A 144,179-nucleotide genomic window follows, 5' to 3' on the forward strand; every position below is an offset into this window, starting at 1 on the left:
ATTGCGATGCAATTTTAACCAGCGTCGTACCAACTTTTTAATTCCCAATTAATACTCTTCCCACCTTCACCGTTTCCCAACAAAAATATAAAAGTGAGGAAACTTTTTGAACGTCCTTCATATTATTATTATTATTATTATTATTATTATTATTATTATTATAAAATTAAAAACTGCCTGTAGTTGACAGTAATTTAAGTTATTCTGTGTTACTTGTTTTATATATTCTTTTGTTTGGTTAATTTTTTATCATATTTTTATGTAGAGCACTTTGTAGGGTACATTGACCAACATATTTTGAAGTAAAATGTGCTTCATAAACAAATGTTATTATTAATTAGTTTCATTTTGTTAGCTACCTGCATGACTGTGGATTTGTCAAGGAAACCGTTGTTATAACTTGTTTTGTAACTTCATTTAATCTCCTGAGCATCAAGAATACTTTTTCTGAGGTACTCTGGGATCCTTTTTGATTAGAGCATGAGTCACTTCCTCAAGCCTTTATTGGAAACAGTAGACTGTGATGGTAACAACCTAAGTATAGTGTTTAGAGTTACAATTTGATTCTATTATTTGGAAGAAGATAAAGGTCAGGTCACATTTAGGCCATATTAATGTAGATCATTCAATAGGTTTTCAGAATTTTGCTCATTATTTTGTTACTTGATTTTACCTAGAGACATAAATTAACAATATCGCCATTGATTTTTACACTGAAAAATGGGGACCGGTTTATTAAGTTTTTTATATATTTTTTTATATATATTTTTTTATATATTTTTTTTTAACTTTCAAATCTGTTTATTAAGTTTTTTTATATATTTATTTTATTTTTTTTAACTTTCCAATCTAAACAGCTGATACCAATAATTTTTGGCCCAAAATTTTTCTAGATCACATGGTATTACAGATAATTTTCTAAAGCACTAGAGCAGAGGTTCTTAACCGGGGGTATCCATATCCCTTGGGGGTATGGGAACCAAATGCTGGGGGTATGGGACTTGATCTCTGGGTATTGGTATTTATTTTATTTAATGTATTAATTTATACTTAGGTAGTACGTGAATGGTCCTGCGGTGGGTTGGCACCCTGCCCAGGATTGGTTCCTGCCTTGTGCCCTGTGTTGGCTGGGATTGGCTCCAGCAGACCCCCGTCACCCTGTGTTCAGATTCAGCGGGTTGGAAAATGGATGGATGGATAGTACGTGAATGGAACACGATAGACTCTTTGAGAACATTCGACATTTCCTGCAAATGCTTGTATTTAATTTTACACGTGTATATTTACTACATTCCTCCGGGTGCTCCGGTTTGCTTCCACAGTCCAAAGACATGCAGGTTAGGTGCATTGGCGATTCTAAATTGGCCCTAGTGTGTGATTGGTGTGTGTGTGTGTGTGTGTGTGTGTGTATGTGCGTGTGTGTGTGTGCCCTGTGGTGGGCTGGTGCCCTGCCCGGGGTTTGTTTCTTGCCTTGCGCCTTGTGTTGGCTGGGATTGGCTCCAGCAGACCCCCGTGACCCTGTAGTTAGGATATAGTGGGTTGAATAATGGATGGATGGATGGATATTTACTACAACTTTAACTTTTAAATTTAATACGTTTTAATTTTAATATTTGAATTTAATAAATGTTGTGAACGATAGGGATAGCTATTGCTCCCTTGAAGCCTACGATCAAATGCCAGACACCAGGTAAAATCCAAAATATTGAATTTATTATAATAATTACATGCACAAAGCACCCTGCTCTCCACACTACTCATATACAATAACCAATAATAATCAATAACCAATTCTCCACACTCCCAGACGCATTGCCACCCTTCCACCCAGCTCAGCTCAACGCTCTGGTGTTTCTCAGAGTCTTTTATAGTCCTTGACCCAGAAGTGTTTCCCAGCCTTCAGTCCATGTGACTCTTATCACAGATAAAAAGTCCTTTTCTTCATCCCGGAAGCACGTCATTCCTCTTGTCCATGTGACTCTGACGTACTGCCGGGGGCATAGGGCAAATAGTCGCTGCTCCTCTCTGCAGCTCCTTCTAGTGGCCCCCATGGTATCCAGCAGGGCTGTAAAGGAAAACTTCAATGTCCATAATTCACTGCTGGCATTCGGGGCACCTCCATGCTGCAGAGAAGGCTCCACCTGGCAGCCTGAGGGTATTGGCAGGGATGAACGGCCGGCCATATATCACAATGTATACAGTGATCCCTCGCTATATCGCGCTTCGCCTTTCGCGGCTTCACTCCATCGCGGATTTTATATGTAAGCATATTTAAATATATATCGCGGATTTTTCGCTGCTTCGCGGGTTTCTGCGGACAATAGGTCTTTTAATTTCTGGTACATGCTTCCTCAGTTGGTTTGCCCAGTTGATTTCATACAAGGGACGCTATTGGCAGATGGCTGAAAAGCTATCCAGCTAACTTTCTCTCTCTCTCTCTCTCTCTCTCTCTTGCGCTGACGTAGGGGGGTGTGAGCAGGGGGGCTGTGTGCAGCTGCTTCCTGAAGGACAGGCTGCACGGAGCTTCGCATACTTAAAAGCTCAAAGGGCACGTATTGATTTTTTTTATCTGTCTCTCGCTATCTCTCTCTCTCTCTCTCTTCCTGCTCCTGACAGAGGGGGTGTGAGCTGCCGCCTTCAACAGCTTTGTACCGGCGGTGCTTCGCATACTTAAAAGCCGTATTGATTTTTTTTTTGACTGCTTGCTTTGCACTCCTTTGAAAAGGAAGATATGTTTGCATTCTTTTAATTGTGAGACAGAACTGTCATCTCTGTCTTGTCATGGAGCACAGTTTAAACTTTTGAAAAAGAGACAAATGTTTGTTTGCAGTGTTTGAATAACGTTCCTGTCTCTCTACAACCTCCTGTGTTTCTGCGCAAATCTGTGACCCAAGCATGACAATATAAAAATAACCATATAAACATATGGTTTCTACTTCGCGGATTTTCCTACTTCGCGGGTGGCTCTGGAACGCAACCCCCGCGATGGAGGAGGGATTACTGTATTTACTGAACAAGTGTGTATTTACTCGTTTATTGGCAATGTATGTATCTCGAAGACTCTAGAAGCGCATTTTGCATTGTATATAAAGGCGGCAACTGCAATCTGCCATTAATTCTGTACTTGCCTACCGCTGTGTACATAGTGCTTTCTGCGGTTTTTCTTTTTTCCTTTTACAGATTTTCTGCAAAATGTCGTTTGTCAAAAAACAGAAGTGGAATGATTCATATGTTGGTTTTGACTTCACCTGTGTGACAGAACGAGATGGAACTGAAAGACCCCAATGCATGATTTGCAATTTGGTAATGAGCAATGAAAATTTGAAGCCATCAGGACTGAGGGAACATCTCGAAAGCAAACACAGTAATCATGTTGGTACATCGATTGATGCTTTTAAGTTGAGAAGAGTTCGTTATGATCAGAAAGCAACTCTTTCATCATATGGGTTTACTGCTCCTGGAAAACCTTTTTTGGAAGCCTCCTACAAAGTTTCGTACATGATTGTCAAAGAAAAGAAGCCCCACACAATTGAGGAGACTCTCGTGAAACCTTGTGCACTGGAGATGGCAAAAATCATGCTAGGAGAGGATGCCGCAAAGCAATTGAGTCAGATGTCCTTGTCCAACGATGCTGTACACCAGAGAATTAAAGACTTGAGTCAGGACATAATAACCCAAGTTGTCAGTGAGATTAAACAAAGTCCTGCAAAAATCAGCATGCAGATCGATAAATCAACTGACGTTTCAAACCACAGTCAATTCGAAATCGACTTGATGTGCCAAATGACATGCGAGTAGCTTTGTCCATAACTGTATCCCCGATTCCATGCTTTGATTGCACAAAAACAACAACAAATATCTCACTAGATTAGTGAAAGTCTGTGTTATGTGGTCAAGATATTGAAAAAATTTGCACATTTAAGTTTGTTTTCTTCTTTTGTGTAATACTCAACTGTAAAATTATTGCTTTATAATCTGAAACAGGTGAATCAAAGTTATACTGTAAAATAGTTGTAGCTGTTTGTATATTTGTCATTTTTTAATTTTGCTTTTTCTAAATAAATATGATAAAGTTATCAATGCTTATGATTTTATTTCATGTTCTCTTCCTAGCTATCCATATCTAAAGTACAGTAAATTCAAGCTGTTGACATATTTGGAAATCATACTGGCAACTAATATAAGGAATGGTGATGATTATTTTGACAGTCAAGTAAAGGAGGTATGGGACCATATTGGACAATCCACTGGGGGTCTGGAGTTATCAAAAGGTTAAGAACCCCTGCACTAGAGTATAGTGCCACACCTTACAAAAGTGGTGTTTTTCAAAGCAGACCTTGTTAGTGCCACAATGTTTTTGAGCTAGTTCGCTAGAGATACAATGGACAGACATGCAACTAACACAACACAAGACGGAAGGAAGTCCTTCATTGAGAAGGAGAATAAGCATTCCAGTGTGTGTGAAAGCGACGGTTACTAATTTGTGATAGATTCCGTCATGTGTTGTGTCCCTGAAGAGCAATAAGCTTGGGGACCAACGTAGGAAAACAGAGAGTGTAAGCTTGAGTGGTGACAACCCTAGATGTGAGAACTGCTGGACATGGTGCAGTATTTGGGGTGCCGAGCCAACCATTTTTTATAAATGGTTCAGTCAACAAAACAATTCCATAGGATACAAAAAAATAAAATAAAAATCATGCTCCTCACACTTTGTAATGGTACTCTGTCTCCCTCAGTTATTTGGGCCAAAAGACAACCTCCATATCTTAGCTCTCCAGTTGTATTGGTCCATTCCTGGTAGGGGTGAGGCTTAGGATGCCAAGTTTTTTAAGAGTCATCTCCTGGCAATAGTTGATATGGCTGTGGACAGCATCCCCTTCTGCCTGACAGTGGTATTACTCAAATTACCTGAGCTGCCTGAAAGGTCCCCAAACATGCATGCGTGACAGTGAAAACATGCCATTGTTCTCCCAGGACAACAGAGAACTAGCGGAGAAGAGGAACAAAGTTGTGCACTAACTTAGACCACCACTTGGGAAGGTTTAACAGACCCAGTACTGTGGGTAGTGTTATTAAACAAATTCTGTACAAATCAGACAGACTGTTATAGACATGAAAGAACACTAATAAGCCATTAAAGAAGTATGGAATCCATATTTTATATTTATATTTAAGCTGAAGTATAGAGTAATCTGAATCACAAATATTTTACTCAATACCACAGAAAAACACAAGCAATGCATGGAAATATTCACGTTGCATCATACAAGAAATAGAAAAATATGAATCAATATATACAGTATTTAACCATTCATTTTCAGGAAACAGATGCAGAGTTGGTGTCCCTAATTAAGAAAATGCTCACCTGCCAGTTCAGGAAGTGCATATATTGAAAGATGCTGCCAGTTTATTCCATGATGTATTATTCCTTCAGAGTGTAGTAGAGTATATTTGCGTGTGTCCTCCAGATCTGGTATGAGATGATATCTCTCACAATATGTGAGAGAAGGGCTTGTGTTCTACTGTGTATTTTTTGCTATGATAAGACATTCTTTAAAAATATTGTCCTGCCTCTGACTAGGTATTTTATTCGCTTTGGTGACTGTTGGATTCGTTTGATTATTAGAAAAAGCTGGGCACATAATGAATGACAAGAATCATTTCTTCTGTATTATCTAATTAAATGGGAATTGACATACAGAGAGACAATTATGCTTCAGATACAATTCTACTAATGTGTACTTCTTGTTCTCATTACTTTCCATATAAGGATATCAGGGTCTTTTTACATACTCAAATTGAATTGTTCTTGTTTCAGCTGCTCCCGTTAGGAGTCACCACAGAAGATCATCTGTCTCCACATTTTCCTGTCCTCTGCATCTTGCTCTGTCCCTCCCACTACATGCATGTTCTCTCTCATCACATTCATAAACCTCTCCTTAGGCCTTTCTCTTGCCTGGCGTTACTAGTATCCTTCTCCCGATGTACCCAGCATCTCTCCTTTGCATATGTCTAAACCAGTGCAATCGCACCTCTCTGGCTTTGTCTCCAAACTGTCTAATCTGAGCTGACTCTGTAATGTACTCATTTCTAATCCTGTCCATCCTTGTCACACCCAATGCAAAATTTAAATATCTTTAACTCTGCCACCTCCAACTCTGACTTCTATCTTTTCATTACTGCCATCATCTCCAACTCATATAACATAGCTGGCCTCCCTATCTTCTTGTAGACCTTCATTTTCACTCTTGCCGGTACCCGTCTGTCACAAATTACTCCTGACACTGTTGTCCACTGTTTCCACCCTGCCTTCACTCTCTTCTTCACCTCTCTTCCACACTCCCCATTACTATGTACTGTTGATCCCAAGTATTTAAATTTGTCCACCTTCGTCAACTCTACTTGTTGCATCTTCATCATTCCTCTGGCCTCCATCTCATTCACACACATATATTCTGTCTTGGTCCTGCTGACCTTCATTCCTCTCCTCTCCAGAGCATATCCCACCTCTATAGGGTCTACTCATGCTGCTCCCTACTCTTGTTAAAGATCACAGTGTCATCTGCAAACATCATAGTCAACAGGAATACCTGCCTAATCTCCTCTGTCAACCTGTCTATCACCATTAGAAACAAGAAAGGGATCAGAGCTGATGCTAGTACAGTAATATCTCAGGTAAACTGCAACTGACCCATAAGGTTTGGTTGGAAGTGACCTCAGTGGGGAATATAATGTCTCAGGCCAAAGGTTCTTTTGAGTCTAGAGTCAGAAGCAGACCTAGGACAATGGTCTAGTGGTAGAAGAAATGTGTCAGGGTCCTGAGAGGATATGGAAGGTGTGAAGGGAATGTTTGGCTCTGTGTGGCATTTTGAAGGTGGGCAAGTAAGTGAGCCCCCCCTTCCCGCACCTGATAGACAAGGCAACTATTTGTGCAGGAAGATCCAGAGTGGCAGCAACATTTACCTTTTTTTCTCATTGGCACTTTGTATTATCCCAATTAACACCTTTCTCTCTCAATTAATTTCATAATAACCTCCAAACTTTTAATGTGATATAAAGCCACCTAAAAGTTAAACAAGCATTTTGTCTGCTATAAACCATTCCTAAATTCATCCACCTTAATTACCACCAAATAAGGCAAATCAGGGTTGTAAAAGGCAGGGAAAAGCCCAGGATGGGATAACATTGTATTATATGGTATACTCCAGCACATAACAACACCAAATTGATCTGATTGTACAAATAATATAATGTAAATATATGAGAATTTCAATCAATTGTCTCATTATGTACATGAGTATTATAAATCACATTGCAGTGATTTTAAACCACTAACTGTCTAACCATAAGACATAATTATAGCATGCAATAAAACACCATCCAAGAGATGCAGTCTTTACACTGGTATGTTTTCTAATTAGACTGGGTGAAAAAGCTGTATTTGTTTTAATAATAATTACATTTTAAACTTGAATAACCAATCATCCATGTTCCAGGTCTCACAGTTGGATCACCTGATTTCGTACTTCCCTCTGTCTCCTGTTCCCAAAGGCTCTAGTTTAACTCCCTCTAGCATGGTTTCCAAGACAACAGAATGTGTTATATGAAGCCTACAATAATACAGAAGCCTGTAACCCAATCTGCCTGTGAACAACAAGGAAAAATAACTGCTTGTATTTGTAAAGTAAGAGGCTGCAATTTCAATTTTCGTTTTACCTTCTTAGCTTTATGGTTGTCTGAGATTGTTCATCTAAGAGGAACCAACATGAATATACAGTGGTGACAATACTGTAACTCCAGTACTTGAACACCGGTGTAGTAATAACAGTTTTAACGCATTCAGATTAGACCTACTGTAAGTATTTCATGATGCATGAACACATAAGTCAAAATTACTGTATATCTGGGAGTCTTTTATCCAAGATGACTTACAATTGTATGACAGAGTGCAATTGCTTACAGATGGGTTAAGTGACTCACTTGGAGACATGCAGATTTTTAAAAGGAGAAATTGAATCTGAAACCTTCTGGTTTAAGACTTTATCCACAATACACTATTATGAAAACCTTTCACAGAAATTTGGAGACAGTAAACTGACAGATTTTGGACTCCATAATGAAAATGATATTAAGTTGGAATTTGATCTAAATGGTAAAAGAACACTAATCATACAATCTGGTCTAAATCATTGTTTGTGCCACAATATCAGTCGCTGATTTCTTAACTTGAGTAATCCAATTACTGGTCTTGGAGAACAGGCACCTATCCCAGCAGCAGGAGGCAGGAATCTGACATTTAAACACACACATACACGCACACACATTAGCACACACGGCAAGTGAGATATGAACATGTCAGAAAAAAGTGAAAAATGAGTGCAATATCTAATAATAAACATTTAGTTTGACAACTGCACTTGAAAAAAACAAAGTCAGGTCTGGAGGTGAAAACTGTGTTTTAATTGTCACATACTTGTCAGTGCCATGAAACAGTGTGCCTCCTTAAATCTGCTTTATTATTTTTGCTTTCAGAAGAAAATGCAGAACAGGATTTTTCAAACAAAGTATAACAGGGAATCAAAAGAAGTAAGAGAAAAGGAATGAGCATAAGGCAGATATACAAGTTAATTTGAGCAATGGCTTATGACAGAAGAGCAATGCAAGAGCTAGAGAGACAGGAAGAAAGTCACGCACAGGTGTGGACTTAGTGACATCACGTGCAGTGCTACTTGGATTGCCCATTTCTGTTTTCCTTTTTTATCTTGCATACTTGTTTTGTCTCTCTCAGCAAGCTGCTTGGCTTCTTTTGTAATATTCAGACTCTTTCAGAGTGCACTGGGGTTTCGGAAGTTGTGCCCAGCAAATCGAGCTTGATCTCCAAGTTCTTCCTCAATTCTGCAGGAGAAGACAGGTTAATATCATATTACATTGTCACCATTGTTTCATGTTTAACTAAGGAGACATTGCAGGGCAACCATGCTTTGTGTTTGATGCTACTGGAATGGGCTTTAGCCCCACATGACCCTGAAGTGTATGATGTAGTGACAAAAAAAAATGAACAAATGCTTGAATACTAGCATCAATTCAAATTAAAACAAATGTACAAAATGATTACAAATTCAAAACACTGTATCTTCTTCATATCTATATATGAAAAACATATTTTATATGTAAAAAGCTCCTTATTATGTCTGTTTCATGCAAAGGAAATACATTTTAAGAAAACTGAATGAACAAGGAAAGAAACATTAAGTAGTATAAAAGTAGAAAACATCTACCAATAAATATCTAAACCAGCTTAATCCAAACAAAGGAAAAACCATTTGAAATATTTCTTTATAAAGAAAATAGTCTGAATTGCTTAAGGAAACAGAACCATTAGAGTGTGAAATGAGATGTGAAGTAACCATTCTCAACAGCACCACAAAAATGGATGATACACACAAAAAAGACATAATGACATAAAACTATGGAGACTACTCAGCCTGGATTACAGCGGACTATAGTCAAGGAATTAAGGTGTTGGCACTGGATGGTCCCTAAACAACCAAGAAGCAGACAGTGCAAGAGGCAGTGGAGGTAATTAAAAAAAAAAAAAAACAGTGTTGATGGTTACAGGGAGGACAGGATTGCATCCTCTGCTAATGATGAACTCAATACCCTTCATGAAAAGGAAGGAAACATTCTGCAACATCTGAAGGTACAGTAATAGAGAATAGATGACCTTGGAGAAAGCCTTGGACAATCAAAGCAGCACACAGCTGCTAGCAGAGCCAATGCACCATGGAGTTCCACAGAATTTGGCCCTATGAATGGGGCTGGCTTTTGCTAAAACAGCAGCAACAATCAGCCCAATTATCATGTGCATGGGAGACCTTCAGTGAAGTGAACATGGACTGGTGGGAGAGAGAGCCAAGAGGTCAAGAGATTCACATCAAGTGGTACAGCATCAGTACTGGAGCCATCAGAGAATTAAGACAAAGAGTATCTAATTTTTATTTTTAATAAATGGCTTCCTGGGTGAAATAATATTAGTAACAAGCACAAATGAGAAAATAAACTTAACAATTAAAACAGATAATATAAAAATTTTCCTTGTTTCATTTAGCAGCTTCAGCGACAGACTGCTGTCAATGTCCTGGTCAACTGACAGACTGAGGAGATCATTCCTCCCCCACACTATGCGACTCTTCAATTACACCCAGGGGTTGGTAAATGTTAACATTATACAAAGTTATTGTCTGTTTTACCTGCATTTTTATCACTCTTTAATTTAATATTGTTTTTTATCAGTATGCTGCTGCTGGAGTATGTGAATTTCTCCTTGGGATTAATAAAGTATCTATCTATCTATCTATCTATCTATCTATCTATCTATCTATCTATCTATCTATCTATCTATCTATCTATCTATCTATCTATCTATCTATCTATCTATCTATCTATCTATCTATCTTATATTGTAGTGGGTTTCTCTTTTGGGATAAGTATTGAATGAAGAAAGGGGTGTTATGGTACTGGAGAAGAACCCAAGGATAGAACAAAAAGGACAAGCGGAACGGAAAAATCAACAGAATGTATAAGAGATCCTTCAGTATGGGGAAAATGTCCTGGATGTAGCTGCTCCCTAAACACAGAGACAATGGGGTCTTTTATACGCCAGTTGCTAATGCAGCAATGTCTTCCAACTACATTTGAATGGTGTGTGCATGAGTGGATCCTGTGAAGGCTGAGCACAATGTCCTGTCTTTTTTTCAATTAATGGAGATAAGCTCTAAGCATCCATGCCACTGAATTGGTTCAAGCTGATGTGACAATGTTTTATTATTATTTTATATGTAGTAAGTGACCACTTTATTAAGTGCAGCCACAATTTACAATGCCGGGTACAATCTCCCTTTGTCTACAGAACAGTCTGTATTTTTGAAATGCATGGCTTCAACACAGTTTTCTAAAGTCTGTATATGAATTTTGACCCATGCATACTAGATAGCATCATGCAGTCCTTAGATAGTTTCTTGGCCATACATTTACGGTATGCTGCAAGCCTCCTATTTTATCTCATCCAAAAAGTGGTCTATTGCATAAAATCCTAGTGACTGTTTATGCCACTGGTGTAAAATGGAGTCGCCATCACGTTTGCAAACGCAGCTTGTGATGATGAGTGCTCTGTGACTTGGTTCGTTGTCCTGCTGAAAGTATCAATTTGAAAAACAGGCAGACTGTGGCTGCAAAAGGATGCATATGGTCAACAAAAATGCTTAGCTGTCTAGTAGAACTCCATGACATTTAGATTTTATTAAGCAGCATAATATGGGCCTAGAAATATTCCCAACACCTTTATGTTACTACCATTAACCTGTAACATTGGCACAAGGCAGGTTCCATGAAATCCTGCAGTTTACTGGAAATTCTAATCCTATCTTCTGCATGTTACACAGGCATTTGAGATATGTCAAAGAAGGGAAAATGTTTGTAATCTTCAGCAATCCAATTTTGTTGATCCAATATAGGCTTATCTTCCTCTTCTAAGCTCGCAAGAGTGGTACCAGACATGATCATCTGCTGTTGTAGTGCATGTGCTTGAGGTTCAACAGAATGTACATTCAGAGATGCCCTTCTGCACCCCATTATTGTATGGGACTGTTATTTGAGAATATGTGACATTTCTTTAGTTTATATCAGTTTGGCAACACTCCTTTGAGCTCTCTCAAAAAATGTACTTACTCACAAAATTGCTGCTGCTTGGATGTTTTTGTTTTTCACACCATTATCAGCAAGCTCTAGAAAGTGTAGTATGTGAAAATCCCAAGAGGACAGCTGTTTCTAAAATGCTGAAACTACCAGAACTGACACCAATTGTCATATTATGGTGAAATAATGGTTGTCTTGATTAGGTGTCTTGCCCTATGATGGACTGTAACCTCATCAAGGATTGGTCCCCACACTCTGTTCAGGCTGTGGTCCATTTTTGCCATATAATAACATGAAGTCTTCCTGGAAATAAATGGATGGATGGATGGATGGATGGATGGATGGATGCTCAAAATAGGTATCCACTCTTTTCTTGTACCCCTTTCATGTCAGCAACTGTATATTGTAAAAATTAGCAGGTTAATTTATTTTCTTATAATTGCACAATGCATTAAGAGTTCAAATTGATCTAACAGTCTTATAGTCCTCTACCTTACTTGTTAGTCTATACTGCCTACAAGTAATTGTTTTTCTTTACATTCAGCATTACACTACAAGGAATTTTAAACTAAGAAGAGGCCTATGAATTGTCTTAAGCAGAGTGCTGAATACGTGTCACTAGATGTTAGGGACCTGGTTGCTATCACTGCATCATCCGACGTAAGTGGGCTGCCACTCCACTGCCACTGTAGGAGACACTTACTCCAGGGCAATTTACAGTAATCTATGTTGGAAGTAAGTGAGAGGAAGGTGAAGTACTTGGGTGAAAGTTAATATTTACTGTCACACAAGGATCAGGCTCAGAATGAAAATGAGAATCTTTATAACTGTGCCACTTTAATGTTACTTCTCTGGTACCTCACATCTTTTTTTGCTTTGTCCACTAATTTTGCCACACAGCTTTGAATAGAATATGTAATAGTACTGGCTGAATGGTACTTTTTATTTAAATGATTAAGTTTCAATCACTTTGTTCCAATTATTGGTCATGGATTCTTCCAATTAAAAGGCGAGAACCAACTGTGGATGGATCATAAGATTATTACAAGGTGCACTCACACATACAGATTTGGATCAATCTAACCCACCAATCTAAATTCACATACAAACTTTCACTGTGTGGGAAGAAATTAGAGAATACAAACAAAAACAAAAACAAAACAAAAAAAAACCACTCAAACGTATAGGGGTCCCAACTTTACTCAGGGATTGATGGAGCCAAGATTTGAATGTAAGCACCAACTGCTGCATATCATACATAAAATGTAACAATTATGTATGTAGAAAATTTGCTCACCTCATTAACTGATTATACTTTGCCAAGCGTTCAGACCTACACGGAGCCCCAGTCTTGATCTGTAAGAGAAAGAAACAAGTGGTCCAAAGTTAGTCTGTGTGGGAAAACAACAAAGGATTACCAATGAAAACAATAGGTTGAGTTTTTAGTTATAATGCAAAATTAGGCTTTGCCAGTTTCATCCATTCAAGGCTTGGTTAGTTATTAGTTACAGAAACTATATATCATTTACTTTTATTTACATAAAGATTTTGGTAGAAAGTCTGAATCAAATAGAAAATTCACATTGTACCACATGTGTATTCTATCTTTTTCTCATTGATATCATGCCTGAAAATTCACATTTCTTCTATTGCACATTTTGATTTACTTTTGTCCGTGCTATGTCCATGGTAACTTCATTAATGTAACTCAGGGTGACAGGGAGCCAGACCTTATACAAGTATCTTTGAGTGTAAGATAGAGAACAGCCACAGATAGTTTGCCAAAGCATCACACATCACATTTATGTATGTATTATACTTACTCATACTAAGTCAAAAAGTCAAAACCAATAGTTGTAGTGCTTATTAATATGTCTTAAGCATTTCAAAATATCATACAGTCATACCACTATACAAAACAAGTATGAATTTAACTCTAACTGACAGAAGTACTGTATATATCTGCATCAAGCAGTAATGCTTATAGTCTTGAACCACCATCAATCCACAACATCTACATATTTTCAATGGCTGAGGTTACTGATGATTTTTGTTAGGTTTTCAAGTGTAATTGAATTTTAAAAAGACTAGGGGGCTCTGCCCCCTGCTCGAGCCAACCACTGATTGTTTTTTTCAATGGAATTGTTACATATGCATTATGTTCACTTTTACTTAAAAACTTCATAAAAACAATATTTTGGAATGGAACTTTTCTGATATAATTTGTGATGGTCTTCCACTGTTAAATTTTCGTCTGCTGTTATCTCTTTCTTTACCTCTGATTCCTTAATTTCTTGTGGAAGTCCAAATTGCTGCATCATTAAATCTTTCTGCTTCTAATATTTCTTTGATGATCGAAATAGCCGTTTGTTCATTCGACTTTTCGGCTAATGGTTCTTTGAACGCTTTCCATAATTGTAAAGCATTAACTTCACCTGTAGGCTACCTGTACTTAATTAATTACACGAAGAAGTGCCTTAGTTTGTCAGGCATCATTACAGAAGTTACCGTACGTAGTTCCATCTATACGTTGTTCATTTCGATTCACTTAACAATTTTAAATGAAACCGTTCGGTATCTTTTGGTGATACAATATTTAATCGAGCAACACTTTTGCAATTAATTTTTCTTGGATGCCACACTCTTTTTTGTTTCTGCCATGTGTAATGTTGAGGAATATGCGCATACATATTTTTTTGCATTTACGTCTGTTTTATTAAGTTTAAAATAAGCCAATAATTTTGTATTTCTATTTTTCGCTACCTCTAAAGCTTCTGCTTCTTCCTCTTTAAATCGAATCATATTCTGACCTGGTAAATACATCGGTGATAATTCAACAGAATGACTTCGACCGTGCCTTGCCTTTTCCATTAAATGCCTCCCGCTTTCCATTGCACTGAGGTACCGAGTATCTAAATAAGCTTGAACTTCGTCTCGACATTATTATGACAACCAAATCGTTTGAGCAAAATAAGGGTTATATGGTACAATCATTGAATTCTCGAGCACCACCATTTTTCCATCTTTCTTTCCGTGATAAGTGTGTTGTTTGTGACGATTATCTCTTCGGCGAATATCAGGAAAGCCAGCCTTAGTCATATCTGTCGTTTGAACATACTGAATCTTTTAAATGTGGTCTGTGAGACATGTATTTAATGACTGTACCATAATTCAGGATATGTTTGTCTTTTTGAATTTCAGCACAGACAAATAGATCTACGTCATCAGCAGTTAATAGGCTAATTTATTTTGCAAAGTAACCTATAAATGCATGAGAGGCAAACTATGCTTTTGAAATTCGATCGTGTAAATGTATGCTCTGATTTGTCCGAACGCCATTTCGAGTTAATTCAATAAAAATAAGACTTTCTGATAAAACAACTACTTTTGTAAGTGGGAATATCCATAGCCGGTGTAGCCGGTGGCATTGTTCTCAAATATATGCGGATTTCTGGCCGTTGTGGATTACTCGTCATTGTAATAAATAAATCTGGATATTGGCAATCTGAATATTGCCATTGCATCATGATATAACTGTTGCAATGCTCTTGGACTACCTTGATATGATGATGGTAATAATACTGCTTTACCTATTTTGAATTTGTCTGAACTATTGATATTTGAATTTTGAACGTGATCAATGAGACCTTGCATATGTTCCGTTCTAAGTTTTGCTTGATTCGATTTAATAAAGAGACAATTAGCTTTGACTTTTAGATATGCATTAATAATGTAATGTTGCGATAGACGTTGCAGATCTTTCTTCTTCGCTTAGTGATTTCTTACTTTCCTTATTATCAGAATTTGCACATAGATTATTACTTTTATTTATTTGCATTTTTTTGGCATTCTTTTCTCTCCGGCTTTTGGGTCTCTTTTCGACGCGCTGCTCTTTCTTCTTCGCATAGTCGTGGACCTGTCATCTTTAACTTAGAATTTTTTTAGAGCTGCTCTTTCTTCTTGGCTTAGTCGTTTTTGAAGTTCTATCCAACAAAGGAGAGGTTTGATGACCTTTTTTGCAAAGGGTTGTAAGTAGGGCGTGACTTGCCAAGGTCACCAAATCCAAGCTCCCAGTGTTTTGAGGAAGCAGCAAGTATCATGATACCATCTCAAAAGCATCTCAAATTCATCCACCCATTTTTTTTACCCTGCTACCCATTTCAATGTCACAATGAGCTGGCTTGAACCCAGGACACTGGAGATATGTGTCAATGACATTAACCATAGCTAATGGTGCAAAAATACTGTACATAGCTAAAACCTACTGTGTGTGGCCAGATTTAAATAAAAGTGATCCTATGCTCAATCTATTAAATTTAAAACTTTTAAGATGGCTCTACAATAGTGTCAGTGATATTTTAATTGTAGATTGGTTTCCACGACTGGCTCACGGTGTAACACAGGCTGACTCAGTCACTGCACTTTAATTATGATATATACAGTTACAGAGTGTGTGAGTGAGCAAGCTGTACCATGGACTAGCACTCTGTCCATACTTGGTTCCTGCTTTGTGCCTACTGCTCCTTGATTAGGTGGCAGTTCCCTGTGATTCTCTGTTAAAATAAGCAACTTCAGAAAAGTTCAAACTATATTTTGTAGCTGAATTGTAATGGGATTGGAAAATGGTAGACTGCTATTTACAGTCAACTAGAGAGTTTGTTTATTAGTGAATTGGCCTGTGAATCATATACAAAAATAATGTAAAGTGCCTCACAGCAAAAACATTCATCAAAATATTAATAGATAGGATTTAACTGAAAAACCCTATGCTGTATGTGAAAATTAAAATTAGTTAATTTTTCTATATTCTGATTTTGTGAAAAACTGAATGGCTTCAGATACTGAAAACAAATTTAAGGAAATTTTAACAAGATGAAAACATTATTGTCTTTGAGCATAGCTAGCAGCGAAAAAGATGACATCTGTATAAATTCATGCAAATTGCCTGCCTTATCACTCTGCATCTGCAGCAACAGCTAAAAAGAAAGACAGAAACAGCAAATGGAGATGGATGATCAAAACACAGGGATTGGCTTAATATAATATAAATAGCTAGTGGCAGAAAGTATGACCTAGTGGTTAGAATATTAAACTGTAAACCATAAGGCTGCCTGCAGTAGCGTAGCATGGGTGTCAGCCGCCCGGGGCAGAGGAAAATTCCGCCCCCCCTTATTTAGGTATGGTTCAAATTTTTACAAGATATTATTATTATTTATTGTGAAATTTTGCTGCCCCCTAAAAGTGCCGCCCGGGGCGTGCCGCCCTGCCGCCCCCACTACGCCACGCCACTGGCTGCCTGTTCATCCCCTAGCTGACTTAATGTAGGACCCAGAACAAGTCATTCAACTTCCTGTGCTTAAATTGTGAAAAGAAATATATTGAAACAACAGTAATTAATTCTGAGCCTATACGTTATATGAATTAACAACAAAATCAAATATGCAAAGATAATAATATCCATACTGGTCCACAGCAGTAAACAGCCCAGCTGGACCACTGTCTTAGAGGAGTTTGTATAAGTACATGTTAAATTTACAAATATATACTGCCCTGTCCAGGTTTGGTTCCTGCCTTGCATTCTTTGCTGCTAGGACAGGCACAGCTTTTCTCAGCCCTGACTTGGATAGGCAAGTATGGAAGTGAACAGATTGTACCTTTTATTGTGCCCACTAGTTGCCAACAGATGTGCTGGGGAAATCAGAAATTTACGGTATCCTAACAAGGCCTGAGACTGCTTATAGTCACTTAAACAAGTAAAAAACTATGAGATGGACATTGAAAGAATGAAAGTTTTAAATATCACTCCTCAAGTTTTATTAATACTAAATACAGATTTCTAAGACAGCATTAACCATTAGGTAGCCACTATCCACAGGCTACAATAGTAACATGTAGAGGTCACAGTGAGCAAAATAAAATTAATGTATCATTGTTTCACAGGGGAGTGTATATGGACAGAAAAAAAAAGGAAGGCAGGAACTCTGTATAAAGCACCATTCAATCACAGGGCCCGTTATACACGCGCACATTAAAAACACTAAAAACTGGGAAAACTGATAATTGCCAAATAACATATTCATAGATTAATATTCATCATATTAATTGATCACACATGGTGAGCTTCAAAGGGGAAGCTCAAAAAGGTCTTAATAAAGTAAATATGCGGCAAGGCACATACACCAGTACAGTATCAAAGGGTGCAGTGCACCTGATAGCTTGGAATATTAAATATGAATGCTCACCTGTCCAGTACACAGTCCAACCACTAGATCTGCAATAAAAGTGTCCTCTGTTTCACCAGACCTGTGACTAACCATCACTCCCCAACCGTTCTCTTGGGCAAGCTTGCACCTGCATCCAATATATAACAAGACATACAGCTAAGTTTTGGGGAGTTTTTTTCCCTGACAAAAAAGCACTTGCATCAGTTTTCACAATTAGTCTAAAATGCTACTATAGAGCTAAACATATAGAAAATACTAGTCAAGACAGAATTTTTCCACTGGGTACCTGCTATTGAGTAAAATCACTCCACCAAAAGGAGACTTACGCCTGAATGGCTTCTGTCACTGAACCAATCTGGTTGACCTTCAGAAGCAAACAGTTGCAGGCTTTCTCCTCCACTGCCTTTTCAATGCGTTTAGGGTTAGTTACAGTGAGGTCATCACCCACAACCTGAATTCCAACATTTGCAGTGAACTTGCTCCATGCGTCCCAGTCATCCTGGTCAAATGGGTCCTCAATTGACACCACTGAAAGAGAATGGCCAGTTATTTGTTGACAATGGATTCCCAGTCTATGGAGAGGAGAAGAAGAGGCATTGTAATTCTTTAGCAGGAAGACTAATGACAGCAACCTCCTATACCTGAATGTACATACCTGGGTAATCCCTGACAAAACTCTGGTAAAGGTCAGCCAACTCATCGGAAGAAATATATCGGCTAGGGTCATCAGGAGACTTAAAATCAAGGTCATAGCTTCCATCTCGATAGAATTCTGAGGCTGCAACATCCATCCCAATTACAATCTTGTCGGTAAAACCAGCCTTTTCAATGGCAGTCTTTAGTAGCTCCAAAGCTGGGAGGAAGAACCAGAAGGGTGAATAGAATTTTTTTACTGAGACATTGGCTTCTGACAAAGAAAATACTATAAAGGGTCTAGTGTTAAAACCTCTTCTTTTTTCAGAAAAAAATAGATGTAAAGCTGTACACTTTTAAAGTAGAGCAGAATAAAATCAGTCATTTTATTTTACTTAAAAAAAAGTTTAATAGAATAGTGAAACATTTCATGCTAGTAGAAATGGGTGGTTCTAAGCATTGAGGAAGATTACTATAGTTTATGTTTTAAGAATATTTAAATAATGCAGGGGTGTCAAACTCCGGGCCTGGAGGGCTGCAGTGGCTACAGGTTTTCATTCTAACCCTTTTCCTAATCAGCGACCAGTTTTCACTGCTAATTAACTCCTTTTCCCTTCATTTTAATAGCCCTGTTTTTAAGGATTCAAGTCCTCTGAATTGATTTGTTTCTTCATTAAATGGCAGCCAAACAGAAATGAGACATGAAACGAGCCAACAGATGACCTGCTAAACTGGGATTTCAAACTCCAACCAATTTCACTCCAACCAGTCTCTTAATGAGAAGCTGATTCTTACTGTTAATTAAGCCCATTATTTAATTCAATGGCTTGTTGCTGCTCTCATTCTGCCACAGCAGACATTTCCAAATCTGTTGATTTTTCTGTTTTTTCTGTCATATGGTGGGTTGTTTAATGTTTCATTATTGTTTGGCTACTAATTAAGGAAAAAGAGACAATTAAGGGGCCTGAGTCAAGTTAATTAAAACTAAAGCAAAAGAAGTTAATTGGCAGTAAAAACGGCTCACTAATGAAGAAGATGGTTAGAATGAAAACATGCAGCCACTGCTGCCCTCGAGGACTGGAGCTCGACACCTGTGAACTAATGAATTCTTCCATAAGCTCTGTGCAGAAACATGGGCAAACTGTTGAATTACTTACCCCTATACTGCATAAATATTAAGAGGTAAAATATATCACTTAGGAGTTCAGGTGGCAGTTGAGACATGTAAAAATTAATTGACTAATATTTTGTTTTCACAACTTTTTTGTGGTATAGCTATTAGGAGTGATGCTTCCCAGTCTCCGATTTCAAATCCCAGCACCCACAGAATACTTTACATATTTTTGTTTTTCCACCCGGGTTTCACTCCTATCAGTACCTCCCCAATAATCCAATGCCAACATCCAGGGATGGTTCCTGTCTCCCATATAATGATATGTATAAGTTCAAGCCCCCCTTGATCCTATATTGCTTCAGATTTCTAATAGTGTAATATATTCCCAAATTCACTTTTCATTACTGTCTCATTCAGTAAAGAGACTGAGGTAAGAAAATACAAAATATTGCCACGTAATTCATTTACAGATAGTAGTTTAATTGTATTTCAACCTGATGTTGCCAAAAATGTAATGATAAACACAGTCCCTGAACACCCTGCATAGGTCTGATGACCCTGGGTGGTGAATAGACAGACTTTGCTAGAGAGACAGAATGGGATATTGAAGAATGGCCAATGAAGACATGATTTAGTTGTTGGCAGTTTACTTAAGTAATCTAATTTTTGTAATTGGTCACGAAACAAGTGTTGAATCTGACTGGTGCCTAAAATCATTCCAGTTGTTCCCAAAAATTCTTTTTACAATTCATTATCTATGGATCAATCCTATATTAGAATTAGTAGGTTCAGTACATAAATAAAAGAATCCCAGTTTCACAGCTCATTACACTGTAGTGGACAAAGCAGGTACAGTAAATGGATGGATGCAGACAATATATTATATTTTAAAATCCAAGGGTTAAATGAGAAGCAGCACAAGGCAGAGGGAGGTTTAAAGCATCGGCACCATTAAATGAGCACACATTATGTCAGACAGAGAGTCTCCATCAGTCAAAAGAACGAAACTCTAATTGCATTTTGTCTTTAAATCCACCTTTCCTAGTAGCTCAGATGTGCTCTATTTGTTTATAATTTCTTTTGTAGTTTGTCTGTCATACTTAATGGCTAGATTTACTATACTGTTTATCATGTCTTACTGTTAATATGCATATTTACAATAAAAATAATTTATAAAATATATCCTAGTTTTAAAATACTTCACTGTGGTCTATCATACATTTGAATGATTGTGTGTTTTGTATTTTGACCTTGAAATGTTTGAATTTAGTCATTCTATGAAGTCTGTACTGTATATTCTCCCCAAACCCCATGTCCTTTTTTTAAGACACAATTTCATTTCCATGGCTTAAAAACATGCATTTTTGATTTAACTGGTAATTCTAAATCAGCAAACTGTGAATGACAGTGTGTGTATTGTCCCTTCCAAGGCTGATTCCTGCCTAACACTCACTCATTGAGACATGTAATTGAAGTTCGGTCTTATAAAAGTGTTTAAAAGTATCTTGGTTATTAGCAAAGCAAAGGAGTTTGATGGACTAAAGAGTTTCCTCTCACTTGCCTAATAGAGATAGGATCATTTAGATAATGGTCAAATGGTTTTGAGTTGGATTTGAAAAGGACGTTGTGATGATGGCATAACATAAAATTTAAAATGACTGATTACTATTTAACATTAAAAGGTGCAAGTGGGCATATAATCCAAAACTGACATAATACTGGCGGCATACATATTTAGAGGTACTAACCTTCACTGTTCTCCAGGATGTTGGGTGCAAATCCTCCCTCATCTCCAACATTGGTGGCATCCTTCCCATATTTGTCCTTGATGACACCTTTAAGTGTGTGATAGAGTTCTGCTCCCACACGCAAAGCATCTCGGAAAGATTCAGCTCCCACTGGTAACACCATGAATTCTTGCATGGCAAGCTTGTTACCTGCATGTGATCCACCATTTATGACGTTGAAAGCCTTAATAATAAAACAAAAAGAAAGAGTGGGTAGAAATGAAGTAAATTTGAAAATCAACATTACAAATCTAATAATGAAACACAACGCTTTGTAGAAAGATAGAAAGCTGAAGTGAGGCAAACAGAGGTAGAGATACAGGTGCAACTTTCATACCGGAACTGGAAGGATAAGGTCTGTGTTTCCAGCCAAGTCAGCAATGTGACGATACAAAGGAATACCTTTCTCAGCAGCACCAGCTTTACAGATTGCAAGAGACACACCCAAGATAGCATTTGCGCCAAACTGAGCTGATAGAAAACAAAAGGGTAGATAGAAGTTTGCTGCCTTTTTCATGAAATTCCATCAGAGACACAGATGGGGGATGAGTGGAACAGGCCAATTTGAAACAGTTGTCTGTTTTATTTAAATCTTACATTTATTCTCAGTTCCATCCAACTCAAGCATCATGTTGTCGAGTTTCTCTTGCTCCAGAACTGACAGTTCCTGCAAGGTGAAAGGCAAACATACATAACTGTAGGCTTGGCTCTGTCCTTCATCTTTATAACTTTTTCCTTGTAGACTTTGTATTTCCTAACTACTTACTGTAAATCAAGTATACATCGAAAATGTTCTGCTGTTATTGAATTTTGTTTAACACTTTTGGTGACTCTGATCTGCAATTCCTCTGTTATATAAAATGCATTAATTTCATGACAACTGCATTGAACAGCTAGTGTGGCTTAATGATTAATGGTCAATGCACGGGATTTTATCCTACAAAGCTGCTGATGTAATCCCTGCCTCTGACTTTAATTAAAAAATAAATATAGGTAAACATCTGAAGTCATAAATATGATTTTTTAGGTATCTATGTAAGGTTCTATATATCAAAAGAAAGAAAATTTATTGAGCACACAATGAGACGGAAAAAGGAGTTAGTGCTGCTTCCTCACAGATCCAGGATCCTGTGTGCAGTTTGCACATTTTCCATATGTCTGCTCGAGTTTTTTTCCCCCTTTTGTCAGAAACAGGCTGTTACATAGACTGGAGATTCTAAAATTGGCCCAGGGGGAGTGAGTACACCTCAAGTTAGACTGACCTGTTTCGATGTTCTGTCTATGACAGGCAACACAGGCTGGGGCAGCCTTGCCTATCATCCTGAACTAGATCAAACAAGTTTGGGAATACTTTGAGTACACAATAATTGTAATGCTGCTCTTTTTGCCACTAGTTGTTAAATTGTATACTTCCTGGGTGTTTATATTTTGTATTTCATTGAATGTGCTTCAGTTTGTTGGTGGTGATTTATATAGTGGTTCCCATATTTAATAATGATAAACAGAGTAAGAAAAACAAACTGATTACTTACTGTAGAATTATTAAGATGTATGAAAATCTGAATAACAAAATTGTTTTTATTTTGATTTTATTTAATGTCCTTGAATGTCTAAATACCTTTGAATAATATTTCAAAACTAGGTAATGTACAAAAGAAATAAGTATAAGAAGTGTCTAGAGTGTCTTACCGAATCGATTAGTGCTGGTTTGATTTCATTATTAATGTGATCGATTGCTTTCAAAACACCTAGAAATGAAAACAGGAAACATCACTGGCTAATCAAGAGGCATGAAATAAATACACAGATTGTCAAAAAAAGACACAGGAGAGAAGACAGTCGCAGCATTCCATTTCCTTTCCTTTACTACCATTCAAAGTCATTAATATACTGTATATCTCTTTTCCCTGTAACTGGTACCCACCTTTTCCTAGGTAGCGGGATTTGTCATTGTCACGTAACTCCAGGGCTTCATAGATCCCAGTAGAGGCACCGCTGGGAACAGCAGCACGAAACATCCCTTAGAACACAAGACACAAGGTGAGTGTAGACAACCTTCACATTGTATGCATAGGATTTCACTGAATGTGCATGAAGAGGGCGTCCTTGTAATGCAATTCATTTATTTTTTAGCAAAGCTACAAGTTTAACTGACCTCATTAACAAAAAAAGAAATCTGGTTTGTAGTATAAAAATATTGGATGGACATGTCATTTGTGGATGTTAAGTGAGCTAAAAATCAATCAGAATACATTTTATTGTATTATATATAATTATATCAGACAAGCAAAAATATTCACTAATTAAAACTAATTTCTTTTCAATAGATAAATTTTACTGAAATATCAGTTTAAAATGCAGTGAGGAGCTTGCAAATCTGGGAAGACTTTGAAGCTAAAACACTGATTTCCAGATTGACAGGAGCCGGGTGAGGAGGTTTGAGCTTAAAGTAAATGTGCCCCCTGGGTGCACCCCTACAGGAAATGTACCAGCCATAACCACCTGGGAGTACACTCTAGACATGCTAGATAATTTGCTTGGGAATACTCAGGACCTTCCCAAAAGCACCTTAAGAATCTTGCCAGGCAAAGGGTGGTTTTGTTTGTCCAGCTTGGTGTGCTACCACCACCATGAACCCTATCAGGACAAGAAGATGGAGACTGAAGTAAACGGGTTTAAAAAGGCTACACTGGTCAGCATTAAAAAGTAATTACAGTATAAAAAGTAAATACATAAATTAATAATGAATGAAGGAAAGAATGGCACTATATACTTATATGCAAAAATACCTCTTTCTCCTGCTATCAATAAACTCTAGAGGGATTCTGTGGGCTTACCCCTAGGTGCAGTTATTTATAATTTTAATTTTACCTTTTTCTGTATAGAGGTCAACCTCCACAGTAGGGTTCCCACGGGAATCCAGAATCTCCCGAGCGTGAATATTTATAATAGACATCCTATAAACCAAAAAAAAGATTCAAATCATCACTGGCTCTACTCCTCTCACTTTTCTTTTCTTGCACATTCTGTGACAACTGGCTATTACTCTGTTTACTGGCAAGAAAAAAATTTACTTTTGAAAGTTCAAACAACAGTCATTGCTGTGTGGCAGACACAGGGGCCTACGCAAGTAGGATTTCTATAAGAATCTGTGCTGCTGCTAGAACAAACAGGGGGTGGGTACAAGTAGGCATAAGAGAGTGACGGCCAAGCCAGCTGTTAATTAGAGTGCACCTCTGATGTCTGCGGAGGAGAGACTTTTATTTAGCAAATTAAGTAGTATTCTGGAAAAAGGCAAACCAAGAGAATGACACACACAATATCAGTCACTGTAGGATGTAAATGTCATCTGCCTTTTGGAATACTGCTTACTGTGTGAAAGGACAAACAGGAGCATTACTTATGGTTATTTAGCAATGTTGCTATTAACACGTAAGCTTTGGCAATGCTGCAGTGCTTAGAGCTGTGAAGTAAATAGCACTGAACTGCCTTTCAACACATGACCTCAATATTAGGTTAGACGAGATAAACGGACTGTTGACAATGTTTATTACATTATACGATAAAACGAATCCTTGAGCATAGTAACTGCAAGCTACTGTATTAAAGCAATGCAAAACATGAATTTATTCAATATATATAGTTAACCAAGTATGACTAGATACATTTAAAAAGTGGAATATGAATCTGTCACTTTAGCACTATATTAATAGTCAGTGATAATACTGCAAATAGAAGAAGCTGCAATAAAATCTTTATAAAGGCACTATACAAATAAGGGTGAAAAACAGCTAAAAAATAACCTATTAAGTTTTAAATTACATTGCTCCAATTTTCATATTCCATTAATATTTTTGTCATTTGCAAAAGCAAAACCATCAGTCTAGCATGGTCTCTGTCAAATCTTGTAAGCACACGTGCAGGTGCATTTCATCTGAAGACTCATGAGAATGAAAAGATGACTTACCTGCAGTTTGCTCCTCTTCTTTAGCTCAGGATCGAGAAACTGTGACAGTGAGAGACTGAGAGGTGGTGTGGGTGGAGAAAGAGTAAGCAAGGGGCAGTAAGTGAGCAAGCAAGTGAAAGAGAGAGAGGGAGAGAGATGCAGTTTATCTTGTCAGGCAGCAGAAGGGTGGAGGAGAGAGAGAGGGGGTGGTTGCATGCAGATTTTGGATAATGTGAATAAACTATTGTTAACCTGAGAAGGGAGCATTAATAGACGGTTTGGCTTTAATGACCAATGCACAAAGCAGATGCTATAGATATGGCTGATGAAGTAGACAGACAGACAGACAGACAAACAGCCTTTTAGCAGCAATCCTTTTTAATTTAATTGGTTTATCAACATCCCAGTTAATGTGTTTGCCCTTGCCAAGGCAAGTGAAGGAAAACTGGATGGAAAGGGGAGGTGCGTGATGGATGTAGCCTCCAATTGGCTGATCCACAGCAGTCGTGGGGATAACATCACATGACCAAGTGTCCTGAATTAAAGGGATTTCTTACTTGCCATAGAACATGGGGGAAAGATAACACAACTGGTTATTCAGCAGATTGTAAACAGCCCACATAATTTAGCAGTGTAGCTGATATAGCACCTTTAATGTAAGTGCTCTTTTTTATATTGAATGCTACATACCCTAACTAGGGAACTTAAAATAATTTCACTAATTCCTTAAAACTCACAGGCTGGCTTTCTATGAGCAAAATTAACACCTGTCAATCTTCAATATATTATATATAGGATTAAAAGACACACTTAAAAAAGAAAAGCCATTTGCAAACGATGCTCTTTCACAGATGCAAAAAAAAATGCACAGTGACGTCATGAACCGGGGTTGAGGAGGTGGGGGAGACTTCCGCATTGCAGCAAAGCAGCAGCTCCTCCTCTCCTTTTACACTACAGCTGCAGAAGATGGCAGCAAATCCATATTATCTTTCAGGACTGCACCCCTGTAGTCCTAGGCTGAGGGACAATTTCCTTATTAAGTTTATGTGTTTTGCTCCGACATAGCCTTTACTTCTCTATGATATCCCAGAAAAGTATTCATTTTCCACTGTTTAGAACGTAGCATTGATATTTTAATTTCAGACAGTTCAGCTTGTTTACAGCTAATCCATAATGCAGCAGCAATGCTTACAACAAAAATAGGGAAACATAAAAAGCACGGAGATCCATCCATTTACTGAACGTGATTAATAAAGTTTCAGGCTTGTTGGAAGTATCAGACACAAGGTATGCACAAGCTCATTGCAACTGACACGAATTCATCAAAAAAAATCAATGGACTAATTTAAAGTCATGAATGAACCAAATCTACATGTCTTTGAGATTTTGCAATAAGCAATAATAAGTACACTGCCTGTCAAAAAAAAAAAATTGCCCACTTTAATATTTTGTTTAATCGTCTTTAGTTTTGATTATAGCGTGTTCATCTGGAACTGTTTCGACAAGAATTTCTACAACATCTCACCATTTGTTTTTGTCCAGATTTCCATTAATTTTTCGCACAGACTTTGCATTGACGACGGGAGATTCGAACCACTATGTAACGTCTTCTCCACCACATCCCAAAGGTTTTCAGTGCTGTTAAGGTCAGGTCAGATTCATCTGTTAAAATGATTCTTAATGTTTCCTTTAACCACTGTTTCATAGTCTGCACTTGATGAACCTTGGCATTGACATCCTGGAATATGCCCATGCCATCATGAAGAAAAATTGATAGGATAACTTCATTCAGCTGATTCAGGTATTTAACTGACTTCATTTTATTGTTGCATAACGTTGCTAAGCCTAGACGAGGCCAATTGAAGCAACCCTATTTTGTAACATTACTGCCAGAAGCTTGTACAGTGGACACTATGCATAACAAGTTTGTTGTTTTACCCTGATGCACCCATCACACTGGAATGGGGGAAATCTGGACTTACCTTTCACCATTGCTTAACACTATGTTTAAATAATTAGTTTTGACCAAATTAACCAAATTCTGTGTGAAATGTCTCATTAGATATTTTCCTTGGTGGATGCAGACTTCTAATTTGCCCCTTCTGAAACAGTAACATCTTTTCTGTGACCAAGGGAAATATCTTCAGACATGGTTAAGAAATGAGAAACTACACAATGCATTAATTAAAGGAAATTTTGCCAGCTGAAACATTAATAACTGCAATAATTATCTAATCATTGCCTTAAGTACCCTTTACTTAAATTAAAATAGGGACTTTTTTGACCAGCCAGTGCAGATAACATGAAAACTCCACACGGATGGCATCTGACCTGGAATTCAAAGGCACCTGGAGGGTTAAGGCAGCAGCACTAACCACTGCCCGACTCTGCTGAACCATATCACCCAGTCCTTAAATCTCTTTATTGGCTTTCAAGGAATTATAAAGCTGTTAAAGGTTCAGCTTAATTTTGGAATGCAGTGTCATCTTACAATTAATGGAAAAAAGGACCTCAAGTGTCAAATTGCCAAACTGAAACTGATCACCTGAGCGCCTTTAAGTAATGTCTGCAATTTTTGTGCCTAGATAAGGGAGATGATTTCCAAGCAGAGGATAAAAACAGATCCACTAGTACTGGATCATCCCTTCACAATATATCTTGGTAAAATGGAACATCTGACTAAACAGCTTTCATCTCCGAATTTCAGATTGACCCGAGTTGTGTATGCACTGCAGAGTTGGTGTTTTGATTTTTTTTTGGAGGACTACCAGTCTTCACAAAACGTTCTAAAAATTGTACTTCTTCCTGTGTTTTTGTGTGCTCTCCTTTGTGTTGGCTATTATTTGAAAACTATATTACACTTCATTTACACAAGCAAGATCGAAAGATACCTTTAGGGAGGCTGATAATGTTATCAGAAATGATCAGAACATCATTAAAACTCTTCCATAAATACTACAGCACAAGAAAAATAGTTGACATCAAATTGGACTTTTTAATACACACTGGACACTGTGTAATTAGCTAACAAAATTTATTATGGAAGCTGGGTATTGTTAAAAATATAAAAGGAACAATACTGATCATATGAAATATAACAGCCTCAATTATGAGGGGAGCAATCTTGTTCTTTCCAGGCCCCTAAGTAATCAAATTAGAAAATCAAGACACAATAAAAAGACAAGCATATTGAACATTTTAAACCTTTATTTAGTGCAGTGGGCTGTAAGATGCAAAATTGCACCCCTTATCTCTGGGAATTTATTCAACTTCTGATTTAACACAGATTAATCAATGTTTAATGGTTAACAAAAAACAGTCTTTCACCTTGCAATTCTAGGCTGTCTGTAAAATGTAACCTAAAAGCAAATGGCTAATGTATCACATTGGAGAATACTCTGTCACCCAAAATGCAGCACCACATCCAGTACAGAAATCCAGAGGTTTTTGTTTTTTCCCCTTCTTAAACCTTAATCTCCTCTTCACCTCAATCCACTTCAAAAGACATTTTTTCCTCACATTAAAATATTAATAGAATGACTATGGTACAAAGCACTAAAAGGTGGCAGGATTAACTCTTCTTTTCACTTTTGTTAACATTAAAGTCCTTGCTTCAGAAATACTGTTGCAGCTGCTCTGAGCAACCAATTGCACAGGTGGGTACATCCACCCACCCTTGACCAATGACATCAGATTCTGATACAAGGCAAAAGACAAGATGGTGTTTCACAATACAACATGGGGAAAAAAAAAAAAGATAAAAAGTATAATGTATTTAGTTTTATTATTCGTGATGACAACATTTCACTTTCATAATCCACTTCAGTAACGTGTCAGGAAAAAAAAAATACACACTTAACTTCAGATGACCTCTGGCTTAAAGAAAATGCAAGATTTAAAATTTTTTTTACATGTTTTAACTCTAGTGTCACAGACTTTGATAAATATTTCTACCCAGAGGCCATTGAGAAAATCATTTTAATATCCCCTCACCTTGAAACATCTTGACTTTTTCCTTGAAAGTAATTTTGTGTCTTTCAAATGAACACATTAATTCCCACCCCAATAACAATTAGAAGAAAATGTAGGTGGCCAATGGAGTCTGTTGACAAATCAGTGCTGTGTTTCAGCAGTTGGGGTGCCACTCTAAATCCTTTTGTTGAAGCATCCTGTTGGCAAACGCAAGACAGTCACTTTATTCACCTATCCTGTGGAGGGAAAAAGTAAATAAAAATCATTTTCATCTAAGAAATTTGTAGCAAGTACACAAATGGCTTAAGGGCAGGAGAAGAACAAGAGATCGCATAAGCCTTCAAATATTAGCATCCATGTTAGCTGATCTCTATATGCAGCTGAATGAACATTCCAGCATGAACTTGAAACTTTAACTGTAAAATATTGCTTGAAGGCAAGTGAACACAATTTTCTAATGCTTAGAATGAATTTTTTTTTTTTTTGGAATAAAATTAGTTCACACATTTTTCAAGCTGCACTATACTAATTTTATTTCTATTCCATTTACGGAAGCCTCTTAATCCACATCATGGTTGAAGGGAATCTAAGACTACTACTAGTAGCATATGTATAACTGTAATTTAACATATCTTAAAATGTCTTTGAGATGACACCCAGACAGACACAGTGAAAGCGTGCAAATGTCAGTCAGACACTGACTGAGCTGGGAATTAAACCCAGTCTTCTAGAAACACTAGTGATAATCACTTCACCATTGTTAACAATTGCTAAGCAAATACTCTAGAGGTTAGCTATAAAGAAAGGAGAATGTCTGAAAGCATTTTTAAAAATATCTTTCCTTTCTACATCCTTAAAAATATAGTCTTGAACCAATAACAGATATACTTAAATAAAGCAAAACGTTTGTCAAAATTTAAAAAAAAAGTTATAGTTTACTACTGGTTGTACATTAAAGTGCAATATAAGAAGATAAAAAAGTTGATATGTTTAACAAGATACCACATCTCAAAATTTTAGTTCAAACAAAATGGCAGGGTTTTTTTGTCCCCAAATAACCATAAGGGTAGAACCCTTTGCTACGTTCATGGTGTTTTTAAGGACTGAATTTATTTAGTAACTTTAACACAAATACCACCACAATGACCATTATGTAAAATTAAAGTCCAGGAATAAAGAGTATATTAATACAGTAATTTTTAAAAACTATTTTTCAGCTGTAGTCCGGTTTAGACGGACCTTTTTCTTTAATATGGGTAAAACTGTGGAATTGTTATTGCATTCACTGTTTTTCAGCTTGTTGAATAGATATTAAAGTCAGTTTCAGAGAAATCCTTCTCTAAAGATTAAGTAATCCGGAGTAACAAAATCATCAATACAAAAAATCCATATACAAATAATCTTGAAAAAGCCTTTATTACACTGTAAAGATCTCACATAAATCTGAAAAGGTACTGTTTGAACAATCCACAACACAAGAATAGTCTTATAATATTGCACAAAATAGTAACACTCATCTTATACTTACTCACACATCTGTTGCCATTAGCTACGATGCCCTCACCAGTCATACCGCCGTGAAGAATGCTGATGTCGGATACCATCATCATCCTCATGACTATGGGGTGCTGCTATGGCCAATCGGCTTCCACCTCCTGCTGCTGCATTTCGGTCCCGACGATAATCCAATGAACGGGAGGATGACGGTCCATAACGAGAAGTTTCACGAAACCATTCTTCATCAAATGCTGCTGCCTCACCTACAACCACGGAATTGGTAAGAAGACTACTTTCAGTGGTTCTCTCGCACATTCACAAAAAAGTTAATCTACATATTATATAAAAAGTGCAACACATTTCATACACTGTTTGAATTATAACATTTGAAGCAGAGCTCTTGGCAAAGAAGATTCTAGAGTGCTTATACAGACAAAAATAACCCTTTTCTTCACTGCATGCAACATTAAGCAGAGTTAAAATTCAAAAGTAAAAGCTACAGAGTAAAATGTCTCATTTACCTTCTTCAAGGTTAATGTAGTCTTGCCTCTCTTCTCTGTCACCAGTTCTTCTGTTCCTTGATCTTTCCATCACATGGCCCCGCTCACCAATATGGTGACCAATGGACATTCTTTCTAGCCCACTCTCAGAATCTCTCACAGTCTGAAGAGTTTCCCTGATCTATTAATAAAGATTAAGATAAGTCTCAAACTTTATAAATCACAAATACCTGTGAAAACAATATTTTTAGCTCATCCAAATCAAACTAGGCCACAGGCTCCTAGTTATATTAAAAAAAATAATCCGCCAGACTGCTGTTTTATGTTGTCATCTCACACACGACACAAAGGGAATAGAAGTTTTAACACCCTGTTGAATTAGAGTCTAATACTAGTAAATCAAAAAAGTGCATGTTCCATTATAGGCTGACCTTCATTTAGCTCTGCAAACCAAAGATTGTGAACTTGTCTACACTACTCAAAATATCAAACTGGTTCCACAGTGGACAAAATGCTCAAAATATTAATTCAGAATATGCAGCAATTGAAAGCTAAAAAGTCAAAACTGTACTTGGCTAACATATTGTATATACAAATGCATACAAAGCATTAAGCATTTTGCGCTTATCTATATTACTAAACCACAGTTAATTTATGCACGGCGGACGCACCGAGGCGCATGTGCACAGCGACTCAGCGCCCCAGTTCAAATAGGGTTAATGAATTAAATGGGAACTTTACCATGCCTATGACCTGTGAACTAAACCTGAGATGAAGCATGCATGCCAGGTTGTACAGCCGCCCGGATGCGACCGTCCACACCACTGAATATACGACAACACAGCCATAAAAAAAACAAACGCGAGACTGCATGAAGAAAGCCAATAACAGAAGCGCATTGAAATGAACTGTCCCAGGACGCACCCACCCTCCATGATATTTCATCACACAGTGGCTTCCCACCGAGGCGCATACGTTCTGCACCGTGGCGCACGCCGCAGAGTCAAACGCAGCGGCTTCCCAGAGTCAGTAGGCTTCCCAGACTCCGTGGCTGGCACACGAACACCACAACCTGTACACTAAACTTGTTGTGCTCCACTCTGCCGGCCGTCGGTGTCAGCAAAGGCAACGGAATCACATCTCCACAAAGCGAAACCGCTTTAGTACAGATATGCTTATTTAATTAAATGACATGTCCCCAGATGCACCCACCCTCCATGATATGTCATCCATCCAGATATCGGATGGAACAGAAACTGATTGACATTCTTGGATTTACGATTCTCTAGAGAATCGCTGGCTTACTTGTCCTTGAGATGCCCCACTCTTAACACAAGCCTGCCCCACTGTGTTGACTGAAAACATAAGCAGTCATTCCATTGAGACAAAAGAACTTTTTTTGGTTCCAGTTTCAACTCAGACTTTTAATTTCATGTGTTTGTATTGGACGCACATGAAATAGTAACTAAAAACAGAGTAAACAAATGCCTGAAAAATAAAAGATATATTTGAGAAATACTGTCAATATGGTTTTCATTTTCAACCCATACAATGAAATATTGGGAATCCATCAATTTTGGAAAGCATGCAAAAGTGCAATATTCTGGAGTGCTTACAAGATCTTTCGAGACAGGATTAAACTTCCCAATACTTTGTTGGTAGATGGAACACCAGGAGAATGTAAACTATGTACCCTCTAATAAGTAACAATACTGGAGGACTGTTGGGGCTTTAAAAGGTTCTACATACTGTCAAAACCTGCCACACCCTAGCATTGCTCTTCCATTTCAAGGCAGGAAGTATCTTTTATAAGGTGATAACTACAGGATTTCCAGCTCCCATTTTCTGTCACAAAACACTTTTAAGAACTTCTAAACTGGCCATGAATACATTTTATATGAGGAAGCAAATTCTGATTTACCAGCTTTATTACCTGTGGATAAGATGAACTGTTTTTCTAGGACACAGTGTGGAGACTGATTCAATACCAGTGCAAGACTGCTCTGGTCTAACCCACAAGAACAAACATTTACAACAACATTTAATCAGTAACAGATCTGATTTTTTTTTTGGTAAATGCACTTGTTACTTAGACTAAAGCTTACATTAGTAAACACTATAGGTGCATTTACAGTACAGATTAAAATACTACCAATTAATCACTGACATCATTATAAATTTGCTCAAGCACATAGTCACAATACCTCATTAAACCTTCTAAATCAAACCAATGAGATTAATTGACTTAAATTTCACTGCCTGTGAATATCCATTTCTCTGATCCACTTACAGTAGTTTGATGCATCTGTCACCTGGGGCTTTTAATAAAAACATAACAAATCTTATGTAGATTCTGTCCCACACAAGCCTGAACTAAATTAAGTGGATCAAGTATTGTACAGATGGATTGGATGAATGAACAAATTGTCAGTTTTATTTTTTTGGGTCATTAAATCTTGTTTTTATGAATGTGACTATTATTTATTAAATGAACAGTCCAAGTAGAAACATCTGAGTAAAAAAATAACAGTTGTAGATAAAGTGGAAGATAAGCATTTATTATAAATGTCTAGTTTTGCTTTCAAATGACTCACTGTCATTTAAGTGTTGAGCCTTTAAACCAGGGGTGCCCAATACGTCGATCGCGATCAAACGGTAGATCGGAAAGGTAGTGCAGGTAGATCACGTTGCATTCAAAAAAAAATTTTTTTTTTTATTTTTTTTTTTTAAATGCTACTCTATCATATATCCTCCCTATGGCATTTGCCACTTGATTTACATACAGGGCAGCCAGTCTGAGATCTCTTTTCTTCTAACACACAGGGTCATGCTGCACGCACAATCAAACGCGCGAGCTACTGCAAAACTCCTGTTATCTAAGTGATCTAGTTAGCCTTCCAATTTATATCGACTAAAGGGATTTTTAAAAAAAAATTTTCGGGTTTGGGCTGGATGTGGAATTGGAAGATGATTTTTTTTTTTTTCTCACAATGTCACAATCGAAGTGCATTTGTCTGATCTGTCAATCTATCACTGAGATTCCAAAGAAGGAAAATGTGGAAAGGCACTTTCGAACTATTCATAAAAACTACGAAACTGACTTCCTTCCAAAAAGCAATTTGAGAGAGAGAAAGGAGAGGGAACTAAAATCGCAGTTAATCGGACAGCCATCATTTTTCACTCGGCTGAATTCAAAAGCAAAGGCAGACACACCAAAGCAAAAAGAGGGCGTGAATGTTGCCATATGTGGCGTAATTTCGCTATTCGTAGGAAAATTTTAAACTTGTAGCAGTGTATCAGCAGCAAAAAATATAGGAAAAATTTTTATTAGGGTTTCAAAAAAACATTAGGGGGGCTCGATTAAAACTTATGAAAACTTGGGTCGCAAATACTTAAGGGTCAAGATGTTGAGGGTGATTCACCCGCATCAAAAATTGCAACACTGTTTCACCTAAAACTCCTCTACAGTGGAGGATGAGATTTTGACACTACAGGATGACATTCAGCTGAAGTATAGGGCTCATGGACAGTTTTGGAACTTACTCACAGAGGAAAAGTACCCAAACATGAGGAAATGTGCTACCTCCTTGACTGCATTATTCGGCTCTACTTATTTATGCGAGTCAGCCTTTTCCCACATGAAGATTATTAAATCCAAATACTGTAGTGACCATAAATGTATTAAATTGTTATTGTGCCATAAGGGTTATTCAGTTATGCAAGGTACAACAACATATATTTTATGTATAACGTATACTCATATTATATATATATATATATCTCATTTTTAATGTAGGTAGATCATTTCGACCTGGTCATTTTAAAAGTAGCTCGCAAGCTGAAAAAGTGTGGGCACCCCTGCTTTAAACTGTAATTTTTTTTTTTCTTTGACTTTTAAGACAGCTTAGCAACTTTTTTCTCTCCTAGCAAATACATACATCTCTGATATGGTGGGCCATGACCAAAGGGTTTATTAGGTTGTGTAAGATGCTATTCACACCTTTGTATTTCTCAAAACTAAAAAGTAAAGTTACTTGATCTATATATGTTCATAGAAAGTGCATTAGGATTCGTGGACAAAGAACTTTTTATATGAGATGCTAACTTAAACTGGCACATTATGTAATCATAATTGTTGAAACAATAGAAGTATCACTCCTGTGCTCATTCCATTGTTTTGCGGATAGGCTGCATAAAAATGTAAAATGTCTAAAAGCTTTATTAAATAAAAATTAAATTTAGGTCTGTATATATGTTTGGAGCATATTTGCTAGGCATTACTTCAGTGTAATTAAAACCTAACCTAGAAATGACAACCAAAAGGCATCAACTAAATCCTTACTGCATACTAAAAAGAGAAAGAATAATCAAGCTAAAAGAGTTAGGTTTTATTGAATACAACTGTTTGACTCACCAAACCTATGAACCTGTTGCATTTGAACCTCTGATACACTATTTGCAGTTTAAAAGTAGAATTTTTGTCTTGACCCGATTTCCATGAAACCATTCAAATCATGCTAATTGCTTTTCATCCTACATGTTTCCTTAGTGATTTAATTAAGAAGCCTGGTCACAAAAATCTGTACCTATTTTTAATATTGGATGTTAATACACCATTGATGACCAATCCATTACTTGATGTAGACTTTCTTTCAAAATACAGACATATTTATTATCACTTTTTTCTTAAAGTAAAAGACATCAGAAAAAATACATGGCTTAATCTGCAGAGTTCAACCAGCTGTATAACTATCATTCTAGTAATACCTCCCATACGGAAAAAGGGAGCCAAGACAAAACTAGTCAATTTCTTAAAGGCTTCAGATTTAAAATTATCGATTCACATGAAATCAAAACTACTTTATATTCTGTCTCAATAATAAGGGCAGCACGTTGAATTAAAATTGAACCAAAAGTCAGCTACCTAAAGGAAGGATGAGCCTAGATTAATTCATCCAGAAAGAATGAAAACTCACCCCACCAGGTGCTGTTCGCATCTCAGAGGTCTGCTGATATACTTTGGGTGCTCCTGAACCAGTGTTTGAATAAGCAAAAATTGTGGAGGAGAAAGTCTGGCAGTTGGCTGAACTTGCCATGCGCTCCTAAAGAAAAAGGTGACAAACAGAGGTAAAGGATGTTATTAATGCTGCATTTAAAACAGATATAAACTGAAAGCCAAGGTGGTATCATAAACAACCATTTGGAATCATTTACTGTTCATACATTTTTCAGAATAATTTAAGAATAAACAGTAAAAGAAAGATTTTCTCCTCAGTAAAACATTTGTGAATCTCTTAGATTTAAAATAACTTTGCTGCTATGGGGTTGTTTTACACTCTTAATAAATCAAATGTTCACATGTGGATATGTGCAAAAATACTGTATATGAAACAATCAAAAATAGGTAGAAGATATTCTTAACAGGTATAAATAACAGAAGCAGAATGTGGATTATTTAAAAACATCCTGAAAATATAGATCTAGATGTTTCTGTCTCCTGTCACAATTAGGTATAATATTTCCAAAGGCAAGCAAAAAAGACAACATACCAGGTGAAATTGCCATTGCATTATGCCTAGGCTTGGACACAAAAAAAAAAAAAAAAATAAATTAAATGTGGAAGAACTGTGTTAAATTGGGCAAGGATAGATAAGACTCCAAAGTTTTGATATCTGCACTCAAACAACCTTACAGTAAGGCACAATACTACAGTATCACTGTCCAACCCTTCATCCTCAGTTTACAGATTAGAACTATTTTCAGGACATGTGGAAGTTTTCTGCCCCTGTTCCCAACCATCCATTATATGATTATTTTTTTCTTCTCTTCTCCAAACATTTCCTTTTTGCATCGCCGTCTTCATAATTCCATTATTACATCTAGTCCAGTCACTCAGAGATCATCATTGACCTATCCCAGTCAACTCCATGGTGTTGGAACACTTTTTCCAAAACATCAAAACTAATGATCAACACATCCAATATAAAATTATTCATAGGATTTCTCACTATCCTAAAAAAAGTGTTTCCTGATGAGTTTAGCTCCTGACCCAACCTGCCACCAGTGCTCCCTTAATGCACCAAGCACATTTCTCCACTTATTCCGGAAATGTCCCACTGGCTCTCTATTTCTTGTTCCATCATTCTATTCCTCTTAGATTTCTCCACACACTTTTTTTTTTTTTTTTTTAAATCAACAGTGCATTATATCAATGGTTACTATAGCAGTCAAAGTTCTTATAGATTCCTGATGGAAGACCCTGACCTGGTTACTTTATCTGTCTGGAGGTTCTCTTTTTATAGCTTTGCACTTTTAGAACTGTCAGCCATATGGATCAATGGTGTATAAGCTCAAACCATCAACAAATGGAAAGACATTATTTACATGATTAAGTCATGTGGTTCTATGATCCATTTACAGTAATCCCTCCTCCATCGCGGGGGTTGCATTCCAGAGCCACCCGCGAAATAAGAAAATCCGCGAAGTAGAAACCATATGTTTATATGGTTATTTTTATATTGTTATGCTTGGGTCACAGATTTGCGCAGAAACAGGAGGTTGTAGAGAGACAGGAACGTTATTCAAACACTGCAAACAAACATTTGTCTCTTTTTCAAAAGTTTAAACTGTGCTCCATGACAAGACAGAGATGACAGTTCTGTCTCACAATTAAAAGAATGCAAACATATCTTCCTCTTCAAAGGAGTGCGTGTCAGGAGCACAGAATGTCACATAGATAGAGAAAACAATCTCTAGCAAACAAATCAATAGGGCTGTTTGGCTTTTAAGTATGCGAAGCACCGCGGCACAAAGCTGTTGAAGGCGGCAGCTCACACCCCCTCCGTCAGGAGCAGGGGGAGAGGGGGAGGGAGAGAGAGAGAGAGAGAGAGAGAGAGAGAGAGAGAGAGAGAGAGAGAGAGTTTGTTTTTCAGTCAAAACTCAATACGTGCCCTTCGAGCTTTTAAGTATGCGAAGCACCGTGCAGCATGTTGTTTCAGGAAGCAGCTGCACAAAAGATAGCAACGTGAAGATAATCTTTCAGCATTTTTAGACGAGCGCCCATATCGTCTAGGTGTGCGAACAGCCTCCCTGCTCAATCCCCATACGTCAGGATCAGAGAAAATCAGCACAAGAGAGACAGAGAAAAGTAAGCAATCTAGCTTCTCAGCCATCTGCCAATAGCGTCCCTTGTATGAAATCAACTGGGCAAACCAACTGAGGAAGCACGTACCAGAAATTAAAAGACCCATTGTCCGCAGAAATCCGCGAACCAGCAAAAAATCCGCGATATATATTTAAATATGCTTACATATAAAATCCGCGATGGAGTGAAGCCGCGAAAGGCGAAGCGCGATATAGCAAGGGATCACTGTAATTAGTAAATTTTAATTTATCTCACGTCTGTTTTTGGTCTTTGTCAGTGACCTACTTGTTTCATTAAATTAGTCTTTACTGTGTTCCTCCAGTATAGCTTTGGAGTTTTTGTGAAAAGATTTTCTTTGCAGCCCTCTTCATTTCTTCGAGATCAAATAAAAAAATGACGAAAACAAATCTATTTTAATTCAACACATCTTTAGTCTTTCATTGACGAACCGAATGACACTGTTGGTATCTTATTAAAAGATTAAACCCATAAATGCTGGATTTGTGTAGTAGCAGTACTGCCTACTACTCTTTCTCATCTTTCTGCCTCTCTTTGCAATCATCTACAGGACAGTTACCCAATTTACAAAGCATGACTTGTAAATACCTAATATATAAATTAGTACAAAAAAGAAAGTTAGAAAATTTACTTATGGCATCACATTCAGGTGCGTTCAAGGACTGTGTAGGCACTGTAGCCCTGAATGGACAAGTTCAGTAGGTCGGTTCTAGAACTTTCTCAATCCATTTCAGGGTTGTGGGGCTACCCCAAAGGGGCTGGGGAAAAGGCTGGGAAAAGGCCTAGGCAGGACTCTAGCCCATCACAGTGAACACTCCCACTCACAAAAATACCACATTCACACAAGGTGACAATTTATGAGTGCCAATTAACAAAAACAAAATAAATTAAACTTTTTTTTTTTTTTATATTCTTTCTGTGCTGGAGCATGTCTGGCTGTAGTAATGTTCATGAAATAGTACTTGCAAAGCAGTTCAGTTATGACAAATGTTAAGGAATAACAGAGGTAGCAGACAAACAATTATAGCCACTGACCATTACAGATATCATGTTAATGTTATATATTAATTACAGAGTGACCAGATTTTCAAAAAGTCCCAAACCGGGACATCTGTGTAGCATGTATGCCCATGCATAAAACCCATCCTTGTTTGTTTAATGGCTGCCTTATCTCATCATCAGAAGGGGATCTGGGCACAAGAAAAAAAAGAAAAACCCACTTTCACAACTGAACGCATAGGAACCCACAAGGTTCCTTAGACACAAGCTCACAGTAGCTCTCCTTTAGACTATGAAAATGCAGAAATGAAACTTTCTATAACACAGATAAAAGTCATCTCTTCACACTTTAATCATTGTGGGTGTTGAAGACAAATCAATCAGTTTATAGTACAAAACAACCTTTCCTTATCACATGCAATTTTGTGGGTATCCACATACAAGTTTCTGAAACAGCTTACTTACCATATTATCCATCATACTTCCCATCATTCCAAACATATCCATGAATCCTCCACCCTGTGAAGAGAGAAAGGGGTGGGGAGTGGAGCAGAATGTATTTACTGCAAAAAATGAGATGAATGTAAAATGCGACTCTAAAATGATGCTCTTGGAAATCTAGCAGATACTGCAGCTTTGAATGGGAACACATAAGTTGATAGTACATAAACTGAAACCTTTCTTTATGATGCCACAGGCCTGAAAAATCCAACAACAAAAGCCCACCTACTAGCATGTAATTTCATGTTCTGTTTTGCATATGCTTTCTTTCTAACAGTCAGCTGCAGATATGTTTTAGTCAACAAGTCTTTTCATTAAGTAGTACTTTAACAAAGCAGACTTACCATGCCCATCATGCCGTAAGGTGACAAAGCTCCATGCTGCAGAAAGACAAAAATGTACAGCAAAAATTAGCTTTGAACAATTTAGATTTTATTATATTCAATGCTAATATTAAAATTTCACACCCTAATAAACTTTGAACCTATGTAAACTGAAATCTCCCTCTACTGTATAGGACTAACAGAAATAAAAGCTCTATTATAAAGTACATTCAAGAGATAGATTTTTTTGACCCAGAGATTTGTACTCTAAGAGCCCATTTAATAAAGCACCTGGATGGCAGAATTAGCCTCTCATTAACAACTTGTCTGAAACTAAAATTAGTAGCCACAAGAGCATTCCAGGAATAAAGTTCCTGGGCAATTTGGATTTGATAATTCACCAAACAATCATTTTTGAACATGTGAGAGGAAAACTCATGTAAACATGGGGAACCCACTTAAACTCCACACAGACAACAACAAATTATAAAATGATAGATCTGTGAATCAGGGATGGAAACTACAGCACCACCATGTGCCCAAATATAATGATCATCACTTCACTTAAAAGTAAAAATAATAGAAGACAAATAAAAGAAATAAGGTTATACTTGTGTCTTGTAAATCAATATTAATCATAAAAAGTGGCACAGCATCATGTTATAAACATCTAGAGTCATGAACATGAGTGTTCCCTGGATAGTTGAGTTTCCCCTGAAATCTGAAAATGATTAATTTTAGACTTTAAAGTCTTATTAGAAATAATGTGGATTTCTGCCTCTCTCCTCAATATCAATAGCAGTACTGACTTCATCACCTATTAAGTAGCAGTGGTTTGTTAGATTAGCAGCTCACTTCTAGTCTTAGGATAAACTATCACTAAGCTTATTGTGCTTTACTTTAAAATGCTGTTCTCAGACAGTTAATTTGTACTTTCTTGCAAGCCAAATGTATTGTATGGTTACTAATGTCTTGTACACCTATCATTAAGGAGTCTGCTAAATAAATAAATAAATATACTGGAGATGTTACTGAATAAGAAAAGAGGAGTTCACACCATTGCATGATCCACACACAGCCTGTCCAAGATTAATGTCTCTACATGCAAACAAATGCACACAGTTTCATCTTTATGCCACTTTAAATATACCGGATGTAGACTCCAGGAATTTCACGCAGCAGACACGTACAAAAAACAAGCTAAAAGCAATGTAAACGCATACACAAATGTATACACATTATATAGGAATAATATAATATGTTCTGAGAAATGTACAGTTGAGAAAAAAGTCAAAAGCCAAACTGAAATTGCGAATTGCATCAGAGATATTTAAAGAAATGATGGGAGCATGTGCTGATACAGCGTGTTTCTGCCCCCACCACACGATGAATGACCTCGGGATCCCAGATTAGGACCTGAATGCAGCCAAGCAACGAGTGACACCTCAGCACCACACTTGTTGAAATTCAGTAGAACAGCGTGATATATATATATATTTTTTTTTTTTTTACAGTGGCTGGAGTTCCAATCCTGCCACCAACCCCCATATTTTCCCTGTAAATTGGAGGAAGTGGATTACTGCCATACCCAAGATGGAGCAACTGCAGGTTAATGGACTCGCTCAAGGGCCCAAGACAGACAGACAGACAGACAGACAGACAGACAGACAGACAGACAGACAGACAGACAGATAGATAGATAGATGATACTTTATTAATCCCAAATAATAGTCACTTCTGGCATTTACAGGATTCAAACTGGCAATCTTAGGATTGCTGGCACAGATCCCTAGCCTCAGTGCCACCATTCTGCCCATAGTTTATGTTTGCACTGCATCAAATTTGAAGAAACTTTATTGTTTGGCAATGTATGCATACATATTGTTTTAGGGATATAATTAGATGATGGTTTAAAAAATGGTGGAGGGAAGGCATAATGATGCAGTGCATAGGAATGCACTCTTGCAGCTTTGGGAAAATGTGCCAGATCGCAACATGGTCACCATTTGTGGGGAGTTTGCCTGTTAGCCCAAAGTGTCTCCACAAGTTTTGATCCAATACTCAGAAGTAACCATGTTATTTAACAGATGGTCCTAAATTGCCTGTTTGCATGAACATGCTATAAAATGAGCTTGTACCTTGTTCCAGATTGGTTTACACATTGTGTTCAATGCTGTCAGGATTTGGAACGGCTTCTTTGGTTTAAAGAGGTCAGAAAAATTATAAATTGTAAATAAGGAAGGCTTTGCAAGTTTGTAAAATGTACTACAATGTAACTCAACTATTATCATATCTGTAGATGGATATTAAAGTGGTATTTAATCCAGTTATTTTATGGAGTAAATGTGTTTTATTTATATTTAATATTATTTAATATATATTATTTAATTTTATTTATAGAACACATTTAAAAAACAACAGAATACACCAAAAAGTAAATGCTAACATACAAATTCAAAAAGCGAAGAAATAAAGCTGATCTGCTATAATACCATGTTTCTTACTTTTGTTTTTTGGTTCTCTTAAAAAAATCTAAATAGGCTTTGGCACTTTTATTATAACAGATTAACTGGTCATTTTTGATCTTTTGTCCAGGAATATGAAATGTATCAGAATAGCGGAGAGGTGGCTCTGAGGCTATGGATCTGCGCTGGTATCTGGCAAGTTGCCGGTTTGAATCCTGTTAGTGCCAAAAGGATTCCTACTCTGTTGGGCCCTTGAGCAAGACCCTTAACCAGCAATTGCTCCAGGGGTGCTGTACAATGGCTGACCCTGTGCTGTTACCCCAAGGGGTATGTGCAAAATAAATTCCTAATACAAGAAATTGTATAAGGTGAAAGAAAAAAAAACCTCAGGCATTTAGCAACCACTCTGTGAAAAGTGCTATACAAAAATATATTGAATTTTATAATGCTGTTATAAAAAAAATTTAAAGCTAGAGAAAGCTACCCAAAACAAAGAATGTATATAAACATCCTTAGGTCTATTTATTAACTAATCAATTTATCAATGAATAAAAACTATAAAACTATAACTATTATTACACAGTTGATAAATAACACTTGCAACTAGCTAAAAAATTTTTTTTATGTGTATTTAAAACTTCGCTTGGAAAATGCCAAATGCCAAACAATACAAAAGTTCCAAGAGAGTTCCACATATCAGAACTTTTAAGACTGTTGTTCAACTCACCAGTGTCGAATTATGCAACTTACATTAAACAGTCAAGATACTACAGTACATCAACAACACTGTTACAGAATATTCTATAACATATTCATATGTTACATATTCATTGGCATGGTGTGTGACTATTTAGACCACTCAGCAGGAACCTTTTGTAGGTTCTTCCTCACCTGAACTTGAGGTCTTCGAGCTGGTTGTAGGGGACTACTGACAGCTCTACCGTCTGTGATGCCCAAGAAAGGATCTAAGCCAAATGAACTGAACATGCTTCGCATCTGCTGCTGGTGTGCTGTAAAGGGATCCCTGTAGGGAACAAATGGAGCAGGATAATTAAGTTAGCCAAAAAACAGCATGCTGGATACAATTCAGTGTAGGATTTAAAAAGACATGGAACTTTGTTTTTTGTCAAGAATTTAAGCAGCAGGTGACAAAGTGCGAGTAGTTGAATATCACAGGTGGCAACAAAAACAACTGCAAACAAAATATGTTTTTGGGCTGTTGTCACAACACTGTCATCTCACACCAGAAACCCACGTGGGCCAACAAATGAGTAATGACACTGTCCTCGACACCTATTACAGTTACCTAAATGAAAGACTACAAATCAAATTGGCATCTTATAAAAATGTTGTGCCATGATACCCTACAAGCAAACATCATAAATGTTCCAAATTAGTGAAACTACTTTGATGTTTGCATAGCCAGGAAAAATTCAACTCCATACATGGGTATATTTTGAAGATGTACGTATTTAAATGGCCGAAACCATCTAGCACACTACCGGGTGCAAGCACAGCACCACCATGTTAACACAATGATTCTACCAAGGACGGGGTACTACTCGCTAACGGAGATACGGAGAAATGTACAAAATGGCCAGCTACTTTCCTACCGTGAGCTCTGGATCACTCCAAACCACCAGTACAATTAATTGCGGAGTTAATGAATTAAAACATAAATTAATTAAATTCGCTCTCAGAGTCTTTATAAATGCTAGGGTTGATCATCAAAACAAAGAGAGCTTAGTAGTCAAAAATACACCGCAAAACGCCTCAAACACCATGCAAGCAAAGGTTTGTGACACAGAAATGTGAGTCAGGGTGACCAATAACATTACGGAATGAAAGTGACACTCACATCATGAAGGGATTGTCATCCATGTCGCTCAGATACCGGAACATCTTGTGTTGAATTCCTGTAACACAAACCTATTAACTTGGCACTACAGTACACTGCCACACAGGCTGACCAGACTGTATTGCCCGAGGCCAGCTGAATTCAATCTTTTTTTTTTCTTTTGCGTTGACAATATGCGATATTTTTCACTCAAACGGCTATATATCTAGGGATCCACTCCGAGTCTTTATACCGGGTATCGTCGCCACTGTGATACACTCCAGTTTTCTTCAGCCTAATGTCTTCTTCCAAAACAACAACAGCGGAAGCCAGAGATGGAGGCTTTTACAAACCGACTATAAAAATCTTGTTATTAAAGACTTTCACACAATACTTCGATGAGAAAATAATAATATGGCATTAACTTAAGCCTCCTTTCTGTAAAGACAACCGCCTAATGGCGAATTCTTTTGTTTTGAATATATTTTTACCTTCGCTTACGGACAAAAGCGAAATGAAAAATCACTATCGACCTAGCCCCGGAAGTGTCGTCAAAGATGTCGTCAGGGTTGACACGAATTAAAGATAAAACCGTTCCATAATCAAAGTGGTGCTTATATGCACGAATATTACACACACTCTGTCAGATGCATATGGTTAAACATAACCTGGCAGAGCAACGAATACGTTAATAATATTTACATTGAAAGCAATTAAAATTAAAGTGAGGGCAATCCCCACGTGTCTTTCGGCTTCAGACCGTCGCTTTCAATGCGTTTCCTTTGCCAGGCCTAGCCCACCCCTCCCTACGTATGCTTGACTTCCGCCAAAAGTTCAGCGTTCAGAGGGAGGAAACAGGTGATCTTCAATTTCAGTAACATTTCAGTAGGAACGAGCCATTCCAAATAAAATTTTCAAAAGGTATGTGTTATTTCATTCATTCATCGATGTCCGGCCAAAGCTTAGACAATTATGAATCCATTTATTACATCGTTTCGTGTTTGATAGAGTCGATGCAGTAACAGCGTTAAGTATCCCTTGGCGACGTGTCAGTATAAACACATTCAAACCGTGTTTATTTTTTATTTAATCTACCTTCCAATTTTAAATTTATTCTGAGTTGCTAAATTTTACGTGTAAGCACTGTGGCTGCCGGACTTGTTGTAGTGAACATATTATAATAGGTATGTAAAGAATTCAGATGAATTGTTTGTTCATTGGTAAAAATGGTAGGTAGTTTGCAGCACGCAGGAAATCTGAATTCTATATAATCGTACATTACTTTACATATTTCTGCCCGGAAGTTCTTTCTCGTAGTTTTGTAGTTTTTGCTGGTTAGAGATCATCAAAAAAAGGTTTTGTACGCCTGTGATCTCGTCCGTCTGTATTCGCGTCAGTGTGCCCAGAGGTCTGAATTTGTGGTTATGTATAGAATGTGCTGTCCTCACGTGTGTGTTCAATAGGAGATCATACATTCATGTGCGGTATTATTTTCCCGCTAGGACTCGTGAATAGACAGGTTGCTAGTTAAGATAGGAAGTACGAGCACGCCTTCGTATGCCGGCGACCGAAAAACGAGCAGTAAGGCGGAGACGTCAATAGCTTAGCTCGGCCTCCTAAGTTAAATAGGAACCCGGATGGAACCAACGCCTTTGCTGGACCCAGGAAGAAGGTAAGAAACGCAATGGAGGTTTTGACGAATAAGTCCAAAAAATGTTTATTAGTGTAAACTGCGACTTTGTGTCGCGTCGCGTGTGTCGATATGGTATATTACAGCCTTCAGTTAATTGTCCTCGTTTAAGATCATCAAAAGGTGATGGGAGTGTAGTCCGAGACTGTAAATAAACTTGGAAGAGTTAGAGGCAGAACACTTCGCGATGTTAAGTTTCATTTGAACAAGTAAATAGTGAACGCCGTAAGTATACAGAACGCCCTGTCGTTCTTTGCTATTTTGACAGCATTGAAGTAGGACTTGTTGACCAGTAAGTGCGGAGCAGCGCCCACAAAGGCACCCACAAACGCACAAGAGCTTTTACCCTCTACACGGTATATGGCCTCCCGCTTTCCCTATTTCCTGCCGCTTTACTTTATGGGCGTGTCATTAAACTTTATGTTTCACTCCCTTTTCCCTGTTTTTATTATTTGATGCCTCCCAAATCGCCAGTAATTGGTTGGATGTCGCTTTAGCACAGCTTTCCCCATCACGACTACTTATACGGACTTTAATTTTTTATTTTTTTTAAATATTACTCGCACCATTTGTCAGAAAGTAGCATCATAATATTAACAGATATTACCCTTTGTTTTATATTATAGGTTGTTTTGCACTGTACTGTTTTCAAGACATACTACAACCTAGTGCGGAGTCTGCACGCTACTCAAAGAGAACCACGCTTCCTGAATCGGACATCTTTGCAGCAGAATAACCCATGTTACAGCGCCCGAAATCAGAAGTTTTAAGCACCGTCACCAGCGTATAGCTTACTTGCTTATACTTTGTCCGAGAGATGCCCAAGGGATTTGTATAAATTTAAATATCAAAGTGAAAGTTTAATTCCCGAATACTGAACTGCTGTTTTTTTTTTTTTGGCCTAAGTTGAGTCCAGCACCTGCTGACGATTTTTTGGTGTGACTTAAAGCAACCTTTCAACTGTAGGTATGGTCCTTTTTTCCCTTCTTAATGTAAAGCCTTCACACAATGTATGAATTTGGATTCTTTCTTTATGATCCGGAGGAAAAGGTGTCCTTTGTACTTATTTTCTATATATGAAACAGGGTCGTTTTATTATAACAGTTGCAGTTTTGTTTTTTCAGTTTGTATAGGTGGTTTCTGCAAAATGTTAAGCATTTGGAAAATAGCACGTAGCCACAACTGTTTGAAAAATTAATTTATTTAAAGTGAAAGATTATACAACACGTTTGGATGGTATAGCAGTGAAATGAATGCAGTCTCCAGGAGCAAGTAATTGCTGTAATTAAGGTCAGTCAAGCTCAAGCACAGAGGCTCAAGAAATAACTTGGGTTGATGCATATATGAAGTACAAAACAGAACAAAATCTTTTTAACAGGATTTCTAAAATTGCATATCCATCCATTATCCAACCCTCCATATCCTAACTACAGGGTCACGGGGGTCTACTGGAGCCAATCCCAGCCAACACTGGGCGCAAGGCAGGAAACAGACCCCGGGCAGGGCACACACACACTAGGGACAATTTAGAATCGCCAATGCACCTAACCTGCATGTCTTTGGACCGTGGGAGGAGAGAACATGCAAACTCCATGCAGGGAGGACCTGGGAAAATTATATTTTAAATTGACAAGGTTCATTTTTACAAAGGCAGGTCCCTGTGTGGAATTTTGTATATTCTCCCTTTGTCGGCACAGGTTTCCCGTTTTACTCTGACAATCCAAAGATATGCAGGTTAGGTGGATCACTCATCATAAACATTTGTAGTAATAAAATGCACTGCCTTGATATCAAGCTAAGCTATGTGAAACTGTTGCCACTTGGCAACAACTTAAAGAATAATACTGCAACCGCGCACTGAGATTGAGACTGAAACACTCAAAAGCTGAATGAAAGTAAATCGGTAAGGACAAGTTTATTTAATAATGAATAATCCAGTGCTGTACTTTCAGAAAAATCACCTTCTCATTGTTATGGCTGTGGGATATGCCTCGTACAGTTACTGAAACTAGCTGCGGCAATTCATATGCTGTTACTGAAGTCATGTTCACTCTTCCAGTGTTCCTGATCGTCTTCGAGTTGCTTGCTATTCCTCTCTCCATTATCCTCCTTATCATCTGCAGTACAGTATTTATCCAATGCTCCAGAAGTATCCGCCTGCCTTCTTGAATCTTCCTGGGCTTGTAATGTGTAACGCAAATGTTCCTGAGATGCTGAGCCCTGCAATCTAAGAACATCTGTATGATATTTTGCTATCATTTGCCCATCCAGCCCCACCTGTCTTCACGGTAATATGCTGGCTACTACAATACAGTTTGCATTCTTTATGTGAAAGCCGCATACTTAAGTTTAGATTATGAACATGATTTCTTAATGTGCAGAAATAACCACTTTTAGTGTATTATGCATCAGGTCAGTGATATTTGTGGAGAATATACTATAGCTGTTAAAATGTACTGTAGGCTCTCTACAACTACAGGAACGGAGTACCAGCTTGTTTGATCATATGGGTTTTTGGGTATATGCATTTCCGAAATTCATAGAAAAGGGTATGCTGCAGAGTATCATGTGCCGTATGCAGGAAAAGATTTCTTTCTTAATACCACAAAGAATGCAGTCACTTGCCCTGTTCTGTTAATGATATAATTTGCATTATTTTAGCTAAGTTGTTGGTCATAATCCTATGTGTCACATATAAACAGTGTCTTAAAATACACTGTACATTTTTGTAAAACTCTGCACCCAAAAATGTTTTTAAATAACAAATTGTATTACAGTCCTTGTATTTTGATGTTGTAGTTTGGGTAACCCTGCCTGTTAATTAAAAATCCTGCATGGTTTAATTTAATAGAGCAGAAAAATACTGGTGTGCTTCCAACAATAAAAAGATTTTTGTTGTTGTTACTTTTATGCCATTATAGAATTAGTTTTGAAGTAAAAAATACATGTTTCATACAAGATTTAAGAGTGTGATATTGTAGTAAATTAGTTGTCAGTTAAGCAAGAGACAAGATTATTTGCTTTTTAGCACCAAGGTTTGCACTGCTGTGGCAAAGGAGTGGAGATTTGCATTTATGCTTAAGTTGTTATGAATCCAACCATTACATTAATATCCAGTGCATCCATTTCAGGATCTCTGGGAGCTAGTGCCAATCCCTGCTGCACTGTACATAATACAGAATTTGACCTTGTGTGGTGTAGCAACTTCACACAGATCAGACTACATACATCACTCCAAAATAAAATGAGTTTATTTACCGTTTCAAAACTTCCACATTGGCCATATATTAATTTATATTTTAAACTAATTTAGGCACTTACATTCAGTCCATTTCAATGACCAAGCCTGATCGCTTATGTCATGTAAGTTTAAGACCGTGCAACAAAGATTGATTTTTTTTTTTTTTCAAAGGTAGCCTTAAAATTGGGACAGACTTAAAAATGGAAGAAAAGATTTGGAAAATTAAAGTATCTGGTGTGTAGCATTTGAAATTTGAATTAATGTGACTTAAATATTACTCATCATAAGTGTTCTTAACTAGCTGTCCTTTACATGCTGATGCAAAAGTCACAAAAATGACAGCAATTTTTTTTATATTGATGAACCTGGTATGAAAAAAAAAAAAAAAGTATTGTTAAAACATCATGTATTATCTTGGTATTGAGTAGTTTGTGACAAAACATTAATATACGTTTGGTATTGATTTTTTTTTTAAGCAGTATTTATTTTTCAGTTACTTAAAAGAAAGCATCCGTGAATAAATTTAGCATGTGTACATTGTGGAAGCCAGGGGCTCTCCAGATGCCCCAACCCCGACACAATCTGGCAGAGACACGAGTTCAGCACAATACATGTTTATTTCCACACAGGAAGCAGATTTTGCTCACTCCCCTCAACAGCACAGTACACCAAGCACCATCTATGCAGTCCCTTCTTCCTTTCTTCTCTGTTTGTCGTTCCGCCTCCACTTGTCTTCTGGCAAGCTTCATCCTCTTCCACCAGACTCTGGCGCGCTAAGTAGAGTGAGGTGGCTCCTTTTTATGTTGGTCCTGGGGTTGTTCAAGGTGGCTCATTAATCAGATCTGGAATCACTCCCAGGAGTGGTGAAATATAGGGCTCTGTAGCTCCCCCTGGTGGACCCCATTTGAACCCAAGTGGGCTGTACCAAACTCCAGCTCCCAGCATGCCCTGCAGGAATCTGTGGTGCTATAGCCACCCAGGAGGACTGCCCTCTAGTGACCTAGGGAAGGCAGTGCCATGCAGGAGCTCTCTCCCCTACTACCTCCATCCAGCTGGTGTCCTGACTGGGTAATGGCTGCGGCTGCCCATCACAACATGTTTGTTAAATCAGGTGATTCCTGCCAATCATATAATTCTTTGTGAACTCTGTGGTGAAATCCTTCTCATTTGTTGTGACATTGGGGGAAACCCAAAATCCACCCCCACCCCACTCCATAAAATTCAGTTGCTGATATTGGGCCTTTAGAATTTGTCTTCATGAAGTTGCATTTTTCTTTATAACGTAATGCAGTAGTTTGCTGTACTCGTTTTGAAGAAATATTTTTTCCTTCTCTATTATTGAATAAATTTCAGATTAAAGTAAGGGATGTAAAGATATCGTGTAAATTGGTACCAAACACTGTACCGACATTGGAATAATAGACCAGAATGTCCATGATTACACAAGTATATATTCTTCTTCTTATGTTTTGCATAGGCAGTACAACTTCTTGGTTTGTAGGAATGTGTGTAGTTTAGCATGGTATAGTTCAATGTACAGGTGCTGGTCATAAAATTAGAATATCATGACAAAGTTGATTTCAGTAATTCCATTCAAAAAGTGAAACTTGTATATTAGATTCATTCATTACACACAGACTGATGTATTTCAAATGTTTATTTCTTTTAATGTTGATGATTATAACTGACAACTAATGAAAGTCCCAAATTCAGTATCTCGGAAAATTACAATATTGTGAAAAGGTTCAATGTTGAAGACACCTGGTGCCACACTCTAATCAGCTAATTAACTCAAAACACCTGCAAAAGCCTTTAAATGGTCTCTCAGTCTAGTTCTGTAGGCTACACAATCATGGGGAAGACTGCTGACTTGACAGTTGTCCAAAAGACGACCATTGACACCTTGCACAAGGAGGGCAAGACACAAAAGGTCATTGCTAAAGAGGCTGGCTGTTCACAGAGCTCTGTGTCCAAGCACATTAATAGAGAGGCAAAGGGAAGGACAAGATGTGGTAGAAAAAAGTGTACAAGCAATAGGGATAACCGCACCCTGGAGAGGATTGTATAACAAAACCCATTCAAAAATGTGGGGGAGATTCACAAAGAGTGGACTGCAGCTGGAGTCAGTGCTTCAAGAACCACCACGCACAGACGTATGCAAGACATGGGTTTCAGCTGTCACATTCCTTGTGTCAAGCCACTCTTGAACAAGAGACAGCGTCAGAAGCGTCTCGCCTGGGCTAAAGACAAAAAGGACTGGACTGTTGCTGAGTGGTCCAAAGTTATGTTCTCTGATGAAAGTAAATTTTGCATTTCCTTTGGAAATCAAGGTCCCAGAGTCTGGAGGAAGAGAGGAGAGGCACAGAATCCACGTTGCGTGAGGTCCAGTGTAAAGTTTCCACAGTCAGTGATGGTTTGGGGTGCCATGTCATCTGCTGGTGTTGGTCCATTGTGTTTTCTGAGGTCCAAGGTCAACGCAGCTGTCTACCAGGAAGTTTTAGAGCAGTTCATGCTTCCTGCTGCTTACGAACTTTATGGAGATGCAGATTTCATTTTCCAACAGTACCTGGCACCTGCACACAGTGCCAAAGCTACCAGTACCTGGTTTAAGGACCATGGTATCCCTGTTCTTGATTGGCCAGCAAACTCGCCTGACCTTAACCCCATAGAAAATCTATGGGGTATTGTGAAGAGGAAGATGCAATATGCCAGACCCAACAATTCAGAAGAGCTGAAGGCCACTATTGGAGCAACATGGGCTCTCATAACACCTGAGCAGTGCCACAGACTGATCGACTCCATGCCACGCCGCATTGCTGCAGTAATCCAGGCCAAAGGAGCCCCAACTAAATATTGAGTGCTGTACATGCTCATACTTTTCATGTTCATACCTTTCAGTTGGCCAACATTTCTAAAAATCCTTTTTTGCATTGGTCTTAATTGATATTCTAATTTTCCGAGATACTAAATTTGTGACTTTCATTAGTTGTCAGTTATAATCATCAACATTAAAAGAAATAAACATTTGAAATTCATCAGTCTGTGTGTAATGAATGAATCTAATATACAAGTTTCACTTTTTGAATGGAATTACTGAAATAAATCAACTTTGTCATGATATTCTAATTTAATGACCAGCACCTGTAGGATTATACAGGACTACTAGGAAATGTAGGCATCAAAATAGTGTGTTCTACTAAGTGGTTTTTTTTTGTTGTTTTTTTTTTTTTTAAACAAGATTTTACACAGGACATCCGTTGAAAGATGCAGACGATAAAATGCGTTGTGGTAGGAGATGGAGCTGTTGGCAAGACTTGTCTTCTCATTTCTTACACAACAAACAAGTTTCCATCAGAGTATGTCCCCACGGTAAGAACCAGTTTTGTCTGTTTGATTTTGATTGGAGTTCTTTTAGTTTTATAGTTACCTGTTTTTTTTATTTATTTTTAATAATTCTTCTAATTTTTCAGGTATTTGATAATTATGCAGTGACTGTGATGATTGGAGGGGAACCGTACACTTTAGGACTCTTTGATACTGCTGGTGAGTGTTCTCTTTCACTCTTGTCTATTTGTGTATAAACACATGTATGTTTGTCTAACATTGCTTTACAACAACAACATTTATTTATTTAGCACGTTTTCGTACAAATGATGTAACTCAAAGTCCTTTACAAGATGAAGAAAAAAATATTTAAAAATTAGGCAATACTAAGTAACAAAGAATATAGCTAGGTCTGATGGCCAGGAGCACAGAAAAAAACAAAAAAAACTCCCGCGGGCTAGAGGGAAAAAAAACTAAATCTGCAGGGGTTCTGAGGCCATGACACAAACCAGCCCCCACTGGGCATTCTATCTAACGGTGTTTCTCAAACTCGGTCCTGGGGACCCCCTGTGGCTGCAGGTTTTTTTTCCAACCAGATTCCTAATCAGTGACAACACCTGATAGCACTGATCTCCTTTAATTAGCTGGTATTTTTTTTTCTTTTATTCGACATTCAGAAAAGCATAGCAGCATGATTTTTACATTTATAAGACATTTATAAAATTTCTGCTTTTGCTATAGATTTAAATGCTTAACTAACTTTGTTGATTTCATTATACTTTTCCCTTTCTCTGTGCAGTTTTCCCCCCTTCATTGTATCTTAATAATGACAAAATGAGCAGATCGGACATGCTGGAAAACAACACACTGAATAATCAAAGGCTGCAACTACTTTAGCGTCAGACCCACTGATTAGTAAATAATGGATTAATTAAACAATTAGAATACCTTGAAAAGTAGAATGAAAATCAAGATGAAAATACTGTTAAAAAGAAAAAAAATACATTATTCCTATATAACTGCTTGGTACATTTTAATTTTTTTTTTTTTTTTTTTTTAGCAAGCTTAGTTTTCTAATTAATATATTGTTCCCTAAACACAGAACTTGGGAAATATCAGTTCACTTAATTAGCCCAGGAGTTCAATTAAAAACAGAAGCTGGTTGGAACAAAAACCTGTAGCCACAGGGGGTCCCCAGAACCCCTGAAACATAAATGATCTAAATCAGTCCTCATGGTTTTCAGGGTTCACGTGGAAGAATTGGATGATAATGGTCATGTGGACATCTGGCCTTCAATCCATCAGTGTACGGACTGCATGTTGCTTTGATCAGTTGGTGGTGGCACAGATCGCCACCACAGAAAAATGGGGAAAAAAAACAGCAGAGAAAGTAGGGGTTAGTAATTTAGTGGAACTTTGAATGCTTTTGTTGATAGGTGTGTCTGTGGTTGTTTTTTTGTTTTTTTTATATAACTGAATTTTTTAAATTCCCTTCTGCGAATGCAAGCATCAAGACAGTGTTTTTTTTTTTTTTTTTTTTTTTTCCCTCAAAAATAACCTTTTAAATTAAAACAAACATTCCAGCCACGGGAATCGGGGTCAGTAACAAAATCCAGTAATTGAAAATATTTTTGGTAGACAGGCATTAAAAAGAGAATAAGTCAAATTCTGCATGCTAAGATGTAAACACAGGACTATGGAACTCTGAGAAAGCACTGACAGCCAGTGTACCACTGTGCTGAACGTAACATTCACAAGTGAATAAAAAGAGATAATGGTAAACTAAGAATCCGTTATGTACAGTTCGAGGCAAAAAATTGCCATTTTTCCTCTTAATAAAACTGATGAGATCTTTTCCAGGTTGTATGCAGATTATAGGCCACCTCTATGTTGAGTCAACTTAAAATATATTTTATTATAGGCCTGCCAAACCTATAAATATATTTATAGGGCTGGCAGGCCTATATGAAGTACACATGCAACATTTTCTGGCTCAACTTTGGTGCTGTTAAGATTACAATGTAAATGCAATGTCTGTAGTTTGGCACCATTTTATTTGTATCTAGTAACCAATGATTGGGTTAGCAAACAAAAGAAAATTGTATATCATTTTTACATATACACATATCTCTCTATTATAAAAAAATTTTAAAAACTTGCAACGAGATGAGACTTTTTTTCCCAGGGATGAGATGTGATCTTTTGAAGAGAGACAGAGACACTTTCACTTCCTGCGAGACGGACAAGTCACATTATACTTACAACCTTCAGAAACAAGTCCCATGATACCCATGCAGAGCAGGTTAGAGGTAATGGAAGTAGGAAAATTTGCAAGTCTCAAAAAATGAGAGTAAAGATTGCATTGGCACAAACAAACTGAAAATATTACTCGCGGGGAAAATAACAGAACAGCGAAAAGAGATTGAATATTCAGGTGCTGTACAGGCTTTTAAATGTTCGAAGCGCTGCACGAAATGCAGATCACGTGTCACACAGCAGCAAGCCAGCGGCTGCTCGAGTAAAGAGGAGGTGGAAAAAAAAAAACACCCGTTGCTTGTTTCCCAATTTATCACTGTTTAACGCTAGAATTACCAAAGCCTACGAAAAAACTCGTAAATCCGGCCCACCTTAAATCCCTTCGCACCTCTCCGTCAGTGTCTTTTGTCTTGTAAATGTGCCGATCAAGACAAGCAGAAAGCAGCCTACTCTTCCATCCCCCCACCACCGCAGAATGGGCACAAAGTTTTCCCAGCTCATGCCTTGATTATCTGGGAGTGAAGTGCTGAAGTTTTAGAGTGGAAATAATAGATTGTTATTTGGAACACATGCATTTCATGTGTGTTTCGTTTCTACAATCTGTGTAAACACATTTTTAAAACAGAACCTTTTTCATATTTTAGTAATAAATGACAAAATGTAGGCATAAACTATATAATATGTAAAGCCTGTAGTCCAAAGATCAAATAAACACTTTCACAAAAGGTTCAAGGATGATACAGTTTCTGTGGCACAGCAGTAAGAATTGCTGACTTGTAATCAAGAGTCCCCCGGTTCGATCTTCACTGTCTCCTATATTTACCATTTTGAGTAGTGAGCTGCTCTTATTGTTAATATCCTCTTTAATAAAATCCCTGTGTGCGTCCAGGTGTGTGTGTGTCTTCTGGTGAAGTGCGCATGCGCGGGGCACGGTGCGATGCGCGATATTACTGTCAGAGAAAGTTACAGGTGTTTTACGGAAATACAAACCAGTATTACTGCGAGAGGAAATTAAAGGTACACAATACAGTGACTCATATTACAGCCACATACAAGCCAGAATTACTGTCAGAGGAGAGATTAAAGGCGTATTACTGACGCGCACGCCTTTATTACCACCAGAGAAAATTAAAGGTATATTACGGACGTACAAGCCAGCAGACGTACAAGACAGTATTACTGTCACAGAAAATTAAAGACACACAATAGACGGCGGCAGCCCACGAAGAACGGTCAGCTCAGCAAGTAAACATCAACAAAATTAAGGCTGAAAGAAAGAAAAATACGACCAACAAAAAGTATGAGGTCAAAGTCTCTTGCCATTTAATATAGACTGTTCCTACTAATGTTTATGCACTACTGCTCTAGCGCCCGTTATTGTAACGGGCTAAATGACTAGTTATACAATAAACACATATATTTGTTTTGCGTCTGTAACAGCCGTAGTTCATTTATAGTACTTGTAAAAGTTAGCATGTTTTTTTTTTTTGTTTTTTTTTTTTTCTCTTCACTTTTATTCTCTCAGTCACGATCACAATACATACTACCACCCCCCAGGGATCTTGACACTGTTAGTTTTTATTTGCAACTGGGAATAACTGTAGATGTGAGTGGTGTTTTGAGGCAATGGAAATGGACATTCTCTGATCTGGATGGATTAAAGCTGACACACAAACGCTGGTGAATCTGCCTACTTCGTGTATCACTGTTACTTGATTTTTTTTGTTTTATTTATTGACTGTTCCTGCTCACGCTGAATTTGTATGCACCTTATGGTCCATGATGTCAAAGCCGCACTGACGAAAAAAAGAGACATAGATATATATGATATTTGGAATTGTTTATTTTATGAACCTGTATAGTACATTTCGGAAAACATTGTGGCATGGATTATTCATGTTCATTCGCATAACAACTTGCGGTTGTAATCAGTGACCGCTTGTTTTTTGCTTTCCCCCCGATCTTGCCAGTCTCCATATTGCTGTACGGTGGTGTTTCTTTTGTACTCCAGGACATGCAGAGGAAAGAATAGTGCAGCGAGGTCAGTTCAGCGCTTGCTGCTTCCTGAGCAGCTTGCTTTCTCCACTTTAGTGGCCCGCTGCTTCTCTTCTTCTGTCAACATCTTTTTGCGTTAAAACTGATTAAGTCAGTTTTTGTGTTGCAATTACTTAGTACATTTTTCTTAATTTTTCTCTTAAGCTGGCACTTATCTTAAATCATTCTTGAGGCAGATTGAAGACTATGAAGAGGTAGGGGAAGGGACAGCGAAGGTGGTAGGGATGAGAATGGCACCCATATGCATGCGCCGCATGGCCGCCATGCTGCGCGCTGCCAAGAGTTGATTCTACAATAAAATAAAAATATAAAGAGTGAAAAAAATCATCACCCTGAAAGCGGTCAGTAGAGGTCATGTGGTATATGTGTACCAAATTTCAGGTCAATAGGTCAAATGGTTTGCCAGCTGCGGGTGATTTAAAATCCTGGATAGACAAACGAACAGCCACGGTAGCGTATTATATAAGCAGATGTGTGTTCATTGGCTGGGGCTTTAAATCATTGTAATGAAACTAAGCAGTGGTGCATGCTTGCATTCCATTAATTCTTAATGTGAATTTTACCTTGTGCGCCTCAGTTTTTTATGTGGAATTTGTCGAAAATTAATTTGTTCAGATGAGCTTTTTGACCTAAAACTCTCTTAATACTTTATAATTATTCTACATGATTCTGTTTCCATCTGCTTGTCCTGGTGTCAGTCTTAATGACAATACACCACGTTTAGCCTAGCAGACCAGACCAGACCACACCACAATAACCCCAGCAACAACAGGGACTCGCTGCTAGCTGAGAGGTTTCCTTGTGTTCTGGGTCTACTCTCAGTAAGCCTTGGTTGTATACCCAATGCAGTATACATTTACTAATGGCACATCCTAGCTATAAGCAACCTAAACTTTATTCTGTCAGTCTAGTGAAACAAGGGTTGTTTTCCATGTCCTCCTTTATTGCTAGCTCCTTACTCGCTCACTTAACAGAAAATCAGTGCAGCAAGTATTAACAGAAACCTCATATTGGGCTGTTATACTTAAACAGAGGTTTAGTTGTTGGTTGCTTTTCAAAGAACATAGAACAAAAGTTTGGTCTAAGGTCTTACCTCAACCTTCTTTATTATAGTCTAGTACATTTCATAAAAATGCCATCTCACAGGTGTTTTTCCCTATCTTGCAAGGTTCAGTTCCCTGTTTCTAGTAGATGAGTAACCCAAATTTGGAAGTGTTCATTTTCAGCATGACTGCACAATATTTAACTTGGATGTGTATGCCAGAGATCACAATCTGCTGGTAATGATGTGTTCTTGGCCTCATCACAGAGTAGAAGTATAATTCTCAGTTGTTCTAAACTGTCTAAGCCTCTGCTAGACCTTGATGTTTCTATCTATGAAAATAACCACCAGGAGAGGAGATGAGACACATCAATGCTCATACCCACTCTTACTTTAAGTTGACTTTACTTAATGCTAGTTATGTAAACTCAATACCAGGAACATAATTGCTCAAAGCCACAGCCTCAGAATTTGATCCTCTTGATAAACTTGCAAAGATACCATATGAATATATGATTATCTACTTGTGTCACCGAGTGACAAATACAACCCTAAATCAGAAAAAGTTGGGACAGTGTGGAAAATGTGAATAAAAAAAGAAAAAAGCAAGTTATAAATTATCCTCAAATTTTATTTCATTGCAGACAGTATGAACACAAAAAAGTTCATGTTTTTTTTTTTTGTCAACATCATTTGATTTGTAAATAAATATCCATTCTTGCCATTCAGGCTTGCAACACATTTCAAAAAAAGTTGGGATGGGGGCAATTAAGGGGTAGTAATGAGGTATAATAACTAAATAATGATGTGATTTGAAACTGGTGATGTTAACAGGTGATTGCAATCATGATTCGGTACAAAAGCAGCATCGAGGAAAGGCCTACTCCTTTAGGAGCAAAGATGGGCAGAGGATCGCCAGTTTGCCACCAAGTGCGGGCAAAAATCTTTGAAATGATGAAGAAAAACGTTTCTCAAAGACAGATAGGAAGAGATTTGGGCATTTCTCCCTCTACAGTGCATAACATAGTGAAAGGAATCAGGGAATCTGGAGAAATTACCGTGCGCAAAGGCCAAGGGCGCAAGCCTAAACTGAATAGCCGTGATCTCCAAGCCCTCAGATGGCACTGCATTAAAAACCGTCATTCATCAATAAATGATATAACTGCGTGGGCTCAGGACTACTTCAGGAAGTCACTCTCAAGCACTACAGTACGTAGTTACATTAGGACATGCCAGCTAAAACTGTACTGTGCAAAAAGGAAGCCCTACATAAATAGTGTCCAGAAGCGCCGTCAACTTCTCTGGGCTCGGAGGCATCTGGGATGGTCCATTGTGCAGTGGAAACGTGTATTGTGGTCAGGCGAATCGGTTTTTCACATCTTTTTTGGAAGAAATGGACGCTGTGTGGTGCGGACCAAAGAGGAAAAGGACCATCCAGACTGTTACAAGTCCAAAAGCCAGGGTCTGTCATGGTATGGGGTTGTGTCAGTGCCTTCGGCAAAGGTAACTTGCACTTCTGCGATGGCACCATCAATGCTGAGAAGTATATCTCAGTTTTGGAGGAACAAATGCTGCCTTCAAGACAACGTCTTTTCCAGGGACGCCCATGCTTATTTCAGCAAGACAATGCCAAACCACATACTGCGCGCATAACAAAGGCATGGCTGCGTAAGAAGAGGGTGCGGATGCTTGACTGGCCTGCCTGCAGCCCTGATTTGTCTCCTATAGAGAATGTTTTTTGAAACGAAAAATGCGTCAACAAAGACCCTGTACTGTTGCGCACCTAAAACGTTGTTTGCAGGAAGAATGGGACAAACTAACACCTGCAACACTTAGTCACTTGATTTCTTCAATGCCTAAACGTCTTTTAAGTGTTGTTAAAAGACAGGGGAACTGTACAAAGTGGTAAATGCTGTACTGTCCCAACTTTTTTTGAAATGTGTTGCAAGCCTGAATGGCAAGAATGGATATTTATTTATTTACAAATCAAATGATGTTGACAAAAAAAAACATGAATTATTTTGTGTTCATACTGTCTGCAATGAAATAAAATTTGAGGAGAATTTATAACTTGCTTTTTTCTTTTTATATTCACATTTTCCACACTGTCCCAACTTTTTCTGATTTGGGGTTATACTTTTTCCACTGTTACATGTTCAGGATGAAATTTTTACATGCATTCTTCCTTTCATCATTCTTGTATTGGCTTTTCCTGGGAGGCAGAGTAGTGTGATCCTTTGGTATTTGTGCCAAAAATACTTTTTACAATGTTACAATATCCCAATAATTTTGCCATTTTCAATCTCACCTTTTCAAATTAAAGACATTTTTTAGGTGTTTAAAACACATTCACTTTTCATTTAAATTTGCTTGATGATTAAACAACCTTTAAACAACGGCATTTGTGCAAAGTCGGCTTATCTTTACATACACATATAGAGCAGTGAAGAAGTATTTGCCCCCCTTTCTTTTTTCTTTTTTTTTTTTTTTAATTGTTACAATATATGGCTTGGCATCTGTAGAAAAAAATCTGTTATTACATAAAGAAAAATCAGAGTGAACATGTAATAGCATTCATAAAGTACTGCTTAATATATTTAAGGTATAAAGTTAACAAACATCTGTATTGCCCTTGTGAAAAAATAACCCCCCCCCCCCTTAGTTAGTTACTCAAATAATTGACCAAAGTTAAATTGTAACTAAACTTTCCAGACCAAACACAACCAGATCTGAATGCAACCATTGCAATTTCAAATCTTCCCATTTCAGTGAAGTTGTCACTGCAAAGTGTCTGCGAAAAACACTGTCTCAACCAAAGAAACTTTCTCAACAGATAAGGAAATAGGTTCTTGAAACGTGTCAATCAGGAAAGTGTTATAAAGCAGTTGGTAAGGCTGTTGAGCGCCACTGCACCAACATGAAATCGCTTATCACCAAGTGGGGAACATTTGGACCAGGAGTGACTTCTAAGAATAGGCTGGCCTGTCAAAACTACCCTGTCTAAAGAAAAACACCAATGATATTTAAGATTACTAGGGGGCTTTTCCCCCTGCTCACTTCGCTCGCTCACAGTAAAACATGGTGATTGTAGTGTGATTGTATGGAGATAATTTACTTCCTCTGGACCTAGAAAACATGCCATAATTGAAGGAAGCATAAATTCTGTACTTTACCAGAATATTCGTCTGTAGAATGCATGGTGATCTGTCTGTGACCTGAAACTGAAATATGATTGGTTTATTCAGCAGGACAGTGACCCAAAACACTAAAGCAAGTGTACAATTTAAATTTAAATAAAAGATTTGGAGTTTGCATAGTGGAGGTTTTGATTTGAAGACCCAACAGAGATGCTGTGGCAGAACATTAAGCAAGCAGTTTATACTCACAAACCTACTAATGTGGCTGAATTAAAGCATTTCTGCAAAGAAAAGTAGGCTAAAGTTTATGAACAGTGATGTGAAAAATTGATTTTAAATTGTATGAGGCATAAAGTAGTGATTGTTACTGCCAGAGGTGCTACAATTAAATATTGTAACTATAGGGGCAATTTGCTTCTTCATCTGGGCAATAGGAGACATGAATAACTTTGTTCCTTTTAATAAAGAAAGTAATTATTTTATACCTGTGTTGTGTGTTCACCCAGGTTCCCTTTCTTTAACATTACATGTTGTGTAAAACATGCAAAACGGAGGTTGTTAGGAAAAGGACAAATGGATTTTTCACAGCATTGTATGTGAGATGAAGTGAAATTTTTCCCAGGCAGTTTTGTGGATATGTGGTGAACGTTTACAGTCTATGTGGGAATTGTTTGTTCTGGGATTTCAAGCTAGGTCCTTAGAGCTAAAAATCAGCAGTTTTTTCGTAGCCATGTGACTCTGCCACCTTGTATTGAATATTTATTTATTAAATAAATGAATCAAATTTGTTGTACTTTTAGCATATGTAACAAGGTTAAATTGGTTGTTTAAAGATTTAAATACCCTATTTGTAAAATTGCTGTTTTGATATGGCAACCCATTCTAGGTAAGTAATGTTTTTGTCAGTCACTGGTCCATTTTCTAGTGATTCCTTTCCATTTCCGGTTTTATTTTATAATGCCTATTTTGTAACATTCATTTATATTTTCTGTTACTGTTTGTTTACAGGGCAAGAGGACTATGACAGGCTTCGTCCACTAAGCTATCCACAAACTGATGTCTTCCTTGTATGTTTTTCTGTTGTTTCTCCCTCCTCATTTGAGAATGTTCGTGAAAAGGTAAATATTTTTACTTTGTTCTTGTAGTTTTAAATCTTTACAGAAGTGTAAACCAATACAGGTGTCATCTAGATTAGATTTTAGCAACACATATGCTTAAGAGGTACTCAGTCCCTGAAAATTAGTTCTTCTGTTTCACAGCCTTGGCTAATTACTTAATCTATGTTAACCAGTAAGCCCGCGATTCTCAAAAGAATCGCAAATCCAAGACTGGCAATCAGTTTCCGTTCTATCCGATATTTGGATGGATGAAATATCATGGAGGGTGGGTGCGTCCGGGGAAATGTCATAGAATTAAATAAGCATATCTGTACTAAAGCGTTTTCGTTTTGTGGAGCCGTGATTAGTTTGCCTTTGCTGACACCGCCTGCTGGCACAGTGGATTACAGCAAGTTTAGTTTACAGGTTGTGTTGTTCGGGTGCTACCCACTGACTCTGGGAAGCCGCCGGGTTTGACTGGGGCGCTGAGGGGCTGTGCGCATGCGCCTCGGTGCATCCTGCGTCCGGAATGAAAAGTGATGGAGGGTGGGAGCGTCCTTGTAAAGTATTCACTGAATTAAATATAGACACTTGTACTAACATTAACCAATTTATTAAAACAAAAATGGAATTGTAATTTGTAACATCATGTAAGTCCAAAATGTCTTTGAGTTGTTGAACTTATAAGTAAAACAAATATCGGAGTGGAAAGGTTTAAATGAAGTATTTTGGAAAGTAAACATTCATAAAATGGTAAAAACAAAATAGTTAATCAAATATCTCTTTATAAACAACATTTTGAGTAAAGATGGCTTGCTGTTCTTGAATTAGTTGTCCCTGGTATGGAGTAGTTACAACCTTTACAACTTGCAATTCATTTGTCTGCCTTCTCATATACTTAGGATATCCGTTGACGTTTCCAAGTGTAACCTCTTGGAAATCTTTGGGGAAGCCCTTAGAACATTTGCCATTCACCATACATGGACTGTTTGGATTTGTATTGCCACATGGTGTATGGATCATATTTCTGATAACAATTTGAAAGAGACGTGAAGAATTGTGACGGTGTGGAATTTCAGCTTTTATTATTTTATTGATGTCATTTTCTGTGCGAATTTTGGAATAATCATCTTGGATTATCAAAATATGTGCGTGCGGCAAACCTCTCTTCTGAAACTCTATAACGTGGATAATTGCTGTAACAGTCCCAAATAGAGATTTTTTCTTGATATCCTCCAGCAAGTTGTTTAGTTTGAGTCTAAAGACTCTTGCGAATAAATCAGGACGATGTTCTACTTTTTGCCATGGCATAAGATTATTTGTAATTTCTTTCCATTTAGGATTGCAAGTCATAGTGATAAATAGATCAGGTTTGCCAAACTTTCTAACATTAGCCATTGCATCTTGGTAATGCTGCTGCATATTACGTGGGCTGCCTTGAAAGCTAGATGGTAAAATAACCGCTTTTCCAGCAGGGTGATCCACCACGTCCGCATCACGATTTACGTACTCCATCAGCAACTTGTAGTTATCGGCCCTCAGAGCAGGTTGGTTGTTTTTAATCCATTGGAGATCATTTGATTCTGCTCGAACGTAAACATCAGCTATGTATTGTTGAGTTAGCTTTCGTGCATTGAGAATGGATTTAAACTCGTCTCGTACTGAGAGTCTGTAGGAATAATATTCTTTTATTGATACCCGTGATCTTTTCTGTGCTTGATTTTTTTTTTTATATCTGCAAATTCCAGCACTCCATCCTTCCTGGCCAGTTGGAAACAAAATGGGGCATGTCAAAGTATCTAGTTTAGGAAAACAAATGTCCACGCGTTGGAATTTAGATTGGTTGGTTCCATCAGGACGTAAATGCATGACAATATCGCGGTGAAATGGAGGCTCACCGTCTTTACTTTGAAACACAATTGCCACGTCATTAACGATGGGAACATTGTATCGTCTTGGATCGTGTTCTTTGTCCTCTATTAGCACTAAGGCAATTTTAGTTGGTGCCACACCGTCCGCCTGTGCTTTTGTATTGGCTTCTTTTTCAACCTCATGTAGCATCTTTATAGAGTTTGCTAATGGGTGATTGTTTATGACTTCAGCTACGTTTCTCATTATGAGCTCTGTGCATTGCTTGTTTTCAGGAAGGTTCATTCGTTGATAAACTGCGTCATCTAGATCTAACACGTACATTTGGGCAAATTTGTGTTGTTGATTTGGCTCAGGGTGCACTGTTCCAATCCGATGCAATATTTGTCCACACACACGAAAGCATTATGGGCCATTCCCAGGTGGTGGCTTGATATTTACCCCGGTAGACGCAAAAGCAAATGAACCATTGTAGGATCTAATGCATTCCATAAAGCTTTTACTTTCGGGTACATTGTTAGTCAAAAGCTTACGTAAATATTCCTGATATTCATCCAAAGCAGGCTGCTGAACTTGACCTTTTTGACAACAACGTGTAAACCCATCAGTTGTACTGCCAGTTTTTTCTTCAAGGAAGTTAAGTGAATGACAATGACTACAAATGACAGTCATTAATCCCAATGAATTTTCATGAACAGCGGACTCATTATAGAATGCGTTCTCAGCTAACTGGCGGAATTGTTCAGAGTCTGTCCGTCGTTCCTGGCTTTGTCTTTTTCTTTGTTGGAATACCGAACGACTTTGTAGCCCTTGTGCAGTTTCTGTTTGGATCCATGCCTCTCTTTCATGTAGTGTTTCAGAAACGCGTTGTAGGCATCTTCATTCGTTGTTTTTATCCATACGGGCTCGTTTGTATATTTCCGTTACTTGAGGTGTTTCGTTTCAGAGCCGTGAGTTGTTTGCTTCTGGTGTTTGTGAAGCGCGTTGTAGGAGCCTCCGTTTATTGTTTTTATCAATGCGGGCTCGTTTTTGTTTCTCTGTTACTGAGTGACCGTTATGTGATTCAAACATGCCACACAGACTGCTGGCACAGTGGATTACAGCAAGTTTAGTTTACAGGTTGTGTTGTTTGGGCGCCACCTACTGACTCTGGGAAGCCGCTGCGTTTGACTCTGGGGCGCCATGGCGCAGTGCGCATGCACTTTGGTGCATCTGCCGTGCATAAATTTTAAACTGTGGTTTAGTAATATAGACAAGGCTTTCCTGATACAACCATATGATCTCCATAACAGAGGAAATCTCTACTGCTGAGTGTTTTTTTGGTCTTCAGCTGCATTCAGGTGACTTGAGGTTTAGAGGCTAGAGGCTAGAGACAATGAAGAACAGCTGTCAAATTTGACAGTGAGCAACAAGTTGTGATAACTTATGTTTTTATCAAATAGTCAAATGTTGTTTACAAAATGAGGTCAATAAATGATACAGTGCCTTGCTTCTGTTAGTAACTGGATCATTTTTGGAGCATCTGTTTAAAAATGGTTTAATAAGTATTTATATAAAATTTCTACATGACCTTCAGCTATGTCAGTTTGGATTTTCGTTTTACTTGCAGTTAAAAAGGACATTGTTTTACATCTTGAGGCCTAATGACTATGCTTAAAATTATCATATTGCATAGGATTCTTTTCAGTACAAGCTTCAAAAATAAATCAGATTTGTTGCTGCTTGCTAGAAAGTTGTAGTTTTTGAAAGACATGAAACCAGAAGTTTGTAAATGGTGCTATAGCTCCAACAAAAATGTGGCATCTTTTTATGAAGTATTTGAAGAAAATTTTAAAATTCAACTTTCAAAGCCATGAAGTGACTCCCTGAAACCAACTAAATGTTACAACATTCATACATTCATATTCTAACTTGTATTATTGTTAGAGGGAAAAGCTATTTAGACTCTCCCAGCTGTACCTATAACAACAACTCATAATGCTTGTACTTGACAATTTTCTTCAAACAAAACATGGCTATATTATTGGTAGAGTTTTTAGTAATAATTTTTCCACTCTCATTTTGGCTACAGTGGTAGCTGCGATTCCCCTGCTTTTATTTATTCCTGTTTTAAATAAACCTAATTGAATTATGCTTTTACAGTTGCCCAGTTGGTTGGCTATAGCCATGAACTTCACCCATGTCCTGTTTCCAAATTGCAGCTCTGCTTTCCCTACCAACGTAGCACTTTTGTTATACTAGATACTCGCTATAGTTCTCTTAGCCACAAATCTGCACTAGCCTTTGGGTGAGTTTAAGTAACTGTTAAGTGAAGCTTTTAAGTTGTGTGTGTTTTAATCACAGAATTGTGCTGTAGTATTTAGGAACTTCGTTATTTTTTTAAAAATATGCTAAGCATTGGGATTTTGAAATCCACTGTGCTGATAACCTGCCCTTTACTTTGATTCCCTCACTCTTCCAAACAAATTGTCTGAAAGTGTTTCTTATATGATGGTATCTCTAGTAATAAGAAACAATGTTGTAATAGTTAATAAATAGTTGAAGCACAGCTTAGCAAATAAACAAATAAAATGCTGGACTATTAGAATAATTATTTACAAGTACTGTTCGTGTTTAGTAAAAAAGTAAGGGAGGATGCAGTTATCATCTTTCATTCTTATCTCTTGTAAAATCAGTATATTAATTTGGTACTATTAATTTGTGTATGAATAGAAATGGAAAACGGTGAGAAAGGAATTCGGAAATCAAGAAGAAATAAATACTTTTTGAAAGACGCAGTGTGCATATAGAATTTCCGGCCAAGCAGGATTACATGTGAAAGTGATAAATAAATCAGGCTTTCCGAATTTACATACTATGGCCATGGCATCCTGATAGTTTTGTTGCATGTATCTTGGACTTCCTGGAAATGTGGACGGTAATATGATCATTTTGCCTACACGAACGTTGTTCTTTTCAGCGTTTGCTTACAGTGCGTCGGATAGTTCGATGCGCAGATCTTGTCGATGTAATCTGAGATAGTTGAGACGCGCGGCCTCTGTTTTAACATGCGCATCTACGACATACTGTTGGAATAGTTTGCCGCTGGAGTGCAAAATATTAAATGTATTTCTCATTGCTAATCTGTACGCGTAAAATTGGCATTGAGTAAGCCTTATTCACTTGGCGGTTCTTTTATCGGGAACATGTTGTAAATCTTTGTGCCAGCCAATGTCTCCGTAAGGGAATAAAAGTGGGTAAACCATAGGATCGCAATTCATATTGAGCGTGGAAATCTGTTTACAGGAGTTGCCTATGGGATAGATGCAAATGTTCCTTTTGGTAGGCGGTTCGCCATCTTCTCCAACGAAAATCGCTGCAACATCGGTGTGACATGTTGGGGCATTGTATTGTCGTAAATCCTGCCTAGGGTTTTCCTTGAAAACCATTCGTACAGATGCTGTTGGATTGGACTGAGCGATTTCATGCATGTGTTTGTATGATTTATTAAAGGGGTTGATGGTTCCGAGCATGGAATCTAGCCGGAGAAGTACATTTTCGCTGCATGCAGAATTTGTTTTATTTTGTAAGCGTACTTTAGTGGCTTGCGCTGTGTCAAAAACATACAACTGTCCATATCCTGGAGAGGTAGAAGTGTTAGCATATAGTGGAGAGATTTGGTGATAAATTTGCCCATGTATTTTAAAACAGTATGGTCCGTGGCCAGGAGGTTGAGTTATCTGTGCACCCATGGAAGCAAACGCTAGAGAAGAGTTGCATTCTCGAATGTGTTCATGATAATTTTTAGCTTCTGATGTTTGCTGTGTAAGAAGCTGTTGTAAAGGCACAGGTGGCTCCCGCAAGTGTGGTAAAGCTACTTTACCGTTGTGGCAGCACCTCGAGTACTTGTTGGATGTATTACGCTCAGCAGGCCAGTATAGTGCATGACATGGAAGACGACGAATAGGAATCGAGGAATGCCGTGTCGGCTGTGTGTGGGCGGGACTGGTTTTGAAGTGGAGGCAGGATGAACCAGAAGAGAGAAATATATATATGAGATAACTGTTCACCATTTAATATACCTGGTACTGTATCAAAACATAGCAGGCACATCATGGCATTCACGCTGACATAGCCATTAATGGCACACCCATCCTAAGACTTTACTGATCTTCTTTCATTATCATATGCAGTGTTGGTAATGGTATGACTGTAACGGTTACTTGGTTTTGGTTCATTGCTCACAAATCCAGTAGTATGCCACTTTTTCACCAATTGCTAAATTGTGCATTTCGACAAATACTGTTTCACTAATCCCTCATGCATCTGCTTTAAAGAACTTGTACAAGCATACTGTTCCACAATTGAAAGTTACTGTTCCAAGGTATACAGCAGGTCTTCTCTCCAGCTTTCTGACAGGGAAACAGGACTAACCAGATGTTCATGGGAACTTCACAACACCTTCACTTCAGTATGCTTGTGTGGTAATTCTTACCTTGCTTGGGGCTCCTTTTTCATGCATCTCCCTGCATAATCCATCCATTTCATTTACCAGTTTTTGCAATTAAATAATATTGTGATTCTTGGAGGAATATACAGTTCATTCTTATATAAAGTATTAGTCTGACAGATAATATGGCAGACAAGTCTGTCATAGGATATAGTGCTTTTTACAGTTGCAGCAGCCATATGAAAATTCTTAACCTGTATTGTCTGTATGGTAATTCTGGTTTATGCTTGTTTTTTCTTGGTAACTGTTTTGCTTTTCCCTCATCTTTTTTCAGTGGGTTCCTGAAATCTCTCACCATTGTCCACGAACTCCATTCCTACTAGTGGGCACTCAAGTTGACCTCCGAGATGACCCTAGCATTGTAGAAAAACTTGCTAAAAACAAACAGAGGCCATTATCACCAGAAGTGGCAGAAAAATTTGCACGGGATCTGCGAGCAGTGAAGTATGTAGAATGCTCAGCTCTTACCCAGGTATGTAATGTTGGATTTGAGCGAGATCTTAGTTTCACCTTCCAGCCGGGATGCCAGAACTATAAAGTGATCTGTATAATTTATGAACATAAATTGATACAAGTCTTACCTTAAATAACTCGTTTCCTCTGTTGTGGTTCAGACATGGTGATAAGACTGTTTTCAACAAATAACCAATTCACACTTGCTGCAGTAAACCAAATGATAAAGTATTCATTATTCATAATATAAGGATAGTTGAAGATGGATATTTGCAAGTGTGTGTGTGTGTGCGTGTATATATGTATGTATGTGTGTAAAGATGGATGGCGGGTAGAGATGCATATAGATGTATAAATAAGGGACAATAACAAATGACACAAAATATACATTTACAGTAGCTTACCTGAACATTTCCACTCCTATAGAAAAAAGGCACATTCAATAACTTATGAGTTCTGATCTTTCAATTCATCAGAATTCACTTTGTCCCATTGTCTTTCAAAGTCTTTCAAAACTGATTTAACTGATTAACCAGACTGCATTAGCAAAACTGTTTGTTTCTTGTAGTTAGTGACCTATTTAAGGCCTCTCCAGACTGATGTACTGCTGTTTGCAGACAGTTGTTCCTGCAGCTTTGATCCCTTTCTCCAAGATATACTTGGCTTTCCTGTACTCCTCACAATTGCCAGATCTGAAAGCACACTCTATGTCCTTGCGCAGGGCATCTGAGATCTGGGGTGAACCAAGGCTCATCATTGCTAAACTTCACAATTGCTTTTATTGGAATGCAACTATATTCACAAAGACTAATACAGCATATGAAGTTACAGCATCAGTGTATTCATGTATGTTGAAAGTAGCAGTTTTGAAGGCACTCCAATCTGTACAGGCAATGTAGCCCTGAAACTCCTCTATTACCTCACTGATCCACTTTTTGACTGACTTTACAGATTTCAGCATGTGTTTGTAAGCAGGAATAAGGTGAATCATAGAATCGTCAGAATTACCAATGTTTGGGTTGAATGATGATGAGAGGATAAGATGGGTAATGTCTTTAGCTTCTTTCTCGGGTCTGTACAGTGCTAGTGGCATTCATTTGCTCAAAGCTAGTCTACTTAGTTTACACCTACACACACAGTTCTTTTGTGTGAGTGAGTGAGAGACAGAAAGAGAAGCTGCTCTGAACTTCCTGGAATCAGGAGAAGAAACTTATATTTTATTACTTTTCAGTCGCAGTGATATGATAATACCATAATACACTTGCTATCCTTGTCCTAACTACTAAAATTTAATGATTAGGTGTTCTTATTAATAAAGTAGATGTTCTTATTTTTTGGTTCCTGTTGACTCCAGTCCTTCTGGGTCATCTTTTTCCAGCACAAGCAGAAGCAACGATATTTTTTCTTCCCTTTTTTTATGACCTCTTCTCTTTCTTTGTCTTGGTCACACATTCTAGTTGCTTTCAGTACTGCATGTTTCAGACACTGTGGTTCTGTTTTGCTAGCATATATATATATATAATTCACTAAGCCGGAAGACAAGTAGCCACCCATGGAAAGCACGCCGGAAGGGGTGTGGATTCACTAAGCCGCCAACAAGTAAGCCGCCCATGGCGCACGCAGGAAGGAGCCACGCCCACCAACTCTAAGACCATTGGATACAACGACAACTCGCAGAGCCACGCCCACCAACTCGGATGCGACTACTGGGAAAAAAACGCCGTCATTTATGTTCGTCTGGGCTACAGTACACATGCACCTCTGACCCACGTTGACTTTTCGCTTACGACGCACGACCGCGTGCACCATAGCAAATTGTTTTACACGCTACATACAGCAATTCGCATCCGCGACAAACATGCGTCTTGTTAGATGGTCCTGCAGGAACACGGAAGACGTTTCCCCGCCCACCAACACTCCTTTTTCCCCGTCCCACGTCTACCCTCGCTCTCTAGGCATTCACACTGCCTGCTCATGTGCCCGGACGCAAAAACTCACCAACCACCCAGTTAGTCCCTTTCATCTGTGCTATGAGTCCACATGCACCTCTGAGCCACGTTGACTTTTCATTATTCTTTTTGGTTACGACACCTGACCGCGTCCCCCATCGAAAAACCTGACTATCAGTCGGGTTTTTTTGGAAAAATGTCATTGACGAAACTGTTGCTCTCAAACTTCGCAACATGGCTGGTGGCTTTGTTTGCCAGCATTGGGATAAATTTGGCGACATGGTCACAAATTGCAATAACTCACCACACAAGGACGCCCTGTCTCTCGAGGCATTCACACTGCCGGAAGACAACCATGGGATACGCAGAAAATAGCCATGTCAGTCAACGCAGATCAGACACCCAGGCAAACAACACTGAATAATCAATAGCTGCAACTACTTTGCCCGCCCCAACTCCTCACCTGAGTCGGTTTCGTCTGTGTCGAGCAGTGTTTCCCAAACTCAGTCCTGGTGAACCCCTGTGGCTGCAGGGTTTTGTTCCAACCAGATTCCTAATCATTAATGCCGGTGAAACTCATCAGGGATAAGTCGGTTTTTCAAACGCAGCCATGTAGCAGATTAGTCAGGATGTAATAATCCGAGATGAATGCGCACCTCCGCGCTGAGTGAAATGACAATGTATATTGAGTCTAGAAAACATGATCAGCAAGTCTTTGATAGGCTGCAATAAAATGATGGAAGAACGGGCGCATTTTTTTCACACAAACTGAGTGGGTGAGTGTTAGTTAGTTAATTAGTTACTCGAAGGATTTCAAGATTTAATATGCACAAGCGGTAACACTGCAAAAACAGCCCAAACCAGAAAAGACGGCTGGCAAGCAGTGGCTGACAAATTAAATGCGTGTGCATTGTACTTACTGAAAGCAGCGTTCCGGATTTTGCAAATGTTCATTTTTTCCCTGTGCTTAAAAAACATTTAAAAAGCGGCGTGATTATGCGGCGTATACTACGCCGCGGATTGGTATGCAGCGTGTAAAACAGTTTGTTTGTCGCGGATAATTTGCTATCCACACAGGGAGGAACTGGGAAGCGAACGCAAAGTCTTCCACTGTCTCCTTACTGCAAAGCAGCAGCACGGGCCACATGTTCATTTTTTCCCCTGTGCTTAAAAGACATTAAAAAGGTGTTTCTCAACTGTGACTCCAGAACAACTCAGTACGCAAAAAGCGTCCAGAACCGCAAACAGCAATGAAAAGTCTATGTGACTCACATGTGCGTGTCGACTGTGCAAAGAGGAAAACGATTCAGGTGGCGAGTTGGGGGTGGGAACATGAGCAGGCAGTGCATACTGAACGAGAAATCAGCAGACTAGCATGACGGACGGGGCGTAATGGGCGTCCTTCCCCTCTCCTCCCGTTTTCTTGGTGGTTTATTAAATTACGGATTTTTCAAATGTTAATTATTTCCCTGTGCTTAAAAATCATTAAAAAAGCGGCCTGATTATGCGGCGTATGGTACACCGCGGGTTGGCTAGTACAATTTAAGTCTGCTGGATGGTTAGTGATCCATGAACTCCAGTCTTTAGCAAGACAAACCCATGGCTTTTATGTATGGTTCCTCTCTTATTCATTCAACTTGCTTTACTTTAGCAAGGTTAGGACTTGGTGGCACACTTGACTAACTTCAATAGTAACAATTCTTCTAGTCTAGCACCAGGGTTACCCTTCCAAGTAACTGGGGATCACTCCAGCCTTTGTTACAACCTCACCCTAGACAATAAAGGTCCTGCTATGGAGTAGAAGTTTCTGTCGGGCTGAGAGCATTGAGCATGTAGTGAGATCATAGATCCGGTGCTTACAGTAGCCTGTAAAGGTAGTTGACATTTACCCATTGATGTCTTAGGTGCACATAAGCCCAGTCTTTTGGTTGACAATTGGTGCAGAGTTTTGTCCGTCAAGGTTCTCTATCACTCAGTTATGGCACTTTGCTCCCTGACCATATTTTTAAATGGTGCATCACAGAGACATATCTAAGTATCCCTTTGTCTGTGATTGATTAGCCTTGTCGGATCAGGCCCAGAAATTGTAATCTAAAGCGGCCCAATGGAGATACACATTTGGTTTTCACATTGGACTTGCATTGAATGCTGCATGCCTTTACAGATATAATACTTTTTGAAATCAAATGAAAAACACCTTATATGGTATGTTTATATGTCTGTTATGGGAGGTCTGCTTCACGCTCTACCTGGGATGTTAGTACTCGGAAGAGAACTGCTCAGTTTATGACTGAAGTTCGTACAGTAGTGATGTCTAAACAAATCCGCTTTCATGTCCTTGGTTTAAGGTTCTAATGTAGCGATAAGACTTTTTCAACAAATAACCCAAGCATACTTGCTGTAATAAAAGGAGTAATACAATTTTTTCATAACATGAGGGAAAATAGAAAATTTAATTTATGCAAGTATATACAGTATGAGCAAGAACAGCAACACAAAACAATATTACTGTAAATTTTTCTTGATAGTTTTTCTCTCCTGATGTAAAAAGGCCCAAAACCCCTCTAAAGATCTACAACAGAAAACATTTTTTCATTTAGGACTAGCTTTGAAATGTTCTTGTAAGAGTTCAGCTGGTTTGATGAGTTAGTGTGCATTATTACAAGTCTCTTAACATCTGCACTTTGTGAAGAAATCAGTTCACCAGCACTCAATTATCATCCTGTGTGTATGATCTAAGTGCTGTGTAAGGCACTGTTCTGAGTTAATGGAATGTTACTTAAGTTTTCCTAATGAATTTAGCTGTTGTAAGTTTATTTAATTAAAGACTTTTTCCCTTAACATAGTATGTTACTTCCAGCTAAGGTAATACCATTGACCAAAAATATGTTTTTTTTACATTCGCTGGCTTTACCCTAACAACAAAATTACAAACAATAGTCTCAGAATAAAAGCATGTGTTTGATTCATGTTGTGTCTGAGTGGAGATGATGCTTTGTCCCAATTATTTCCGGACCCTTGGAGAGTTTCTCTGGCAAGTGTGGAAGGGAGTACAGAATGCTTTTTCTCTCTTGGCTTCTCACATCTTGTGGCTGTAGGCTGCATTGCAGTTCAGTTTTTCAGTTTTAACCATAATCCTCTTTTGCTAACAAAAATTACATCTGCTGCATATTCAGTTATCAATTGTCTTCCTTCAACAAGAATCTGTTGTTTTATAGTATGGCTATCTTGCTTGTTCCCTTGTCCCTTAACAAGGGTGAAGTCAATGCAGCACCCATAATCCAACTCTGTTATTGCTGATCATCTGTCCATATGTTCTGGTAGTAGGGTACTCTTTGTAGTACAAGGGTTGACCTATTAATACTGCCTTGCCCTAGGCAATAGAAGTTCAGCAATAGAACAGATGTAGAGGCTAGGAAGAAATCTAGTTCTACGAAGAAAGGAGTGGACATTTTGCCATTGTTTGGACGAGTAAAAGACCAACCTTTTGATTGATAATTGTTGCAAAGTTTTGTCTGTCGTGGTTGGCAATAATTGTGTTCTCTGTTTGTTCACAGTCGAGAGAAAGACAAGATAGGAAAAGGGGTAGTATATAAGCCAGGAGAGGAAAAGTCCAGTCAACATAGGGCATTAGTTAATTTAAACTTCTACAGACTTGGAATCCTTAAGTAAATGTCCTTGTCATGCTTCATATTAATATTTTCAACAAACAAAATTAAGGTGTAGACACTACCAACAAGTGCAAATGATAGTTTGAAACTGCATAATCTGCTAAATCTGTGGATATAACCTGCCTCCCATTTAAACTGTGTCCCTTATCGACAAGTTATAGAAAAGTAAAGATGCAACTAGTTTAACTTCATTAATTGGCAGGTGAAGGTAGTCTCCAAACTATCATGAAGATGGTAAGAATGAGCAGGTAGCTGTTTTTCTTGGTGACTATATGAACAATGTCCTGCTGTAAACAGGATGTGGTTATTGCTAGTGCACTGAGCATGTAAACAGTACCATATTAGTCAAATTTAAATGGTATTCTACTACAGAAATTTTGTTTCTTATAATACTATTTGATACAGACATAGAAATAATAAATTGCATTCAGGTTTGATTTGGAGCTCTGCAGCGTAGGTTGGCATTTCTGTATAAATATCTGTATTAAAAGTGCACTGATTTCAGAATTATGTTAGACTTTGATGACATGACACAGCCATCTAAGCCTAGTTTCTACTTTTCATCCATATTGTCAGGTTGGTGTTGTGAAACTTGAAAGCACAACAAAAAAACGGAATATAAAAAATGTAAATCACTCTGAGCATGCATTAGAAAAAGTGTGACATTGTGGCACAGTGGATAATGCTGCTGTCTCATAGCAGTAGAGTGTTGGGATCTTATGCCAGTCCAGAAACTGCTGGTGTGATGTTTTTGATTTCATCCGAAATATCTGTATGCATTTTATTTGTACTTTCCAAAAATGTGTCATAGGTTGATTACTCGACCTGAATACTGTGTCTGTATATCTGCACCCTATGATAAACTGGCACTCAGTTTTGTGTTGGCCTCTTTCTTGTGTTCAGTAGCGTTGAGATAGCTCAATTTTGATACAATTACTGATAGCACAATTGGTGATGTGAAGCCATTGGCACATTACACAACTTTTAATCAGAGGGGATGTTAAACTTAATGACTGCAGTTGCTGAATTGCATTACCTTGAAGACAGTGTTAATTTTGTTGATAAAAACTTGACAAAATCCTCAACCTTTTTCTGTGATGAAAACAGAACAAAATCTAAATAAAAATGCGCAATTAATGACAAAAACTAAGACAAATGCTTTTAAAATCATTGCTGATGAAAACTAAGCAAAACAAAAATGTTGCAAACAGACAACTGGACAATGAGTGATGTGAAGCCCTTTGCACATCTCTATCACACATAACAGTCTGCCAGAAAATAACAAGCATGAATGCAGTGGTTCAATTTTAAAAACTTGTATGGACAGTTGTAATTGGATAACACTGCTTATCAGGAAATCATCACATCAGCCAGAATTCCCAAGAGATTGTCAGGCTAAAAAAGTGGTCAGATATACAGACCAACTTTAATTACAACACTAACGAAAATAAATCCCAGTGTAAGCCATGTGGAATGAAGTTTACAGGTAAGAATACCACAACCCTGAAGAGGCATCTAGAGGTTCGCCATCCTGAGATTCATGCCAAGGTATGTAATGTTATCTAGGTAGTAATTTGCCGATACCAATACCGTTAACTCTGGCTTCCATTCACCCTGCTAATACTAATGCATTAAGTGCAATTGGGGAAAATACTTATTAATGAAAGATAAAAAAAAATGTGTTATTTCCAGTTTTATCCCTTTACAAGTTACTTAGAAACCGATTCGTGCAGCTTTGAGAGTGCAATCAGATGCACTCAGCATCAGCCGTGACAGTTTAGCTTGTAGTGTCATGCATTTGTAACAGGAGATGAAATGGCAGGGGGAATTAATCGCGTTTAGCTTGTAGTGTCATGCATTTGTAACAGGAGATGAAATAGCAGGGGGAATTAATCGCTTTTAATACAGTGTGTCCTACGTAGTCCCGATAAAGGAACAGAAGCCTCACAATCGTCCTTTGATTTTTAAGGAGCACATCTACACATGTTCTTCCGCACATGTACCCTTTTTTGTAACTGGTGAGTACAGCTCAGGGTTGTAGGTGAAACCAACTCACATGCATCCACTTACTAATACAGCACAGTGGCAGTAACAAAATAGACATAGCAATTAAAAAATTGAGGGATGTTTCAAACAAAGTGGCTGTTTGACTTATTTATATCTATACTAATTAATAAAAGGCAAAGCCCTCACCGACTGACTGACTGACTCATCACTAATTGTCCAACTTCCCGTGTAGGTGGAAGGCTAAAATTTGGCAGGCTGATTCCTTATAGCTTACTTACAAAAGTTAGGCAGGTTTCATTTCGAAATTCAACGCGTAATGGTCATAACTGGAACCTCTTTTTTCACAATATACTGTAATGGACGGCAGCTTGATGGCCGTGGGAGGCGGAGTTGAGTGTCACGTCATCACGCCTCCCACGTAATCACGTGAAAAGACTGTGAATGCAGTAGGGAGAAATGAAGTAAGAGCCGCAAACAGCGAAGAACAAAAAAATTCATTAAACAATTGAGAAGGGAGCGAGTGAAGCATACAAGCATCTTCATAAGGGAAACAAAGCACCGTGTAAAACGTAAGTTTAAATTAAGTTTATTGAAATGCTTCCGTTAAGGATTGCAATAACATATTCGCGAGATAAAAGAACGCAGTAGGGAGAAATGAAGGAAGAGCCGCAAACAGCGAAGAGCAAAAAATTCATTAAACAATTGAGAAGGGAGCGAGTGAAGCATACAAGCATGTTCATAATGGAAACAAAGCACGGTGTAAAATGTAAGTTTAAATTAAGTTTATAGAAACGCTCCCGCTGCGGATTGCAATAACATATTCGCGAGATAAAAGTTTAATGAGAAGACACGAGGTATAAACGAACCACAAGCCGTGGCGCAATGTTAGGGGCAACAGTTTCAACCATTCTATGATCTGCTTCTCGCAACTGAAAGACGGCACATGGCGGATGTTAGCCGACTTGCTGACCGCAACGTTAGGGGCTTCAACTCTGGCGCTAACGATAGAGATTCGATTCACGAGAGGGGATGCAGTGAGTGTGTATGCCTGATGAGCCCAGAATTAGGGAGAAACACGTGTCGCATACTCTTTGCATTATTTGAAAGTAAACTATTAAAACCATTCTATGATCAGCTTCTGGGAACAGAAAGAGGGCACGTGGCGGATGTAAGGCGACTTCCTGACCAACCACAAGCGTAACCTGGCAGGTAACCACCCATACAGTCAGATTGTGATTCAGAAAACGAATGCCATGAATGTAATTACCACGATCTACATACTGTCAAATAAACGAAACACACGCCGTAGCGCGACAGCTGTGAAAAGCGAGGTTCACAAAAAAACAGATCCTTAACAAATTGTTATTGGTATATTTTCGATCCGTTTAAAAAGGTTTTCTTTTCTTCTTAAAAAATTAAAAGCAGTACTTCGCCGCAACGAAGCGCGAGAATTTGGCTATATATATCTGCTTCTCGCAATTAAAAGAGGGCACGTGGCGGATTTTAGACGACTTCATGACCAAACATAAGTGTTACCTGCCAGGTAGGGTTACTACTTTTAATACAAAAAAATAAGGGACGCATACTGCAGCGGGTGCCACATCTCAGTGCCAACAGTTTGCAGACTCTACTTAAAAGACCCGCCCTCCTCACTGGACAGTTAAAAAGACCAATCAAACTAACGATGACATCAAGTATTACCCAATCAAAAGTAGGAAAGGAGGCATCTTCATAAAATGCGTGTGGGATGATTTGCATGAGACGCTGCTTTAAAAAAAAAAATGATAAAAAAAATACGGGACAAATCCCGTCCCGTATTGATTCAAAACGGGACGTGCAATTTCATTCTCAAATGCGGAACGATTCCGTATTTTAAAGGACGGGTGGCAACCCTACAGTGCCAGGTAACCACCCATACAATCAGATTGTGATTCAGACTAGGAATGCAATGAATGTAATTACCCCGATCTACATACAAGGCGAAAGTCTTGCAACATTCAAAGATGATGGTTTGGGATAAGTACACCATACAACATAAAAGAGCTTATGAAGCCTTGAACCGAAAAAAGCAAGATCTCAGAGAGCGTAAAAAAAAAAAAATAGGAGGTAATGTCGTTTTACTCGCTGTAGATTTTAGTCAAACATTACCAGTTATTCCACGAGGGAGACCAGCAGATGAACTCAACACGTGTTTAAAATCCATGCTTCTCCCACGCTCGGTTATATGTCGCATGTTCTCGGGTAGGTACACCAAAAAATGTATACATTTAAGCATGTAATGGGCAAACAAAAAATGAGGTATACCCGAAGGCACTGCAGTAGTACTTAATGTAACTTTACTTCTTAAATGTTAATGTTTTACTGTTTAATAATTTATACGCTTCTTATATGTTGTTCAAATTCTTTTATCAAAATACCAGTGACAGCGCAATGCACGATAACATGGAGTGAATACACCATACGCATCCGCCCACGGCCGCCCTGGTGTGCGCAGATAGGAGTTGATTCTACAATAAAATAAAATAAAGATAAAAAGAGTAATACAATCATCACCCATAAAGCGGATAGTAGACGTGACGTACTATATGTGTACCAGATTTCAAGTCAATAGGTGAAACGGTTTGCGAGCTACAGGTGATTTAAAATCCTGGACAGACAAACAAATAGCCACGGTATTTATATATATATATATAAGACAGCAACACTTATAACAATGACAACACAATTACATTGACAATCATGTTACGTTATTTTTAAAATGTTTCGTTTTTTTTTTCATAACCTCTTTAACACACTACTTCTCCGCTGCGAAGCGCGGGTATTTTGCTATCATCAATAAAATGAGATGCTCCATTTGTTAATACTAACATAAAATGTATTTAGGATATCAGTGCTTGAAGTGCATTAGTACGAGTATAATATGTACATGTACAGCATGGCAAAACGACATTGCTTCAATGCTGAATATGAATCTGTATACACTAAATTTGTGTTCATTTTGTTTTTGTGGAATAATTTAATATTTATGAGCATTACCTCTAAAATATGAAGAATGTAGTAAAAGCACTTGTATCATTAGAATAGTACGTTAGTGAATGTAATGCATTCTCTCTGTTACGATTAATTGACTACAGGTAATTTTTGTAATTGTGAATTTGCACACAGGCTAAGCAATTACAAAGTCTGATCACTCATGTGACACACTTTGGAAACCGCACAGCAAAGGCTCTTTTGTACGAATTCTGAAATATTGAATTAATGTAAAAAATTTGACTCGTCCATTAAATGCTACCCTTCAGCAAACCTAACAGAGTGATTCTCTGAAAGTATTTTGTTACAAAAACAGATACAATGGTTTATTTAAATGTAAGTGTCCCAAATTATTTTGGAATTTAACCAATTCAATATTACAGGCAAAATAATGTTTGAATTTTTGTGTTTAATATTATTTTAAGCAGTATTTTCAATTGCTGGAGAAAAAAAAATATCAGAATAAAATTTAAATGCACACATGGTCAGATAAATCACATAGTCCATAATGATGTCATTCTTTATAAACCTATGCTGAAATTAAATGTGTGTTGCTTGGTCCAGCTGTTTTTGGTAAAATCTTATAGAAGTATAACTAAGGTATGTTGAAGGCCAGAAAACTGTGATGACAGACCGGAGTTGCCATTATCTGACCAAGATCTTTTGGAGTAAATCTTTTCTACACCTACTGTTCATTTTATATTCAATAATCACTACATATGGTTTGGCTCATTAGTGTATGTTAGTTTAATAGTTTAGAGGTACACAGTATATTCTGTGCATATTCATATGTTAATCAAGATTTCCATCGGATATTTGACTGTTTGACTAATTTACTTTTAGATGACTGAAACTAGTTTACTTTTTGCCAACTAAAATTAAATAACTAAAATGCAATTGGTGCTTAGTTGTACCAATCTAGAGATGCACCTAATCCAGCATGCATGAAGCAGAAACAACGGGTGGGACAGGGCTCAGCTCATTGCAAGGTGAAAACAAGCACACACATAAGCTAGCATCATTTTAGCATCACCAATCCCCAAACTTGCATGTATTTGGAATGAAACCGGAGCACACTGTGGAAACTCACCAGGAAAACATGCAAACTTCAGGCAGGGAACACCAGGGATGTGACTCTGTGGGGCACCAGTGCTACCACTCCACCAACGTGCCGTACTCTTGTGTAATTAACAGTATTCATTATTTAAAGTTAATGACTTACCTGTAAAATGTAATATGCATACTTTAATGCATTTCATCATGAAAGTGATGTCGGATATAAATCTAAGGATTGTAAATGTTCAGAGAGTTGGAATATCATACCTTTAATGTGTTTTGTCTGGCAATTGCTTCTTGTCGCTGCTGTCAGTTCAGGAGGAAGCTCTAGAACCACATAGCGATTAACAACTGGGTCGATTTTATGATGATGTTTATGAGTCTTCTTTAATGACAAAATAAATTAGGAGATTAAAGACAAAATTTCCACTTTAATAACAAAATTGACCTTTTCACTGTGTCCCTAATTTATTTTTTTTCCCTCTGTGGCTCAAATATGCTGCTGTACATTCTGATACTGTTGTGAAGGTGGGGGGGGGAAGACGGTACAGAAGATGGTATGTGAGACCTTTTAAAATGTATCGCATCATTACGATGGGAAATATGCAACGCTTGAATATAAAAGCACCATGAATGCATTTGTATGTCAGAATTTTGCTTCAGTACATCAAACTATTCATCAATCATCATCAAACATGTAGGGTCTGCAAAGTGGCTTGCTGTCACATGTTGATAGTAAATAGAGACTTGAACATATTGCAGAAACATCCCAAACATCTCACCCCCCCCCCCCCCCCCCACAGCCCCCCCCGCCCCAATTTTTTGCTGGGACTGCAACTCGTGCATGCATCGTGTTAATTTCTGAGGATATGCTCAGAACATGCGTCAAATGAACACTGGGAACATGTGGCAGCCATGATGCATGTGCATCCATATTCAGAGCGTGAAGTATAAACTGGTCCCTAAGACGCAAGGATAAATCAACCCTGTTTGATTTTGGTCAGGGTGAGTCACAGACCGATCTAAGTGAGTTGCTGGGGATAGCAAACTACATGTCTGGTGGTCATGATGGGGGGGCTTAATGAAACCACTGACATCTACTCAGAATATTCTAAATACTCCAGCTATATTGTCATATGTATGCACAGTAGCAGAGCCCAGCTCTTTCATCTGTCAGTAACACTGAAGATTTGTTGGTAGTCGCCAGAAGTCCAGTTTAAATATATGCTCCACCGACTGCACAAGTGCCAGATCACTACAAGTTACTTTACGGTTGATATGCCTTTTTGCAGCATCCAGTGGCAGTAAAAGTGATTATGGATACAAATGGACACTAGGGTTGGAAACCTCAATATCTGCGCTATGTCCTGACAGGTCACTGGTTGCCCTGGACTTCTCAGAATGCACGTCAGTGGCTGGTAAATATGCAAAATGCTGAAAGTACAGACTAATGATGTGAAAGTTGGCAGATGAATGTACTGATTTTACTTTATACCATTCCCACAATCTACAGTAATCTGCTACTAAGATAGAAAATGCAAATGAGAATCTAAATGTTTTCTAAAGAGTAGGTTAAATTATTATAAATAACCATGTACATTAATTTGTAATGTGAATGTGAAAACACACCAGCAGTCAGTGTAACACTTATAAGAATATAACCATTATTTGATTTATGTAACACCCCTGTGCTGATCAAAACGCTTAAATATAGGTGCATTCACTGAGAACACTAGTAAACTTGCTAATGTATATAACTGGGCTGTACAACAACAGAGCTAGAAAAAAACAATCTCATATTTCTCGTGTTTCTTTGTTCATAAAATGTTCAACATATCAAATTATATGCTGTTAGAGGAGCCTTTCCAAACTACTAAACAATTATAAGGTTATAAATAACCCATAATGGTATTTTGAGTATGTAGCTATGCACAGCTAAAATCTGGACAAACTCTCTTTATATCGTCCAATGTAATTGCCAGATGGTATTAAGCTCCGTATACACCAATCAACCACAGCATGAAGTGAATAACATCGATTATCTTGTTAAAATGGCACTTTTCATGGAGTGGGATATATTAGATGGTTTTTGAAGGTGATCTGTTGGAAGCAGAAAAAAAATAGCAAGTATAAGGATATCAGCGACTTTGACAAGGACCAATTTGTGATGGCTAGTCAATTGGGTCACAGCATCTCCAAAATGGTAGGTCTTGTGGGGTGTTTCACATATGCAGTGGTTAGTAATGGGTGCCCAAGGCTCATTGAGTGAAGGCTATCCTGCCTGGTCCATTCCCACAAAAGAGCTACTGTAGCACAAAATGCTGAAAAATGTAATGCAGGCCATTGGAGAAAGTTGTCAGATCACAAAGTGCATCAAAGAATGCTGTGAATGGAGCTGCATAGCCCCAGACCAGTCAGAGTAGCCATGCTGACCCCTGTCCACCACCAAAAGTGCCTACAATGGACATATGACTGTCGAAACTGGACCATGGAGTAATGAAAGAAGGCCTAGTAGTCAGAGTAGCCATACTGACCCCTGTCCACCACCAAAAGTGCCTACAATGGACATATGACTGTCGAAACTGGACCATGGAGTAATGAAAGAAGGCCTAGTCTGATCATGTTTTCTTTTAGATTGTGTAGATGGCCAAGTGCATGTGCATTGTTCAACTGGGGAAGAAATGGCAGCAGCATGGACTGTGGGAAGTAGGCAGGCTGGTGGAGGCAGTGTGATGCTGTGGACCATTTTTCTTCTGGGAAACTTTAGGTCCTGCAATTCTTGTGGATGTTCCTTTGACATGTACCACCTACCTAAAGATTGTGACAGACTGCATACACCCCTTCATGAGAATTGACAGCACAAGGGGGACCTACACAGTATTGGGAAGGTAGTTTTAATGTTGTGACTGATCATTGCATGATCCTTTTCTTGGAAATGGTAATAGGTATGATGTCTGCCTGCAGAGAGAATTGAAGCAGAAATGTTTACTTTCATGTTGGCAAATATCAAATGCTGTGCAACTAACATAATTTTAAACGGGAGGAAAGGAGAGTGAATTGTGTGTGTTGAATGTTGTTTTTTGTTTTTTCCCCAGATTGTTTATGTCTGTCCAAACATTTCCGTAACACACTAAATCAAGTATTCTATCTTACTCTAAACCAATCTTAGCATTTTTTTATGCAAAGTTGCAACCAACCGTGGACAGAAAACCAGTGAATTGCATTGGCTCTCTGGTTCCCCTTTGTCAAGCAAGTCTGTACTAATCACCACCAAAGAAACTATCATATAGGTTTTTTCTAAGCATGAAAGTATCCTTTTAAGCCAAAAGCTTCCTAAACTTTTGTTGCTCTGGGCCGTAACCTTCAGCAGTGGAAGTTTGCAGAACCATTTTTGCTTAATTCCTGTGTGTACACAAGTCAAGCCTCTAGGGTAATGATTGATGAACTGGTTTGCTTGTTAAGTCAATTTCTTTTTGTCCACTATCTGCTAATGTATGGGAGAATTTCTTCTGGCAACTTCTAGTTATGCAGAAGTGGAAAAAGCTGTCCTTCTGTTCTGACCGACACTTCTATAATCATTCAAGAAGTGCATCTTAGTTTCAAGTTATGGGTTTACATGTGTACATAGCTAAACACATGATAAATGTTCTCCATAAAGCAATTCCAGGCTATCTATAATATATATAATATATATTTATTGATTTTTTTTGGACACTTTACCCCTTGCTATTTATGTTGTTGATCCAAGCTGTCCTTGGTCTGGACATGTTGCCCTTTGGATTCCTTTATTACAATATGGACTTCTTTACACCAGATAGAAAAAAACATGAGCAATGCCAGGTACCTCAGCTAAAGCCAGATAAGAAGTCAATGCCACCCTGGTGTTTAACAGTTTTTTACTTTTTATGAATTGAGTGTGCACATACTAGGTATGAATGTGTTTTTATTCCCTAAGTTTTTTTTTTTTTTTTTTTTTGTCGGTGACAATGAATAAATGGTTTGTCAGTGTTTCATCCTAATTGAAAATGCTTCTATTAATCCTATGTATATCATTAATCTTTTTACAGAGAGGACTGAAGAATGTTTTTGATGAAGCGATCCTGGCAGCTCTTGAACCTCCTGAGACTAAACAAAAAAGAAAGTGCTGTTTACTATGAAGATATCTCTCCATATATTTAAGCATGGAGATGTGACAACTCTTTAATTGCTGACCAAAAGATGTAGGTTTTGTGCTGCTGATTATTCCTATACCGCTGTACTAAGTGTGTGTGACTGCCCTTAACTATGTCATTTATGAATGGCTCTAGCCAGCCCATTTTCTAGGGTTGTGGAAGGGCAAGTTTGAAGTCATAAACAAGAGATTTAAGAGCAGTAAGGCTTCTGTGTTAAGCTTGATTCAGAAGCCCTTTTTAGATAGGAATGAGGCCATCCTACTAAATAATTGCATTCAAGACTTTCATCTTAAAATGCATTGTATTGGAAAAATAATGTAATGCCATACAGTGGCTTCTGTTTAGGTTGTCGTTTTTCTTGTGTTATTAGCAAATTGTTTTTTGTTTATTATTATTATTATACTTTAAGACATGTAATTAAAGGAAATGAAGGTGGTTATACAAACTTGACATACTGTAAGTTTGAGTGTGGTTAATTTACAGAATAACACTGTTTGCCCTAGTTAAATAGCTGTTAATAAAAGCTTTTTAGCTGGAATTGTAGCCCCCACTGAACATTCTGAGTAGGAAACCCTTTTATTCAGGACCTAAAAAGCACAGAGGCAGCACAGATCAAGTTCAAGTTTCTTGCAGTCTAGGATTACTTATTTATGCATTTAAGTACTTCACTCCATAAGTAATTTTGTTTGGTTTCCTTAATAGATAAGCATTGTATATGTGTAGTTATTTGAATGTACCACCATTTCATAATCTTACTTGACTAATAAGGGGGATGACTGTTGTGTTTTTTCTTTTTTTGATAGCTTTTTGTCACCCTTGAGCAGCCTCTGATTGGATTTTCCTACTTGCAGTTTAATTTTGGTTTAAGCTTTCTGTTTAGTCAAGAAATAAGATCCGTTGAAAAAATAGTGTCTCAAGCTAAATGCATTATTCCTGTAATCGGTTACATTAAGTTCAGTAGCAGTCACGGTAGTCAATTTGATTAATTCTAAGTGTCAGTGTGTATTTTTTATTTTATAAACGTTTTTCACTCCTGTAATATTGTTCATTGCCAAAAATGTGGAAATAGCAAGTATTAATAAGTAAACATGTTTAGCATCTGTGACAAAACACTTCTGTGGTCTTTGTTTAAAAAGTGAAGTTTCCTTTGCACTTGGGCTTTTGGTATATGGCACCAGCTTTGAATGTTTTGATGATTAGTAACAGGGCACAAGTGGTTTATTTCTATTAATCTATTAGTTAATGTAAAACAACTAGAAAGCTATATTTTGAAAATTCCTTATTTTTTCAAATAAAAGCTGACAACTTTTTAAACTGTTGTATTCAATAATCAGTTGTACATCTAGTCCTTTTTGTACCTTCATAATTGGGATTTAGTTCCAATTATATTGTAAGTGAATAACCAGACAAATTTATTACTTTATTTCCCTTTGTATTTTGTGGCTTATGTCAGTTGGATTTTTCTATGATATGAAGATCTGCTGAGTCCAGAACTGAATCCACTTTGCTTCCATTGTTTCTGGGATAGGCACTTGCTCCCCCTGGCCAGTATAAAGTGATTAAAAAAAATTGATGGATAAAGAGCTAAAATTATTCAGTGTTTTAATACATTATACTGTATGTATACATATGGTAATTCCATGTAACATGTGTCTCACCAGTAGTTTTGAATATATTAAGCCAATGTTGGGTGAGTGACAATCCACTGTCATTTTTAACTTAAATAATACAGTGGTTTGGACTATATTTAAATATATATAGCCAGTAAAAAATGGATATTATGGTCAACATAGGTTACAGCGTTAACTTTGAATTATCTTCCTTTTTGAGCTACCTCATATACACCAAAGACAGATCTGCAATTCACCAGCTATTGCTTAGCAGTTATTTTTATTCTTCATAGTTACTGCAAGCCTCTGCATTGTTATCTAAGATTTTTTTTTTCTTACTGATTCCTTGTCCTTTCAATACTTTATAATCCATTAGTGTTTATTTACACGCCCTTCACAGGGGTCAGAAGCGCCTGTTGATGTATAACGTCAACTGGCATGCTGAAGCCTTGCTAAACTTGGTCAATATCACAGGATTGCTCTGTTTTGTGAAGTACTATCTTTCCACATTTAAATTCTTTTTATTTGAAAAGTTATATTTTTGTGCCCCCTTTTTTACATTGAGATCAAAGGTTTAATGAAAAAAGAAAATGTTTGTCTTTATCTTAATGATTTTGCTAACAGTTTTGAATGGGAAATAAACTTCTTTAAATGTCAACCTAATTCTGTGGGGTTTTTTTTTTTTTTTTTTTTTTTTTTTTTATAAACAAATTTTTACGTCTTTTGCTTCCTTGGAGTAAAATCATTCTGAAAAGCGATATGAAGATGTTTTGGACCACCAGTTTGTGCATTTTTCACCTTCTCACCTCTGTATTTAAGATGGAGACATAAAGGACACTTAAATAGGACAAAATATGGATCTTGTGGAAAAGGAGATTTTATATTTGTCAATGCTCACTTTTAATAACTTCTTTTTATCAAAGAATGCAGTGGATTGCTCTTCTTTAGATATTGTGGTCATTCATTAGTTGTCTCAGTTGAGGATCTCATATTTATGAATGAAAGAAATGAGAAATTGCTTCACTTTCTAATAAGTCTTGGATATGGGTTTTATAGATGCAGTGCATTATGGTGCACTGACATTATTTTACTGTTTCAGAAGCCAGATTTGAACCTTAATGTGTACATTGTACCTAGTCGCCTTGTATCTTTTGGGTTTCTTTGGGTTCTCCAGTTTCCTCTCCCATTAGCAAAATTGCACATTAAATAATTTGGTGACTATAGGCTGGCCTGGTGAGACACCTGTGTTCTGTCCTGTCAATGTCTAGGGCTGCAGAGATAAGCTACAGCTTCTAGTGATACTTTTAATGGAAAAAATTGTGTTCAGAAAACAAAAAATAGTTTATATTCATTTGAGGTTATAGTTTGGCTTTGGAAAATTCCTGCAATTGTGGTGTGTAATCTTAGATTGCAACTTGCTTGATATCCTGAAAAACAACAAAGCTACAGCTGAATTTTTTTAAAGTAATAATAGTTGTGTAATGAAGAATAGATATTTATTGTATTTCTGGTACATAGTACAGTCGTCCTTTTTTTTTTTAAGTTTTGAATATAGTGTAAACTCCACATTCTTCAGATCATCCCTAGGTACTATATTTATACTATAATGTTTACAAGAAAGGCAACTAGTGTTAACTAGTCTATGGAGTTTGTCTAATTAATCCAAATTAAGTTGTGTATGTGGAATTTTCCTGATGAAATGGTAAAGGAATTAGTTATTCATACTTAAAGCAAAATGTGTGTTTTTTGAAAGTTTTAGAGTAGACAGAAACATAATAAACACAGTAAATAATTTTGCTGTTTCAAGTCCTGCTGTTTCCACTCTTTGCATTTCATGATCTTGTGCACAATGCAAACAGCCAGTGCTTTACTGTCACTTGTTTTGCTCATCTGCATGTGTGGACTTGTACCATATTCCGGCACTGTTTGCATTGCACTGAACAGCACCAGCGGAACTTACAGCTGCACCTCTCAATAACCTCGGCATGCTCAGTATGAAAACCTCTGCCACAGCACATGAGGTCGCAAGCATCTGCTGCTAGCCTGGAGGAAGTGGCATTGCACTGCCTGCCTGCAGTGCCAGGGATTCCTCCACGGGGGTCCAGTTCACAAAAATCTGGACTTCCTGAGAGGTAGATTAAGTCCTGTAGAGTGTAAGGCTTAAAATGAGTGTCTTTGGGCACCAGAACTTTTCGAGATCCAACTTTCCGTTGCTCAACCTCAGTCGCTCCATCAAAACGTTCCTTCAGTACAACTCCTACTCTGCGGAATGGTGGCATGACCTTCCAACATGTTCGAACTTCACAAGACCCAGATACTCCATGGCATTTACACTCCACTCGCATGTTGTTTAGAATTGCCTGAGAAAACAGAACTAGCTTTAATATTGGAGAACGCTGTTTTTCAGGAAATTAACTCAAACTAAGAATGTAGTATTGTTATTTTGTATCCCCATTGTATATTTAATTTTCTTGTCTATGCTATCTTAGGTTTATTGAACATAGTTAAATATTGTTATTCTTGCTGTTAAAATGCCTACCTTTCGTCCAGCTTCATTATTGTGTAGGTTCATAAGTGCTCGACTAGAAGAAGAACCCCGGATCCTTTCAGGGTTGTCAACAAACGACTGTGAGAATGATACTCCATAAGAGAGATTGTCAGAACATCCAGACCACTGGAAACCTAAAATCGGAGAATAAGTAGTAAAGAAACGACACAAGGTGCCAAATAAATGGTTATTGAAAAAGAGGGAGTGTACCTTCAGGACTGACTCCGCGCACTTTGCGGTCACAGCCACACTTCTCTAACTCCCCACGGCTGCATGCTCTGGTGATAGCAAATGCCACTCCTGCTGAAGAGATTGCATGAATGAATGCTGCTTCACGTGTGCCTGAGGAGAAAAGGTAGCAACAGAAAGGCTTTACTTTAATCTTGTGTGTGTGTGTTTTTTAGCTTAATGTTGCAGTGAGCCTTCTGATAATACTTTTAAAACTGCATGCCTTGTCTGGTCTCTTTAGTAACTGAAGTTTGTTTGTTTGAATGTTTACTCAATAATTTATTAGTTTTATTGGTCACTTTGACATATACCCAAATTATAGAACACATTATTGATGTTGTATTTTAGAGCAGGCTATATGCTAGTTAAAAGTATAAACTAATTTGTCATTTTTATTGGAGCTAAAGCACCTCTAGGATGGCCACTGTATACGTATGACTAAAGATTGTGTCATGCAGAGCTGCTTCCCATTTAGGTAAATCCTACCCCGCTTATGTGAAATACTAAAAGCAACCAATTTCAAAATGGCAACTGCCCAGTCTTTTCACAATAAATGTAACATCTGTCTTGTTTTAATTAGCAGATGTACAGTACATGCAAACACAGATTGCACCTACTGATTTGATCCTGTATATGGAGTACCTGTTTGATAAAAAGACTCTTTGGAATTTCCATTACTATTCACTCTTGGAAAATTGATAGCCCCACTCCAAAAATTGTGTGGAGTAAAAATATGGTCATATCCAATGACAATAAAATTAAATGGTATATATCCACTTATTTATACAAAGTGTCAAACGTTTTGTACTGTGGTAAACCACAGCAACAGCCATCTTAAATACCTGATGGTTCAAAGCAGTTCAAGCATAAATGCTAGTGGAAATCTTTGTGCACCTGTCTTTTTTTTTTTTCCCAAGAACGTTTTCACAAACTTTAGGAGTCACACATCAGTATCAATGGATTGTTTATTTCACTTTTCCACACTCACTTCCAATAATCTGTTTGCAATGCAAGAAGAATGGCTGAAATGCACTGCACAATAAAAGCATCAAAACTGGACAAAGACTATAACATTTCTGTTTGGACAGATGACAGTATATTGTAAATAGCTGTAATCTTATAAAATTACTACATCTGATCAGTGTTTACCTATTGATCATTTATCTTCACCTTGTTTTCAAATGGTTTTTCACATTTGTTGTATGAGTTGTTAATTACAGCATTTAAACTTATGGTTCATATTCTTAGCCTGAAAAAGAAAATCACATAGCAGTTACATTAAGAACTGCTGTATATACTGATCAAGAGCAAGTGCCTTTCACACAGTTGTGTTCCATTGAGAAAGAGGACATGCTGTGCTGTTTTCCATCAGTGCTGGCTCTCATACATTAAATATGATACAAGTTCTTGCCCTTTCAAAAGCTAGTTCCCATGTTAGTACGACACCAACGTTGTTCCAGTTAAAAAGGCACAGTATTCAAATTAAGGCAGCACATACACTTTATGTACTCTCCAGATTTAAAGTACTGGCTACAAACATAAATGCTGCCATGGTGTTAAAAACACTTTTTTTATTTTTATTTTATTTTAATTTCTTTGGATTGCTTGGATCTATTTTCTTTACTTTGTGTCATCGGTGAGAAAGCTGGTGCAACTCAGGCAAGGATGTTTTTGTTTTGAACCTGAATACAGAGGAACATAATATAGAATCTCTTCTTTTGCAATGCTGCCATTGTTTAGGATAACCAGAAGAGAAGTACCCATTGACGACGGTTCCCAGAAGATAAAATACAGAGATGTGAAAAGGACTAATTGCTGGGGCATTAAACGCACAATGTTTATTGAATATTGTGGCAAAATTTCATTACTCATAACCAATTAACCTACTGCTGGTGAAATAAAAGCTTAATACATTTATGGAAGACACTGATAAACTACATCATTTCCATCAAAATAGGCTGCAGATCTCAGAACCATTTATTTCCATGATATCCAGAATGCCCAGCACATTTATTTTCAAAATTATATATTCTAGTGCCTAAAAGTGTTATAAAACGAGAAGACAGACCATACATCCATCCATCCATCCATTTTCCAACCCGCTGAATCCGAACACAGGGTCACGGGGGTCCGCTGGAGCTAATCCCAGCCAACACAGGGCACAAGGCAGGAACCAATCCCGGGCAGGGTGCCAACCCACCACAGACAGACCATACAGTGGCTGCAAAACATGGATCTATACTATATATGCTGTATCTGAATATCATGAGTGTTGTTGAATTCAAATGAACAAAGAGACACTTCCACTCCTGTTATACGGTAAGAACACCCATGACCAATTAAAAAATGCTGTTCTGTTTTGGCCCAAGAAGTGAGTTTTACTAACCATGTGGGTAAAATATTTGTTTGATTTTCAATGAACTTTGCATCATAGCAGCATACTGATAAAGAACAATATTAAATTAAAAAGTGATAACAATGCAGTTATACAGACAGACAATAACTTTGTATAAATTTAACGTTTATTCCCCCCCCCCCCCCACGGGTTGAATTGAAGAGTCGCATAGTGTGGGGGAGGAACAATCTCAGTCTGTCAGTGGAGCAGGACATTGACAGCAGTCTGTCGCTGAAGCTGCTCCTCTGTTTGGAGATGATACTGTTTAGTGGATGCAGTGGATTCTCCATTATTGACAGGAGCCTGCATAGTGCCCGTCACTCTGCCACGGATGTCAAACTGTCCAGCTCCGTGCCTACAATATTTTACTCTATTTTAAATAGGTTTTTATTGTACTAAAATAAAATGATGACACTATGAATAACAAAGTTATGCATGCTGGCAGAGGGAACATGATAAATCTTTTAAATCTTCTGCTGCCTTTGGAATGGTAGAACAATTTGTACAAAGCAGGTCATTCAGCCCAACATACTCAACCTCATCAATTTGAATGGAAGAAAAAAAATGTTGAGTTTGAAAGCAACCGCAGAACTACTGTCAGCCAGAGTACTTGGTAATTTATTCCATGTTGCCTATGACTATCTATGTGAAGAAAAACTTTAAACATTTGTGCAAAACTTACTTTTGTAGCCATGTTCTTGTTAAAGAACTCATTACAAAGTAACATATTTACCTGAGAATTAGCAAGTGGTGGGAATAATAATGTTTGCAGTTAAGTAAACCTGCTTTTTATGTAAATCCAACTCAATTGTACTGTAAAAAGTCTGAAGTAGTATAAGCCACCCAAACTGGGGTATTCAAAAGAAATGTAATGATTTACTTCATGATATAAAAGTGCGTAATATTCAAGAATACTTGAATCAAACATTTGAAATATTAAAATGTATACTTCAATTTAAATGTTTAAAATCTAAATATTCTCAATTGTAATAGACAGTTGTCATTTTTCAGCTTCTGATAGAGTTCCATAGAGGGCTACATCCCTAGTAAACAATCAAAGATAACATTATATTCATAATCACTAATCTTGAAAGAGCATAAAACAACACCCCACATGTGGTATATGTTTGAAATGTGTTCTCTTAAACTTTATGGGAGTAGCTGTTAGAGGGCTAGGACCGCCAGTAAAGAATCAAATATCAAAAATATCATAATCATAATCAGCAACCTTGAAATAGCATAAGACAACTCTCCACATGCCTATACTACAGATCCCTTTTTTTTTTTAAAGTTTTCTGAAACAGAGTAAATATAACCCCTGAACCCCAGAGGGTCAGTTGATGTGGCATGCATAACTTTAAGTCCTTCTGATCATTCTAGCTGAAGAAACCTATTGGTTTACTCTTTATCATATAGGTGTAATTTCCTGTACAAAATATGGCCCATAAATTGTCTACAAATGAGGAGTTTCAGGCCTAGAGGGACAAAAATAGGGGGAACCCCAAAAAGGTTGACATCTTGCATAATTAGACATCAACACGTGTCAAACTGTATATATAGGTATATAAATGTTTGGGTTTGCTTGTACCAGTGAATCAGGAGGTGCCGGACAACAACATCTGAAGTGATTTTAAAGCATTCATAAGTAATTTGTAAGAACACAAGAATATTATTTGTTTAAGCAGCATTTTGAGATAGGGCGTAATATAAAAAATGCTCTAAAAATACATTTGAGCTATTTCATTTACTTTAGCTTTTTTGTATAATTGTTTATCCATTTTAATGTAATGATTAAAGAATCTGTACATCGGAGTATGCTCCTGACCTTGCATGACAACTTTTCCAAACACATTGATCCCCTGTACTGTAGAGCAGTTCCATCGTCGTGTCCGAAACTGGTGCTGGCACTCCTCAATGGCAATCTCAGCACCCCGCCGTACTGAATCCATTGCCTCCAGTTGCTGACGACAGAGCTGTACCTGACCTGCACTTAATCCTTTAAGGAGGGCGCAGCTGTCAGAGTCACGTAGACTTCGGGCTAATGGCTGCTTGACCAAAGACCTGAAAAGTACAATGGGAATGACATGAAAAGACTCAGTCTACCAAGTTTTGAAAATTGACTGGTTATTTGGTCTCACATGGAAACTTTTGTACATATTAAATTGTAACAATAAAAATCAAAACTGAAGTCTTCATCTGCAAAGCCTAAAAATTAAATAAAAGCCAGGGTCTATTGGATGTAGTAAGTAAAAAAAAAAAAAGAAGATACATTTAAATAACATCAGTATCACAGTCTCTCTCTGGTTACCTACATCATTCGATATCTTTTCCAAATCTTCAATAAGGTCTATAAATGCTTTTAAAATTAATGAAGAACACATTCTTATGAAAAAAAGAATTGTCTGGAGCTCTTTTAAACATGAATTTCATTGAGCGTATCTATAATGAAAAGGTTACTAAATTAAATCTGTAAAAGAATAGAAACGGCATAACAGCAGCAACATGGTGATATACTGGTGAACAAGACTCCAGGTCTCAAGACTCCAGGTCCTGGTTTCAAATCCTGATTTTTTTTTCCTGGTTTTCAAGATTCATCCTGACATATACCTGTAGTTCAAGGTAATTAGTAACTGTGCATGAGAGAGTGTGTCCTGTGATAGACTTTTGCCCCATCCAATGTTGGATCCTGTCTTATGTTCCAATTCATAGATTCTGCAATGGGTTAGACTACTTTAGAAAAATGAATGGGGATATAGATGGATCACTTGAAATGTAAATGGAATTAAAAGGTGCAAAAAAGAAAAAATAGAAATAGAATGGTGCTACCATAAGCAAAAAGCACTTATATATACAAGGTGTGGTTACGTTATTTAACTCACACATCTTGAGTCAGGTAGGATCCCCTTTTATCTCCTCAATAGAAAGAATTATTGAAGGCAAGGGTTCAGAAAGGTGCTGAAATGTTTCCTCTGAGGATTGGTCCTTACAGACGCAATAGCTTCACACAAGACCTGAAAATTTTTCGGCCACATATTCATGTTATGGACACCCCTTTTCTCTTTGTCCCAAAGGTTCTCTTTTGGAAAATCTGGGAACTGTACAGGCCATTGCAGAGTAAGCTGTATTCACTGCAATGTTCATGGAATCGGATGATGTGTGCATTGTGATATCAGATGCTGTCCTACTAGAAGTATCAATTTGAAATTGGGTAGACTGTGACTACAAAGGAAATGACCACGGCCAGCAATAACCTTAGAAATGTGACAGTCAAATGGCATTATTCTTGTATTAAGGAGATTAACGTGTGCCACACACAAAAAAAAAATCTCCCACACCATTACATTATCACCACTAGTCTTTACCACTGACATAAAGCAGGATGAATCCACAAATTCCTACTATTTACACCAGATTCTAGTTATTATATAAGTTAAGTTCATCAGTCAACTGTTTATTTTATGCATCCAGTTTTTTCAATGTAAAATCTATTAATTGTAGTGCAATTAAAATCTTTGGATTTCATATGTACATGTATTTGTTTGGCCTGTTTGCATCATTCTTTCCAAAAGCAAAAAGTAAATAGTGTGGCACCGTTTTTTTTTTTTTTTTAAATCTGCCAATTTGAGCGCATGTGCTGTTAATAACAAAGAGGTTTCAACCTCAGTTTGTGTCAGTCACAAATAAATATTCATCACAGGCTACTGATATGTCTGGCTAGACAGGCAATCACATTTTGAAGTACTGTCAATTTGTTACTAAGAAAATCAGTGGACCAGTTGCAGTGATTAAAACTTTGCCTATTACTTAGTCAAGATTACATCCTGGAACAAGAAAATAAAAACAAATAAAAACCCATGCCTGGAAAAGTAGAGCTAAAACAACTGCTGGAATTTGAGAGGCCAGTGTTGATTAGAATGGTGAAGAAGTGCACATGGTTATGATAATCTGAATGCCGGTGTGAACATTATTTGGTTTCAAAATGATCACTCCGCGAGTTAATAATGTAAGCCTTTTAGAGACATACTTCTGCTGGTGCCGCTTGTCAGCCAGAAGCTGTCTCTCTCTCTCTATGTTTAACCTAAAAAATAGTGGACTCCTAGCCACCTAGCAATTGCTTGAGTCATGTCCATAATGCCTCTAAAATCATTAAGAGACCTGTTCCTTGCCCAAATTCAGCACTAACCTTGACAGTGAAATACCAGGAGGTGTAATTATCAAAGCTGAGTTTCTCTACTCACACAGTTAGAATTCAAGGTACTATGTAATGTGAATATCTTATTGTCTTAAAGCATGTAGAAAACTATCAGTATTTGAATTGCACTATTCTACACTGAATAAATAAAGTAAAAAATATGCTGAAAACAGACTAAATTACACTACAAATACCTTAAAAAAACAACCGCGAGGAAAGATTGGCGCTAGGACAAATTTACACAGAATAATTTGGAGGCCTGATACATGACCACAGTTTAAAAAAAATAAATTTTCGATTCACAATAAATATGCTAGAAGATGAATCTTCAACAGATTGCACCGCTACACACGCTCTTAGAAAAGTAAGACAGCACTGAACATACACAGGAGTAAACCAAAAAAGTAAGAGCAATGTGAAATATAAGTTAACAACAGCTTATGAGTACTGTAGTTCGAACACGCAGAGCGCACCACTCTGCATTTGGTCTATTGAATCGATTACTTGTTTGAATCCGCTGCGGGATTCCACGATTGCTGAACAACGCTTCGTAGTGAGAGTTCTTTGGGCAGATGGAGTTAACCCGCTGAAATTCACAGAAGGACGTTTGTTTGTGTCAGTAAGCTTTTTGGGCGCCCATCTTGCGCAAAAGATTTGGTAGTCCCATTCATCATGCACCACGGCATGTACAGATCCTTAACTGATTTACAAATATGCAGCAACGACAGACAACATAATCCGTCAGTCTTGATTGTCGACCAAAAACTCTAACGTGGTGCAAACATTGTAATTATATTGTATATTTCATTTTATGAATGTAAACGAAAAACTATTTTCAATTAACACAGATCTTCATGCTTTTAATTTTGTCGACATGTTAAATGGTTCCCACAGACCCGAACACAACGTAAATGTTAACAGTGTATTTCACAGAAACGATCCGTATTGTTTAGTTTGGTGTATGACACGACGTTATGGCAGAAACCCTCTAAACTTCACAATGATGCGTATTATTTGGTTTGATGTGCTGTTTTTCCCTTCTCATTTTTATCGCTTAATTTCTGAACGGGTACTTGACCCAACGTTACTTTCCGGGCTTTGCCGAGACCTGCTGAAACCTTCCAAAAGTAATTTTACGAAGTCAGTCCTGAAACGAAGGTGACGCCACTTCCGGGTCTGTAACTGCGGGTCTGTAACTGCGGTGACGTATGGTGCTATGTCTCTGCATGTGGATATTACGAGAAGGGTTGTCGCTACCGGAGACATTATGGGCGGATCTGAAGGTGGGATAACTGTAAATGCAAGTGGATAGTATTGGCTAATTCAGAATTTCAACGAATGAGATTATTCTTTCTCTATGACAATCAAAAACTCACCTGTCCAATTATCAACGTTTGAAGTTGTCTATCAAGTGTAATTTTAACCAGTCGATTCACAGTTCGTGATCCCTACCTCTTTGAGGTTCCACCTTATAGAGTTTCCTCTTAAATAACCTGCTGCAAGCGACGAAACTCCATTAAACGAAAGGAGAAAAAAAAAGAAGCTGCGGCGATGAAACTCCATTAGACAAAAGAAGAAGAAGCGACGAAACTAATTGCTCGTATTTTTGACAATGGAAGTAAGAATGCATCGAAATGAAAACGTTTGAAAGTTGCAGTTTTTTCCGTATTTTTAATAACTTTGTTTTGCATGGTTATGTTTGTACCGTGAACCTTTACGTTTGTATTAATAATCATTTTCGCTGTAGTAATTGATTTATATTCAGTGCTTGAAGTGGACCGGCACTTAGCGGTACCGGCAACTCTTCAAATTTCACAAGGCAAGTTTCACGAGGACTCCTCGACTGTGCATGGAAGACAAAAAAAACAAACTTATTCAAGCATCTTGGAAACGCTTGATCAGTTATTCTGTTGTGACGTAGGCTTTTGACAAAGTTCAGATTGACTACAGTGGTGCACGATATTACATTTTTTCTTTTCAGTTTAGTTCCTTATGTTGGAGTAATGTGTCTAAATTGTAATACCAAATAATCTGCGATGTTTTTTGTACCGTCAGTTTTAATAGAATTTCATGGTAGTTTTGTGCAGATGATTACTGCAATTTCTGAATTGTTAAAGACTTTCCTGCAATGGGCAGTGCACCACTAAATTGTATGTGAGCCAGACTGACAGTCGCGATGTGCACAGAGCCTTTTCAGTTTAATTACAAGTGACTTTTACATTTTTTTTCCTTTCAGCCAACTTGCTACAAGAATATCTTCCGGAAATTGGATGTTAATGAAAAATAAGGCAAATTGCAAACACCCATTTCTTAAACCTGTAATTCACTTGTAGTGTTTGACTTTCACGTGTCTTTTTTTTCTTTCCTTCTTTTCCTAGGACCTAGGACATCCCCGCTGGTTCAGTAGACAGTGGAATAGACATGTTGATGGTATTTGAATATGAACTGTAAGTTTTATGTAACTTTACATTTGTGTTTAGATTGTGTAGGATTTCAATACTTTTTCACTTATCCTCTGTTAGTATGCTCTTTATCTGACTATGGTGGAACCCTTTGATTTTACTGTAAGTCTTTTAAAGATGCTGATAATATATATATATATATATATATATATATATATATATATATATATATATATATATATATATATTTTTTTTTTTTTTTTTTTTTTTTTTCTTCATGTGTGGCATTTATTTAACGTGACCTCCACTATTAATGACACCCCTTATAAAAATGTTAATTTTAAAAATATTTATTTCTTGATGAGGGTTTTGTTTTTCTTTGAATGAAATTGTTTCAATTAAAAGTCAGATGTTTCTAATTTTTTCAGTGCAAGGTGGCATTTCTTCAGCAAACAGGGATTTTTTTTTGTAACCCTTCTTACTAATTTTTACAATGGGTGCCAATAATAGTGGAGAGCACTCTATGTATCCTTTTTATCTTAGGATGACGTGTCTGTGACTTGCATATTACTTTAGGTAGTGTCCAGATTGGGGTATTCATAATACTCTAAAATAATTGATGTATTCAAAAAAACTATTGCGATAACCATGAACGAGAATTTTTGTAGTGAACCACAGAGGAATTCTCAAAGTTTGAACTTTATTCCAAATTGTCCACTTTTATGAGAAAACAGGAGTGTTCAGACCAAAACCAGATAGCTTGCACAAGACAAATACTTCATGTGACAGTCTGATGTATTTATTGTGTGTGTCCACCGTGTAGGAGAGCAGGCTGGCTGTGTGGCTGAAGTAGGGCAGCTGACTCGAGAACAAGGGGCTCAGGTTTATGAGGCTGCAGAGATCAGCAGGACTCAACATGGAAAACTGTTAGAGTTCATCATAAAGGGCCATGGAGCAGATGATCACTTGCTGGTAACTTAGTTCAGATAACAAGTAAAACTTTGTTATTGCAATCTATCTAGTAGGAAACAGCTATGATGACTTTAAAGCACCAGACTCTTGTATTTGCTTGTCCAACAGGCTGTTGTATCTGAAAATGTGTCATCCAGATGGTTTAAAAACAATGAAGATCCTAAAGGTCACCGGGTAATGACCTCTATACAGTAGAAGATGAGGAGCTGACAGATGGCCTCTACAACTACCTGATGAAGTGCTGTCAAGAGCTGTAGGTACTTATGAAAAGATCAACAGAGTTCACATCATTCTGGATGTGCTTGTTTGGCTTTAGTGAGTCTCTAATGAGTACAGAAAGTGTCTCTATGTGTAACGTCCTCTCTGTTTCTGTGTTTGTGATCGGCTCTTATTAAAGCTCGAGGAACAGTTGAGAGGATTTCTCTAGCAGAGGCAGAAGGTCTTGTTCATTGATGGACCAGCAGACAGTGAGTGGAACGTCATGTGGTGTTGGGGAGCAGACAGTCCTTTCTTTTTCTTTTCAGCACCATTATTCTGTTAAACAGAATACCATTTTACTTGTAGTGAATTTAGACAAGAATATAAACTAAATACATATAAATGTAAATATATGTTTAAAGTGAAATTTAAAATATGCATTAATACCCATTTAGTATTGGTAAAAGTACTTTTTTTTTTTTTTTTTAAAGTGAGCGAAGAGTTTGACAAACTTGAGCTTCAACTGTTGGAGTACCAAAGACAGACAGCATCACTGAGGCATTTAAACTTGGGATTCCATATTAACGCCTCCTCTAATAAACGTGTCACTTGCTTTATTTGTCTTTGGCCTTTTTTGTTTCTGAGTGTTAAACTGACTGTGCATAATAGAATTGTGTATATTTGATTTAACTATTGATGTAACTAATAAAGGACACTTTGTTGATTAAGTTCTGTATATTTGAAATTGTGCATCTGTTTTAGCCAATTCATGCCATCTGCATTTTTTCTTTAATTTTTATAACTGCATTGTACAGTTTTATTACTTCTTTGAACATTACAAGCAAACATGTCTATCCCCATTACATATTATTTATATATAATATATAAAAGTGGGCATGCTTTAGTATATTCCCCGATAAGTCTGTTTGTGAGAATGCACAAAGAAGATTAATTTTTCTTTCAGTTCAACTGACCCATCATTATTGTTAATTGTAAATATTTCTTGAAATGGTTGTACAATTTATACTGAATAATTAATGACATTTTGTTTTTGGTAGTGACAATACTGAGTTTTAATTTGTGCTGGCCCAATCAACTCGTGTATTAACACAACTAGAACTGATAGATTTGAGCAGAGCCTCATCTTGTATCAACACTGTCTACAAATGGCACTTTGCTGGACTCGCCGGTAATCCCACGGGATAAAACAGTTTGGAAACTGAGCATCCTGATCAAGACATTCTTGTTCACTTTTAAACATAACCTACAACAATAAGGGTCCTACTTATCTTTATTTAGGAGTCACATTTTCAATAAAACTTGCATAGTCTTTAACTGAAAATGCAGCTTGTATATATAGGAACAAAATTAAAGGAAAAGGATTGTATACTCCTAATAAATGGAGAGTCCAAACCTTTGAAGTTCAGTATTCTAAAACCATAACTCACAGCTAGAACCTTGTTATTCTAAGGTCTTGACAATAAGTGTGTGTCAGTGTTTATGTGTATATACTATACAGGGTGGTCCAGATCTAATTATGCAGATCCAGGTCATGTGGATGACTTTGATTTATGCGGGACGATTCCAGTTCGGCAAAAAGACAATTCTTCATGTCGTCAGTTCGCACACTTCTTGATGGTCCGGGATTTTTCGGGTGATTTTCTATGTAATAAACAAGTTAAAGCGTAATGAAAATTGCATAATTAGATCTGGACCACCCTATATATATAAACTGCTCAAAAAAATTAAAGGAACACTTTGAAAACACATCAGATCTCAATAGGAAAAAATCCTGCTGGCTATCTCTACTGCTTTGAACTGATGTGGTGATGTGTTAGGAACGAAAGGATGGAAATGAAAATGATCAACCCACAGAGGGAGGGCTGAATTCAAAGACCCTGAAAATCAAAGAGAAAAAATGATGCAACAGGCAGGCAGGCGACTCCGTTTTGCCAAAATTTCACTGCAGCAACTCCAAATTGAACTTAGTAGTTTGTATTCTGCCAATCCACACTCCCACCCCTTTAATGAGACAACAGATGGCGTCCTGGGGGATCCCATCCCAGATCTGGACCAGTCCATCACTGCTGGAGGTCATTTTGTAGGGTCTGCCAGTGCTCATCCTGTTCCTCCTTGCCCAAGATACCAGTGGGCCCTGCTGATGGGTTAAGGACCTTCTATGAGGGGCCCTGTCCAGCTCTCCAAGAGGAACTGCCTGTCTGTCTCCTGGAATCTCCTCCATGCCCTTGAGACTGTGTTGGGAGACACAGCAAACCTTCTGACAATGGCATGTGGTATTGATGTGCCATTCTGGAGAAGTTGGACTACCTGTGCCAGCTCTAGGGTCTAGGTATGGCCTCATGCTACCAGTAGTGATGCTGACCATAGCCAAATGCAAAATGAGTGACAAAACAGATGAGAGTTGAAAAATGTCTGTGGCTTCACTCCACCTGTTAAACCATTCATTCCTGTTTTGGGGGTCGTCTCAGTGCTGCCCCTCTAGTGCACCAAAGCAGCTGAAACTGATGAACAAGCCCCTCAGCTACTTATCTGACCAGATCAATAGCTCAGAAGTGTCAATGACTTGATGCTATACTCTCATTAAAAAGGGTTCCTTTAATTTTATTGAGCAGTATACTATATATATATATACTGTATATAAATATATATATAGTGCATCCGGAAAGTATTGACAACGCATCACTTTTTCCACATTTTGTTATGTTACAGCCTTATTCTAAAATGGATAAAATTCATTTTTTCCTCCGAATTCTACACACAACACCCCATAATGACAACGTGAAAAAAGTTTACTTGAGGTTTTTGCAAATTTATTAAAAATAAAAAAATTCAGAAATCACATGTACATAAGTATTCACGGCCTTTGCTCAATACTTTGTCGATGCACCTTTGGCAGCAATTACAGCCTCAAGTCTTGTTGAATATGATGCCACAAGCTTTGCACACCTATCCTTGGCCAGTTTCGCCCATTCCTCTTTGCAGCACCTCTCAAGCTCCATCAGGTTGGATGGGAAGCGTCGGTGCTCAGCCATTTTAAGATCTCTCCAGAGATGTTCAATCGGATTCAAGTCTATGTTCTGGCTGGGCCACTCAAGGACATTCACAGAGTTGTCCTGAAGCCACTCCTTTGATATCTTGGCTGTGTGCTTAGGGCCGCTGTCCTGCTGAAAGATGAACCGTCGCCCCAGTCTGAGGTCAAGGGCGCTCTGGAGCAGGTTTTCATCCAGGATGTGTCTATACATTGCTGCAGTCATCTTTCCCTTTATCCTGACTAGTCTCCCAGTCCCTGCCGCTGAAAAACATCCCCACAGCATGATGCTGCCACCACCATGCTTCACTGTAGGGATGGTATTGGCCTGGAGATGAGTGGTGCCTGGTTTCCTCCAAACATGACGCCTGGCATTCACACCAAAGAGTTCAATCTTTGTCTCATCAGACCAGAGAATTTTCTTTCTCATGGTCTGAGAGTCCTTCAGGTGCCTTTTGGCAAACTCCAGGTGGGCTGCCATGTGCCTTTTACTAAGGAGTGGCTTCCATCTGGCCACTCTACCATACAGGCCTGATTGGTGGATTGCTGTAGAGATGGTTGTCCTCCTGGAAGGTTCTCCTCTCTCCACAGAGGACCTCTGGAGCTCTGACAGAGTGACCATCGGGTTCTTGGTCACCTCCATGACTAAGGCCCTTCTCTCCCGTTCGCTCAGTTTAGATGGCCAGCCAGCTCTAGGAAGAGTCCTTGTGCTTTTGAACTTCTTCCACTTACGGATGATGGAGGCCACTGTGCTCATTGGGGCCTTCAAAGCAGCAGAAATTTTCCTGTAACCTTCCCCAGATTTGTGCCTTGAGACAATCCTGTCTCGAAGGTCTACAGACAATTCCTTTGACTTCTTGCTTGGTTTGTGCTCTGACATGAACTGTCAACTGTGGGACCTTATATAGACAGGTGTGTGCCTTTCCAAATCATGTCCAATCAACTGAATGTACCACAGGTGGACTCCAATTAAGCTGCAAAAACATCTCAAGGATGATCAGGGGAAACATGATGCACCTGAGCTCAATTTTGAGCTTTATGGCAAAGGCTGTGAATACTTATGTACATGTGCTTTCTCAGTTTTTTTATTTTTAATAAATTTGCAAAAACCTCAAGTAAACTTTTTTCACGTTGTCATTATGGGGTGTTGTGTGTTTCTGAGGAAAAAAATGAATTTAATCCATTTTGGAATAAGGCTGTAACATAACAAAATGAGGAAAAAGTGATGCGCTGTGAATACTTTCCGGATATATCCTATAGAAAACTACATTGATGTAAACCAGTTTTTCAGTATAAACCTATGACAAACAAGAAAAAAATGCCTTACCAGAAATATCATTGCCAATATAAATTTCCAGCTGATCAGATTGAATTATTTAATGGTTAAGATTAGACAGACTCAGTGTAGTGTGTGGTAAAATGACCAGTAAAATCGAGTCGTTTACAGCTGTACAGGTTGTTATGTCAGGGATATACTGGAGTATACAGATTCCGTATGTTATTAATATGCAGTTTGCTTGGGTAGTCATATAGGATGATGCCCAGCTGAACTATCTGCCATCTCTATCTTGTTACCAGTTGTGATGCTGAAGCACATCAGTGCCTGCTGTACAGTTGGACTCCTGGCCTCCTCCTCCAGTCTCAGAGACCCTAAAGACAGGCTGACGTGTTTAGCACACCACTAGGACCTGATGGAGTCAAATGGAGGCTAAATGAGATATAAACTACAAAGAAACATCTGTCAGTTTTTAATCTGTAAATGGCTAAAGTGGAGCATGAATGACAAATAACACGGATTGGTGATTTGTTAAATAAAAAGGTGATTGACCGCGACGTTTAAATTTTCGATTGGCTGATCAGTGCCTGACGTTCGCAAAATTAATATATGATTGGCTGAAGTCGAAAATGATATTCACGCCTATTTTACTCCGGTCTGCAGCAATATCTACTTGGATGTTATTGACTAGAACGGCTGATAGCTGCGCACGTGTACGTATTTAAATTACCCATAAGCCATCGCTAATATGATGTATTACGTCAGTTTGTAGCCACTTCGGTTACCGCGTAATTGTCAAATGGCGTTTACTTTTTGATTTACCCTCGTAGTCCCGTGTAAGAGATTATAAAATTGAAAAAAAAACGCATAAAACTTTAAAAAAACGGTCACTACTGTAGGCCAAACCTCAACTGCATGATTATTGCAAGTTAAAGGTAAACAGTTGTAAACCTATTTCATATAACCTAACCTGCGTCGCCATGCTCAGGAGTTATTGATTTGAAAAAGCTTAAGTTTGTGAAGATATTAATTTAACATAGCTAATTTAGCATAGCTACGAAAAGAACAAAGATGTCAAGTTTACAGTTTTATGTAACGAACTGCAATATACAATTCATCAAAACTTTAATGTTCAGTATTGTATGTGTTGCTTTTCCATAAGCTTTTGAACTAGTGCTATGTTTGCGGTATTTCTTGTTCAAATTGCGTACGTTTTGTGATGCGACATGATGGATTTTATGCTGAAATTCTCAATAATGTTATGTCACAATGAATAAATTGTAAAAGAGTGTGCCTTTCTCAGCTCTTAATTTACATGAGCAACATTTATCTGCTCGTGCTGAAGTTTTGTTCAAGAGAAAACGTACACACTTATGAAAGGAGGTGATTACCATGAAACTGTAAAAAATAACATCAAATAAAATAGATTTCTGCTTTTCATTTGCTTTTTCAATATATTTTTGTGAGTTAATTTGTAATTTTATTTCCTCTATTGAATGAATGGTCCTAAATAGTATAATATGTACTAAATACTTTTTTTTTGCATTGCGTTTTGAGTTGCTTATTCTGTGCATATTTTTCACATTGTTAGATAAAACTTGACCACAGGTGTTATAATTCTGAAAAGAATGTTTTAGGAAGAAACGCTTGCAGGGTTCACACTACTATGAAACATACAATATAAAGTCTAGTATAAAATAAACTACATTTGTTCAAGTAAAATATTGACACTACACTGAGGTTTTCAGACCCCTATGACACAGAATTGAATTAAGTAAGTTTGAAAATAGTATGGTTTGGGTACAGTATGGTAAGGTTTTCAACCCCGTTCATGTGCCCTTGTGCCTGACCTATCCTCTTTAATCCGTTCCTTTATCAGAAATTCACTGTTGCAGTTATTTTCACTTCTGGTTAATGGCTTAATTTTACTTTCATATGAGAAAAAGGCACCACATTGCACAGCTCCTTGCAGTACAAATCATTTTTGATATACTATTTGTTTTGAATCATTTTTACACCCCACTTTTAAATGATTTACATTTTTCCAATTACATGACCCTTCGTTCAAACTGATCAGCCTGACTGGTATTAAATGTAACTTTATGCAAAAATTTTTAGATCATCTTGATAGGTGCACAATGTTTGTGTGTTCAGTCTTTTGATTACACTCCTGTATACTTAAACAGAAGACTATATCTTTTTACGTTCTTGGAAATTATTTCTAGTGTTTCTTATTAGTTGTGTCATAGAACTTAGACAGCTATGGTTGCAGATTTTTAAGGATTTAAGAAAACTAGGGGGCTTCGCCCCCTGCTTGCTTTGCTCGCCAACCCCCGTGTTTGGTTTTCCAGATACACACTTTTAAGATTTTTTTTTTTGAATTGTTCCGGTTTCATTAGTTTCACTTTTATTTCAGAACTTCTTTAAAAACAATATTTGGAATCTTTAGAGTCCCAACATGCTGAATCTTTTAAATGAGGTCAGTGAGACATGTGTTTAATGACTTTGTACCATAATTCAGGATAGGTTTCTCTGTTTGGAATTTCAGCACAGACAAAACGATCTACATCATCAGCAGTTAATAATTTTTTTTTTGCAAAGTAACGAATAAATGCATGTGAGGTAAACTCCGTTTTTGAAATTCTCTGACTTAAACTTCAAAGCCTTACAATATTTACATACTTCAGACATATCACCTATGTCCATATATTTGATCTCTACTCACCTTTTCGTTATGTCTCCGAGTAGTAATTTATCTTTGTTTGTGCTAATGTGATGTTTACTTTCTTGGTTTTGACACTTTTGTTTTTTTCTGCTTTCATATGCTGTATCTTGCTCTGCATGTGTTTCGCGCCTACGTTTTTTTTGAGTCTTTTGAATTCCACTGTTTTCATTATCTCTAACCTGCTCTGAGTGTGTTTGGCCCCCTTGTTTTTTAACCTCTTTATGATGTTTTACTTTGTTTTCTACTCTTTGTCTTCTATTTCTGACCTCGCTTTGTCATGCTATTTTTTCAGTTACACCTGGTCCGTGATGATTATTTTCCCTTTTTTCGAGTAATAATTTCCTTTTGTTTGTGCTATTGCGATCGTTACTATCTTTTTTTGATACTGTAGCGACCTCTGCGTCTGGCTCGAAAAAGAGAAGTAAAAAAAAAACCAGACAGACGTACTAAAGTCTCACAAAAGTTTTACTTGAACAATCAAGAATAAGAACGTCACCTTCGTAACCCCAAACACCCTCCCCCCTTACCGCATCAATCAATACCCCGCTGTCAGTCTTCCGCGCTGTACTCCGCCCTCCCTCAATCGAACCTAACAGTCACTCCAAAAAAAGAGGCTTCAACCTGGAAGGGACACTACAATACTTTCAAATTTTCCTGCTTTCATATTCTTTACCTTTCTCTGCATGTGTATTGTGCCATCATTTTTTTTTGAGCTGTTCGAATTCCACTGCTTTCATAATCTCTAACCTGCTTTGCATGTGTATAGCACCAACATTTTTGAACATCTTTATGAAGTTATACTTTGTCTTTTAATTCTGAGCCCGAAAAAAGCCAGAACGTGCTTTTTTTTCAATTTCACTTGTTCCGGACTGATTATTACTTTCCTTATTTTCTAAATTTGCACCTAATTATTTCTTTTTTGCATTTTTTCTCTCCAACACTTTTGAGTCTCTAATCTCCATGCTGCTCTTTCTTCTTTGCTTAGTCATCAACGTTTCATCTATAACGCATTGGCCTTATATGCTTTATATGCGCTGAGAGCCCTGGATCTGTGTGTGCTCAAAGCCTTAACACGACTGAGTGTTTTTCTGCCCGTGGTCTTATGTGATATTGGTTTTAAGTAGGGCGTGTCTTGCAAGAATCTCATGTTCTACATCCCCACGAGACGGCCCTGAGTCAATCTCTTGGCACAAAGTCTCATGTTTAAGGTCCCCGTGAGACGCTCCGTGGCCAATCTCATTTCGTCTCATGGGTCTTTTAAGTGTCTTCCGTGATCTTCACATGAAGATCGTGTCTTGTCTCACTAGTCATTCTCTCCCAGGATTTTTTTTTATAATAGAGAAATGTCTATTTGCTAGTCTCTCTATTATAATAAAAAAATCCTGGGATGAGACAAGATTTTTTAGCCTGGGATGAGACGTGACTTTTTCAGAGAGATACTTTCATGTCCTGCGAGACGGGACTGTGTGCCAAGAGATTTAGCCATGCCTGGAGCTGTAAATAAAAGACAAAGAGAGAATAGATGACAAAGTAGAACGTCGTAAAGAATTCAAAAACGTTGGCGCGATACACATGCAGAGCAGGTTAGGAGATAATGGAAGTATAAAAATTCAAAAGTCTCAAAAAATGACAGTAAAGATCGCATTACCGCAAACAAACGGAAATTATTACTCGGTGAAATAATGGAACAGTGAAAACAGATTGAATATATTGTTCGGATTTAAACTTTAAGTCGGAGACTTGTAGGTTGTCTAATTCGTGTTGCCATCAGGGAAAAGTAGTGTTTCTTCCCAATGAAGAGGAGTATCCATGAGAATTAAAAGATTTGTTGTTTGGTGAAAGTGAAATCCACATATGCAAGCAGCAGAGATGCGATTTGGCTGGCGCATAGGCCAGGGAAGTTGGTGAGCGAAACAAGCAGGGGGCAAAGCCCCCTAGTAATAATTGACTAAAAACCTTCACTCAGTATTAGTTGTTGCAATGCCTTCTCTTGTCTTTCATTACTGGTCCTGTACTTGTCACATCAGGTTCCTCTGTTTTGTTAAAGATCTCCAAATTTAACTCTTTTTCCTTGTTCTTGCTTTTTAAGATCTTTCACATTCTATTTTACTGCTGTCTTTCCAATTTAAGTGCTTTAAAGCTATACTCATCTCACCCTTTTTTCATTCATGTTAATTACTTTGCAATGCATGTGGTAGTAACATACAATGCATTTTTAATTCCTGGCAGCATGATGACATAGTGGTAGCACTGCTGCCTTGCATGAAAGAAACTGGGTTTCATGTCCCAGGAGCTCTCTGCATAGAGTTTGCATGTTCTTCTTATGTCTATCTGGGTTTTCTCCAGGTGCTCCAGTTTTTTTCCACACTCTAAAGACATGTAGGTTAGATGAATTGGTGTTGCTAAATTGGCTGTAGTGCATTTGTGAGTGTGTGTGTGTGTTCACCTTGCAATGGACTGACACTCTGTAATGGGATTGTTTCTTCCTTGAACCTGATGCTTGCTGGGACAGGGTCCAGCTTTCTCACAACCCTGCCCTGGAAAAGCTCATAGGGAAAGTGGGTGATTTTTTTTTTCATTCCAATATGTGATGCACAGTCAATGAGAATTCTATATAATTTAGGAAACATGCAAACTGACACTTTAACTTAATATAGGAAAACAAATGGAAAATAATAAAACAACGATATAGGGAGTACTAATTTCATTTTAGTCCATTAAACATTTTGGTGGTCTGCTGTCAAGCAGGAATAAATTGTGTGACAGTCAGTGAGATCCAATAGGATTAGTACTTCCATTTCTATCTTTGTTTTCTACTTAAATTCTGTTTTTATTAGGATATAGTGTCGATTGTGTACAGCGTCTGTTAGAATGAAAAATACAGTGCATCTTATTAGAATAACATCTATGGATTTAATTAGATGACACTTGCCTGTAGATTTAAATGCTAGACCAATAGTCCTGTCAGACTGGGCCAGCTATTGTATACTGTATGTTACTATATATATATATATATATATATATATATATATATATATATATATATATATATATCTATATATATATGGTTGAAATAGTTTTACTGTCAAATAATGCAAAGAGTACACGACACGTAATCGGATTGTGACACAGGCTACGAATGCAAAGAATATATACATATATATATATATATATATATATATATATGTATATGTATATATATATATATATATGTTATATATATATGTATATATATATATATATATATATATATATATATATATATATATATATATATATATATATATATATATATATATATATATGTATGTATATATATATATATATATATAGTATGTTGTATGAGGTATACTTTTTTATGTGTGCATCTTTGGTGGTAGTGTATATATGTCACTTTTTTGAAGAGACATGCAAGTCAGACTTTAGATGTACTGTGTACACATGACAATAGACTTCAACTTGATAATCCATATTTATGAATATTAAAACATTAGAACAAGCTTTTCAGCAGAACAAAGCTTCTTAATCCTATTTGCCTAATTGTTCCAAAATAAAATTGAGTTGAGTTTTGAAATTCCCCAAAGTACTCCTTGCTGCTACACTACTTGGTAATTTATTTCATGTTTAAACGGTCCGCTGTCAGATTAAATGGAATGAAGAAGCAGCTAAATGTGTCTAGAAGTGACACATGGTACTGGTCAGTACTGACTAGTGATATGACATTTTTTCTTCAAAACATATACTGATAACCCTAAAATTACAATAAAGAATCCAGTTTCGTACATTTTTATTTGAGTTAATTTTCCTTCACTGATTTTATTGTATACAGTATTACTAAAACTGAAAGTAACTAAGAAAGTATATTTAAACGGTGGAAATATATAGCAGCAAAGAACCCAATAGACTATTCCCTGTCAGCAATAGAGATTTCCAATTCCTCCAAAATGGAACATTTTGAACAATATGTATTGAACAGTATCATCTTGAACAATATTTATTCTTATTAGCCACTCCCCTTTACCACTGGCCATGCCTGCACGTGACTCACCCTTAACCCTTGAACTACTAAATGCAATGCCAAAATGTTATAGGCAGATGCCTCACTCCAGGTAATAGATGGCTGTCATTAAGTAGTTGTGACATTGTTGCATTAATCTTTAATCTCTGGTCCTTTTGTGATTCAAATTAAAATATTTATGGAAAATTAAGTTTTTATTATACTTAATAATAAACTTGAATTAGTTTATTCACTAGCCCAGGAAACACAACATAGACATATGGAAACAGAGTGATAGGACTGAATGGAAGGTTGTGCATCCATCCATCCATCTAGTCCATTCATTAGTTTTCAAATCCTGCTTATATAGAGCATGCATCAGACTTTAGGGAGGAACAAGCTCTGGACAGAATGCCAGCCTATTGAAAGGTGAACACACAACCACATACATACACATATCAGGGCCAGTTTACCATTGCCAATCCATCTATCCTGCATGTCTTTGGACTGTCTTGGACCTGGATTTGGAGGAAACCCACAAGAACATGGGGAGAAAATACAAACTCTACACAGCAAATTTAGCAGCAGTGCCACCACAGTACCACCGTGCTGCCTGTGTCTTATCTTAATACTATAATTAATCATTTAGAAACATGTATGAAAAAAATCAACATGTATGAAAAAAACCATCAACATGTATGAAAAAAAATCTCATGTTGATGTAATCCAATTCAGGATCGCATATGCTGTAATTGACACCAGCTGCTTTGGGCACTTGGCAAGAAGTGATTTTAGATGGCATGATTTGCATGCATACCACACACCTAAACTCATTCATATAGGGCCAATTTAGAGTCACCAGTTAACCCAACACACACACACACGGAGAGAATGTGCAAACTCTGCACAAACAGGCAATTCAATCCCAGTCTTGTGGAACTGTGAGGCAGCAGCTCCAGCCACTGCACCAATTTCACACCTGGAAAGCTTTATTTTTATGTCATAATGCAAAAAAAGTAAATCAAAGTTACTGAAACTGGCTTTAGAAACTGATTTTTTTGTATTACCCTTAACATGAAAACACATTTTTTTTCTCAGAACAATCCATGGCTATTCAAATTCCTTTAGGTATCAAAATTCAGTTTACGTAAATTACGGGCCATAGAGGACCCCATACTTGAGTTTCAGACTATAAAGCCTTCTGTGTTTGAATCCAATACCATGTTGGCTATGTGGAGTTTGCATGTCCTTCTTGTGTCTGCAAGGGTTTCCTCTAGTTCAGGGGTGCCCAACTCCAGTCCTAGAGGGCCGCAGTGGCTGCAGGTTTTCATTCTAACCCTTTTCTTAATTAGTGATCTGTTTTTGCTGCTAATTAACTTCTTTTGAATTAATTTTATTTGACTTGGTTTTTAAGAAATGTTTCCCTGAATTTCTTCATCATACCTCTGAATTGCTGCATTTCTTTACTTAAATGGCATCCAAACAGAAGTGAAATGTGAAGTGAGTGAGCCAACAGAGGACCAACTAAGTCAGGGCCTCAAACTCCAACCAATTTCATTCCAAGCAGTTGTTTAATTAGGCGCAGAGTCTTGTCGTTAATTAAACCCGTTCTTTAATTCCATGGCTTGTTGCTGCTCTCATTGTGCATATCAGACATTTCTGAAATTGTGAATTTTCTCTTTTCTAAGAGCAGATCAGCATACCTGAGACCTTCACCTTTCTTTATTTTCAGATTTTGTATGACGGTTTGCATGCCATGTTTTGGCTCATTTTGTATCTCATTATTGTTTGGCTGCTAATTAAGGAAAAAGAAACCATTAAGGAGTCTGAGTGTTCAAGAGCAAGTCAATTACAATTAATTCCAAAGAAGTTAATTAGCAGCAAAAACAGGCCACTAATTAAGAAAAGGGTTAGAATGAAAACCTGCAGCCACTGCGGCCCTCCAGGACTGGAGTTGGGCACCCCTGCTCTAGTTAATCAAATTTTCTTCGTACATCCCCAAACACATACTGATTAGGTTGATTAGCAATTCCAAATTGGCCCCTATCTGTGTGAAAGATTGGGCCCTGTGGTGGACTGCCATCCTGTGCATGTCTGTCTTCTGTCTTGTGCTCAGTGGCCCAAGTTGTGCTGAGCAGTTTTGATAATGTTTTATTATCCCAGATATTTCCAGCAGTCAAATTAGAATATTAACACCTTCAATGAGAATATTGTCTGGACATTACTTCAGGATTTCAAAGTTGATTCAGGTGACTTCTTGAAAATGATTGATTTGGCTTTATTACTAGAATTTGCCTGAGCAGATCCCATTTTTCTTACTCATTACAGAAGACCCGTTTGATTAATATTTGTGAATAGGTTCATTTTTTTCCCCTGGTTACATCAAGTAAGTCATCAAGTAAGTACATGAATCAACAGATGCATTTTATTCTTTGTTGTGTGTTTCCTGATTCCAATTTTATAGCTCCTTGCTATAATAACTAAAGACTAGTTCCTGTCAGTTTTTAATTGGTGTTTGAAAGCAATCTTAAATTAACTAATGATGTGCATTGCTCTAAAATTAAGAAATTATTTAAATTTTAATTTATGCGTTTGTAATATTAAAATTAAATCGACAGCATGTTTTAGGTAAAAAGAAAAATCTGATTGCCTAGTCATGTAATTATACAGCCCACCAAAAGAGGGCAATGCAAATAACGAAACCGGCGATGGAAGTCTCAGTAGATACCGAATGAATGACGGTAACGGCACTTTCGACACTAGCGTCATCCGGTGAAGACAGGGAGAAAATGGGGGGTCTCGTTAAGAAAGGTCCGCTGAAGACAGATGCTATGGCCCATAGTTACGACATCTAGAATCGTTATGACTCAAAATGGAAATCACTTAACCAAATTTGTGCGTTTGTAAATGTCCAGCCTGAAACTGAAAATGAGAAACTACAACCAAGGCGACACTGCCTTATTTAAAATCAGTTCATTATTGATGTAATTCAGACATTATTAATATTAATATTATTATCATTATTTGTGATTAATTTCACAAAGTATAATAATATAAACAAAATAAAACTAAAAATGTAGGACAGATTCAGGTCGGTGTCCCTCGGGCACCCGCATACTTACAGCCAGCTGGTCGCCCGGCTCAGCGGGAGCGCGCACAGAAGTGCCGACACCGCGCTGAGGACGACAGGTGGAAAGTGGGGAGACCTCATTTGGGACCTTCGAAGAGTTCCTCACGGTACCCTGGGCATTCTTGCCCAGACGATGAAGTGTTCTTATCAATGAGCAGTTCGCGATTCTTCCTTTCGTGTAAACACCTTAGGTGCGTGACATCCCCCTTGATCAGCTTCAGTTGCTGGGAAAAGTCTCCGGGCTTCAAAGGCGGTAATGTTTTATTAACACTGACGTCTTTTCAGTATGGGAATTGTTCATGAAAACTGCAGAGATGAAACGGAGTATGTCGAGAATTTACCTTCGATAAAGCCATCATTTAACTTCTCGTGTTAAATTTTATTCAAAAAGTGTTGAGGTTTGGACTCAGCCACAAATTGAAAAATCAAAATTTATAATAACACATCAAATTGATCCGTGGTCACTTTTCTAATCAGCAGAGAAAAAAAACTGTAACGGATGAAAGTCTTGAATTCAAGTGTCCGTAATAAGAGTTCAACTAACAAAATATGTAAATAGATGAACAACTTTCATTGATCTTCTTGTTTTACAAGTAGTTTAAATATAGCCATGAATGAGATCACTTCGCAGGGTAACATTCAATTTGTCATTCAGATGCAGTGTGCTGAGAGAAAAATATCCATTACTTTAGAAGTAAGGATCTCCTTTATACTGTATAAAAAGTAAAATTAGCACAAAAGCATAGATCCGAAATATGGGACCCGGTTTTATTTCCGTCAAGAGCGATTGGTCCAATGACCAGAATCGCAGTTGAGAAGGCTTAAGTTTTTCAGAGCTTTGAAGGCGCCCACAAACGTGAACCCCAGGCTTTGCAAAGCCTTTTAAAATTTTAATTTGGGCCACGATTTGTCATCCCGTCAAGTCTATGGCTTCTAAACACAAGGACCCTTTCACATTTCTAGCAGTAAATTTATATGTCTCCCAGCTAACGGGTAGACAAGAGAGAGCCTTTAAAAGACGAGAAAAGCCACAGAAGGCTAGATGGGGTTGACAGAAGCTAATAAAATTACGAGAAATTACTGAGCGAATTGCAGGTTTATGTTTATACAAATAGATAAATGCAAGAAGCAGATTATTTCAAATGAAATCCAAGAATCAAAACTAATATTTTGACCTTGAAAAACACTAGACAACTGAATTGTAAAATTAAAATAGGGCCGTGCTTTATTTTTTAGTTTATTATTCTAGAAATAGTTTAAAGGATGCATGGGAAGGGATGTCAGAAATTAAACCAAATTTTGTCGCGTCGTTTAATTATCTATCTATCTATCTATCTATCTATCTATCTATCTATCTATCTATCTATCTATCTATCTATCTATCACTGCCTGTTTGTCCATCTACCATAGTGCCTTTCAAATAAACAATGTTAGTCTGTTTTAAAATAAGTATTTCAGTTGTTTAAATAGGCTGTTTAAAGTTTAGCAATGCACAATAATTTGTCCTTAATGTATCCTAATCGGTGTATTTAAATAATAATCTTAATTTTTCTTTATTTCACTGCAGTTTTCTGACGTGCCAAAGTTCGAAGTGCGCAATAGTGGTATTATTGACTTTCTCTCTTACATTTATTCGTTTTTCAGAATCTCATTTGTCTAAAAGTTCTCCCTTGTGCCTTCCTTGTGGAGCCCCAAGAAGAACTCTCCACATCATTTGTCTTTCCAGAACGCTCTTCTATGCAGGCTCATCTCTCCCAGCACAACCTGCTCCCTCTGATTTGCTGTTTGTTTGGTTTTCCCAAAGATCTCATCAGTCGTAATTTTTTTTCTAAAAGTTACTCCAGTCCTAATGACGCATCAGCCCCATTTGTGCTGATATTTATTCTCCAGTCATAAATTGTACACTGCCATTTAGGTAAAAAAAACACACACACACACACAATAAACCAGCTTTTTTGCCGTGAAAGAAAAATAAACCTGAGATAAACAAATAAAGAATATTTTTCATATATATAATCGATATCTCGAACTTCTTTACTTTATCTGTTTTATTTGAAGGCTAATTAGAAAAAATAGGCTGTACGGCTCAAAAGATACTTTTTAAACTACAGTATATGAATTTAGAATGAATGTATGAAAAGTATATTTCCACTTACATATTAACAGTATGAATTAAACTGAATGCTTTGACAACTCATTTAACCGCATGGCAAAGTTCTACTACGGCAGAGGAGGAGACTGTGCGAGAGAAAGGCAGTTTCAACAAAATCGGCTGTTTTTAATACTAAAACGTCAATAGAATGCAACGTTTTAGTGTGCAGCCGAAGCACAATTTTTGCCAGAATTTCATTTGCATTTCATCGTTGAACGTGTTATAAGTCGCAAAGGTGTTTCTACGTGATCAAAAGAATCTGATCGCACGTGCGAAACATGTGAAGCGGATGGTATTTATCATATTACGCCCAAGGACAGTGGAAAACGTTTAATAACCTCAATGTATTTTCGTTGTTAAAAACAAGAGTTTTGTCAAACTAATTAACGGTCGCCCTATCAAAGTGTTAAGCGCAAACTACAACATTAATGGTTACACAACAGTTTTAATGAGCTTGCAAGATTTTGGGGAAATGTTTTTTAGCTGCACTCCTTTCTCCTGTCCTTCTCGATCCCTTTATTTGAAGAATAATTTCTGATTTTCAAATTGTAACCATTTCTTTAGCTTAAATATTCACATTTATAAATACAAAACACTTGAAAAGCAAATCATGTCGCATTGGACTCGACTGTATGCAAGCAATGTAATTTCTCATTGAAAGCAGGAAATGCGAGGCTGTTAATCAGCCTTTCAGCAGTTACATTCTATAAAATCAATAAGAGTTATATTTTTATCCATTTCATGACTCAGTTTGGGAGCTGAATCCAGTCCTCACAGCTTTGAGCACAAAGCAGAAATCAAATCTGAATGAGGCAGTATTACACTGCAGGACAGAGTCATACAGACTCACAGTCACTCATCTGTTAGGGGGCATTTTTCAGCTATCTCTACCTGAGGAGAGGTGTGTGGGGGGGGGGGGGGGGGTACCCCAAGATAAAGCCTTATTATTCAAAATATAAAGGCAGGACATTCAATTCTTCACTAAAACCAAATAGATAACTTCTCAGATTGTGATAGAATCTATATTTGTGTCAGGTTCAAACATTCCTTTACTTAGAAACTGCTGCTAAACTAGGGGGAAAATATGTGCTTACAGTTATTTTTTCAAATTTTTGTTTTTTGATACAGTACGTCTCATGTACAAGTAACACCAGGGCAGTTTTTTCACCTCTGAGGTGTTCCGAGACATGACCACTGTACCTGTGTAAACGTTTATGATGAAAACACAAAGAATAAATAGTTACAGCATTTGGCACCATGGGTCCCACTCCCCTATCCAAAACCTCTCCAAAAACCTCTCCAAATGGCTATCCTGAGAATATTTTTCACTTAAGGAGGGAACACACAGAATGAAGCTTTATTATTCCAAAAAAAGTAAGGACAGTCAATTTTTCACAAGAACCTGATATAATGTTCCAAATGTGATTACATTTACAAACACAAAGTAATTAAACACAAATTAATGATTAAAACAAATTCTAAAATTCTTTTACTTAGAAACTACTGCTAAACAAGAAAATAAGAAAATGATGCTCTTTGATGCTCTGCATCTCTTTGTTTGTATGATCATATCATATAAGAAAAAAATTAATTGTATATAAAAAAAGCAGTGTTGCTTATACACAAATATACATACAGTATATAAATAAAAACAGTATTGGTGATACAATGCACATATAAATAAAAACAGTATTGCTCACATACACACACACACGCACAATCACACGCGTACATATAAACACAAAACAGTTTTATGTAAAAAAATATAAACACCATTGTGTAGACAATTTCATGAAACACTAATAAACAGAGATGAAGAGATATGCATTATAATATACATTTTATATATTATTATGGATTACTTAATGTACATTATGGCTGCTTGATTGTGGTATTGCCCATATAACATTAGATATTGCAACGGCGCTGAACAAATTATATCAGGGAACAATCACCAAAAGAATGAACTGGTATTACATAATCAATACCAGGAATGCCTATAAAAACAGCAGCTCTGCAAAGTCACATGTGCTTTTCCAAATAGTGCAAGGAAAGGAAAGCAGTTCTTTTAAGGATAGTGAGCCACCTCAAAGAGCAATGTTAAAAGCAAAGAATCCATCTATTGTGGCACTTGGAGCCAACACTACACTCTAAAAAGAGATAAAGGGCTCTTTTTGATTTAAGGTAATTTTAGTAGTTGTAATGAACTATATTAATGTTTGTTCACCTAACGTAATTTTTTGCTTTACTTTAAATTGAAAAACCTTGCTGTCTCTTAATGTAACTTCTTCTATTTAGTCTAAAGCAAAAAATCGCTTTGGAGAACTTGCCGGCTCCGACCCATGTGATGTCACGTCCGGGCTCACACCAATGGCAGAAGACCTACATGAGCCCGACCCCTCTGACTTCACTTCCTGTCTCCCCCTTTAAAAGCCTCCACCTTTTCCCTATTCCCTCAGTTTTGTTTGCACTCGGTTTTGTGCACATCAGTGCTGTATTATTTTGAAAAGCAACTTTGCAGCCAGGAAAACAAATTATACAGGTGGCTTCCCCAAACCTTTATATGATTCTGCCTCGAGTTTGTGACTATATATATAGAATTTAAATGGGCATTACAGTGAATACAATAATGGACAAAATTTTAATTTGAGTTCATCCATCCATTATCCAACCCGCTATATCCTAACTACAGGGTGACGGGGGTCTGCTGGAGCCAATCCCAGCCAACACAGGGCGCAAGGCAGGAAACAAACCCCGGGCAGGGCACCAGCCCACCACAGTTATTTTGAGTTTTTAAAGAAATTTGGTTTGAGCTAAATACATTTTTTGCTTTTATTCAAGTTTTTGAAAAGGTTAAAACAAACTCAAATGAATTAAGTTTTCTCAAATACTTTTTAAAATTTGAAAGAAATCAATTAAATTGCTTGTTACCTTGTGAAGTAACTTATTTAGGTTCATCCAACAAAACATTTTTTACAGTGTACAATGTAATAATTTGGAGTCTTCACCGATCAAAACGAAATTAAATACAAGTTAAATGAAGTAATAGTTTAGCAAGTTTATTTACTCAGGAGACTCTTCTTCTGAACTGCTGCCTTTATCAAACTCAAAATCAGTCAGGCCTTCTCAAAGTGCATTTTGGTCAACTTGAAGTCATTTTTTTCAGAAAATAAGTGAAAGCGATGCTCAATGATACTCATTGATACTCTACTATTCTTCGTCTACATATGTGCCATGCGTCTTTTAGAGACTTACAGTTGTTTAAGTAAGCACTCAACTGTGTTTCATTATGTTCATATATGGACATCTACATATTGCTGGAGATGTCACAGTGGCCATTCCAATGATATAAAGTTGGTGATTGTGTGACCTATTGAGTCAGAGTTAATGATCCAGAAAGGTGAGGTGGTACTTGCTAAAGGTCGCCTTGCGACTCCTCTTGTTCGGAGGATATCTTATGATTGCTGCATCGTACAATAATGTGCTTAGATTTGTTTTGATCATGAGAATCTACTGTAAATACTGATGTGTCACTTGTAGAGATTTGCTGTTGTTTTGTGAAGTAATATGTGAGAGCACAGGAAAAAATAAGAGTGGTATAACACTGTTTCCAGTTTTCTTCCTATAGCTTGCGTTTGCTCGGATAGTAGAAGGATTCATCACATTAATTGAAATGTATTGGTCAGGACTTTTGATTGATGCATATACTTGGGTATTCCTTATACAAAATAATTACTACGATTTTTTTTTACATTTTTTGTGACAGTTTATTTAACACCACATACAGTATATGTTTTCATACCAGAATATAAGTCAACTGTAAATATTGTAAACATTTGATTACTAGAAGTGTGAAGCTGACACCCATTGTTTGCAAACAAGGTATTGTTTGTGTTGGTGTGTGGCACAGTTCACCTGTATGATATGGCAGAAGATTTTTAAATGATTGGTTGGCCCAGTACCGGACCACTCAGGGTGTAAAATGGGACAACAACAATCAACTTTGGTACTCTCAGGGCCTGTTCTAACTACTGCTTCCCTAGTTGCTTACCAGCAGTTTTTGGTGTGTACTGAGCATACAGCATATAAAAGTGCCTCGCCCCAATCCCTCCCCCCAACACCAATTTCTCTGCCTTGACCAGGTTATTGATCACATATAAGAGTATCACTATACACGATTACACCGAGGGTGATGACTCCTAGATTGAAGGTAAAAGTATCACTGTGCACAAAACACCAAAATGGACCTCCAGGGAATAAATCAGTATTGTAATGTTTTTGGCAGGGTCCCCCTTGGAGTTTTGATCACAGTATGTGCAGGTCTCGTAGCAAAGAATGACGATTTTTGAGCATGTTGTTAAACATTGTAAAAAGAAGCACAAAATACAAGGGAACATTTTGAGGATCCACCCCGTATATTGAAGGTTGAGTAACCTTAAAGGACTGGTCAATTTTTGGATGGACTGAATGAGTGAACTGAATGACTTTATACAAGGAAAACAGGAAGGGCGTGTTGTAGGGCAGAAAGTCACATGAGGTCATTAGAAGGTGCTAGAAGTGAGGTCATCTGTAAGGGCCTGAAGTGAAATCAGGAACAAGTGAAACTGAGGTGTTTAGTTGGGCTTTTCTTCTGCAGGTTTGTTGGACAAGAAGCAGAGGCATTGGTACTCAGTGCCAACCCTTGGTTCGGTATGTCATCACCCTGATTCAAACCCTTCAACTGTCTCCCAAGCATACATCTGTGACAACATATATTATATATCATTGTGGGCTGACAAAATGCCTTCCCCAAAACTTTTGGTGCTCTACATCAGGGATCGCCAAGTCCGGTCCTGGAGGACCACCGTGGCTGCAGGTTTTAGTTCTAATTTTTTTTTTAATGAGTGCCCTGTTTGTGGTGCTAATTAATTTCTTGTGAATTCATTTTAATTGAATTGTTTTTTTAAGATTTGCTCCCCTGAATTTCTGCATCATTCCTCTGAATTGCTTCATTTCTTTCCTTAAATGGCACCCAAACAGAAATGAAATGTGAAGTGAGGGAGTCAACAGAAGACCAACTAAGTGAGGGTGTCAAATTCCAACCAATTTCACTCCAACCAGCTGCTTAATAAGGCACCAATTCTTGTCATTAATTAAACCAATTCTTTAATTTTGTGGCTTGTTGCTGCTCTCGTGGTGCATTAGCAGCCATTTCCGAAATTGTTAATTTTCTCTTCCTAAGAGCACTGTTAAAATGTTTTGGATACTTGAGAATATCGACATTTCTGAGACTTGTTCAGGAATTGTTTCTTGTTCAGAAAGCGGACACCACTTGAGACAGCCTTCCCCTCGCCCAAACACTAACCTTAAGGTCAATAAAATAGATCCCTGATGTTAAGTCACTATTTTAGGGCTAAAATGATAACAGAAATGTGAAACCTACTTATATACCTAATCCTAATTATTGTGAAACAACCAAGTGGCATCCATGTGAAACAACTAAGTGGCATCCGCTTTCTGAACAAGAGCCCTGAGACCTTCATCTTTCTTTATTTTCAGATATTGTATGATGGACACCAGTTGTTTGGCTCATTTTGTATCTCATTATTGTTTGGCTGCTAATTAAGGAAAAAGAAATAATTAAGAGGTCTCAGTCTTCAAGATCAAGTCAAGATCAGCTACGGTGGTCCTCCAGGACCGGAGTTGGTGAGCCCTGCTCAACGTGACCATCTAGTTTGCCTATATGGCAGAGCTGGCCCTATATATGCTCTCAGTGGGCCTTATCCAGATGAATCTGAACTGCTCTTAAAGAAGAGTACAATATTAAACTAATATGTATATAATAGTTAAAAGATAAAATTCTGTGAAACAAGTACAGACATGTTGTGATGTGAGATTTTACATATAACTTGATAAAAATTTTGTACTGTATATCTTTATTTGTAATTTAGACAAAGCAATTTAATTTAGTGTTTAAACCCTTAGGAATGGGTCTGTTTGAATTGTACGACAGGATTTGGGGGATGTGTGTTTTAAACCAGTTTGGCAAGTGTTTCCTTGCTAAAGTCATTTCTACCCCCGCAAATGGGCTAAGGTGTACTTTAACATATGGTTTGGGGGAAGGTGTTAAGATGTTCTATTTCCCCCATTGGTCTGAGGTATGGCTGTTTGGAATTGGCTTGTCTCAGAGGCCTTTAAGTACCATGATGTCCTATTGGCTCTCGGGATTGGACAGAACATCTATAAATGTATGTGTTTAACCTCAGTATCTCTCTCTTACCAACCAACTTATAATGAAGAAGTATCTCTCTTGCTAACCTGTGATGATGAAGAGAACACAATGAACAGCACAGCTCAGCAGCCATTTTGAACAGACATGTGGCTGAAAGCTGAGCATCAATGATGCCTTAACTAGAGACATTTAAGTAACCAGAAGACTGTGTGCCACCTGAACTACATATCATCATTTAATCAGGTTGTATGGTTGCCAATATTCAAATGTACTTTGCATTTTGTTATTATTTATGAATATTATCAATAATACATTGTTTAAACTGTAACTTAACTTCTGCTTGCCTTTTTACTACATCTAATTGCCTGAGGTTATAGATATAGAAGGGAAGGTGGGGATAAGTTATATACAATAGTACCTTATAAACAGTGGTAAGTTTGTGAAATTAGGCATTCTAAGGCTACATATTAATAATACAATAGGGGAAAGTAGAGCAATATATAAATTACTCTACTGAGACAAAACAAGGCATAATTCAATCAATATGTTTAATTAGTCAATTATATTTCTTTGGAAAAAACTTCTGGAGTGTTTAAGGGGTAGCACACCACCGCTGAACAACCCCTAATAAAATATTCAGTCGGAGGCCTGTAAGAGTAATTTGTTGTAGGATAATATCTATTGCATTGCATCCAAAAATTAGGGCATTCTTTATAACTGATACCAAAATACAGTTTAGTTAAGAGTAACAGAATTTAAGTATAGATAGTGTGTGCTAATATTGTATAAGAAGATCAAGCAGTTTTTATTGATTTATTTTCTAATTAATAATAGATGTTTACTCCATTTGTTATAACTCTCTGAGAGGTGTTAAGCTTTACTTTCTAGGATGTAAAGCAATAGTTTTCTTTTTTTCCCCCAAAATCTACATCAAGCTGAGTTTGAAAGTTCCTAAAGTCCTTCTCCTGTCCACCTCACTACTTGGTCATATGTTCCTAGTATACTGTATATGGCTCTCTGGGTGAATAGATTAGAGTCAATCATTTAACTTTACATCTTTTGTATTGTAATAAAGTTCTTAAAAAATAAGAAGTGAGTAGTTATATGTGGTTTGATGCATTAGAATGCTCAGTCCTAACTCAAATTACGGGGAATTTTCCACCTTATGTGCTGAACAACTTTAATTACTGATTTTATTTTTCTATATCTTTCTGTTTAACTAATAGTCCCCAAGCCTACTGAGCTATAACATTCAAATTTCCATCCATCCATTATCCAACCTAACTACTAACTATATATCCTAACTACAGGGTCACGGGGATCTCCTGGAGCCAATCTCAGCCAACACAGGGCGCAAGGCAGAAAACAAACCCCGGGCAGGGCACCAGCCCACTGCAGAAATTCAGATTTTCCAATTGTATTAGATCCCTTAATACTTTCATTTTCTGACCAGCTTATCCAGTTCAAGTTCTTGGGGCTCTTATACTACGTTAATTTTTACATGCTATGATACCCAGTACTCACAGAGTAGAGCTGATGTCTGTTTTGATATGCAATAGTGTTGTATTTTTATCAAATAAAAAAATTTGCTTAGTAGATGTATGTATATATCCACCATATCCATTATTATACATAATCTCTAAATATTTCTGGAAATTCTTTCATAGTAACATGTTAGAATTTCCTTTTTGAAATACCACAAATAAATATGAGAGGACAAATTTCCTTATGAATTAGATTTGGATGGATTTGGTGTCATATCAATGCCAGGTGACAATCTAGTAGCATGACTTAAGTAAATGACCGCAACTGAGATACAGGGATATTTCTGTTCACTTTTGTTTTATCTGCTGACATTAAGAGAACAACAATGAGAATCTACAAATGCATATAAATACCTCTACAGCAGAAAAATCAGTCAAGTTTTCCTCCATCAAGTTAACTCTATGGATTTGGTGTTTCTGAAGGCAGAGGTACAGCCTAGCTAGAGAAATAAAGATGAGCACAATTCCATATGGATGCTTATTATTACTCCTAACCCACTCTCACCTCGGAATACTGCACCCTCCACCCATCCTTCTACTGATACCAGCATAGGAGAGAGTTTCCCCCCACCCACAATTACAGCAGCCCAGGTAAGCAGAGAGCTGAGGAGACTTCGTGCCAGCAAAGCAGTGGGTCCAGATGGAGTATCGCCACAACTGCTGAAGACCTGTGAGCTGGAGCTGGGGAGTCCCCTACAGCACATCTTCAACCTGAGCCTGGAACAGAGGAGAGTCCCGAGGCTTTGGAAAACATCTTGCATCACCCCAGTCCGAAAGGTATCATGTCCTAGTGAGCTGAATGATTTCCGGCCTGTTGCTCTGACATCACGTGATGAAGACCATGGGGCGGCTGCTGCTTCACCACATGAGGCCACAGATCTGCCACGCCCTCGACCCTCTGCAGTCCGCATACCAGGGGAAGGTGGGAGCAGAGGATGCCATCATCTACATGCAACACCAATCTCTCTCCCACTTGAACAGAGGCAGTTGTGCTGTAAGAATTATGTTTCTGAACTTCTCTAGCACCTTCAACACCATCCAGCCTCTGCTCCTTAGGGACAAGCTGACAGAGATGGGAGTAGATTCATACCTGGTGACATGGATCGTGGACTATCTTACAGACAGACCTCAGTATGTGCGTCTCAGGAACTGCAGGTCTGACAATGTGGTCAGCAACACAGGAGAGCCGCAGGGGACAGTACTTTCTCCAGTCCTGTTCAGCCTATATACATCGGACTTCCAATACAACTTGGAGTCCTGCCACGTGCAAAAGTTCGCTGACGACACTGCTATCGTGGGCTGCATCAGGAGTGGGCAGGAGGAGGAGTATAGGAACCTAATCAAGGACTTTGTTAAATGGTGCGACTCAAACCACCTACACCTGAACACCAGCAAAACCAAGGAGCTGGTGGTGAATTTTAGGAAACCCAGGCCCCCGTGGACCCCGTGATCATCAGAGGCAACTGTGTGCAGAGGGTGCAGACCTATAAATACCTGGGAGTGCAGCTGGATGATAAATTGGACTGGACTGCCAATACTGATGCTCTGTGCAAGAGAGGACAGAGCCGACTATACTTCCTTAGAAGGCTGGCGTCCTTCAACATCTGCAATAAGATGCTTCTGATGTTCTATCAGACGGTTGTGCCGAGTGCCCTCTTCTACGAAGTGGTGTGCTGGGGAGGCAGCATAAAGAAGAAGGATGCCTCATGCCTGGACAAACTTGTGAGGAAGGCAGGCTCTATTGTAGGCATGGAGCTGGACAGTTTGACATCTGTGGCAGAGCGACGGGCACTGAGCAGGCTCCTGTCAATCATGGAGAATCCACTGCATCCACTAAACAGTGTCATCTCCAGACAGAGGAGCAGCTTCAGCGACAGACTGCTGTCAATGTCCTGCTCCACTGACAGACTGAGGAGATTGTTCCTCCCCCACACTATGCGACACTTCAATTCCACCCGGGGTGGTAAACGTTAACATTATTCAAAGTTATTGTCTGTTTTACCTGCATTTTTATCACTCTTTAATTTAATATTGTTTTTTATCAGTATTCTGCTGCTGGAGTATGTGAATTTCCCCTTGGGATTAATAAAGTATCTATCTATCTATCTATCTATCTATCTATCTATCTATCTATCTATCTATCTATCTATCTATCTATCTATCTATCTATCTATCTATCTATCGTATTCATTTATTATTCATTTATCAAATACTGTGAAAACAACTGGGAGCTCCTGAACTGTTGGCCAGAGAAAGTTATAGAACTATACTGTTGCAATACTGTGAAAGGTAAAGCAATGTTTGTCATTTTTATTTTCTTGACACTTGTCTGCATAATGTCTGTGTGAGCATGGGTAGATTTGTGGCCTTAAAGCACATTTCTGCAAGAAAATAGATTTGTTGCATTGTATGTCTTTTTGTGTGGCCTACGTGCTGTTTTTCTTTACACTGCATCCCTACATCATCATATGTTGGTGCCTAGTCTATATGGATTGGTATTAGATCATTGTTATCCCCTCTGGCATCGTCATCTGACATAATACAGTAAAACTGATTTAAATATTACATAAATTTTGAGCCTTACACCTGCTCACTGTCCAGAAAAATATATTGGCTATGAACTGTCCAACTTGAAAAAGCAGCACCTCAAGTTTACAATTGAATGGTTATCAGCAGCCCATTTCGAGGTATTGTTGGGGCGGGACAGTAAACTTATTCTGGCAGCATCAGCCTCTACTACTGAACATTAAGTCTGGGCCTAGTCACACCTACCATTGCACTAAGATTTGATCCAAGTCCTGAACGTAGTCTGTGAAAAACTATTTCATGTCTGCTAGAATCCAGGTCCATCTAGCTATTGTTTAAATCCACTTAATGTAATTCAGGGTTATACAGGCTGAAGCCTATTCCAGGAGCACTTGACTCTATACAGAATCTAACCTTAAATGGGCTGATTGACACATTTACACACCCATAGTTTACTGTAGCCAACAAGCTAATCTGTACATCTTTTGGGAAGCAACAAGAAAACCAGAGGACGTCTTTACAAAACACGTAGACATAGGACGAAAATGCAGAAAGTGGATTCGTACCAAAGAAGATAGGTCAGTTTGGCAGCACCACTAACCACTACACCATTGTGCCTTCCATACAACAATATATTTTTCTGGAGGAAATGAGCAAAGGGATAGATAAAGAACATTTCATACAATTGTTATTATAGAGTGGTAGATAAGGCATTTTTGCAATATTGCTATGACTATCCATTCATCCATTATCCATCCATCCATCCATCCATTTTCCAACCCGCTGAATCCGAACACAGGGTCATGGGGGTCTGCTGGAGCCAATCCTAGCCAACACAGGGCGCAAGGCAGGAAACAACCCCTGGGCAGGGAGCCAGCCCATCGCAAGCAACACACACACACACACCCACACACCAAGCACACACTAGGGATAATTTAGAATCACCAATGCACCTAATCTGCATGTCTTTGGACTGTGGGAGGAAACCGGAGCACTCAGAGGAAACCCACGCAGACACGGGGAGAACATGCAAACTCCACGCAGGGAGGACCCGGGAAGCAAATGCTATGATTAATAGATCGATAAAAGTAAGAAAAGAATATTGAAATATATATACTGCTGAGTTGGTAAGATTTTAGCAGCAGAAGATAGCAAGTTGTGTATAAGCCCTGTCAGGCCCTATCACCTCCCTGAAAAATTAAGCCAGTTATGAAAGCATTAGGCCAGTGATTTAGTGAACTGGTTACAATTGCTGTGGTTCACCTGTCCAAAAAATGTGTAGACTTTTCACTGCGTAATCCCATTTCCTTCCAATATCCCTAAAAATCTGCAGGTTATTTTAGTAGGTAACTATAAATTTGCCCCATATGCATAAATAAAAATAAGGGGCCATTCAGGCCTGTTTACTTTCTTGCGACCAGTGCTGATTGTATAAACTTTGGCCCCCAATAATCTTGAACTAGCAGGAAATGGATAAATGGATGACACCCATCATCACAACCCTGGACTTATGAGTTTTACGGTCAAATCTGCAAGTATATGCTTACTTCATCTGTGCTGTATGGACAGGCAAAAATGGCTACCTAAACATAAGCTAGATTTTAGAAAGAAAACAAATCCCATTGATAAAATAACCAATGCCTTTAACAAAGAAATTGGACTACACAAAATCCTAAATCAAAAGCATGCTAAATGCACAGATAGAAAAAGTGCTATAAAATTTCGACAAATTAAGTGAAAAAAGAGAGATTCTTTTAAATCCAGAAGATCCAAAGAGGTAATCATCTTATCCTTCTTCTTTATGTGTTGAGGGAAAAACTGTCTCTGTGCTCATTCACGATGAATTACGTTTTCACAGACCATGAACATGATCATTGCATCCATTGACCATGCTCATACGATATCATAACTTAGCTCCCATGAGAACAATGCAAGATAATTAAAAGGGCAGGATCAGTTATGAGATACACTCTAGACCCACTGGAGGTAGTAGCAAAAGAAAGAATTAAAACAAAACTGAGTGCCATTATGAACAATGAACAACATTGTCTCTTTGACACACTAACACAGAGTACTTTCAGCCATCAAATTATTCAGCAAAAGTGTGTGAAGAAATGCTACAGGGGCTCATTTATATCAAGAGTAACAGCTCTATATAGTGCCTCCCTGTGACTGTGACTGCCAAGTCAGGCATCTTATTTTCATTCTTTATACATTTCACCTGGGGACAAATGAAGATCTATCTATCTATCTATCTATCTATCTATCTATCTATCTATCTATCTATCTATCTATCTATCTATCTATCTAATACACAAATAGGCACTAATACAGTAATATATATCCTCACCTTTTTAAAATTCGAAGCCATTCAATTAATGCTCATAAAACTACATTAGGTTTCAGTCTGTTAGCCTGTTATACAATTAATTTAATAGACCTATTTATTTACAGACTTAGATTAAATTGCCTCATACTTTATCCCAGCTGTTTTTTTGTATTTGTCCATTATAATAAAGATATATTATTTTGGACATTGTTGTTAATTATTGTGAAAAATACAAAATCATAATTTACATTTCTTCCATATGCCAAGGACATGCATTTCTAGTTAAATGTTCACTCATAACCAGCCCCTTATGCATGAATATGGTTGTACTCACTAATGGAGCAGTATCCTGTCCAAGGTAAGTTTCTGCCTTATATCTGATTATACAACAAACTAGTCAGCAATAGCCACTGTCAATAAGTATCTTGCCTACTCTCTTTTTCCACAAGATTTCAGAAACAGCATCCCAGTCACTCCAGATAACAGATCTAAAAAATCTAGCTTTTTTATACCTTCTCATATATTTTCTACAGTATAGAAACATTTTTCAGGGGCTTTGACATCACAACAAAATAACCATGCACTTATAGACAACCAAAGGTCTGGGAAGTAACTTATGTCCCTGATTTTATGTAGTTGCAAAGAGGTATATCATTGTTGTGGAACATTTTACTGATCATGCCACACTCACATGGAGTCACAGTTAATATGTTGCTGAGTCCAAGGGGATAAGGTGGTCCTCTCCCTCTATCATTGCCTCTCCCTCTGCCTCCCTCTGCCTTTCATGCTCATCACTGGATAATAATCCAAGGTCATTCAAAAAATATTATTTAAAAGTCAGGGGCCCCTTTAATGGATATTGGAGTAAGGAATATGCTCCTTTGCCGGGGAGGCAACAAACGCACCATGTTTTCTTTACATTTTCTTTTTTTTTTTTTGAGGACCTGTAAGGCATTTGTTTCTCAGGCTACATACTCTGATGTACTTATATGCTTATGCAGTTGTGTACATGAGTCTTCCCCTTCTTTTTCTATCCTTGTTAGATCTGGTTTGTCCACTTCTCTCAAGGCAGTAATCAACACAATTGTATGAAATCTTCAATTTCTTGTCAATGTGTCACATGAAAAAAAATAATAATGGAAAAACAATAGATTGACATGTTTCTTGAGAAAACAGTTTCAATTTTGCCATTTTCAAACCCACAATTGAACTTTAGGAATTGCTAGTACCTTGAAACCAAAGTGATCAGAATAATACCTTTCAGTGGTGCTAATGCAATTACAAAGGTTTCTCAAATAACCAGTTAGCATTTTCATATAACTAATTAAGGATAAGCTAAGGGAGTTGCCCATAGGGACACTGAAGGAATAGCTGCTGAAAACAGGGCTTTGCACTCAGAAGTGAAAAATAAATTAAAAATCAGTCATTTCAAGCAATGATAGCCATTAGAAATATTAGTAACATCTTCAATATATTTTTTAAAATCAATTTAATGGTATCTTGATAAAAACTGTATCAATTTCTATGAAAAACCTGAACGTTTCTGGGTGTGTCCAGGATTTTGAGTGGAAGTGTATAAGATACCTTTTTAAGAGTTTTACAGGTAGATAAAAAGTTCTGCACTATCTGAAAAAGTGATTCCCAAGGCAATCATACCACATGCACCTTACCTCATTTGTGAGCCTTGAATTTCACAAGATACAATCTTGCTTTTTTCTTTATACAACATACAGGAAACTGCTGACCACTGCCTAATTTGCTTATCTAGAAATGCCACAACTGCTTAGGTGTCTATTTCCACAATTAAAATGCAAATCATTTTACTGTTACTTGTGAGAAACTTGATGATTTGTTAAAATAAAGCGTCTGGTATTCTGGCATTTGCAAGACATGAGGCTGGCAAGCTTATTCTTCACTATGGAATGGCAGCCAAGGTGAATTTGTGTTAAAAATCTCCCTGTGTCACTCTACTCCTCCATATTGCACTGGTTTTACGAGTGGTCACTATTTGTTGGGGCCTCCAGGAAGCCAGTTTAGCCTCGACATTTCGGCACCACATTGCCCTAGCAACGCCCCACTGATTGGGGGTGAGTGGCGTGAAAAGTGTTTAGAAAGCCCCACTGGAAAAAAGAAGAAATGAAAAGAAATGGTTTGTGTATGTATGTGTGTGTGCATTTGAGTATTTGAATGTTTTATCTCCCTGGTGTGACAAGAGGCACAGAGGTGTTTGACTGGCACCTAGCAACGAACCAAAAACTGACAGGAAGTCATTTATTCTCGTGTAGCTATGCTGCTCAGAAAAATAGAGACGGTTATGTGATTCTGTAACCTGGCATCTTCCTGTGTGCCTGGTGGTATGCTTTATAAGGGAAATTTAAACAGTTTAAAATTCTATAATATTTTAAATTAAAATAAGTATAATTATTAAATACTTCTGCTTTGTCTGGCCCATACTACTGTATATAGTGGGGGGTGAGGGGCGTGATTATTATAAGATCTGCATCTTGACCTCATTATGGGATGGATTCTTTGGCAACTGCACGTGTTGGCCATTCATTAGGCAGTGTGAGTTACCAAGGCAACAATACCAGTTGCACCCCCCCCCCTCCCCCTCACCACACTTCACACTCTTCATACTCCTGTACATTGCCAACCTTCAGAGACTCACTCCTAGGCCTAGTGGGAACCTGGGGGAGGGATAGTGTCATTTACCGATTCATACTGTAAAAACAGGAAGTAGAGGGGGTGTGGTGTGGTGTCGGAGTGGGGGAGGTTGGTTGTCTGCTTGCCAGTGAGGGAAATTCTGCCTTTTAGCTTCCCCTATGCACAGCCCGAGGATTCATTTTAAATTTTTAGAAAAGATACCTAGAATAAATTATAGACACTCAGGAAAAAGAGTTGTATATGGTAGATGGGACAGTACCAAGGTAAAATTGCATTCTGACAATACCATTAAATGTGGATTGTATACTAAATGCAAGCCCTTCCCTTAAACATACTACAGTATATAGGTGACCCAGTCTCTAACATATTACAAAGAGATCATTTTGGGTCTCTATAGAGCATTACCAGAGAAAAATGTGGTACACTTCCTAACAATGCAGCCATATAGGGGTGTCCCCCAACACACATTACAGCAATACATACATCCAACTAAACAAGGCAAAGGGAATAACAAAGACATTTATTTAATTTAAAAGATCATCTGACATTACATTTCTATGTAAGGCATTGAAGGTACACATTTTTTTAGAATTCAATCTCTCTCAGCTTTTAAACTTTTCTTTTTGATTTTAGAAGATGGAACAGAGCTACTGTAACCTGGATCAGCATTCAATATCATGGGATATACAGAAAGTGGAATATTATGGGATGAGCTTTGTTTTTGTAATCTGAGAGGGCATATTATGGGATGGCATGTGGGTTGTCTCTTGGGTAACCGGTCAGTTACTGAGAAATATTATGGGATATCTGTGTGGCAGCTGGCATATCACTGAGGGGTGAGTGGGGGGGGGGATGTAATGGTGTTGTCATGGTAACAGACTGACGTTGACATTGGATGTCTCAGCCACTGTCATTCGCCCTCACTCTTTTAATTTTTCTTCTTTTTCATCTTATTTGCCTCTCATTCCCTTATACACAGTATGCAATGATATTCAGCATTTTCCCACAAGGAAGAATATGCCCAATTCTATCTAGGTTACCAATCTATAATGATTGTCCAGTTGCAAGTACGCTTGGTCCATCTATGACCTGAACTCAGTAATCTAATTCAGAACTGTGGTGAGACAACACCTATCCTAACAGTACTGGGCTCAAATCAGAAGCCAACCCTGGATAGGATACCTGTCATATTCTACAGTTCAAAGATTTTTCAACCAAGTAGCGCATTGGATTCTCTTGTTTAAAGAATATTGCTCAAATGGCCAACAGCAATTTTGCAGTGATTTAAATCTATCTAGTGCTGTGAAAATTGTGAAGTGGAAACTTATTCTGGACTGTGCATGTGCAGGCTATATATTGAAAAACTGCATGAACTCAAGTTACAAAAAAGCAAACGTAACCTTACTTTTCTATTGAAAATTTTGCACCTAAGGGAGTGCTACCTTACTTAAGTCTGAGTTAAAATCCCTATAATAAAGAAGCATCCCTTTCACCTTGTTTCATTTACTTATTGTATACTGTTGTTTTAACTAAACATGGTTAATAATCCTCAGGGAACAGATGGTTGCACAGTTTGCTTCTTTGTGGGACATCATATAAACTGAACTGACCATGTATTCATTAGGTGAATAACAAACAGATTAGCTAAGTAATGGGTTTATTGAAAGAAACTCAAAGAACAATTACACAAAGCATGAATGTAACTGAAACAGACAGAAAAACACACTCCACAATCCCACTAGGGTCTGCTATGCAGGATTATGGTCTGTCTACCAGATTGGAAGGCTTTAACAATTTGTGATCTACCAAAAACACAATAATGTTGTCAAAAACATGTCTAGTATTATTCTAAGTCATTCAGTTTTACTTTTGGATGCATTATTACTATTATTTGTATTAATATTTATTGTAATTAATATTACTATGACATTGTCATGCCGCTCTTTTGTTGAGTGTTTTCTTAAAGATGATTGTCCTTTGTTTGTGATGTTTTCAGGAGCACAGCCATATTGTTGTTAGTAATGATGCTTATTGCTAGTTGCATAAGATTATGGTGACATAATTGTATTATGTCATCACATTGCCATTTAAAAAGATGGTGCATTGCAATATTTTGATATCAGTGTTTTGATCAAAGAACGAAGAAGATCTGTTAATTAAAATGACTAAGAAATTGATTATAGATTTTTCTTTTCACTATGGGTTTTTCTCTCACTTCGACTTTCCTCAAAATCAAATTGCTTAAACATTCATTTACCCCTGCCCAACTAACAACTATTGTTGAGTTTTGCTCTGATAAATGCTGACATTTCTTGTATACTAATTATTATAATAGATAATCTGAACTTGCCTTTCTGCCTAGGAGTTCTTTTTAGAAGTAACTCCCCAAACACCTCTTATACTCTTTTTTTAATGTTGCTTTGTCCTTGCTACCTGCTTTGGTCAGCCTCTCACACTCTACCACTCCTGGAAAATTTTTCCTCTGCACAGAGAGCACTTACAAGGCCCTGACTGCTTCACTTCAAATTCTCTAGAATGAAGAGGTGCTCTCCCCATATCTACAGTATGTTTTGTACAGACCCATCTCCTGTTATGTGCAATCCTCATGCTAGTTGTATGTTCAGTGTAGTGCCACCTTTAACTCCTGAATGTAGTCGTTTGTTTCATTCAAGTAATGGATGCACACATAGCAAAGAAATACTTCATCTTCGCTATGGCACCCACATTACACAATGCATTCTCTCTTAATCTGTTAAATTATATTAACACTTACTGAAGCAAAGTTATGGACTATGAATTTCTGTTATGCTGGCTTCTCTTAATTTATAAGTTGGGCTGCAGTCAAAAATCTTAGTGTCTGTGTCTGTTAGTTTGTGCTAACACCTATTCTGGCCTGGTAATGCACAGTACAGGTGGTTAGCATCTTCAACAGGTTATTGTTATTATTAATGTGGACTACAGCTTGTGATTTTCTGTCTTCTTCTTTTCTTGTGGGGCACATCATGTTGATAGACACTCCTATGACTTTGACTCCATGGGTTCTCAAAGTTACTCCTACAAAATTATATTTAACTTTATTAACTTCTGCAGTTGTGTAGGCAGTATCTTAAGATAATGACCGGATGTGTGGCAGTCTTCAATCACAGGGTTCTTGACCTCAGTGGTTGCTAAATTTAGTGCTCAGCTTTTCACCTTTAACAAAAACATAACCTTACTTATGGTATACTGATGTCATCTTCGATCAGTTTACACACCCCTTCTCTTTCTGTCACCCATATTTTTAGCTCTGATGTTCATTCATTGTTATCGCACTGCTCACCTCATTTAAAGGTACAGCTTCATCCTCTGTTAGAGGCATCATGTTGCCCTTATCCTCACCGAGGTGTACATATCCATTATTTATTTATTTAGTATGCTCATGCAAATTCCTGATTTGGTGGTTTAGTTGTGCTACACTTAAGTAATTATTTTATCCTTACCTGGAACAATTATTACATAAAGAATACTTTAAGTATTTATTTATTTAAAATACAATATTTTTTTTGATGTAGAGTAATTTGTCTATAACTGGTTTTAGTTTTATATGTCTAAATATTTTTGTCCAGTTGACTTCTGCTATGATTTTTAGAATTTGTCAAATGATTAGTTATGGTTTACAGCATCATTTGATTATTTTTCTTTTGGTTTTCTTTTAAAATAATGATGAAGCCCGATGTATAGCAGTTTCTCCAGGGAACGTCTTTCAAAATAAGCCCATAAATATGTATTTTAGAATTTTTTGTTCAATTATCTTGTTGTAAAAGACATACAATTATGTGGATCTGAGACCAATTACAAATGAGATGTGCAGAAGTATTTGATTTATGTTAATAATTTGCAGATATGCAATTTTTATAGATTTTTTTAATTATATCCACTGAATAATAATAAATATAATAATAATAGCATAGCATACCATTTCTAAATGGTCATCAATCAAAAGGAAAAGAATTACAGAATTCCTTTTCTTTTTGAGTATTAAGAGCCTTGAGCAGTGTACACAATAATGTAGAGCTTTATTAAAGTTTATAATATCTGAAAACAAAGTTCTGTAAATATTGATAGATTATGAAACTTCAAAGGACTGCAGTTTGTGTTACCTGGAAAAGTTTACATATGGTGGTAAGTAGAGTGACACACAAAAATTGGCTTGTACATACCAGGGCCATTAAGTGAATTCCCATTTATTAGTCTCAACAGAATATGACTTTCTATTCATAAAATCATAAGGAACAAGTAATTTTTAATATAGTATTGACAGTGTAATAAAATAAAATAATTTAGGTAGAATTTATTCTTTTAGACCACTCACATTTGAGTTAACATCCCTGCAAGTGAAAACTTCCTCCTCATTAATTAACTAAAAATTACTTTTTTGTTGTTTTTTTACAATGTGTACTGCATTAGATGTCATTATTTCCAAACCTCTAAAATGATTGCTATGCTGGGTACATTACAATAAAGACTAAATAAATCAATGAAAGCATGTAGTCTTGCATTGCATAATCTGTTATTCAAGTAAATCACAAAGTCAATAATGGTAATGTATAAAGAATTGATCCTGATAAAGCTGATTTCCTATTGGCCAGGTTAACTACTGACGTATATATATATATATATATATATATATATATATATATATATATATATATATATATATATATATATATATATATAGTCATATGAAAAAGTTTGGGAACCCCTCTTAATTTTTTGGATTTTTGTTTATCATTGGCTGAGCTTCCTTATAATATATGACATGTCTTATGGAAACAGTAGTATTTCAGCGGTGACATTAACTTTATTGGATTAACAGAAAATATGCAGTATGCATCATAGCAAAATTAGACAGGTGCATAAATTTGGGCACCCCAACGGAGATATTACATCAATACTTAGTTGAGCCTCCTTTTTGCAAATATAACAGCCTCTAGACACTTCCTATAGCCTTTGATGAATGTCTGGATTCTGGATGGAGGTATTTTTGACCATTCTTCCATACAAAAATCGCTCCAGTTCAGTTAAATTTGATGGCTGCCGAGCATGGACAGCCTGCTTCAAATCATCCCATAGATTTTCGATGATATTCAAGTCAGGGGACTGTGATGGCCATTCCAGAACATTGTACTTCTCCCTCTGCATAAACGCCTTTGTAGATTTCAAACTGTGTTTTGGGTCATTGTCTTGTTGCAATATCCAACCCCTGTTCAATATTCAACCCCAACTTCAACTTTGTGACTGATGCTTGAACATTATCCTGAAGAATTAGTTGATATTGGGTTGAATTCATCCGACCCTCGGCTTTAACAAGGGCCCCAGTCCCTGAACTAGCCACACAGCCTCACAGCGTGATGGAACCTCCACCAAATTTGACAGTAGGTAGCTGGTGTTTTTCTTGGAATGCAGTGTTCTTCTTCCGCCATGCAAAGCACTTTTTGTTATGACCAAATAACTCAATTTTTGTCTCAACAGTCCAAAGCACTTTGTTCCAAAATGAATATGGATTGTCAAAATGAGCATTTGCATACAACAAGTGACTCTGTTTGTGGCGTGAGTGCAGAAAGGGCTTCTTTCTCATCAACCTGCCATAGATATTCTTTGTGCAAATTGTGCTGAATTGTAGAACGATGTACAGATACACCATCTGCAGCAAGATGTTCTTGCAGGTCTTTAGAGGGTTGTCTGTAATCATTCTCACAATCCTGCGCATATGCCGCTCCTGTGTTTTTCTTGGCCTGCCAGACCTGGGTTTAACAGCAACTGTGTCTGTGGCCTTCCATTTCCTGATTACATTCCTTACAGTTGAAACTGACAGTTTAAACCTCTGAGATAGCTTTTTGTAGCCTTCCCCTAAACCACAGGTGTCAAACTCCATGCCTGGAGGGCCGCAGTGGCTGCAGGTTTTCATTCTAACCCTTTTCCTAATCAGTGACCAGTTTTCACTGCTAATTCACTTTTTTCCCCTTTATTTTAACAGCCATGTTAGAAGGATTCAGTCCTCTCAACTGATTTGTTTCCTCATTAAATGACAGCCAAAGAGAAAAGACATGTGAAACGAGCCAATAGATTACCAGCTTAAACTGGGGCTTCAAACTCCAACCAGTTTCTTAATGAGAAGCTGATGCTTGCTGTAAATTAAACCCGTTATTTAATTCCACGTCTTGTTGCTGCTCTCGTTCTGCAACAGCAGACATTTCCAAAACTGTTGATTTTTCTGTTTTTTATAAGAACATCGTCAAAGTTGTTTGGTGATTTGAGAGAACAACCTTACTGAGACCATCACCTTTCTTTATTTTCAGATATAGTGTGATGTGGTGGCTTGTTTTGTGTCTCATTATTGTTTGGCTGCTAATTAAGGAAAAAACAACTAAAGGGCCTGAGTCAAGTTAATTAAAAAGTAATTAGCAGCAAAAATTGGTATCTAATTAAGAAGATGGTTAGAATGAAAACCTGCAGCCACTGCGGCCCTCCAGGACTGGAGTTCGACACCCCTACCCTAAACCATGATATTGAACAACCTTTGTTTTCAGATCTTTTGAGAGTTGCTTTGAGGATCTCATGCTGTCACTCTTCAGAGGAGAGTCAAAGGGAAGCACAACTTGCAATTGACCACATTAAATACCCTTTCTCATGATTGGACACACCTGTCTATGAAGTTCAAGGCTTAATGAGCCAATCCAACCAATTTGGTGTTGCAAGTAATCAGTATTGAGCAGTTACATGCATTCAAATCAGCAAAATTACAAGGCTACCCAAATTTTTGCACAAGCAGTTTTTCACATTTAATTTAATTTCATACAACTAAATACTGCTTCACTAAAAATCTTTGTTCAGAAAACACCCCAGTACTCAGATGTTCCTAGGAAATGAACAATATACCACTGTTATCTTTTTTTTTGAAAGTAGAATAAATTGTTATGGAGGCTTTTTCATATGACTGTATATATATATATATATATATATATATATATATATATATATATATATATATATATATATATAGATATAGATATATATATAGATATATATATATATATATATACAGTGGTGTGAAAAACTATTTGCCCCCCTTCCTGATTTCTTATTCTTTTGCATGTTTGTCACACAAAATGTTTCTGATCATCAAACACATTTAACCATTAGTCAAATATAACACAAGTAAACACAAAATGCAGTTTGTAAATGGTGGTTTTTATTATTTAGGGAGAAAAAAAAATCCAAACCTACATGGCCCTGTGTGAAAAAGTAATTGCCCCCTGAACCTAATAACTGGTTTGGCCACCCTTAGCAGCAATAACTGCAATCAAGCGTTTGCGATAACTTGCAATGAGTCTTTTACAGCGCTCTGGAGGAATTTTGGCCCACTCATCTTTGCAAAATTGTTGTAATTCAGCTTTATTTGAGGGTTTTCTAGCATGAACCGCCTTTTTAAGGTCATGCCATAGCATCTCAATTGGATTCAGGTCAGGACTTTGACTAGGCCACTCCAAAGTCTTCATTTTGTTTTTCTTCAGCCATTCAGAGGTGGATTTGCTGGTGTGTTTTGGGTCATTGTCCTGTTGCAGCACCCAAGATCGCTTCAGTTTGAGTTGATGAACAGATGGCCGGACATTCTCCTTCAGGATTTTTTGGTAGACAGTAGAATTCATGGTTCCATCTATCACAGCAAGCCTTCCAGGTCCTGAAGCAGCAAAACAACCCCAGACCATCACACTACCACCACCATATTTTACTGTTGGTATGATGTTCTTTTTCTGAAATGCTGTGTTCCTTTTACGCCAGATGTAACGGGACATTTGCCTTCCAAAAAGTTCAACTTTTGACTCATCAGTCCACAAGGTATTTTCCCAAAAGTCTTGGCAATCATTGAGATGTTTCTTAGCAAAATTGAGACGAGCCCTAATGTTCTTTTTGCTTAACAGTGGTTTGTGTCTTGGAAATCTGCCATGCAGGCCGTTTTTACCCAGTCTCTTTCTTATGGTGGAGTCGTGAACACTGACCTTAATTGAGGCAAGTGAGGCCTGTAGTTCTTTAGGCGTTGTCCTGGGGTCTTTTGTGACCTCTCGGATGAGTCGTCTCTGCGCTCTTGGGGTAATTTTGGTCGGCCGGCCACTCCTGGGAAGGTTCACCACTGTTCCATGTTTTTGCCATTTGTGGATAATGGCTCTCACTGTGGTTCGCTGGAGTCCCAAAGCTTTAGAAATGGCTTTATAACCTTTACCAGACTGATAGATCTCAATTACTTCTGTTCTCATTTGTTCCTGAATTTCTTTGGATCTTGGCATGATGTCTAGCTTTTGAGGTGCTTTTGGTCTACTTCTCTGTGTCAGGCAGCTCCTATTTAAGTGATTTCTTGATTGAAACAGGTGTGGCAGTAATCAGGCCTGGGGGTGGCTACGGAAATTGAACTCAGGTGTGATACACCACAGTTAGGTCATTTTTTAACAAGGGGGCAATTACTTTTTCACACAGGGCCATGTAGGTTTGGATTTTTTTTCTCCCTAAATAATAAAAACCATCATTTAAAAACTGCATTTTGTGTTTACTTGTGTTATATTTGACTAATGGTTAAATGTGTTTGATGATCAGAAACATTTTGTGTGACAAACATGCAAAAGAATAAGAAATCAGGAAGGGGGCAAATAGTTTTTCACACCACTGTATATATATATATATATAATCTGATGTAAGATTATTTTTAAGTGTATAGTTAAAGGTCTGAGAGCCGCAGTGATCGTTTCACATGCCATACCCAGAAAAAGAAGGAAATTGTATTTTTGGTTATGTAGAAACAAATCTAAAGATAAGAATGCTTCTTTTGTACTAACATTCAACAATGGTTGAGCATCTCTTTGGGTTATATGTACACCAGTGGCACTATAGGGTTAACAGCCAGCGCTAGAGTGGACTCTTGTGTATAAAAAAAGGTTTGACAATCTTTGAGTGCACAGCCAGAAGTATAATGCATACAATGTAGCCACAAGGAAGACAAAAAACAAGTGTTTTGGATTAAGAAAAAACAAATATTTGTGTTTGATGTACTACAACAGATTGAAAAAGTGAGAAAGATGGGCAGAGACGTCTCCAGAACTCACCATTTTTCAAAGTTTTTGAAGTTATGGGAACATTTTTTGTCTTCTGATGTGAAAGATGTTTAGAATGAGATGGAAACTACTTTTACATGTACCTCCCTACAAACTACCTTTATATTCAATGTAATTTAAAGAAATTACATGAAACATCATTTAGTTTCATATTTCTATACAAAAGAAATCACACTATCAAACTTGTAATCTATCATTTTTTTATCTTATATATAATCATTAACAGCATGCACTAGCACAAGTAACGTTTAAAGATAAAAAACAAAGTTTTCAAAACAGTATTAAATATAACCATTGAACAGTTCAAAATTAGGAACATATACATAGAAAGGAATATACCACTGGTAGACTCAAGATATACCTGATACCCGACAGACTTTTTTATAGAAATTGTCCACAGCAGCTTAACAAGTCCAGTGTAGCTGTTGTGTAAAATACCAAAACTGGATTTAGAGCAATTGTGAAAGGAACACAAAAGAAGCTTTACAAATATAGCACAATTCAAAACAATGCACAAAGTAAAAGATAAGATACAGTATATACTAAAAAATTCTTAGTAGAGTTTCCAAAAATGTCTGAAAAAACAGCCTCATCATAGGACTGACTTTGGACACCAGAGGCAGTTGTGGAAAAGTGGATGGCTCACGAGGCAGTTCAGTACTTCCTCCTGATGTCCCAACCTTCTCTGCAGTCATAGTCATAGGAGAATAGTACAGACTTCAATATATTAGTTATTTTCAGAATAATATTTATTGTATTACAGTATATGTTTTAATTTGTTGTCGTATATTGTGCTTTAGTTGGTATCTTTGAATTTTATGTTTTTGCTGTAGTATGCATGTAAATTTCCACTTGAGGAGTAATAAAGTATATCTAATCTAAAATTAAAATTAAACAAATCTTTATTTTGTTAAATTGAGTGCTATGCAAAGAGCAAGTAAAATAGCATAAAACCCTATGAAGGACAATAAACTGCAATGTAACAATAGCTTCTCAACAGTAGGTGTCCCTCTTTAACTGTGTCAAAGACATCTCAGTATAGAAATGCATGCCTTTTCTTAACTGTACTTTTATAACTTTTTTACAATTATTCACTCACCAATTGAGCCTTTGTGCTGTTCACCTTCAGTGCAGTGACATGATTAGATGCAGTGATACATCTGTAACTGCAGAGTTCACTGACAGTCTTCATATGCTTTTACGTAGTCTGGGTGCAGTCAAATATATGTTGATAGAGGGAGAGTCATACAGTACTCCTAATTTAATGTTGTACAACGTGCACAACAAAATTGCATCAAACTGTAACACAGAGATCTCATTAAGAGTCTTGCTAAAGGTGAAACAATGACCTCACTTACAACAAGAGAATTTTTTTGTTTTTGTTTTTTTTTTTCCTTGTTGTTGTAGAAAACATAAAATCAATACCAATCTGTTAAAGAGCAAAGCAGAATTTGTATGTTATCTGTGATAAGCAAATCTCTTGCTTTCAGGTATTTTTTTAAATTTTAGGTTATGTTTCTCAGCTTCTCCCACTGATGTTATAAATCTGTCTGCAAAATATGCAAAAAAAACATTTTTATTACTATAATATGCTTTTAACAGTACCAGGAAATTGAAGAAATGGTTAACAGGAACAGTGGCCAGATATAACAATAGCCCTCAACCCATCACTGTATATCACAGTTATAACTTCTTCTTAACTGAAGTTCAGCAGATTTGGGTGAGGTGTATCATAAAGTCAAGATAATTGTGGTTATGGGAGGTTTTAATGCAAAAACACTGTTATTGAATGGGAAACTTTTTTTTTTGGAACAGCTTTACTCTCTGCTAGTGAGAACAGGACTATAAGTAAATAAGGACAGTGTTTTCTGAATGAAAAATGCAGGTCAATATATTTTTTATTCTAGTTTATCATTACAGATCTTTGGTGAAGTGAAAAAAGGTAAAAGATGATGAGTGCAAGAGGTACAAATAATATTTCTTCATAGGAATGCTTCATTATTTCTATGTGAAAGCAGGGCAGGCTTAGCAGTGTGCTGGGATTTTAACATAGAGTCACTTCTCTGACAGCTGAGGACCTATAAGGCATTTGTTTCTCAAAATACACACTCTGATGTCCTTATCCTCTTATGCAGTTGCCCATCTGGCTTTCACCTTCTTTTTCTGTCCTGGTCAGATCCAATTTGCTCTCTTCTCTCAAGACAGTTATGGAAACATTTGTTTGAAATGTTCAGTTTCTTGGCAATCTGTGACATGTAATAACCTTCATTCTGCAAAAAATAAATAAGTAAATAAATCAAATAGACTGAGATGTTTCTTGAGAAAGCTGTTTTATATTGTCCAAATTTTGAACCCAGAACAGATCTTTAGGAATGCCTGTACCTTCCAATGCAAGTGAGCAGAACAGCTGTTTTTAGTGGTGTTAATGCAATTAGATAGGTTTCTCTAATAACCATTTAGCATGTAAAGATAACTAATGAACAATAAGCAAGTTAAGACAGTGTAGGACGTGCTACTAAAAATAAGGCTTTGCAGTCATATGTGAATAATAAATTCAAAATTAGCCATTTCAAGCATCAATAGCCATTCTAAACACTTGTAAATTTTTAAATCAATTTAATGATGCCTTGATAAAAAAAGGTATAAATTTCTATCAAAATCATGAAATTTGATGGGTGACCACAAATATTTGACCAGTAGTGTAATAGAGAAAAACAATGAAAATTTGACTTTGCCATAATTTATTCAATTACAAATGAATACATACACCATTTCCATTAGTAGAAAAAGTACACATTTACTTATTTGGCTGATGCCTTTATCCAAGGTGACTTACAACATCCAAGGTGACTTACAACATTTATGATACAATTGGTTACATTTCTTTTGGTTTTCCAATTGGAGCACAGGCAGGTCAAGTGACATTCTCGTGGTCAAACAGTGTCAGTAGCGGAATTTGAACCCACAGCCTCACGGTTTGAAGTCTTGTCTATAATAACTGGTATTTCCTCCTTTGACAGAAACCTCAAGCAGGCATTTCCTACAACTGTTTACCTGCCTGTCACATCACAGGCCATTTCAAATCCTCCCACAGCATCTTGATAGGATTCAGATCTGGGCTTTGACTTTGCAGTTCCAGGACCCTACATTCCTTTCTTCAGCCATTCCTTGTTGGATTTACAAGAAGGATATGTTTAGGGTGATTGTCATGTTGTAAGGTCCTCTTTTGGTTGAGCTCCAACTTTATGTCAGATGTTCTCACATTATCCTCAAGTGCCCTATGGTACAATGAAGAATTCTTAGTAAATTTTATGATGGTGAGCTGCTTTACAGTTGCTATTATGTTCCTCTAGTCAAATGCTGTCCTTGGTTTTGCCAAACATGCCTTCTGGCACTGTGGCCGGAAGTACTGATCTATGCCTAGGTGTCCATGGGCATACTTTAGTGTTGCTCTGAAGTTCTTAGAGACTTCTTTAACCATTTTGAGTTCTGCTCTCGGGCTGAACTTGTCGGGGGACCTGTTCTGGACAATTTGGCAGTTATTTGAAATCTCCTCCACTTGTAGATGATCTTCCCAGACAGTGGAATAGTTAATTTCCAAATGTTTGGAAATGCTTTTAAATCTCTCCCTAGACTCATAGGCATCTGTTTCTGAAGGTTTCAGAGAGCTCATAAAGGAATGTTAATAATGCACAC

The 144,179-nt window shown here is 37.5% G+C and overlaps 4 protein-coding genes and 1 long non-coding RNA gene across 10 annotated transcripts; 2 read left to right on the top strand and 3 right to left on the bottom strand.

Annotated features, from left to right (window-relative positions):
* Positions 1-8,439: 8,439 nt before the first annotated feature.
* On the bottom strand, positions 8,440-25,842 carry LOC114658013 (gamma-enolase). Its single transcript, XM_028810034.2, has 12 exons — positions 25,420-25,842; positions 24,324-24,409; positions 23,377-23,472; positions 23,142-23,200; positions 22,050-22,119; positions 21,790-21,923; positions 21,414-21,636; positions 18,574-18,771; positions 18,245-18,446; positions 17,937-18,045; positions 12,992-13,050; positions 8,440-8,895 (listed from the first exon to the last, which is right to left on the bottom strand). Exons 2-12 carry the CDS (start codon positions 24,406-24,408, stop codon positions 8,826-8,828), a joined length of 1,305 nt encoding a protein of 434 aa, XP_028665867.1. The 5' UTR covers position 24,409; positions 25,420-25,842; the 3' UTR covers positions 8,440-8,825.
* A 2,745-nt stretch (positions 25,843-28,587) lies between these two features.
* On the bottom strand, positions 28,588-45,299 carry mlf2 (myeloid leukemia factor 2). 3 transcript variants are annotated; one of them, XM_051931747.1, is made up of 8 exons: positions 45,146-45,299; positions 43,709-43,841; positions 40,374-40,409; positions 39,994-40,047; positions 36,344-36,469; positions 31,389-31,548; positions 30,899-31,130; positions 28,588-29,606 (listed from the first exon to the last, which is right to left on the bottom strand). In XM_051931747.1, exons 2-7 carry the CDS (start codon positions 43,811-43,813, stop codon positions 30,931-30,933), a joined length of 681 nt encoding a protein of 226 aa, XP_051787707.1. In that variant the 5' UTR covers positions 43,814-43,841; positions 45,146-45,299; the 3' UTR covers positions 28,588-29,606; positions 30,899-30,930. The 3 variants fall into 3 exon arrangements, with proteins under 3 accessions (XP_051787707.1, XP_028665869.1, XP_028665868.1); XM_028810036.2 differs by having other exon boundaries at positions 30,903-31,130; positions 44,676-45,224; XM_028810035.2 differs by having other exon boundaries at positions 44,676-45,219.
* Positions 45,300-45,470: 171 nt separating this feature from the next.
* On the top strand, positions 45,471-87,460 carry cdc42l (cell division cycle 42, like). 3 transcript variants are annotated; one of them, XM_028810039.2, is made up of 7 exons: positions 45,471-45,575; positions 46,971-47,306; positions 52,824-52,954; positions 53,056-53,128; positions 62,408-62,517; positions 69,129-69,326; positions 85,088-87,460. In XM_028810039.2, exons 3-7 carry the CDS (start codon positions 52,850-52,852, stop codon positions 85,175-85,177), a joined length of 576 nt encoding a protein of 191 aa, XP_028665872.1. In that variant the 5' UTR covers positions 45,471-45,575; positions 46,971-47,306; positions 52,824-52,849; the 3' UTR covers positions 85,178-87,460. The 3 variants fall into 3 exon arrangements, with proteins under 3 accessions (XP_028665872.1, XP_028665870.1, XP_028665871.1); XM_028810037.2 differs by having other exon boundaries at positions 45,472-45,575; positions 46,971-47,310; XM_028810038.2 differs by lacking the exon at positions 45,471-45,575 and adding an exon at positions 46,212-46,326 and having other exon boundaries at positions 46,971-47,310.
* A 1,088-nt stretch (positions 87,461-88,548) lies between these two features.
* wnt4b (wingless-type MMTV integration site family, member 4b) lies at positions 88,549-114,598 on the bottom strand. Its single transcript, XM_051931734.1, has 5 exons — positions 113,907-114,598; positions 93,799-94,034; positions 89,561-89,692; positions 89,342-89,484; positions 88,549-89,162 (listed from the first exon to the last, which is right to left on the bottom strand). The coding sequence occupies exons 1-5, from the start codon at positions 113,993-113,995 to the stop codon at positions 88,689-88,691; spliced, it is 1,074 nt and encodes a 357-aa protein (XP_051787694.1). The 5' UTR covers positions 113,996-114,598; the 3' UTR covers positions 88,549-88,688.
* LOC114658018 (uncharacterized) lies at positions 97,444-100,465 on the top strand. 2 transcript variants are annotated; one of them, XR_007935811.1, is made up of 5 exons: positions 97,444-97,783; positions 98,544-98,612; positions 99,391-99,539; positions 99,648-100,006; positions 100,229-100,465. It is a non-coding gene; the product is annotated as an uncharacterized LOC114658018 (long non-coding RNA). The 2 variants fall into 2 exon arrangements; XR_007935810.1 differs by having other exon boundaries at positions 99,648-100,465.
* Positions 114,599-144,179: the final 29,581 nt, after the last annotated feature.

This window comes from Erpetoichthys calabaricus, chromosome 9 (genome assembly GCF_900747795.2).
Source record: "Erpetoichthys calabaricus chromosome 9, fErpCal1.3, whole genome shotgun sequence".
Taxonomy (NCBI): domain Eukaryota; kingdom Metazoa; phylum Chordata; class Cladistia; order Polypteriformes; family Polypteridae; genus Erpetoichthys; species Erpetoichthys calabaricus.

Coding starts and splice junctions, on each gene's coding strand:
- LOC114658013 (XM_028810034.2), bottom strand. CDS start 24,408: ATGTCTATTATAAATATTCACGCTCGGGAGATTCTGGATTCCCGTGGG. Junction 23,473..24,323: donor TGACCTCTATACAGAAAAAG/GTAAAATTAAAA, acceptor TTGTGTTCTAAG/GGATGTTTCGTGCTGCTGTT. Junction 23,201..23,376: donor ATCCCGCTACCTAGGAAAAG/GTGGGTACCAGT, acceptor TTTCATTTCTAG/GTGTTTTGAAAGCAATCGAT.
- mlf2 (XM_028810036.2), bottom strand. CDS start 44,719: ATGTTCCGGTATCTGAGCGACATGGATGACAATCCCTTCATGAT. Junction 40,410..43,708: donor CTCGAAGACCTCAAGTTCAG/GTGAGGAAGAAC, acceptor GTCTTTCTGCAG/CATGGAGCTTTGTCACCTTA. Junction 31,131..31,388: donor CTACATTAACCTTGAAGAAG/GTAAATGAGACA, acceptor CCGTGGTTGTAG/GTGAGGCAGCAGCATTTGAT.
- cdc42l (XM_028810039.2), top strand. CDS start 52,850: ATGCAGACGATAAAATGCGTTGTGGTAGGAGATGGAGCTGTTGGCAAG. Junction 53,129..62,407: donor AGGACTCTTTGATACTGCTG/GTGAGTGTTCTC, acceptor GTTTGTTTACAG/GGCAAGAGGACTATGACAGG. Junction 62,518..69,128: donor TTGAGAATGTTCGTGAAAAG/GTAAATATTTTT, acceptor ATCTTTTTTCAG/TGGGTTCCTGAAATCTCTCA.
- wnt4b (XM_051931734.1), bottom strand. CDS start 113,995: ATGAGGTCTCCCCACTTTCCACCTGTCGTCCTCAGCGCGGTGTCGGCA. Junction 94,035..113,906: donor AGCCGGGCGACCAGCTGGCT/GTAAGTATGCGG, acceptor TGTACTTTTCAG/GTCTTTGGTCAAGCAGCCAT. Junction 89,485..89,560: donor GCGCGGAGTCAGTCCTGAAG/GTACACTCCCTC, acceptor CTCCGATTTTAG/GTTTCCAGTGGTCTGGATGT.